General features: G+C 43.4%; 1 protein-coding gene across 1 annotated transcript; it reads right to left on the bottom strand.

Annotated features, from left to right (window-relative positions):
- Positions 1-23,641: 23,641 nt before the first annotated feature.
- On the bottom strand, positions 23,642-91,566 carry ALKAL1 (ALK and LTK ligand 1). The gene is made up of 5 exons (XM_053245950.1): positions 91,146-91,566; positions 32,873-32,926; positions 32,696-32,749; positions 31,395-31,475; positions 23,642-24,282 (listed from the first exon to the last, which is right to left on the bottom strand). Exons 1-5 carry the CDS (start codon positions 91,564-91,566, stop codon positions 24,236-24,238), a joined length of 657 nt encoding a protein of 218 aa, XP_053101925.1. The 3' UTR covers positions 23,642-24,235.
- Positions 91,567-144,179: the final 52,613 nt, after the last annotated feature.

Consider the following 144,179-nt stretch of genomic DNA (forward strand, 5'->3'; position numbering starts at 1 on the left):
CCATGAGAAGAGCTTCTGCCAGGTCTGCGGGGGAGAGCGGGCATAGCCCTCTCTCCCCACAGATGATCCTGCCCACAGCCCTAGGCAGCTGGATCTGCCACCCACATGATTGCCGGCTCCATCATGGAGCCGGTAGGGGTGGCAGGGATCAGGGGCTGGCTGGCCCCTGGAAGTTCCAGGATGCCCTGCACGAGCGCTTGCAGCCTCCTGGTCAGGTGTGTACTCGTGTGCTGCCGTGTGCCATAGCGACACATGAGCAACAAAATGAGGTTAATGGAGCACTCGCTCCATTAACCTCATGTAAGGGGAGGGTGTTTTAGGCGGGCTAGCTGCCTTGGGAGCACCGGGCTCACCCGCAAGCCTGGTGGTTCCCAGGATCAACGGAAAGCGGGTTAAGCTCCCTTAGCCCGCTGTCCATTGATCATGGGAATAGCCTCAGTCTGAGACTTTGCTCTTGATTGGTGTTTTGATAGATTCCTTTGGTTACACAGTGTGCTGATCCTTTCTGGAATCATGTCCCTTCATAATTGAGGTCAATGAAATAAATTTATAACAGTTGGTTTGCATTTGGATGGGTAACTTCACAGGTACTGTCTGCTGCAAGGTATTGCCCTTGAGGGATGGGGCTATAGCTCAGTGGTAGGGCATCTGTTTGCATGCAGAAGGTCTCAGATCCATTCCCTGGCAGCATCTCCAGGTAAGGCTGGGGAAAACTACTGCCAGAAACTTTGGAGAGCCACTGCTAATCAGTGTAGACAATACTGAGCTAGATGGACCAATGGTCTGACTTCATATAAAGCAGCTTCCTATGTCCCCATGTTCTTATAAGGCATTCCTTTCTTTTTTTTATTGAACTCCCTCCACCAAACTTAATAGTCCATATCTCCCTCCCAAAAATGTTTTTCCTCTGCCCCCACAAAATAAGTAAGAAGTTGCACCCCGAGCTTTCTCTCCGTCTTCACCCCTGTCACATAGCCCTTAGGGACATATTTTCAGGAGGAACAGAGAAGGAGCTTTGGGGGAAAGGGAGGTCATCAACATTTGTCCCCCTTGTGAGTACTGATGCTGTATTAGTTGGCAACAAATAGAATTATTGTTAACAACAACAACAACAACATCTCAGCAGTACCAGTGCATCACACATAGCAGCAGTGCTTAGTTAGTCTGGAGGTCAGCCAGTATTAAGAGGTCCACAATAATGATTCGGGGTGGGGTGGGGAGAAGTGTAATTAAGCAGTTGAGTGGAAGACATCCGTTACTGCAAGCAGCTTCCAGTTTTCATCCTTAGGACAACAGTCCTTTAGTTTGCTGCAAAAATTGAACAATAATGAATGATAGCTTATTAATTAGTGTTAAATTTTCAGTCTAAGTGGGTTACACAGTAAAAGCAGCAAGCAGCTCACTTAAAAGCAAGGAAAAATGACTGTTTCATGCCAAACTGTATTATTACTTAACTGTTTATTAAAAGGGAAGCAGGAAACAACAGGCAGATAACATTTGTCTATAAGCTGACCAATCCTCCCCCCCCCCTCATTTTCAACTGCTTAAATTGAGAAGCAGATGCATTTTAACTACATCCAACATTCACCCAACTGGCATGAAATACGGATAACTAACAGACAGGATTCTTGGTTTGATTATCTCTGGCCGGGAACAGCAGGGGTCTTCTTTTATCATCCTTTTCCCCTGGGGTGCAGTAAAAGAAAAAGCATGACTTTGCAGTTGGTCAAAGCATAGCTGGCCACATTTTTAGCCTTTGTGTGATCCTCCCAAAAGTTCGTTTTCAGTGACAATGGTATGAGATTTCATCTGCACATAATCAGTGAGCAGGGCAGCTTTTCTGGGGAGGAGACAGCTTCACTGTAGCAGTATAAGCATCCTACCTTCTGCCATTTTAAAAGCTGGGTGGGGGAACCCTGTTTATATGTGTGCTCCAGAGTAGGATAGAAGTTTATAGCCTGTAAAGAATTTCAATTGCAATCAAAATCTCAGTCATCACCGCTATCGTTGCTGGTGTTCTGTCATTGTCATCGTTGTCGTCATCATCATTGTTGTCATCATCTCCAGAGCACTGCTAAACTCCTGGCAGACAAACCATATGTTGACAGCGGCTTCATATGGTAAGCTAATACACCAAAAGCAGACATCAGTTTCAAGCACCTGTCATGTGTCTGCCATATTGTGAAAAGCAGCCCTGTTCTGAACTGCATATTGTCCCCACACTGCAGTCCCAAGGAGCATGCAGACACAATAGGCTTGGGTAAAGGGGGCCAAGTTTTATTGATGTGGTACAGTCAGCAAACTGTGAGCAACAACTCCACCCCCCTTGCAGTGTGGACCTAACCAGGCCAGTTTTGTTTGTTTGTTTGTTCAATTTCTATTCCGCCCTTCCAAAAAAACGGCTTTGGACATTGCAGTCCTCTCCTGGGCCCCCAAATGGGCAACACACCCTGACTCAGGATAGAAGCAGGACTAAGCCCACTTCATCCCCTTCCTTGTCAACCCGTCTGGGTCAGAACAACTCCTAGGGTCTCCAACGCCCCAAGCTGCACAACCTTTGAGGCGTAGGAAGCCCTGAAGCATGTTTTATGGCAAATCAAGGTCCCTGAGCTGCCAAGCCTCATGGGACCAATTGCCCAATCCACCTTTTTCCAAACTGCCCAAGGGTACTCATCGTTCTCAAACCCATGTGCACCTCCACCCAGCCCGCACTGAAGGCTGTTTCTAAATCCAGAAAGGCGCAGAATGGAGTAGGTGAAAAAGACCCCTCAGCTCGGCCAATATGCCAAGGGGCCAAAAAATTTCCTACTTGGCCCCTAAAAGGACAACCAACCAAAGCCCGTTCTGCACTTAGGGGAGGGAGGGAGGCCGGCCAGAGCCAAAGAGGAAGGGGAAGGGAGGGAGTCACACAAAGAGCACGCGGCCCCTGCCCCCTGCATAGCCCTGACCAATCGGAGCTCTCCTAGTGCCTGTGCTTGGGAGTGGGACAAGAAGCCCATCCCCAGCACAAAGCTGAGGCTGGGCCAATTATGAGAAGCATACCTAATTCACAGGGGAGTGCAGAAACAGAATGTTTTCTGAAATCCTCCTTTGAGAAGTAAGTGATATTCCATCACTATGATTATGCCCAAAGCAATGCTTGAAGGGAGTCTGATGGCTTTGTTCCTTGAATGATTTCTGAATGGGCAATTCATCTACAGGGTTGGGGTCTCAGGCCTGTGCTAGAAAGTGTGTGGGTAGCTGGATGGGTTGAGGTTCAAAACACAGCAAAGAGCTGATACCTTTCTACCTGGAATTAATCAGAAGATGGTTTTCAGTCTTTCGGGGGCTGTACTTTTAGCTCTCAGGGGCAGGGCTGGCCTTAAGGGTGGGTGAGCCAGATGGTTCGAAAGGTTGCCTACCTGGAGGCGAAACAGAGCTGAGGCTGATAACTCACTGGACCAAGTCTCACGATTCGTGAGACCCGGTTTTGGGAAGTGAGCTGGAAGAGCGGGCAAAGCCCGCTCTCCCTGCTCACGAGCGGGGAGGGAGCCCTGGGTGACCAGATCAGCAGCCCACATGATGGCCGGCTCTGAGACAGAGCCAGCGGGGGGTAGGGGGAGTGGGGGCCGCGCAGCCCCCAGAAGCCCCAGTATGCCCTGCGCGCCCCCAGTATGCCCTGCGCAAGCGCGCAGGGCATACTGGGGAGACCCCCGAGCCAGGAGGCTGCTTTTAAGCCTCTCGGCCAGGGGTCTACTCACGAGTAGCCATGGCGTGGAGCCACGCCGTGGCTACTCAAGAGCAGATAGCCCGGGTTTGCGGAGCACTCACTCAGCAAACCCGGGCTAAGGGGTGGGCTACAGGAGCGGGTTAACTGCTCCAGAATCACCGGGCTCGGTTGCGAACCCGGTGGTTCTTACAATCACAAAAATCGGGCTAGGATTTTCCTAGCCCTATTTTTGTGATCATAGGAATAGCCCCACTGTTTTCTGACAGTACTCTCTGTGTGAACGAAATATATGGGTGATGGAGGAGGAGACAAAAGCAGAACCAGGATAATGTTTCTCCGATTTCTCTCTTACAGTGAGAGACAGCTAGGTTGAGAAAAGGTTGACAGAAAGATCTAGACAAAGGGAAGCAGCAGCTGTAGACGGCTTGTGAGACTTCAGTGGGATAGAATGAATTATTTATTTATTTATTTATTTATTTATTTATTTATTTAGAAATATGTATACCCCGCCCCTCCAGTACACTACTGCTTGGGGTGGCTCACAACATCAACAAAACAGATACAAGGTGAAGTAAAAGATTAATAATGTTAAACAAGTTAAAAGGCCAGGCTAAAACCTCATTTAAAATTACAATTTAAAAAAAAAATCAAATGAAAAGTTATTAACAAAAAGCTAAAAATGGAGAAATAAAAAAATTAAAGGAATGAAGCAGAAGAGTGCTAGCAGCCAGGGACCAAATGCCTTTTCATGGACATTGCTGGGAAAGCCTGGGAACAGAAGGGCCTGTTACGCTCCTAGATTGCTCAGCCCTGCACAAGCCAGGGAACATGGCGACACTGATAAGCTAACCGTGAGGGCAGAGCTGCTGAAGGCACTCCTTATGCAGGGAACGATTATCCCAGGGCTGACTGGTCCTACTCAGGGGCTATACTGCCAGAGTCTGTTTGCCTCTACTATGCACTGCTTCTTTATTTGCAATTAAAGGGCATATAACAAAGATACTGTAAGTGCTCTCTCTCATCCCAAGCAAACTCAACCTAGCAGTGTTGACCCTGGAATTTCTCACCACTCGCAGGTGAGGAGCACATAACAAAATATGGGTGCTTTTTCCTGCCCATCACAGCTTTTCTCTGAACCATCTTGTCTGCATACCACATATCATCTTAAGAAATAAATATAATTTCATTCCCTGTTTTCACAGACTCCATGCTACTGACATTGTCCTTGACTAGTTTTCCTGACACTCTGTCTCCCATTCATTGGCTACTATATAAAGTGATTGTCAGGATTACTTTCACTGGACACTGCATGTTGGTCAAAGCATGTCAAATAAAAGATCACAAGAGTTTCTGGTGACAACCCATCAAGTGTCATAAGTTAAAGGGAAAGTTCTCAAGTCATTGACACAAATGAAAGGTCAGCCCTTGGAATGATGGAGGCTCTACTTCAATACTTCAGATGCAAAATCAATTAAGGATTACAGGAGATAATAAGCAATAATCCTCAGACTTTTCTAGCAACTGGAGATCTATTCTATTCAGTAGAGGCTGTGCCCTGGCAGAATTTCAAAAAAGGTAATCAGTCATTCACCCAGGCATATAGGAAGTCAACAATACATTGAGATAATAGTTATAGCCAATTAAGCCAGTAGGTTTTTAAAAAACTTGCAGCTGATACAGTAAGGTCATTCACATGACCTCACGCTGCCACTGGGCATGTCTGTGGGGAAGGCTGGAGCTCGCCTGCCTTTCCTGGCAGACGAGCATCATGCCTTTGCCTTTGCCGCACCATGCGCCCACATGAGCAGTGGTGCTGCGAAGGACTTCCCCCTCCAGCATCCCAGAATGCTGGGCACCACAAGCGCAGCAGCTGCTCTCATTAGAGCATCCACCATGCTTGGCGTGGCCGCTCTTTCCCTGCGGCTCACTGCCGGAAATGGCAGCAGGCCGGGTGGAAGCCTTTTCACCAAGAGTTGATCATCCACACACATGCCTAACAAGGTAAAATGAACCACGGGTTTGTTTACCTCAGTAAAACACCGGGTTAAAAAGTAAGGCTGCCCTCTTCTGGAGAAGCTGGGAGCCTTCCACTCCCAGTATTCCAGACGGCACGAGCTGCCTGGGGTAACCCAGGCAGCTGATGTTGTGAGAACAGCCGCAGTGTCTTTGAACTTCTATGAAACTAATGGCCTGATCATGTCATCTGTTACAGTCAAGCAGAAGCATGCATGGGGTAGCCACAGTGACATCCTGTAGTGCTAGATAATATAAGAGGAAATTATTTTAGGTCTTGGTTGCTACATGTATATAAGAACATTCCAGAACCATTTGGCAGACCTTTAGATGGAACATTAGGCATGAAACAATAGTACCTCTAGGTGGTGCCATTCAAGAGCTTCCTTGGTCAAATATGGCCCCAAGGATGACAGGCCTCATGGAAAGATGGAGACGACCCAAGAGTCCAACACTGGCTGGTTGGTCTCTTACTTCAGGTGCTCAGTTTCACTTAACTACTGTGCTGACTACTGGCAGAATTGCCACCTGATTACTGGCAGAATTGCTCTGAGAAGACCAAGCACACCAGCCAACTGTGGACAATAAGGCACCAGAATAATCAGAACCCAAGAAGTGCCTCTAAATCTCATTAAAAACCAAAGCTATGCACATTAAAATCAATGGTTTCATTCCAGCAAGGCAGTCTTGTGGGAAATAGATTAGGCTTCCATGCAATCAGACATAGGAAAGGAAAGAACTTCATAAATCATAAGAGTCCAATCTGTCATAAACAGTCATAAGAATCCCTTGCATATGTGATGCCTGGACTGCAGCCAATAAACCCAGATTCCTGCACAATTAGAGCACTTTTTGAACAAGAGCATTGTAAACAAATTTGCAAAGAACAACAAAAAACGGAGAATTTGATAGACTTTTCTATGCAATGTTATGTAGATGATGGCCGTAATAGCCCTGAAACCAAATCCCATAAAATAATTTGAGGACTTTCTCTCTTTTAAACAGTTAAAATCATCACTGATAACATCTAGGGCCGCAAGCAGGGAAGTTCACGGAACCAGTTTGGAGGCCCTTTATGGGCCTCCGAACCAGTTTGAACAGCGGGTGGTTCTGCCAGTTTGAAAGTGCAGGGGACGGTGCCGCTTTAAGGGTAAGGGAGGGTGCACTTATCCCTCCCGCCACACTTCCCCTGCCGGCACTTGGTTTTTTGAAAGACCATGGGGCGGCAGCATACAACCCTGCTGCCCTGTTTTACTGGAACTGAGTGGAAGTATCTGGTGTGCATCCATGCACCCACCACATGCCTGCCCCCACCGTGTGTGTGCCTGCGCGTGACTTGTACGTGCCTGTGCCAGTACATGCAGGCGCACCAGATACTTCCATTCAGTTCTGGTAAATGGGGCAAACAGGGCAGCATGGAGGTATGCTGCCACCACGTGGACTTTCGAAAAACCGAGTGCTAGAGGGGGAAGAGCAGTGGGAGGGGAAACTGCACCCTCCTGTCAAGGTCTGGCCAACTGTCAGGGAAGACACGAGACAAAGTGCAGCTGCTGAAACTGGATACGGCTTGGGAAGTTAGTCTTGACCGGACTTGGCTACACGCTGCCGACATAGAGTTTGACGAATGTTGCTTTTCAGCAGTGAGTAGAAGACAGGTGATGTGATTTATAGTGCAAGCCGAGAGCTCCCAGCTGGCAGGGATTTAAGGCTTATCAGCTCTCTGCAAGAGGCGTTTGCTTCTCCTAATAGTCTCCAGTTGTGCCCTGCGTCTCGTGACACGCCACTGTTGGGGAGTCAGCGGGGGTTGGTTGCATAGCTCCTCTTCCGATTGGTCTTTCATGATTTCTGCTGCCTCAGGTTGTTGTGCCTGCTCAGAGTCATTATCCACAGCTGTTTCATGAACACTGACAGCCGGGCTCTGCCCCTCAGACACTCCTGCATCGCCTGGAAAGTTGACAGCTTCCCCTTCCTCCTCACTGTTGGAGATCGAGGGTGTGACACCTCCCACCAAACGCCAAAGCAATTGGACACTCCTGTGATAATTAATGATTTTCTGAAGATTTTTTCAATTTTTGTATACCTCCCATAGGGAATAATGAGGATTTGAGGATGCCCCATTCCTCACCTTTGTTGGGGTCTGGCCAACTGCCAGGGAAGATCACGAGACAAAACGGAGCTGCTGAAACTGGATACAGCTTGGGAAGTTCGTCTTGACCGGACTTGGCTGCATGCTGTCGACACAGAGGTTGACAAATGTTGCTTTTCAGCAGTGAGTAGAAGGCTGGTTACGTGATTTATAGTGCAAGCCGAGAGCCCCCATCTGGCAGGAATTCAAGGCTTATCAGCCCTCTGCAAGAGGCATTTGCTTCTCCTAATAGTCTCCAATTGAGCCCTGCGTCTCGTGAACCCCGCTGTTGTGGAGTCAGTGGGGGTTGGTTGCATAGCTCCTCTTCGGATTGGTCCTTCACGATTTCTGCTGCCTCAGGTTGTTGTGCCTGCTCTGAATCATTAGCCACAGCTGTTTCATGAACACTGACAACTGGGCTCTGCCCCTCAGACACTCCTGCATCACCTGGAAAGTTGACAGTTTCCCCTTCCTCCTCGCTGTCTGAGATCGAGGGCGTGACACTACACCCCTCCCCAGGGTGCTCCCCCTCCGGGGCCGGGGGTCTGGGTTTGGCGGGATGAGACCGGTGAAACTGGCGCACGAGCTCAGGTGCATGAACATCACTGGCATTTTTCCATGAACGTTCTTCAGGCCCGTACCCTGACCAGTCGATCAGGTATTGTAGATGTCCACACTGCAGCCGTGAGTCCAGGATCTCTTTGACTTCGAATTCCTCCTCTCCGTCCACCAACACCGGAGGTGGAGGTACTTCTTGCCCATGCCAGGGATGGGTAGGGCCCGCTGGGACTAGCAAGGACCGATGGAAGACCAGGTGAACGCACAGGCCAGGGGGTAGGTGAAGACGGTAGGCGACGGGGTTGATTTGGGCGACAATTGGGTAAGGCCCCATGAAGCGGGCGTCCAGTTTTCTGCATGGTCTACATGTCTTGAAGTGTTGGGTCGACAGCCAGACCCGATCCCCCACGTTCAGGACTTGACCTGCTTGTCTTTTTGCATCCGCGGCATGTTTGTATGCATTCTTTGCGCGATCCAGTTGTTCTTTTAGGATGTCTTGTATGGCCCAAAGTTCCTCAAGGAACTTGTCCACGGCAGGGACGGAGGAGACCGAAGTGCAGGTGTTTGGGAAGTAGCAGGGATGGTACCCGTAGTTCACAAAGAAGGGTGTCTGTCGGGTGGATGCATGTGGGGTATTATTGTAGGCGAATTCTGCAAGAGGTAACAAGTCCACCCAATCTGTTTGTTGGTAAATTACATAGCACCGTAGGTACTGTTCCAGCGTGGCATTTGTCCGTTCGGTCTGACCATCAGATTGCGGATGGTATGCCGAGGAGAGATATATTCGCACATCAAGGAAACGGAACAGAACCTGCCAGAAATGGGCGACGAACTGGGGTCCACGGTCGGAGATGATCTCTTCAGGCAAACCGTGGAACCGGACGACCTGCTGGATGATCAGTTTGGCCAGCTTTTGGGCTGGGGGGGTGGGTTTCCTGAGCATGGGATAAAATGAGCCATTTTCGACAACAGGTCCACAACCACCAAAATGGTGTTGTGGCCTTGAGAGGTTGGCAAATCAACAATGAAATCTATTGAAATCGTTTTCCATGGGCCTCCAAGGGTCAGCAGGGGGTGGAGTAGTCCTGTGGGCTTCCCACGCTGATCTTTGGCTCGCCAACACGTGGGGCACGTACGTACATAATTCTCTACATCTCGGCGTACTTTGGGCCACCAAAATTCCTGGGCAACCAGGTGTAGGGTCTTGTAGAGGCCGAAATGACCTGCTGGGCGGCTGTCATGACATTGTTTCAGGACCTGGGCTCGGAGGTCTTCTGTTGGTATATACAATCAATCCCGATAGTACAATAGACCATGTTGGAGTGAAAAGTCTGATGTATCGTTCGGTCTGGCTTGGTTCAACTCTCGGATACGGTTTTGCGCGTAGAGGTCCTGTGTTTGTTGAGCTTGCAATAGGTCTTTGGTCATGGGACTCTGGATTGTTGCAGCGAAATTCTCGATTCATATTACAGTGGCTTTCTGTTCCATTACAGGTTCTATGGCATATTCCGGTTTCCGGGAGAGGGCGTCCGCTTGTTTATTGCGGGTGCTAGGAATGTACGTTACTTTGAAATCAAAGTGGGCAAAGAACTGGGACCAGAGAATTTGTCGCTGATTCAGTTTACGGGCAGTCTGTAGGTATTCTAGGTTATGGTGATCGGTTCTCACCTCCACGGGATGTTGTGTCCCCTCTAGCAAATGCCTCCAGAATTCAAATGCTGCCTTGATCGCCAGCAGTTCCTTGTCCCAGATGGTGTAGCTTTTTTCTGAGGAGTTCAGTTTTCTGGAGAAGTACGCACATGGTAGTAGAGTACCCTCGGGGAGGCGGGGTTGCAAGAGAACTGCCCCGATCGCTACGCTGGACGCGTCTGTCTCCACAACAAAGGGGGTGCATGGGTCAGGATGCTGTAAAATTGGTTCGGAAACAAAAAGGTGTTTCAACTGGCTGAAAGTTCTTTGCACCTCGGGTCCCCAATGGAATGTTGTCTTTTTCTTGAGCAGATCCGTGATAGGAGCAGTAAGATGGGCAAAACCGGGGATGAATTTCCAATAGTAATTGGCGAATCCCAGGAAGCGTTGTATGTCTTTCAAGTTTCAGCGAGGTTGCCATGACACCACAGCCTCGACCTTCACTGGATCCATCTTGATCCCCCTGTGTGAAACTCGATGTCCCAGGAAGTCCACGACAGGGAGATTGAAGGCACATTTCTCAAGTTTGGCATAGAGTCGATACTCTCGTAGCCGTTGTAACACTGCCCGGACATGGTTATAATGGGTTTGGGGGTCTGGGGAATAAACCTGGATGTCATCTAAGTAAATGATCAGGAAACAGTCGAGGTAGTCCCGGAAAATGTCGTTCATTAGATGCTGAAACATGGCTGGGGCGTTGCACAAGCCAAAAGGCATTACCTGGTACTCAAAGTGTCCATATCGAGTTCGAAAAGCCGTCTTCCATTCATCCCCCTTACGAATACGCACTAAGTTGTATGCCCCCCATAAGTCCAGTTTGGTATAGATAGTAGCTCCTTGAAGTCTCTCCAAGAATTCTGGAATGAGCAGCAGCGGGTACTAGTTTCGGATGGTGATTTTGTTCAAGGCCCGATAATCATTGCAGAGCCGCAGTTCCCCGCATTTCTTCTTTACAAATAACACAGGGGCGGCCACCGGGGAAGAAGAGGGTCATATGAAACCCCTCTGTAGATTTTTCTTCAGGAACTCCTGCATAGCGGCCAACTCTGGTTCAGAGAGGGAGTAGATTCGCCCTACCGGCAAGGGCACCCCCAGTACCAAGTCGATGGCACAGTCATAGGGCCAATGTGGGGGTAGCTGGTCTGCTTCCTTTTTGTCAAAGACGTCAGCGAAGTCCTGATACTTCTCAGGAAGTTCCGCAATACTGGCAGAAGGTTTGACCTCCACCCCTGCCCTGGCAGCAACCGGGCAGCAATGCGTCTGACAATAGTCCAAAGTAAAGACCACCTCACCTTGAGACCACGTGATATTAGGATCATGGAGGGCTAACCAACTTAGCCCCAAAACCATGGGGTAAGGCCCCACCTTGGTTCCCAAAAAGTGCAGCTTCTCAACGTGACCTTGGATACCCAGCTCGAGTGGCTCTGTCTGCTAGGTTACAGGTCCCGTAACTAGTGGCCGACCATCAATAGTTTCTACTGTCACTGGTACTTCAAGGTGTTCCCATTGTATCTGGTGTGCGTTTGCAAAGTCTAGATCGATGAAACAGTTTGTGGCTCCCGAATCGATCATGGCCATGGCTTGGACTGGCCGTCTCCCTGGACTACTGAGGGTGACTGGAACTTGGAGTGCGGAAGGAGGGGATCTCAGGAGTCCTTTTACTCATCCTTCACTGCCCAGGCGTAGGATCCCTACTAAGTCCGGGCTTGGTCATTTCCTGCAGCCACGGGACGGGACCGCTTTGCAGGGCAAGCTGCTGCGTAATGACCGGCCTGTCCACAGTAGAGGCACAAGCCAGCCCATCTGCAGTGGTTCTTTTCTTCCTTAGTCAAGTGGGGCCGGGCCCCGCCTAGTTGCATGGGTTCTTCCACCGGCGGTTCCGTCAGCATCAGGGAGTCAGAGGAAACACTACGGGGTAGCTGTCGAACCTCTCTCCATACCCCTGTAGCACGGCGGTTACGCCGACGGCTCTCCAAGTGGCCATCCAAGCGGGTACAAAGTTCAATCAGGCCTTTCAGAGTAGGGGGGCTTTCCACCCTTGCAAGTTCATCCAAGACCTCATCTGATAGCCCCTCCTGGAACTGGTCCATCAGGGCTGCCTCATTCCAGGCCAGGTCTTGACTCAGCAGCCGAAAAGCTGTAGCATAAGTTGTTACAGAATCCTTCCCCTGGGTCAGACGACGAATCTCTCGGTTAGCTGTCTCTGGCTTTAAGAGGTCTGCAAAGGCAGCCCTAAACTCAGCTACGAATGCTGCATAGTTTTGCAAGAGGGGTGCCCCCTGGCACAGGAAAGGAGTAGCCCACCTGGCAGCTGTTCCAGTCAGGAGGCTGAGCACAAACCCCACCCTGTGCCTTTCACTGGGGAAATCCTCGGCTCGAAGGAGCATAAACAGTTCACATTGTGCCAGAAAGGTCTGGAATTTTTCAGGAGACCCATCAAATTTATCAGGCATGGCTACTGGACACTTGCGTCTGCCAGTTTTTCCTTGGTTGCCCAGCTGCGCCTGCAGGGCTGTGACGGCAGCGGTTAGTAGGTCTACCTGGCTCTGAAGTTGCTCTGCCATTTCTCAATCTCCCGCTGCAAATGTGGCTGAAAAGCAAATTGTCGGGGTCTGGCCAACTGCCAGGGAAGATCACGAGACAAAACGGAGCTGCTGAAACTGGATACAGCTCAGGAAGTTCGTCTTGACCGGACTTGGCTGCATGCTGTCGACACAGAGGTTGACGAATGTTGCTTTTCAGCAGTGAGTAGAAGGCTGGTGACGTGATTTATAGTGCAAGCCGAGAGCTCCCATCTGGCAGGAATTCAAGGCTTATCAGCCCTCTGCAAGAGGCGTTTGCTTCTCCTAATAGTCTCCAATTGAGCCCTGCGTCTCGTGACACGCCGCTGTTGTGGAGTCAGTGGGGGTTGGTTGCATAGCTCCTCTTCGGATTGGTCCTTCACGATTTCTGCTGCCTCAGGTTGTTGTGCCTGCTCTGAATCATTAGCCACAGCTGTTTCATGAACACTGACAACTGGGCTCTGCCCCTCAGACACTCCTGCATCGCCTGGAAAGTTGACGGCTTCCTCTTCCTCCTCGCTGTCTGAGATCGAGGGCGTGACAACATTTGGCAGTGCCAGGGCACCCCCAGGGTGGGTCTGGGGGCATGGCACGGCTGGCCTCCACTCCCCAAGGAACCCCCAAGTCCATAGGATTTATTCTTGATTAATCAGGAATTTTTAAAGTATTAATTTTTGGCTTCATTGGAAACCACTGCCTTAACCTTTCCACTCAGAAAGAACACTGTGTTCCCTTTCACTTTAATAGCTTAATTGCTGTGACCCAAACTCAGAGTTCAGAGCAATAAGCAATTAAGGTCAGTAGGTGAAAAGGCACTCTGTTATTTCCTGTGAAGCCAATGCCTGTCTATGGGGCCAAAAATTAATTCTTTAAACATTCTTGATTAATCAACAATAAATCCTATCAACTTGGAGGTGCGGGGGGGTGAAGGCCAGCCCTGGCATGCCCCCCGACCCACTTTGGGGTGCCCTGGCACACCCCAAAGATGGGTAATGGGGCATCCTCAAATTCCCATTACTCCCTATGGGACGTATACAAAAATTGAAAAAAATCTTTAGAAAATCATTAATTATCACAGAAGTTTTCCGATTGCTTTGGCATTCAGTAGATGGAAGGCACCCCTGGGTGCCTACCACCCACCCCAGTCTTTTGCCTCTAGGTACTCCACATAGGGAATAATGGACAATAATTAAAAAATTCAAAAATCATTAAAAATCATAGGAGTGTCTGATTACTTTGGGGTTTGGATGATATTGGCACCCACGGGTGCCTACCACCCAACCCAGATTTGGAGACTCAAACCAGTTCAAACCAGTTCAAATTGGTTCGAATCGAACCAGGCTCAGTTCGTTTTCAATTCAAACTGGCAGGTCAAACCCAATGCCTGGTTTGGTTTGAATTCGAACTGTCAAGCCAAACCAGTTTGAATTCAAACCAGTTCAAGTTTGAACTGGTTTGCACATCACTAGCTGGAACCTTTTGTTCCGGCTCCCCATATCCCACAATGCACCATGCCATGTGTGCATTGCATTGGGGGATTCCCAGTGTCACCTCGGGCTGAACTCAGCCTGATGAGACACATGGTATCCAGAAGCCAGATTAAGGGCGTGCTCACACCCTGAACCTCGGCCGAATTGGTTTGGGGGGCTAGGCGGACAGAAGCGGCCCTCTGCAGGGATCCTGCCACAGGGATCCTGCCACTTCTTATGACCAGCCTAACCCAGTTTAGGCTGATCTGAACAGCCTCACTATCTTCCAGACCACCCACCATGTCATTAAAAACTAGGGGACACACACACACACACACACATCCCACCCCCCACTCCTGGCATACCATTCCACTCCACATATTCACATGGGGAGCAGAACATCAGAACTTCCACTAATCATGTGGTTTTAATGCTACTTTCTTGTGGACATTCAACCTCCCCACATGAATATGCAGAGTGGCATGGCACACTAGGTGCAGCGAGTGGGCTTGTACACCATTGTCTTTGATCACAAGGGGCAAGAATTTTCCAATCCAGCCGAAGGACATTGATGCACACTTCTGATGAGCTGAGCAGGGAGGGCTTAGATCAACATTCAAATGAAGTACAGGTTCATCTGAGGGAAGGCTAGGTCGGTTCTAGTGAAGCTTGCAAAATGTGCTGTGTACTTCCCTTTAACCTGACTCCCACAAGTTCTATTCTGTCCAGTCCCCTTCTCCTGCTGGGTGTGTGAGCACATATAGATGTTTCTGTGCACATAAGAAAAGGGGAGGGCTCTGATGGGCGGGGGGGGGAGGAAAAAAGAGTTTTCCTGTCTTTCCCTCATCCCATCACTAACCATGTAAATAGTAGAATTTCAAATGTACTCCTCCCTGAGAATCTTGTCACTGAGGGGCAGCTTATAAACTTAGTAAATACATAAATAAATGTGCATAATACATGTATATGTATACATCAAAGACTATGGGTAAAGGGGAAAACCTCTGGTCCGAACTCCTGTGTTGGTTGTAAATTTCTTGGAAAGTGTTGGTTCAATACCAATCAGATGTAGTTTCCATGGATGCCTTATATTATACAAATTGCTATATGTGCTACAGACCCATTGTGTTGACCTTGATCTTAGGGTAAACACAGCTGGTAAAAGCTGTAATATTTATTCATTTGTTTTAAAACAGAAACAGCTTGAAGCAGGTATTTCTTAGGTGAAGAGAAATCACATATGTTAAACTAATATTTGTACACTTGTAGGGGGCAAGGAGGTCAGCTCCACAACCACTTGTTCTTGTTACTCTCATTAATATGGTCGATGACTTGTCCTCTTTCACTGTAATTTTTCTTACTAATTGTCTGATTGAAATAACCAAGGATCCTTTCATCCAAGACAAATCAGAATGAGGACAACCAGTTTTAGAAGCCAGCACACATGCTGTGTCCACCACTGCCAAAAATGTCTCCCGAGTTGTCTATCCACCATGAGAAACATTTCAAACGGCTACCATGTGAATGTCCACCATTACCTGGTGAGAGTTCACTTCAGTCACAACATACAGGGTAGGGGCTATCTAGGGGTATGCAAACTGGTTTGACCAGTTTGAGCTCGAACTGGACCACCCCCACGAAAAGGGGGACTAGTTGAGCTGAATCGGGCTAGGTTTGGATCAAACTGATTCAGCCCATTTCGACCGATTCTAGAATGTGGTAAGGATTCCACTTTACCAGGGGAACCCTACTTTTAAAATTGCAAAGGGAGTCCTTACCACATTGCCCTTTATAAGCACTAGAACCGGGGTTGACCCAGTTCAAACTGGTTCGACCCCAGTTCTAGGCATAAACCCAACTGGTGGCTGGTTTGTCAGAACTGGTACACAAAACTGGGCTGTTTGGTTTGAGCTCATTTCACATGGTTCACATCCTACAGATTTTTAAGAGCCCAATTCTGCATTATGTTTCATAGCATGCAGTGATATCCTAGTTCCAGTAACAGATGCATGACACCATTTCAGCCCCATCAAAGCTTCCAGTACACTGTCTGGTGAACAGACATCATCCAGTAGTACCCTCCTCCTACATAAGGTGATCTCCACCATAAGGACTCCTCATTGGTGAATCTCACCTGAGCAATGTCTTTATTCCAACCAAACCCAATTTGCATTCCATCACTAGCAACCTGCATTGTTGTGGTGAACAATAGTTTTGAGAATTTTTTCTTTAAAGAATAGAGCTAAGATGTTGCTGTTGAAACCCAGATTCCCCTCAGCTATATATCAGGTCTGATGGACTACAAGAAAAAAAGTTTTTGAGATCTTGTTCACAGTTTTCTTGACTCTTGAGTTTGGAAAGAAATCCTTATGACAGTGAACAAATCAACTTGCCTTCAGTCTGGGTAAGATTGCCTTTTAGGATTACTGGTATCAGTAATACAATCAGGGATGTTGCTATAATCACGGGTGCCACCGGGGAGAGGGGTTAACATGGCCTCCTCTTCTCTAGCTACGCCCCTGAATACAATTATTGTCAATATTTGCTCATGTTCTTTGACAGATACACATTCTTTGAGGAAAATTCAAATACTTTACAGTATTTGAGGCTAGTAGGTAGGTCTTACTGCTAGATTTTCTGTTTGTAGGTAGGCCTTACAGATAGAACGTCCTGACTGCTGAAGTGTGTGTGTAAACAGCAGCTTCACACATACGGTGGGACCTCCTGTGCAGTTCCCTTATGTGTGTTTCTGTGCAATGGAGCCAGCAGAACTTCCCCTGGAGTGCTATCCTGTGCTCCCAAAGTCCTCTTTCACAGCAGAAACACATCGCTGGGGGCAGTTATGTGCTTCTGTTGTGACAGAGGACTTTGGGAGTGTAGAATCCAAGGGATGCAAGGACAAGGTAGTGGAGTGGAATCAGGAATATTAATAGTTTAATGAAGTAAATATGATGTACTGAGAGGCATGTGCAGACTGCTTTTCAGTGCTCTTGCTGCTGGCTGTTTGAAAGCCCCGCCTCTACTCCAGGACTGGAATGCAAATAACTAAAGCCCCATTCAAAAGCTAGCTTGAATCAAGGAGTGGATTAACCAAAAACACCACAGGGAGCCTGGGAGATCATGCCAGGAGAAGGGCCCAATGGCTTCACTGCGCAAAAATGTGTGCATAAGGGACCTGATCAGGGGTGGAGCCACCATTGGGCAAACAGGTTCAAATAACCTGGGCCACCGCCCCTCAGGGGCTGTGCCTCGCAGCCCGGACACCCCCCCATGTCTGACGACAGATGTGGGGGTGGCCAGGAGTGGCTCCTCCCTTCCGTTAAGGCAGGGAAGAAAGAGCAACTCCTGGCCACGCTGCGAACGCAGCACTGGCCCCAATCTAGCTCCCAAATGGGCCCGCGCGGCCCCGTTAGAGAGTTAGACAGCCAACGCTGCATTTGCAGTGGGGCCAGAAGCAGCACTCCCCTGCCTTTAAGGCAGGGAAGAGCTGCTCCTGGCCACATTGTGAACACAGTGCTGGCCTGGCTCTAACTCCTGAATGCGGCCCCGTTTGGGAGCCAGACCACGCCCCCCCCCCGTGCCTGATGTCTGATGCGGGGGCATGGCTAGCCACTGCATCTGACGTCAGATGTGGGACGGCGGCAGCCGGGCACAGGCCGCTCACAGTCTGGCTCTGCCACTGGACCTGATGGAGCTGCCGTGGTGGCCCTCCTGTAGCACAAAGCTGCTGTTGACATGCCTGCTACAGTAGTTAGGATGTGTCAATGTTCCAAAAGGCCTTTAAGTGGCTCCAGCTATTCTTAACGCTTACATCTGCTCCCTCTCCTTTAAAGGACCCTACCCAAACTTGGCAAATGCATGTGCCTTCAGATATCAAGCTTCCCTGTTCACTCTTGGAAAGAACACATTGCTTTTCGCGTTTTTGCCTTATTTCAATAGAAATGTGACTTGTCCAATATTGCCTTGTTATTTATCCTGTTTAATGACTTTGAGGTCATTCACACAATGAAGTGACTGTGTGGAAGTAAGGGAGGAGGAAAACCTGAGTAGTTTTTCCTCCTACCTTGCTTCCACGCAATCAGTTCTATCCAGGTTTTCCTCTTACCTTGCTTCCACACAACCAAAAATTGGAAGCACACACAGCTGCCAAACCTGAGTAGAACACAGCTTTTGATTGTGTGAATGACCTCTTTGTTTAAACCACATTCACAGAAATACCTGTAACTTCTTACAGGAAAGCCCAACACTCATCTCCTTTTAACCTTGTCACAGTGTGATTGTGTATATGAAAGATCTGACGTATGAAGCAGACACACATGCTTCTAGAGCAGGCCTGCTCAACTTAGGCCCTCCAGCTGTTTTTGGACTACAATTCCCAGAATCCCCAGCCACACTGGCCAATAGCCAGGGATTATGGGAGTTGTGGGCCAACATCTGCAGGAGGGCCGAAGTTGAGCAGGCCTGTTCTAGAGTGAGGCAGCAATAAATCTTTTTGATTTTAATCTTAGGCTAAGCAGTGACACATTTCGAAGAACCAAAATAGACTTATCTCTGCACATATTCATTCATAAAACTTGGTATCCCATGGTTAACCATCCATAATGTCATTCAGTGGAGCTCTTCTCCTGACCAGTGAAAAGAGTTCCAGGGCAGTCTGCGGGGAGAGCGGGTTACACTCACCCTCCCTGCAGATGAGCAGCTGTCACTCCTTGGGTGGGCGGATTGCCCTCCTGGATGAACACCGGCTGCTGCTGGTAGCTCTGGGGGTCAGGGTGCAGGGAAGCTCTGCCATGCGTCAGCCCACCCCCCAGAGCTCCAATAATGCGAGTATGCAGTGCATTATTGGGATCCTTCCTCCCCCCCCCAAGTGTGCTTGCCTTCACTCTCCCACCATTTGTTAATATATACTTTTAAATTGACAATTAGTATTTTAAATAAATGTGCATATCCTCCCCTCCGCAAAACAGGGACTCCAGGGTTTCATTACAGAGCCTGTTTCACATACCAACTAGCTGACCAAGCACAGAGCCTCTGTGCCCCTAGTTCTCCCTGACTTCTCCCTGACTCTTCCCCCCCCTTCAGCCCCATTTTGTTCTCCCCCACCCCTGTTCGTTCACACCCACCCCCAGTTCTTTCCCACCCCCACCATCCTAGCTTGTTTGCCCTTGGCAGCCAGGCTTCTCTTCTCTGGCCATCACAACTTCTTCTCCCCACCACTTCCAAAAATCCTCAGCCATTCGCTGCCCACCCACCCACTTTCCAGTCCCTTCCCCTTTCCCACCCACCTGCCTGCCAGCCGCCTCCAGCCAGCTTGCCACCACCTCCTCCCACCGGCCACCTCTTCAGGCTGGCGCAGTTTCACCCAGCAGCCGGCCACCTCATCACACCGGTGGGACTTCGCCTGCTGGCCAGCAGCAAGCCTCCATCGACAGTGGCAGCTCCCTTAGTCAGCCGGCCAGCCAACGACCTCCTGCCACGTGCACAGCTCCACCACCTGCCCAAACGCCTTGCTGCCTCGCTCCCAGGCGTCAAGTCCCTCAATCAGGGCAGCAGTGTCCTCAACGGCTGGTGTCCGCTGGCCAGCCAATCGCCTCCTGCCAGGTGCATGACTCCACCGCCCAGCATCGCCAATCGCATGTGTGAGAGCTCTGTCCAGAGCTCTCGTGGGATTTCTGCCACGCTTGCGAGATTTCCGTCATGCATTAGAACCGGCACGTCTTGGAGAAATAAGTATAAAGATGCTTAACTTTCAACTAGTGATGGATGAACAAATTCTATTCGTAACTGGATTTGACATACTGAGCTACAGTATCCTCTGCCTCAAATTGTAAAATAGCTTTGCTTATTCTTAACCAATCAGACCCTATCACTCTTCCAATGGTATCATCTGGACCACAATGGTATCTGATATCTCCCCTCAGCCCCTCACAAGTCACCAAATCCCTTCTCTTCCACCAAATCTCCACTCCTTCTCCCTGGCATCTGGCTCAGTGCACCAGTTCTAGGCACCAGGGGAGGAAAGCGGAGGAGGGAAAGAGACAGAAACCTCCCCATTGTATTTGCTAAAGCAGCAGTAGCCCACTAGAGAAGCAGCCAGGTCAGTGTGTGGGTCAGTGGGGAGGAGATCTTCTTTGGCTTGAGTTGAAATCCAAGACAGAAGATAACTGAGGGCTCGTTCTCTTAATATATTTAACATGAGCATGAGGAGTCACTAAGGTTCATATTCTATATCAAGAAATTATAAATTTTGACATCACAACATTTGAAATAATGATAAAAAGGAGGATGCCTTCGACCCCGCCCCCAAATAACAATAACTACAAATGCTTTAATAGAAAATGTAAAGCATTTAAAGTGCTTCATGTTTTTTATTTGTTTACATTATCTCTGTAATCCTTACAACCAACCTACACAATAGGGTTGTATTAATACAAAGTTTTGTGCTTGTTTGGTACTTGCTGCCAACCAATGATATCTTTGAAGGGAGACTTGCTCCATGTGCTGTCATTGGCTAAAGCCCATCCGGCATGCACAATGGGCAAGGCCTTCTCTGTGGTAGCCCCCAGGGACTGGAACTTCTGATTCTAAAGGGTTTGCAATCACCCTGCCCTGTCTTCCAGCCTCTAAGCAGCTTTTTAAAATGGATCTATTCTGCAGGGCCATTTTTGGATGACTGATGGGCACACTCTGTGATGTGATGTGCTGAATCAGTGAGCTGATGCTACTTTTAAAACTGGTTTTCTTGTTTGTTTTGAGCTGTAGTGTATATTTTATAGGGTACTTTTATCAAATATAAACATGTAATGTGTTTTAACTTATTTTGTTAGCCTTTGGACCACTGGCAAAAGGCAGGATATAAACTGAAACATTAAAATAAATAGAGGTATTCCTTTGCTTTTGATTGGAGGATGGACTATGGCTGAACAATAGTGCCTTGCCTAAGGCTATCTAGTAAGGACCAAACTAGGCATTACTTTAAATGTGTCTTTTGGATCCATACTTGGGCTTCCAAAAGTCTTTAAAACAACAACAACAACAAAAAAAAAAACAGATCAGGTATAGGGTCCCTAAGTCCAGATTAGAATTGGAGCATGGTGTACATCAGGAACTGGATGCTAGTTTTTTAAAACACCTTTTTCCTGCACTGTAATGCAAATCCAGATAAGGGTCTCCTCTGGCTGCACTTGGTTAAAAATGCATGAGAAATACCAAGTGTGGAATTTACACATATATTTGAAGTAACGTCAGATTTGGCCTCAAGATTTGACTGAAGTCAGATTTGCACAAGCAGCTTCCAACTCACATCTTTAGGCACTATTGTACAGCATTTGAAGGGAAGGAGAGGATGGAGAGCAGCCAAAAGCAGATCCAGTAGACTAAATTAGGACAGAAGGGAGGACGGAGCCCTTCCAAATGAGCTACTGCATGTGTACTTTGTAACAATGATCCAGTAAAACTGCTTCTTGATGTAATTTCATTTAAAATGAATGGCTTTGGGTTGAGTGTTTTACTTAAGGAAAACATTCAGTCCAAGTCCATTCAGTAATTTAATCTGTTCACAAGAGCGATTGCTTCATAACTGTCACCACCCAGTTCAGTTGTTATAAAAGGATACTTGGGTGCTCCCAAAACACACAAGCAAAGGAAAAGATTGCTTCCTTTCAGGACCAGGTCTACTCTCTGTCCAGTTGAGGTTCTGGGTTCTTTTGTTAAATCTTATCATAAAATTCCCTTTTATAAAGTGTGTAACCAAGCAATCAATCTAGGCAGTCTCTTTTGTAAAATGTAGGTGCAACATTGTTTTTAGAAAACATTTTTTTCATAAAAGAAGTTCAGAACAATCACATAAAAAGCAAAAAAAGAGAAGATTATTGGGGGTGGGTGGGTTAGATACCTTACTTTTATTAAAACAGGATTATTAAACAGAGCCTCACAGAATTGTTTGACCTTTGAAAAGCAGTAAAAGGTAAAGTGTGCCGTCAAGTCGATTTCAATTCCTGGTGCCCACAGAGCCCTGTGGTTCTCTTTGGTAGAATAAAGGAGGAGTTTACCATTGCCTCCTCCCGCACAGTATGAGATTATGCCTTTCATCATCTTTCTATATCTATTCATCATATATCTATATCGTTTTAAATGCAAAATAACTTAACTAATCTTTGATGGCACTACATACAGTGTGATCCTAAACTATCTAGTGATGCTCCTGCCTGATAGGGATGTGCACAGAACCATTCAGTGCTCCATTCTAGGAGTGCCAAACCAGTTCCAGCAACCAGTGCTCGAACCAGTTTTGAGGGGGGGGGGAGTAGCTTTAACGGGCAGGGAAGAGCTGGTTTTGTGAGGAGAGCTGGTCTTGTGGTAGCAAGCATAACTTGTCCCCTTAGCTAAGGAGGGTCCACCCTGGTTGCATATGAAAGGGAGACCAGAACTGTGAGCACTGAAAGGGCTGAGAGAGATTCCTGCCTGCAACCTTGGAGAAGTCACTGCCAGTCTGTGAAGACAATACTGAACTAGATAGACCAATGGTCTGACTCAGTATATGGCAGCTTCCTATGTCCCTATGAAGGGTGCGTGCCTTGCACACGTGTATCAGCCATTTGCATGGCAATGCTGATCCCGGCTGCAAGCAGGCATGCTGCAGCCCCGTGCACCTGCCTTTTGGTAAAGTGGAGGGGCAGGGACTGGTAGGCAGGCAGCGCCTTCCCTGCCTCTTAAAATGACCCCCCCACCCTCCCTGCAGTGCATGGAACTGATTCTGTGCACATCCCTACTGCCTGAAACTAGGGTTGTGTGGGTCTTTCCCGTTTTGTTTTTGGCCCAAATCCAAAACACCCCCATTTTGTTCTTTGTTCGAAAACAGCCAATCCGAAACACCCCAAGTTTGTTCTTTGTTCGAAATTGCAAAATCCGAATCCGAAATGTTTTGGATCTAAAAAAAAACGGCCCCAGGGCAAAACTAGTGAGAGGGAGTGGTAGTACCCAATGGGTGGAAGCTACCACCTACATTTATGAGGAATTGGGCAAAGGGCTGATTTTTGTTGAATTTTTGAAGCTTAATATTTTCCCCATAGGGAATAATGGAGGTTTCAGCTTCACGTCGGGCGGAAAGGGGTGGCCCAGAGCAGAGTAGGGTGGGTGGTAGTGCCCAGTGGGGGCAAGGAAGCTGCCAGAATTAGGAATTGGGCAGAAGGCTGATTTTTAAAGATTTAATGGAGTTTACACATCTTTAAAAGTTCTTCCCCATAGGGAATGATGGATTACCCAATACTGCAGAGAATGAGCAGTTGCACAGTCAGCAGTACTTTAGTGACTCCCATTATTGTGGTACTGTTGATTGTGCAACTGCTTATTCTCTGAAGTGCCTTACAAGTTCCCCACAGCCCTGACATGACAAACAGTGTCAACGAGACACTTTGCATCATATCAGCCAGTGATCAATAATCTCCAAACTATCTTGAAGTTTCAATAAAAAACATGAAAACAATCTTATCTTTATACACTTTATTCCACCAAAACTGCATTGCAGTCTTCCAGTCTTTTATGCTTACATTATTTTACATTATAAGTGCCAGTACAAACATAACTGCTGATAATCCAGAACTGCTTTACAAATGTTCCCCAAAGCAATGTGCATTTCTGAACATTTTCTTCTGATGTGCAATAATATATATACTGTGTAGGCATATATATATTACCAAAGCTTCATAATATAAAATATTTTTCACTGAAAGTAAAACTTCCCACTTAGAGCTTATTCAGATTTCAGTTACAGAGACCTCTGCATTTCAAGTTAGTGCAAATAATGAAAGTAGGAGCCTGAGCAAAATGGTGAACATACAATGAAACAAGAGAACAGCAAACACTAACGAATTCCCTGCACATAATTATAATATTTAATTTGCATATTATTAGTAGTCTTTATATACAACATATTTAAATAAATTGGCTTATTTGAGCTATAGGCAACAAATTTTAAAATTCAAATAAAATATGTTCCATTCACACAAATATGGAATGTCCAGCATATATGAAAATAAATGCATCTAGTAACAAATCAATGCTGTAATTAAAAAAAGGACAAGATGTCTTCTCTATTTTCTTGGTACAGATTTCAAGGCACTTTCCCGGCAAACCAGAGTTCTGTCTTAGCAGGAATGTCTGAAAGAGAAATTAAAATATTTTTGTTCACCAAGTTTCACAATGTTAAACAATGATACAATCAGTGGAATTATAAATTATTTATAGTCTGCTGTTCACTGAAAAAATGTAAAAATGTGAACACTTTTCAGACTGTATCCAGCATTCAGTGAATGCATGGAGTGGGGAGCTGCTGATTCAGTCCCAGCCTTCACCACTGCAATAGAACAGACCCTGAACTAAACTACTATATGCACACAGGACCAAGCAGCCTGAAAAAGCAGGGTTCCTGATTATATGAAGAAAGCCTTGTGCATACATTCATGTATGGATGGATGCAAGCTGTATTCTAGCCTTCAAATAAACACAGGTTTCTGCCTTTGCCACTGACATCCTTTTCCATTCATCCATGCACTCACTGAATATTGTATGCTGCCAGAATGTTGGCTGCTGTGGCCTTAATACAAAGAAAGTTAGTTGTGTGGAAGTCCCACTGGAATTAAACTGGATTTACATGAATTTCACCATGGCCAGTGTCAAGGGTTGGCACTGTTGGGCTCAGAAGGACCCACTACTGATCCCAAGACCACTTCTGTGCTCAGTAGTCTTTTTGTAGTGGTGCAAGAGCAATTTCCTTGGGGACTATCCAAAATAAGGGAGTGTAAGGCACTTTGCCAAGGGCTCCCTACAACCTGCAGACAGGCTTGATTATTAAAGGGGGGAAATGCAAGTTTTGTATGCCCTAGATGCTATCAAATATTTCCTACCACTAACAGAAATATTATAAACTAGCTTAACCCATTCAGAGCATCTGTGCGCTAGTACTTGATTGTTCCCCTCACCCCAAGCCACAGCCCCCCTCACCTCAGAGATCTCTCCACCCTCGCTTGAGCCACACTCCTGTTCCTCCATCCAGTTGTTTCCATCTCCCTCATCCCTCTTGGTCACTCCTCCATCCCTTTACACCATCCCCCTCACACCTCTTGGTGATGGCTAGGGATGTGCATGGAACCACGGAGGCGTGGTCCGGCACTGGGGGGCATGTAGCTTTAAGGGGGTGGTGGTAGTACTTACCCCCCCCTGCTGCTCTTCCCCCTCTGGCGCTGGTGCATTTTAAAATCTTCCTGGGGCGGCAGAGTTCCTTCCTCGCACCGCTAGCTGTACTCCTTTGAAGGCTTTGGATGACAACGACGGGGGCAGGGGTGGCAGGAAGGAACTCTGCTGCCCCAGGAAGATTTTAAAATGCACCAGCGCCGGAGGGGGAAGAGTGGCGGGGGGGGAAGTACTACCACCCCCCCTTAAAGCTACATGCCCCCGCCCTCCCGAACCTCTGGACCGCCGGACCTCCGAACCGGTCCAGCGGTCTTTTACATTGTGTCCGGACTGAATTGTGCACACTCTTAGTGATGGCTGCAGCGTTGCTAGTGCCTACTGGCCAAGCTGCAGCCCCCTATCCACAGAGGCATCCCCACCCGAGCCCCACTCCTGCTCCTCTCCACAGCAGCAGCAGCGGTTGACCAGGCTCTTCCTCGTTGCCACCACAGCCACTTGTTCCCCTCAGGGTGCTGACAGGACCAGGCCCATCCCTTGCCTGCCTACCTCCGCCAATGGCCTCGGTAGCCACAAACAGCAGCAGTGTTTGACTGGGCCCTTCCTTGCTGCCAATAGGTGATACCATGGCTGCTCATTCCCCTCAGGCTGCTGACAGGCTCAGGCCCATCCCTCACCCTTCCTGCTTTCTCTCTTCTCCATTTGCTCTTCCCCTAATTCTTCCCTTGCCTTCTTTTTTTCCTTTCCCTCTCTCTCTTTGTTCCCGAGTTAACAGATCATCTTCATCTTGTTTCCTCATCTAATTCACACAGTGGCAGCCTCCTTCTCCTGAAGGGACTCTTTCCTCCCTCATGACCCCTCACTTCACAGACCCCTGCCAACTATCCTTTTATATAGTATAGCACATATATATTTATATAGTATACTTGGACTTCCAAAAAGCCTTTGATAAAGTTCCCCACTAAAGGCTCTTGAGTAAACTTAGCAGTCATGGAATAAGGGGACAGGTTCATGTGTGGATCAGTAACTGGCTGAAGGACAGGAAACAGAGGAGGAATAAATGGACAGTTTTCACAATGGAGGTAGGTAGGAAGTTGGGTCCCCCAGGGGTCAGTACTGGGACCAGTGCTCTTTAATTTGTTCATAAATGATCTAGAAGTTGGAATGACCAGTGAAGTGGACAAATTTGCAGATGACCCTAAGCTATTTAGGGTACTGAAATCCACAATGGATTGTGATAAACTCCAAAAAGATCTCTCCAAACTGGGGGAGTGGGTGACAAAATGGCAAATGCGGTTCAATATAAGTGTAAAGTGATGCACATTGGGGCAAAAAACCCCAATTTCACATATATGCGGATGGAATCTGAGCTGTCGGTGACTGACCAGGAAAGAGATCTTAGGGTCGTGTTGGACAGCTCATTGAAAGTGACCTCTCATTGCGTGGCAGCTGTGAAAAAGGCTAATTCCATGCTAGGGAACATTAGGAAGGGGATTGAAAATAAAAGTGCTAATATTATAATGCCCTTATACAAATCTATGGTGTGGCCACAACTGGAGTACTGCGTATAGCTTTGGTCACCATAGCTTAAGAAGGATATAGTAGAACTGGAAAAGGTGCAGAAGAGGGCAACCAAAATGATCAGGGGCCTGGAGAACCTTCCTTATGAGCCTAGGCTACAGAATCTGGGGCTCTTTACCTTGGAAAAGAGGCAACTAAGGGGAAACATGATCGAGGTGTATAAAATTATTCATGGAGTGGAGAGGGTGGACAGAGATAAATTTTTCTTCCTCTCTCACAACACTAGAACCAAGGGTCACCCCAGGAATCTGAAGGTCGGGAAATTTAGGACCAACAAGAGGAAGTACTTTTTCACACAGTGCATAATTAATCTATGGAATTCTTTGCCATGGGATGTGGTGATGGCCACCAGCTTGGATGGCTTTAAAAGGGGCATAGACAGATTCATGGTGGACAGGTCTATCAATGGCTACTAGTCTGGTGGGTGTGGGCCATACTAGTTGCAGGGAAGCAACAGCAGGAGAGAGGGCATGCCCTCACATCTTGCCTGTGGGTTTCACAGAGGCGTCTGGTGGGCCACTGTGTGAAAAGAGATGCTGGACTAGACGTGCCTGATCCAGCAGGGCTGTTCTTATGTTATGTTCTTATATAGAGAGATAGATTCTTCTAATCTACAATCAAGAACATCTTCTGACCAGTAACAGCTGCATTCCAACTGACCTTAACCTTCACAAGCTCCTCCTCCCTATCTGCATATGGAATCCCAACTGCCCAATAGCTATGGTGCTAAAGGCTCCTCCTCCCTATCTGCATATGGAATCTCCACTGCCCAATCACAACGGCACTTCTGCTCACGGACTCTGTGGGATTAGCCACAGGTTTGCCTTAGAGAATTATATAAATAGATAGATAATTATATAAAGAGATATGTCCACATTGTTTTCTAAAACATCAGAATCATGATCTAAAATTTTGGTTGACAACCTGTAATGAAATGTTAATCACTGGGGCCATTCACACGACTGGGCCTGCAGGGGAGAGGATGGGCTGGGGGAAGGCTGTGCAAATTTTATCTTACCCCCCACCAGATGATCCATTAAACATTGCTTGGAGCACAGACCATGTTCCCAGATGATCCGCTGCTGCATCAGGAAGCGCAGAGCTCTGGAGGCCGGAACGTTCCCTGGGCTACAGGAATCCCACAATGCACTGTGTGCTGAGCACAGTGCACTGGGGGATTCCCCCAGGAGATGGGTACTCTAGGCACCCATCTCTGTGTCTCTTCTGAATGAATGCATCTTGAAGAGACACATGTTCCCTGAGCTTGGGTTAATGGTGTGCTGCCACCACTAACTCAGACTAAAAGCCACGCCAAAAAGCTGGGCTAGACAGGCTGCACTGCCAGGATCAGGCCCAATCCCAGAAGTTCTCATGCACAGCCTAACACAGGTTGGGATTTCACAGCCTGGGTTAGACTGCACGTGAGAACAGCCTCACTGTTTTGTTTGTTTTAGAAGCTGTGACTATGCCTGTTCTATTGCATTAGTAGACTTATCCATGGTCCTGAAACGAATGCAGAAGAAAACCATGAAGAAGAATTAAACAGAAAATTGAGTGTGCAAAAACACTTCAACCACCTGAAGCAACTTCTTGCCAGCTGCCAAACAGATGTGCTGTTTTTCATAGTATAGTGCTAATCTGGCAACTGTCTCGTACAGCTCCATCGTAAATCCAGAAATCAGGTCAGGAGGCTAGAGAACAACCACATGAGCACTATTGTGTTCAACTACAGTGGCTGTTCTCGCAGCTCCTTTCTGAGGGAGCTGCCTCATTAGCAGTGCTCCACAGTGGCAGAGAGCTGCCGCTCCCTGTAAGGGATAGTGAGAGAGCTTCTCCCCAGCACCTGCTATAGTGCAGCAACTGGTTCCCTTGCACCTTATCGGTGAACCCAGGATCAGTTTCTATGTTCAGCTTTCTGAGTTTTCTAAAACAGAGAGAATAAGATCAACCTCTTAACCAAAGGGGGTGGGATATCTTTCTTTAAAAGGAGGTGCAAGAAGAACATCTCCTCAAACTGCTCATTCAACATAGCCCAGATCAGTTTACTGATATGAAGCAAAGCATTAGTCCACATAGCCTAGCACTATTTACTCTCATTGGCCATAGCTGTTCAAGATCTCAGGTAGAGCTCTTTTCAATTCCTGTCCTTTTTAAGTGGAAATCCTCGGGACTGCAGCGGAGATCTTCTGCATACAAAGCAATGCATGTACTCTACAAACGACACCCTCTATTTATATTTGTCATCTCTGACATGAGGGGTTATACAAATAATTAGAACAGGAAATATTTTGGAACCCTATTATACTGGAATAAAGCAGGAGCACAGAAGATACAGAACGTTAAGTGTATTCAACAAAGAGATGCAGGAAAGAAAGAGTGCAGGAGGTGGGGGTGGGGGGAGAGAAAGACCTAACCTGTAACTTTCTGTACTATCTTGTTAATGTCTGGCTTCTAAGAAAATAAGGGGGGGGGGAAATCAAGCTAGTCCTAAGATTATGAAAAAGTAGGATAAAAATACTTACATAACAGGCCTCCTAATGCTTTGTACACTGTGTACACTGTGGGCTCATTGCTAATCTTGTCAGCAATCTTGCACACCTTTTGTAATCTATTTAAAATTACAAACACATAACATTAATTATCATGTATTCAAGGAAAAGTAAATAATTTTAATTTGTTCTCAAATGCATGATGTAGATGCTTATTTTAAACTATGGTACCTTTAAAAAAATCAAGAGATACATTTCTAAATGATAACAGCTTATTTTATCCCTGCTTTTCAGTACATATATCTCAGTGCCAGCACTGGTTCCAGTGTTAAGTGTTACCATACCAAAGTGGGGAGGGAACACCAAAACAAGCAAGAGAGAGAGCGTGGAAAGTCCTCAAATGCCTCCCAAATTGATTTCATTGATGGTCCAATGCGTTTCAGCAAAGGCCTTTCTAAAGATCTCTTATTCCAATAACTTCCAATAACTAAAAGAGGGTGAAAACAGTTGCTGACATGCTGACTTAGAAAGCACCACTACAATGGGAAAAGCATTGGTGCTTCTGAAAAGTTCAACTAACTCAGCTCCACTGCTACTTCAGCAGCGGGGGCAAAATTCAACAAATCTCACCTTGCCCAGGAAATATTCTGTGGAACCTGAAAAGATGTCCCTAGGGTACACAGTCCTCAGGGACACATTTTTTGGTGGCACAGAGGGCCAGGATGTCATTATGTAGTGAATTCAATAAAACAGCTGTTTATTCACTTTCTCTTAATTGTATTTTCTGCTAAAGAAAATTTGCCACATTGCAGGGTCATGGTCCGTCACACAGTTGGGCATGCTTATGCATTACAATTATGAAGTCTTTACAAAAGCCTAGTGCCTTTTTTTTCATTACAAATGAATATAAAAGCTACACTAAAATTGAATTCACATGTCTCAGAAGTTATCTGAAATGTAGGCTAAATTCCAGCCTGCAGTGTAACGGTCATGCTTATTGTGGACACATGTTTATTTATTGGGGACACATTCCTTATTTTTAATGTGGATAGACATTTTATGCCATCTCTGGCTTAAAAAAGATACTTGCATCTCATTTTGGAAAAGAATCAAAGAACATAGGAACATAGGAAACTGCCATATACTGAGTCAGACCATTGGTCTATCTAGCTCAGTATTGTCTTCACAGACTGGCAGTGGCTTCTCCAAGGTTGCAGGCAGGAATCTCTCTCAGCCCTATCTTGGAGAAGCCAGGGAGGGAAATTGAAACTTTCTGCTCTTCCCAGAGTAGCTTCATCCCCTGAGGGAAATATCTTGCAGTGCTCACACATCAAGTCTCCCATTCATATGCAACCATGGCAGACCCTGCTTAGCTATGGGGATAAGTCATGCTTGCTACCACAAGACCAGCTCTCCTCTCCCGTAAGAAAATTGTGTTGTATTAAGAACTTGTCCATTACTAATTGAAGGTTAGACAGAAAGTTCAGACCATAAAATACATTGACATAGAAATAAATAAATAAATAAACTTTATTTGTTAACAAATTGCTCTCTGGGCAGCTCACAGAGTATTAAAACATACAATAAAAACACACAACACATTAAATCATAACAAAGTAAAAAGAAAAAAGAAAATACAATACAAAGCAGCTAAAATCAGAACAAATCTGAAAACCCAAATTTAGAAACCCAAATTTAAAATTCCTGGGTGAACAAAAAGGTCTTTACCTGGCATCTAAAAGAACAAAGTGGTGAAACCAGGTGAACCTCACTGGAGAGGTTATTCCATAAACAGGGTGCAACCACCAAACAGGCTCTCTCCCTGGTAGCCACCCGCCTCACCTCATTTGGCAGGGGCACCTGGAGGAGGGCCTCTGAAGAAGATCTTAAGGTACAGGTAGGGACATATGGGGCAAAGTGGTCTCTCAGGTAACCCAGTCCCAAGCCATTTAGGGCTTTAAAGGCATTTTTTTAAAATGCCTTTAATAAAATGGCATTTTAGGTTTAACTTACAGGCTGGTGTTGAGCAGTCTCGTGTATTGTGATACAACCGGTAGAAAAGCGTACTACATTCAGATGAAACTGTGACTGGACCTGTTTGGCAAAATACAAAAATTAATAAAACACAACATTTTGACTGCATTTCAAATATTATTGAGTACTATGTCATGTTATTTAATTTTCTTTTTAATGGTCTATACTTGCTTCAAGTATAATATCTTTTAAAACTATATACACTGTTCACTTACAATACAATTATGCTTAATCTTCAGATACAATTGCACAATATCATTATTATGATACAAGCTACTGAAATAATCTACTTTATGCAGGGAACTGATAATACTTTTATTATTGGCAGCAAAACTTTGCATTACTAAGGAATGGAAAAGGAAGAACCTGCCAAAAATTAAATGTTGGTTTGATAAAATTTGTGAGCTACTAGCACAGGGCAAGCACTCCTCAGCTAAAAGCTTTTGTTCAGTGTTGCTTTTTAGAAAGTTGGTTACCTTTTAAAATTTTATGGATGTCAAAAAACCTGCATAAGTCCTGAAAGGCTGGAAATGATTTTTATTTTATAATTTATTTCAAATATTCTAAATGAATTAAATGAAGTAATGATTCTGAGGTGTTCTATCTATTTGACCAAAGTTTTATCTGTAGTTTTTTTGTAATTTGTTTTCTTTCTTTCATTTCTACAAAAATAAAGAATAAAAAAGCATATTATAAAAGCTACTGAAATAACTAAGAGGGAAGGCTGAACTAAAACATATACAGAATGCAATTTCTTACACTGGTTCTTCTCCTACTCTATGACGTTTTCTTTAATCTATTGGTAGGAGACTATCAGATGATACTTAGGATAGGTCCAATATATGTCAATCACAATCTGTGTGTCAGTTGAAGAGCTTAGTTTTCAGCACAGCCTTATGATTCCTTCCCCTCCTCCATGGGACACACTGCCTCCTATGCAAGGGGTGTCTCCCAAGGTGGGGGTGGAGGGAGGTCAGCCCACAAGATTCAGAGAGTGTATCATTTACTGTAGGGGTTCTCCCCAATGAGAGGAAGGCAAATACTCTAATGCAGACAGTATCTAGGCAGTATCTAGGCATTTGCACAATTTGCATGAATTGCACAAACATGAAATTTGCACCAAAATGTGCTACACAAAGGAAAGACCATTGTTTTCAATGAGCTTACTCTTATGTAACACAAGTTGTGCAAACTGTGTAACTTGCGCAAATGCAACGTTGCTAGGTGGATGTACTCTTGCACATTACATGAGCCAGAGTTTTCATTAAAATTTGTCTTACCTGTAAAGAGCTGGATGATCTTATCTCTTAAAGCAGGATCTTTTGAAAATAGTTCTGTAAAACACATATTTTTAATTCTACACATATATTAAACAAAACTGTATGTAAACAATATGCACATTTTTGAACAGACTGGAGAGAGATTAAATCACCATTTTCACAAAAAATGTTTCTCACCTGTAAAATGTTGTATGAACTTGTCTTTTATATCAGAATCTCTTGGAACAGCTTCTGTGTGGGGGGGGGGAAAACCAGATTTTCAATTATATACATAATGAAGAAAACTGTAAAAATAAGTTAGAATACAGAAACCCTCCTGCAAATGCAGCTTTCCTGAACACACAGAGCTCCCGCATACGAAAAGCTTATTCTTTACTTCAGCATAGCCATCAATTCCTTGCACCAAATTATGTGCATGAGTAAATGGTCTCTTCTATTCAGGTGAAGACCCTGTTCCTGCTGTGAGTAGCCCATATACCAGGTGGACCAAAGAGGATGCAGCAAGGGAAAGTGGAGAAGGGCATCACATGGTCAGCAAAACAAAGTTGCTCCAGTGCAAGGAGGGGTGTGTGGAGCACTGCCCACAGAGAGAAGAAAGGGGGCATCCTTTCTCCACACCACTTCAATTATTTCCTATTGCCAACACTTTTCAAGAACTCAAAAGCTTAATACTATTTTAGAATTAGGATTCCTGTACACTTCAGAACAGAGGTGAGCAAATCCTTCCAACTCCCATTGGTTTGGTTAAGAAATAAGATGAGCTAATCCCCCCGCCCGCCACAATAAAAATCAGGAAGTAGTTCAGTTTATTTGTAAACAAAGCCAAATTAACCCCCTTGAGCCCCAAAGTGTCCTCACTCACTCAGTCCCAGTGGCGGATTAATGGAGAGGCAGAGTAGGCATTTGCCTATGGCGGCAAAATTTGAGGAGCAGCAATTTTTGCCCTTCCTCAAATTTTGTTGCCCTTCTCTGTGGGCAGTGATGGCTGCAGCAAGGGTGGAGTGGATGGGGAGAAATTCCCCACCTTTTACCTTTTTTTAAAAAGGCAAACCTTTTTTGTTTAAGGTAAAAGGGCAGAAAAAGCCTTTTTGCCTCTGGGTGGCAAAAAGCTTAATCCACCCCTGCTCAATTCAATGATCTCTCAAACTCCCTTCCCTCCCAACCCACTTACTTGGCAGCAGTGGTGGTCCAGCTCTGCCTCCGGCACGGTCTACAGGAGAAGGAAGGGAGGGGGTCCCTCTTCTCTCTCCTCCCAAATGCCTGGTGGCAGCATGCCAGGACAGGATGAAATATCTCTGAGAAATACAATTTTCCAAAGGGCTATTGCAATATCAGAAGCCCTCACGTTTCCCTTACAATTACCATTACATTACATAAACTGTTCTGTAATGTACCAGGCACCAGGGGAGTGGGGGCCCCTCCCTCCTTTTGCTCATATTGCATCTTGCTTCTACAAGAGTACTGAGACCAGCTGGGAAGGAGGAAGAGGGTTTTGAAGATAAGTGGCTGAGCTGGAAGTGCACGGTGGGAGGGAAGGGGTTTGGGGGGGTAGCTTAGTGGGAGGGAAATGTTTCTCTAGCTTCAATTAAAATATGATCTGGAGAAGAATTAGAGGGTCATAATTTTTGCCTTGTAGCTGAGGAGGGTATTATGAACCCCCATGAAACTCCAAGCCCACAACTGTGTCTTTAATGACATCAAAGAAAGCTTTTTTAAAAAAGGTGGGGGCTCCAATATTAATGAGCCTGTGCTACAACTGTGTTTGATTTGACAGATTGGAGACAGTGACCATCAAAAGCAAAAATAACATCAAAAATGCCTGAAAAATCACTATATGAATGCATCATAATTAGTTCTGATAAGAATATTCGATCAGATAGGAAAAAATATAACTTGATTTACATTTATTGGCACAGTTTTAACCCAATGTTTTAAATATGAATTGCACATAAATACTACAAAGCAGAAGGTTATGTGTAAAACATTTAAGGAACAATTTTCAAGCATGGTTAACTGTTATATTTTATTATGACTAGACATAACACACAAAGGAACAACCCACTCAAACAGAATGCTTCAAGAAAGGCAAAGCATTATTTATGTAGAATACCATCCAAATAACTTAACGTCCTCAAATAAAACATACAGTATCGTTGGTGTTAACTTTATGGACCTATAGTCTTTCAATCACAGGCAGTATTGCAAGAAAATAAAAATAAAAAGGATTTCCATTATATAAGCAGGAGTTCCATTCCCAGAATCATCGCACATGTTGTTGTAAACAAACAAACAAACAAACAATCTTCTTTATCAAGGAAGTCTTTCTTGTGTCTGTCAGGATTTTTCAACTTGTACATTTAATTTAGATAATTAAGCACCACAGAACTAATCCTACCCCTTACTCCACAGGTGGCAGTAGCTCTGAAAAGCTAGGGGAATGGCCATAGAACAGATCTAATTTTCCAATGAGTGAGGTGTTGTAGCACCAGATGGGGCCTCAAGACTAGCTAGATTCAGCTGCACAATTCCTTGTCCAATGGAATTTGTTTTTCTACTTTGGTCCTGAAGCCACTCTCCTTGGAGCTGCACTTCCGGAAACGGGTTCACTCCATGATAAATAGTGTTGATGATCCTCTCCATTTTATTTCAGTTTATATTTTCAGAACAAAAGCCTCCCCTTTCTCCTATTTAGAAAGTAACCTTAGTTTACATACTGAGCGGGTGAGGAAAGCATTTCTTAGGGAATTTTTGGATCTGGCACCTTTTAAAGGTCAATTCACAAGAACAGCAAAACAGATAGTTATAAATTGATAAGTATCTCTTATCAAAAGTGGCACCTTTTAACGTGGTGATTCTCTTTATTTAGCAGGGGGAGAGTAACTGGCCCTATCCACCCTCAGCACAGCATACCTCCAGTGGCTGTTGCTGGTGTCTATCTTATGTTTCTTTTTAGACTGTGAGCCCTTTGGGGACAGGGATCCATCTTATTTATTTGTTATTTCTCTGTGTAAATTGCCCTGAGCCATTTTTGGAAGAGCGGTATAGAAATTGATTGATTGAATGAATAAAGCCTGCTTTCATGACCAGGTCATAAAATCATGTTTACTGCATGATAACTGCAACTAGAAAATGCAAACTTGCTTATGAGATCATGCTCTCTCATGCATTAGCTACCATGGATCCAGCTTTATCAATAACCCTATTCAGACATTATGTTTAACATGCATACAGGTGTCTGTACACATGTACATGTTTTTATGTGAATGATGTGCATGCATTCATTTAAAAAGTGAATCTGTGTACAGGTCCCCTCAAATGTAGGGTACAGATAGGAAGAATACTACTGTGCATGCACTGAACAGAATGTGTGAATAAATTTACATGTGTTCAGAGCTGTATGGGTGTACACACTGTTCACAGATGGCAATGAACATAACATGAACAGGATGATTGTGTCAATGTAGTGCCTGTCAGTAGAAGCAGGCTTATCAGCCCATAATAGCCCAGTAGAGAACATCGAAGTAAAAATAAATGGAGAAGGAATCAAAACGATTATAGCTGGAGTCTACTACAGATCACCATACCCAAGTAAAGGATGTGCATGATGATTTCCCAAAATGAATTACAGACACTTCAAGGAGGCAAGAATTGTAGTAACGTGGGACTTCCAACTATCCTGATATCTATTGGAAGAAACACTGCTAAGCATGGAATCCCCAGCAAATTCCTGATATACTTTGCTGACGATTTATTCCTTTAGTAGGTGGAAGCAGGAACAAGGGCATTCTATCTTTGACCTTAGTGATGTAGTGATGATGGGATGAGATTTGGGAAAGCCCCTGTTGCTGCCACCATCATCACCGACCTGCTGTTCACTGCTTGTCTGCTACTCACACACTGCCCACTTGCCCATCCTGCCTCCCTTTGGAAGACTGGGCCATGCCATGGTCTAATGCTATCAGTGCAGTGGTGTGAGCTGATGGTATCAGTGCACTGGAGACTGCATTGCATCTGGCCAGGGGAGGCAGGCTGGCAGCAGTGGCAGCAGCTGGTGGGCAACCAGATTGTTGGTGGGGGCCGCAAAGGTTGGTGGAACCCATGCCTGGCAATGCTGGCAAAAAGGAACAATGGTGTGGCAACCCTGAGCACTTGGTGTTTGGACATCCCAAGAGGCAGAACGAGGGGTGGGGGGATAGCCTCCAGTGGTCCTTGGAAGTCTCATGGGCACCGGCAGTGACGAACATTTGTTTCCCTGCCCACCCCACTCCATTATGGCTACATGCTAGGGATGTGCAAAAAATTTCGGGCACAGAACAATCTGTGCCCGAAACGAACAATTTCGGGTGATTCGGGGCCGAACCGAATCACCCCCGATGTCCCCCGATATTTTTCGGGCACGAGCCGAATCACCCGAATTTCGGACCCGAAAAATTCGGGTGATTCGGTTCATGGCTGATTTTTGGTGATTTTTTAAAGTTTTAGTGACTTTGGGGCAGTTCGGGGGCATAGCATGGGATCTGGGCAAAAGGAATGGGGTGGGGTGGTAGTGCATAATGGGTGCAGGCTACCACCCCAATTTCAGGGGGATTGGGCAAAGGGCTGATTTTTGGTAAATTTCTGAAATTTTCATGTCTTTGGGGCAGATTGGGGCATATTGGGGCAAAAAGTGGGGCCTGGGGCAGAATAGTGGGGTGGGGTGGTAGTGCCTCATGGGTGGAGGCTACCACCCCAATTTCAGGGGGTTTGGACAAAGGGGTGATTTTTTGAGAATTTTTGAAGTTTTAGTGACTTTGGGGCAGTTTGGGGGCAGAAAGTGGATCTGCCCCAAAATAGTGGGGTGGGGTGGTAGTGCCTCATGGGTGGAGGCTACCACCACAATTTCAGGGGGATTGGGCAGAGGGCTGATTTTTTGAGAATTTTTGAAGTTTGGGTGTCTTTGGGGCAGATTGGCGGCAGAAAGTGGATCTGCCCCAAAGGAGTGGGCTGGGCTGGTAGATAGTGCCTAATGGCTGGAGGCTACCACCCATGCCCAATTTAAGAGTGATTGGGCAGAGGGGGGAATTTTGGTGAATTTATTTGTATGAGGTTTGTCTTCATAAGGTGAAGTGTGCTAAATTGATTACTTCCTCATATTATTCATAGTAAAGGAAAGTGTGAAAAAGTGAAAGTGGGGTCATGAGAGTTGTTTAATTGAAAAAAATCTCATTTGCTATGATAGAATGAGAATTCACACCTCAGAAAAAACTTCTAAGCCGCAAAGTCACTAAAACTTTAAAAATTCACCAAAAATCAGGATTTTGCCCAATCCCCCTGAAATTGGCGTGGTAGACTCTACCCATTGGGCACTACCACCCCACCCCAAAATTTTGCCCCTGGGCCCCTTTTTACCCCCCCGAATCGATTCGGATTCGGATTAAATCCGAATCCGAACCGAATCAAGAGTGATTCGGGTGACCCAGATTCGGGCACAAAACAGAACAGGGGTGATTCGGCTCGGGTCCGAGCCGAATCACCCGAAAAGCCGAATTGCACACCCCTACTACATGCCTGCTTGATTTGATGCTAACCAATAGGAAAGTGTTTGTCAGTAAGGATGAAATAGTGGGAACTTTCAAAAAAACCTGATCCTATAACAATGGAATTACTGACCTTATGGAAAGTTAAAGATGATTGTATTCAAATATGTAGCTTGGATTTTTCAAGAAGCTAAACTGCCACCCTAGTAAATTAGAGTCCTGGAAAAATGGAGTGCTTCCCTGACTACATCCTGATGCAATCAGAAGAACTCCTGGCCACTGACTGAATAAGCATATCATAAGAACATAAGAACAGCCCTATTGGATTAGGCCCAAGGCCCATCTAGTCGGGCATCCTGTTTCACACAGTGGCCCACCAGATGCCACTGGAAGCTTACAGGCAGGAGTTGAGGGCATGCCCTCTCTCCTGTTGTTACTCCCCTGCAACTGGTACTCAGAGGCATCCTGCCTTTGAGGCTGGAGGTGGCCTATAGCCCTCCGACTTGTAGCCACTGATAGACCTCTCCTCCATGAAGTTATCCAAACCCCTCTTAATAAGATCACTTTCACTTTGTGTTCCTTTCAAATAGAGCTGAAACTGCCCACTTAGTCCCCTGGCACCTCCCATGACTCATAAAATGTTAGCACAACTGTTTTTATAGCCTTGGGGACCTCTTAGACATTCTTCTAGGGCCTAGAAGATTCCCTGCTCATGAAATCCTGTTGTCCCCTCATTTATTCCAACTATCCCTCATTTATTATTCCAGCTAAGCACATAGATCCAAGTATGCTTTCAGGATCAGGACTGATGGTGGACACTCTGCCCCATACTGTCCTGAATTGAACCTCCTAGCCCAGCACTTGCTTTGTGCTCATCCCCCTGCTCAGTGGACTTGGCTTGTGGCACACTCTGTGTACAGGAAGAGATTGGAAACCAGTGCCAGGCTAGCCCTCAGATACATTGGATCCTTGCATTAAGTTACTTCCCTGGCCACCTTAAATGCCTCTTTACACTAACAGTAGAAACCTTACAGCTGCGAACTCCCTAGTCTCCTACTGGAATTCTAGCACCCTTCTTTACTCTCAACTACAGCCAACTAAGAAAGGTAGAACCATTCCTTCTTTCTCTCCCCCTCCCTGCACCTTTTTGTTATCTTCTCACATTCATTTTTTCCTACAAGTGGCTCAGGTATGTCAGTCCCCACTTCTCCCTCCTTTCTTGAAGTAGACTTCAGTTACACAACCAATATTCAATACCTTGTTGTTATGTTGTGCTCTTTAAATAAAATCTGCTCCTTTCTTTTGAAAAGTTCTTGCATCTTGGCTCTGCTGGAATACTCTAAAATAATGCTCCAAATCTGATCCAAAGTTATTCATGCATGCTGGTTTGGTGCCAGTCAGTCTCGGCTCACTTTACCAGATGATAGCTGTCTGCTTCTCTGGCTAGTTGGCTGCAGAAAGAAAAGGGTTTCCCAAACATCTGAGTAATTGCCCCAAATTCAAGGTTAGATAATTCCTCTGAAAAATCTGATTTGGTGTTCCAGCCATGGACATCCAACTAAGTGCATACATACTTAAAGGACATGGGTTTGAGCGAGCACAGCAGCAACATTTCACGTTCATGATGGTATCATGTTATACAGGTGGTAAAAGTAAAGTGTGCTGTCAAGTTGATTTCGACTCCTGGTGCCCACAGAGCCCTGTGGTTTTCTTTTTGTAGAATACAGGAGGGGTTTACCATTGCCTCTTCCCACGCAGTATGAGATGATGCCTTTCAGCATCTTCCTATATCGCTGCTGCCTGATATAGTACCAGCAGGGATTTGAACCAGCAACCTTCTGCTTGTAAGTCAAGCATTTCTCCACTGCTAAAACATTGTGAGAAGCTACAGTGGGTTCTAGAGAGATGTAGAGTCAGGAAACTGCAACTGAATAAAGGAAAATAAAAATTTGCCAAGTAAAATATATAGGACATATCTTAACCAACAAAGAGGCTATTCTCACGCGTAGCCTAACTCAGGCTAGGGATGCCCAGCCTGGGTTAGGCTGCGTGTGAAGACTGCCAGGATCGGGCCTGATCCCTGCAGGCCAGCGCTGCCTAGCCCAGCTTTTTAGCCCGTCTGTTAGTGGAGATTAAGGGAGCAAACGCTCCCTTAACTCTGGCTACTTGCTCATGAGTGGGCATGGGCCACTTCCAGCCCAGCCACACACAGAGATGGGTGCCTAGAGCGTGCGTCTCCTGGGGGAATCCCCCAATGCATCGTGCATGTCACACGGTGCATTGTGGGATCTCTGGAGGCCGAGATGCAACATCCTGGCCTCTGGCACTCCATGCTACAGGCACGCAGGATGGCTAGTTTGGGAGCATGGTCCATGCTCCCAGCAGGAGTCCAGCAATCATCTTGGGGGAAGGTGAGTACAACTAGCTTCCCCAGTGCCTGCCTACCACTCCTCCCGGTCATGTGAATGACCTCAAAGAGTTACAACACAATGCCACTAAAATAGATGCCAAAGTATAAAAGCAAAAGACTGATCCACAAAGATTTCTGAGAATTGTAATTTATCTAGCAAAGCTTATTCAAAACATGGCCAACAGCAACACCACCATTCACATATGGTTTGCCCAAGATGTTATGTTCCCTGAGATGACAATCCATGAAACAGCATTTAAACAGTTATAGGAGCTATTAACATGAGCACTTCTGTTAAAATATTACAGTGTGAAAGAACCAGTAACTGTACACAACTTTTAGAGTCAAACTACACATAGCACCAGTTATGTAAATATTTTTCCTCATTTTTTATTTTTTACCCAAAGTAGATGCAGAAAGCTACACTCTGGGCCAGACGGATGTATGGTGGAAAGTGGCATGTATCTTTTCCTTTGGGCCATTTTTCTTATCAAAATTGCCCCTTCCAAATTTCATTCTCTCTGGGTTAAAAAAAACAACTCAGAGTGGGCATTTTGATTAAACCAACCAACAAACAAAACAATCAACTCTGATGCAAATTTCTGAACTAGAAGCTGCTTTGGATTTTTAAAAAAGCAAAACAAAGTTTAAAGAAAACTAAGGGAAAATATAATATGACTGAGTGTCACATGTAGTTTAACCCCTAATCGAGAAACCTCAGAAACCAAGACTGTAGCTGACATCTTGACTTAAGAACATAAGAACAGCCCTGCTGGATCAGGCCCAAGGCCCATCTAGTCCAGCATCCCATTTTGCACAGTGGCCCATTAGATGCTGCTGGAAGCCACAGGCAGGAGTGGAGGGCATGCCCTCTCTCCTGCTGTTACTCCCCCACAACTAATACCCAGAGGCACCCCGCCCCCAAGGTTGGAGGTGGCCTACAGCCCTCCGACTAGTAGCCGTCAATAGTCCTCTCCTCCATCCAAACCCCTCTTAAAGCCATCCAGGTTGTTGGCTGTCACCACATCTCATGGCAGAGAAGTCCACAAGTTGATTATGTGTTGTGTGAAAAAGTACTTCCGTTTGCTGGTCCTAGATTTCCTGGCAATCAGTTTCATGGGATGACCCCAGGTTCTAATGTTATGGGAAAGGGAGAAGAATTTCTCTCTATCCACTTTCTCCACACCATGCATGCTTTTATAGACCTCTATAATGTCTCCCCGCAGTCGTCTTTTTTCTAAACTAAATAGCCCCAGGTGTTGTAGCCTAGCCTCCTAAGAAAGGTGTTCTAGGCCCTTGATCATCTTGGTTGCCCTCTTCTGCACCTTTTCGAGTTCTACAATGTCCTTTTTGAGATGTGGTGACCAGAACTGTATGCAGTATTCCAGGTGTGGCTGCACCATAGTTTTGTAGAAGGGCATTATAATATTAGCTGTTTTATTTTCAATCCCCTTCCTAATGATCACTAGCATGGAATTTGCCTTTTTCACAGCTGCCGCACATTGAGTTGATACTTTCAACGAGCTGTCCACCACGACCTCAAGATCCCTCTCCTGGTCAGTCACCGACAGCTCGGATCCCATCAGCATATATTTGAAGTTGGGGTTCTTCGTCCCAATATGCATCACTTTACACTTGCCAACACTGAACTGCATTTGCCACTTTGTTGCCCAATCACCCAGTTTGGAGAGATCTTTCTGGAGCTCTTCACAATCAGTTATGGATTTCACTACCCGAAAAAGTTTGGTATCATCTGCAAATCTGGCCACCTCGCTGCTTACACCTACTTCTAGATAATTTATGAATAAATTAAAAAGCACCTGTCCCAGTACATATCCCTGGGGGACCCCACTTCTTACTTCCCTCCATTGCAAAAACTCTCCATTTATACCTACCCTCTGTTTCCTGTCTTTCAACCAGTTAGAAATCCACACATGTACTTGTCCCCTTATCCCATGACTGCTAAGTTTCCTCAGGAATTGTTGATGAGGAACTTTGTCAAAAGCTTTTTGGAAGTCCAGGTATACGATGTCAACTGGATCACCTTGATCCACACACTTGCTGACACTCTCAAAGAAGTCCAAAAGTTTGGTGAGGCAAGATTTACCTTTGCGGAACCCATGCTGGTTCACTCCCAGCAGGGCCTGTTCTTCTATGTGCTTTACAATTTTATTCTTGAGGATGCTTTCCATCAATTTGCCTGGAACTGATGTAAAGCTAACCGGCCTGAAATTTCTCAGATCACCCCTGGATCCCTTCTTGAAAATCAATGTTACATTTGCTACTCTCCAGTCCTCTGGTACAGAACCTGATTGCCGGGATAGGTTATCTATTTTAGCAAGGAGGTCGGCAATTTCACATTTGAGTTCTTTGAGGACTCTTGGATGGATGCATCCGGCCCTGGTGATTTGCTAGTTTTCAGTTTTTCCAGACAGTTTAGAACATCATCTCTCGTCACTTCTATCTGGCTCAGTTCTTTAGCCACCATCCCTGAAAAGCCTGGTTCAGGAACAGGTATATGCTCAGTATCCTCTGCCGTGAAAACAGATGCAAACAACTCATTTAGCTTCTCTGCAACCTCCATATCCTCCTTAATAATCCCTTTCACTCCCTCATTGTCTAATGGCCCAACTGCCTCCCTGGCAGGTTTCCTGCTTCTGATGTATTTAAAGAAGTTTTTGTTATTCCCCTTGATGCTTTTAGCTGAATGTTCCTCAAACTCTCTTTTCACTTCCCTTGTTGTTGCCTTGCATTTCTTTTATCAGTTTGTGTTCCTTTCTGTTCTCTTCATTTGGACAAGCCTTCCAATTTTGGAAGGAAGTCTTCTTCCTTTTTATGGCTTCCTTGACAGTACCCGTTAGCCACGCGGGCATCTTCTTGGACTTAGTGGTACCTTTCCTCTTTGGGAGTATACAATCTAACTGGGCTTCTAGTATTGTGGTTTTGAGTGCACTCCATGCACTCTGGAGCGAAGTGACTCTCCTGATTTTCCCTTTCAGCTTCCTTTTCACCATACTCCTCATTTTAGAGAAGTTTCCTCTTCTGACATTCAAAATGTCTGTGTTAGACTTCCTTGGTGATTCTCTCCCCATATGTATGCTGAATTTGATGGCACTATGGTCACTGTTCCCTAAAGGGTCAATGACACTGACCACGCACCAGGTCCTGGGTGCCACTCAGAATTAAGTCCAAGGTTGCCTTCTCTCTGGTCGGTTCCAAGACCAACTGTTCTAGGGCACAGTCATTTAGCGTATCTAGAAATTTGACCTCTCTGTCATGACTTGACTGTGAATTTACCCAGTCTATGTGTGGGTAATTGAAGTCACCCATGATTACAGCCCTGCCTCTCCTTGACGCCTCCCTGATTTCCTGCTGCAACTCCCAGTCACTGTCAGCGTTTTGATCAGGAGGGCGATAGCATGTCCCCAGCAGCAACATATGATGTGGGGTTGGTGGTAGTGCCCAAGGTGGGCAAGGAAGCTACCAGAATTTTTTCAAAGGATTTGGGCAGAGGGCTGATTTTTGGTGATTTGTTGAAGTTTACGTATCTTTAAGGTTTTTCTCCATAGGGAATCGTGTAGGTTTCAGCAGTCCCATAACTGCACTTGGGGGGTGCTTGGGTGGCCCAGGGTGAGTGGTGGTGTAGTGAACAGAGGGTGTCAGCCACCCCTATGGGTTTCTAACCCATGAGGTACAGGGTCCTGTTTTTTCTGGGCTGTTTTGAGTGTGGATTCTCTGATAGCAAATGAGACTACCTCTGATAGCAAATTCATGGTTTGTATTGATAGTTTGTATACCCCAATAATGGGTGCCTCCACCCATTAGGCACTACCATCCCATCTCACTCTTTTGGCCCTGGGACCCATTTTTTTGATCTGAATTTATTCGGATTTGGATTAATTTGGCTCCGAATAGAATCTGGGGTGAATCAGATGGGTCAGATTCGGACATAAAAACAAATCAGGGATGTTTCTATTCAGATCCAAATTGAAACACCAAAAATCTGAATTGCACGCCCCTAGATAGCAGGCAGACAAGAGCTTCAGTGACAACAGGAGAGGTTCATCTAGCCTTCCCTCCATCAGGAAATACTGGTCTACATATCTTTTTTCCTACTAAGAGTTATGGTCATCACACGCATTACACTCTGCATGAAATGACACTCAAAACTCTGGAGAAAGGTCAGACATGGCTCTCATAGGCTGGGAACAATGCTCAGATACAAAGTCAGGTCCAAGTATGGAAGGGTGTGGGCTTGCTTCACGAGGTATTTCAAACTTGGAGAGTTAAAATTCCAAACAATTCTATAGTATTGTGACCAACAGTTGAAAAAAATATGTTCAACGCACAGACTTGGTATATACTTTTAAAACATGTTTATAACCATAATAGTGAGCCTTATTTTTGTGTGTAAATTGAAGTACGTGAATTAAATTAATTCTAGAATACAGTTAAGGACATTTCATGCTAGTTATACAATCACTAAATATTTCCTGTACAGCTGTTTCGATTCACTCTATTGAAGTCCCTGTGAAAGTTGGTTCCAATTTTGTGGTGCCTCTTCAGCCATCTGGATTGTATTACAAAGGAACACATTTGGACAGATCTTAAGGTCATGATTCGATTGGTTTAATTCAGAAGTGCACACACTTTGCAATGGAAACTTGTCAAAAGCCAATGGGCTAAACCTACTTTTCCATTCTCTCTCTCTCTCTCTCTCTCTCTCTCTCTCTCTCTCTCTCTCTCTCTCTCTGGGAAAAGGTAAAAGAAATAACAATAGAAATCAATTGATAGACATGCCCCTTATTATACTATCTGCACTGGCTTCCAGCTTTTCACCTTGTTATACTAAACATAATAGCCTTTTAAAGAACTATGTTAGCTGTCCTTTGCAATGCTCTGTTTTTGCCTTCCTGTTGCCAGTGGCATAAATAGAGAGCTTAGGTAGTCCTCTCTGTGCAAGCTAAAGAGAGTAGGTATGGTGAGAAGAACATCAATATTATTATTCAAACAGAATTATGTACTTCCTTTCCTTCCTATGCCTGTGAAAAAAGACTTTCTTTTAGCCTTTCCTTGCAGTAATCTCCATCTGCCACTGTCTGTCACCTTCATACTTTTATCAACATGGGGCATGATCCAGTCAAAGTTAAGAGGTTTAAATTCCATTGATTTCAGCATTGGAAAGAATTAAGTAAGTACTTAAGTCTTCCATTGTAATCAGTGGGAGTTTTAAATTTGGATTGGTCTTAATCTCTGAACATGTACTCAGAAGCTATAGTCTCAATTGGCCTCTTAAGGCACTTGACTGAATGCATGAAGAAGAGTCAGATCATGCGTACTGTCTCTACTCCCATCCTCTATATGTGGAAAAAGTCTGGATAGGATTTATGCATAGGTAAAATCCTCTGTGCATACATGAAGGCTCTATGCTGATTTTCACCTGAATACTTAGAGGTTGGAAGCAGGATGGCATGTGTTGCTCCTCCCTTGATGCTACTCTATATTCTCTCATTGTACCTATTCAAAAGTATTCTTCTCACCTATAAAGACTAATATTTAACACCTGCTAACTTGACAAAGAGGCACCTTTTAACGTGGTGGTTCTCTTTATTTAGCAGGGGGAGAGTAACTGGCCCAATCCATCCCCAGCACAGTACCTCCAGTGACTGTTTATGTTTCTTTTTAGACTGTGAGCCCTTTGGGGACAGGGTTCCATCTTATGCATTTGTTGTTTCTCTGTGCAAACCACCCTGAGCCATTTTTGGAAGGGCGGTATAGAAATCAATCAAATAAACAAACAAACAAATAAATAAAATTTACATCCTTTGAAACTCACAACCTTATTGGACTGCCTCAGACACATTAACATCTCTCAGCTTCATTTGGCCACCTATAAAAGTAGAATATTTGCAACCCACCTCAAAATGAAAATCCTAAAGCACTATGAGTGCTACAGGAATTATTAATAGCAACAACTCCACTTTTTTTAATCAGTAAGGAATATTTATAGGACTGTAATCCAGGCTGAACTCCTCTCTCAGACTCCCACTCATACTGTAGCTGCTATTACTATGACTGTCAAGTCATATTTTGAACTGAATTGGGGGAGCAGGCCTTGCTCATCTCTGTTTCCAAGTCATCTAGCATCACCACGTTTTTCAAGCAACTATATGAAACACAGAGTTGGAAGAATTTGATTCCAGCCCTCCTCCATCACCACCAGTATAAATCCTTCCTTGTTGATTTTTGCAGTATAATCTTTCATAAGACTGTGAAGTTCAAGCATATTGTCTCTAGAAATAATGGTATGTTTATAATTTTCTTGATTTATTTACACTTAGCTGGAAGCAAATTTATTTTAATCCCTTACTGTGTGTTTTCATTCATGCTTTTAATGGACCAGCTTTTAAAAGAATTTTTAATGAGGCACCTTTTAAAAGGGTGGTTCTCTTATATTTAACAGGGGGAGAGGAACTGGAAGACGAAAGGTGGCAGTAAGAAAAATGATACAGCACCAACAAGTCAAGACCAAAGAAAGTTGGGGGTGGGATTTCCAGAGGTGCCGATGAATTTTCATTAAACAATTTATTCAATATTGCCTGTTGCATTTTGTGTGTGAGATGCTCTTCGTCAGAGGCAAATTCAGTAAATAATACTAATCAAAGTGGCCTCTGATGAAGAGCATCCCAAACACGTCAGGCAATACTGAATAAATTGCTTAATGAAAATTCATCAGCACCTCTGGAAATGCCAGGAATTTTTATTGTATGTCAGCCACCATAAGCATTCATTTTGGCATTGAAAACTTCCATTGTTTTCAGTCAAGAAAAATCTACAATACTATATTTAACGGATTTTAAAGACTTTTCATAATTTTTCTGAACTCGATGCATAGGACAAGATATTCTGATATATTAAATACTTGAGATGCCATGAAAAGGTGTGTGTGTGTGTGTGCACGCACGTGTGAAAAACCACCTATGTATATCTCTAGGCGGTGTACAAAATTTAAATCAATAGTAAAAAGTAAAAACAGATTAAAAATTCACAAAACACAATTAAAACAATGTCATAAAACAATTTGTTAAAACAAATCATTAAAGTTAATTCCAATTAAAAGCCTGTGGGTCTTTCTGAAAACAGAGAAGGAGATTATCTAATTTCAACTGGGAGCATATTCCAAAGCCCCAGGGTAGCCACAGAAAAAGCTCAGTAACAGGATGTCCATAATGTCTAATAACCCCAGATAAATAATCAACTCTGGCAATGGTTGGACAAAAAACAGTACAGGAGACCCTTGTTTTCCATAAGTTCTCCCATCGTGGTTTCAGCTATTTTTGGTTGGACTACAGACACCCGATTGTCTCCTGCTAACTTGGCGAAGAGGCACCTTTTAATGTGGTGATTCTCTTTATTTAGCAGGGTGTCATGGCTCAGACTTCTGACTCAGAAGAGTCAGAGCAGGAGGATTTGCCTGCTAGTGAGGGCTCAGAGGTACAGCATCAGGATTTGGCAGGGAGACCAGACTCTGGAGCTGAGGATTCGCAACAGCTGCCAGACATGATTTCTGATGGGGAGGAGCCTGGGATTTCACCGGTCTTGAGAAGGCGTCTCAAGAGGCAAGCTCAGTGGGAGTCACACATGCGCAGGAGATCACAAGAGAGGAAGCCGAAGTGCTGACTCAGGGAAGCCTGATTGGCTGCTGGTTCTCTTGAGCCATGTGTATTTATCAGTCTCTCAGTTGCTCAGATGCTGTTTGCAACTTTTGCTGGCCACAGACAGTGTGCTATTTGAATTCCAGACTTTTTCCGAGTTCTAGTTTGCCTTGTTTATACTTTCCTGCTTTGTTCCGTTAATTCCTTGTTCTGGTGTCCTTCGCTCGCTTCATTCCTTGCTTTGTGTTTTCTTTTCACTTATTACTCAGTTATTGTTAGAGGGGTTACCTAGTTCAGTTCAGGGGACTTAATTCCTCTACTATTTTCTTTGTGAGCCTTTCCTTTTCCTTCTTGCAGTTTCGCTGCTGCTTTCTGTTATCTCACGGGGGAGTGCTGAGGGGGGTTGTAAATCCTGTTGAGTTAGCCGAGCTAACAGATTTACGACACAGGGGGAGAGTAACTGGCCCTATCCACCTCCAGCACAGTACCTCCAGTGACTGTTGCTGGTGTCTATCTTGTGTTTCATTTTAGATTGTGAGCCCTTTGGGGACAGGATTCCTTCTTATATTTATTTATTATTTCTCTGTGTAAACCGTCCTGAGCCATTTTTGGAAGGGTGATATAGAAATCAAATAAGTAAGTATGTACGTACAGAGGTCATTTTGCGTTTCACACATCTGGTGCCATTTCCTATGTCATTTCCAGCTTGGAGACTGTGGAGCCATGTTGAGGTTTTTCCCCTAGTATTCAGATGATTTTTGTTTTTTGTTTTGTTTTTGCTTTTGTCAAATTCAGATGATTTGGGGGTTTGGGGGGACCATTACTGGAGGAGCTGTAGAACTGGAAAGCTAGAGGGTTCAAGGTACTGTGCTGTATTCCTTTCTGTTTCCCTCCTTTTTGGTGATTTTTAGCACTTTAAAATTGAGGAACCTAACCCCTAGATTCCCATAGGGGCAAGATTTCCAGTATAGCAGTTTTGGCATTCATGGTTGTAGGTGAGAACCTGCTAAAAATGAGGGCCTCCTGTATAGTATATAAAGCTAAAACCAATAACCCACGGCTTTCACAGTGCTATGAGGTAGGAAGCAGGGCTCTGCCTTCACAGAGTGGCAGGAGATGAGCTGTGCTGAAGCCTTGCAATTTTTGCTTCTCTCCTCTTCCTCCAAAAGCTGTTTTCACTGCTAGGAATATGTTCCTAAGGGTCACATAGCCCTCAGGGCCATATTCCTGGCAGTGAGAAGGGCTACTCGAGGGAGTGGAGATAAGTAAACATTGTTTTCTGCTATCTCTCTGCCCTATGCTGTGCTTCAGAACAAGGCTTCAATGCAGCTATTCTCCAGTTGCTCAGCAAAGCTGCTCAGCAAAGAGTGCTTCATCCACACTCATAGTGCTGTGAAAGATGTTGGCAAGTAAAAATAAAAAATAATCAAATTAGTGTAATAAAGAAGCCTGTAGAATACACAGAAGAAATGGAATGCTAAAAAACTGAATAATGTTGTCCAGCTGAAGCAGAAAGCAGAACACTTTACATATATGATATTCTGATATATAATATATGACATAATATATATTATGATATATATGATATATATATATATGACACTATATATGATATTCTAAAGAAAGGATGAAAAAAAAGTAGTACCATTTCTCAGGGGGAAAGAATCTGAAATTTATAACAAAAAGAAAAGCCTAGCATGAACATCCTAATACAACGCGCTTTCTCTATGTGTATTCTTACAAATAACAGATAATTTCTAAATGAATATTACAATTGTGTTAATTTACTGAAACAATAGGTCATAATCAAAACAAAACAAAGAACCACAAAAACCTACGGGCAAACTTTTTCAGGATTTACAGAGCCTAGGATTCACTTGATGGAAGCACCTTAACCTAACAGAACTGAAAGCATACCTTAGCCTGCTAGTCCTGGCTCTTGTGTTTCATGCCAATCATGAAGTGTTGCAGGGACTTTGGGAAGTACATTTGGGGTCCATCTGGAGCAAGTCACAAAATGGCAGTCGTCTGTACCTATTATCTGAGGGAGGGAAAGTGGATTGTACATACTTCAGGATGTGGACCTGGTTTGGAGGTCAAATTCAATGCATCATCTAGGATGAATGGCAAGAACAACAAAATAGTCTGTTACTCATGCCTCTTTGGCAACCACGCTTTTCACAACATAACCGGACTGACTGAAGAGCATGAAGCAGGAACAGAGGACCAGGAAGGGAAGCTGTGAAGGAATGTGGCCTGAACTTCCTCTTTTTGTGTTACAGATTTCTATACAGCATATGTAAATACTTAATGCCAATGTTCTATGTTAAAAGGCTGTGCAGGGGTAAAAAGTTCACAACTCCTGTTCTACAGTTTGGTTTGGGAGGAGAAAGAATTGTACTGGTTAAGCTTTGGAGGGAAAAGAGGGTTTGATTTGATTCACTAAATTTTTAAATAATGGAGGGAACTTATCCTGATTGGTTTGTTTAGAAAAATTTGGAAGAGGAAAAGAGAATAAAAGGAGGCTTCAATATCTTCATTATCCATATTGAGGCTGGTTGCTGTACATATTGTCATTAGTTTAAACTTCTTTACATTTGGTCATCGTCCCATTTTTTCACTGTGTTCCTTAACTTTCATTACTAGAGGTTGCAGATCATCCACATTCTCAGCTATCAGAGTGATGTCATCAGCATAGTGCGGGTTATTGACGTTTCTTAGCCACCTAATGGCACAGCGGGGAAATGGCTTGACTACCAAGCCAGAAGTTGCCAGTTTGAATATCCACTGGTATGTTTCCCATGGGAAACACCTATATTGGACACCAGCAATATAGGAAGATGCTGAAAGGCATCATCTCATACTGTGAGGGAGATGGCAATGGTTAAACCTCCTGTATTCTACCAAGGACAACCACGGGACTCTGTGGTCACCAGGAGTCAACACCGACTTGACAGCACGCTTTACCTTAACTTCCTCCAACTTCAAAACTATGTTTATTTTCTTCCAATCCAGCTTCTCTCAGTATATGTTCAGCATATAAGTTGAATAAATAAGGAGAAAGTACACAGCCTTGTCTTACTCCTTTGCCGATCTGGAACCAGTCTGTTTCACCATGTTCCATCTGGACTATGGCTTCCTGTCCTGTATATAGGTTTCTCATGGGCACAATGAGATGTTCTGAGATGCCCATTTTCCTAAGGATATTCCACAAGTTGACATGGCCAATGAAAGCAAAGGCCTTTCTGTAGTCAATAAAGCACATATTGGCTTCTTTTTGGTATTCTTTGGCTTTCTCAATTATCCAACATGCATCAGCAATATCGTCTCTTGTTCCTTGGCCTTTTCTGAAACCAGCTTGAACATTTTATTTATTTATTTATTACTATATTACTAATTACTAGTAATTGCTTCCTTCAAACAAGGAGACATCCTACCCTCCCTCAGCGATGAGTTAATGATATTAACTAGGCCATCTCCAATAATTTCCCAGCTAGACAGAAGCAGTCAAGTTGGACAAGGATCCAGAGAATAAGTGGTAGGCCGCACTGCTCCAAGCAGCTTCTCCACATCCTCAGGCATCACAGGCTGAAACTGTTCCAATCTAATACTGCAGGAGGGATTGCTGGACATCACCCTAATAGACTCTGCAAAAACAGTGGAGTCCAAGTTGGCCCTAATACAAGATACTTTGTCCTCAAAGAACCTATTAAAATCATTACAGCAAACATAGTCTCTGGGGACTGCTTTGAACTGGAAGGAGCCTGAATCAGACTCCTAACAACCAGGGACAACTATGCTGAACGCAAACCTGCAGAAGTAATGTGTGCAGACCAGAATTTTTTTTTCCCTGCACGCACTGCTAGGGGTGTGCACAAACCTGGCTGGCCCAGTTCAGTTCGAGTCCAAACCGGACTCAAACTGGACCAGTTCAATTTTGCACCCCCTTGAACCCCTCTGGTTCGGGATTTTAATTTTTTTAAAAAATCAACTTACCCCCTCCAGGGAACTTCTCCGAGGATGCAAGGGGTCCTCCAGAGGTTCCTACCAGCCTACACTACTGCCAAAATCACCCAGTTTGGGCAGTCTTTGGCCCTTTCCAGGCCCACTCTCTGTTGTGGTGGCCATTTTGGAGGCTGACGCATATGCCCAATTGGCCTATATGACCCAACATGAAATTTGCAGCACTATTGTCATTTATTTCATTTTCTCTCATGCTCAGTCACTTAAAATCCTAACTACAAACAATTTTGCTAGCAGGCCAGTTTGAAGAGGCCATTGAAGAGTATGGGCATGGTCCACCCCAACCCTCACATATGTTTAGTGTCAATATGCAGAACTACATAAGGGATGAGGAAACCTACAGAATATAAAACAGAGGCTTACCTTGTACAATATTAAAATAAAACAACACTTATTAGTTTCTCATGCACTCACCAGGGAATAAAAAACAAAAGTTTGGAACTTCACAGTGTACCAAATCCCACTGTACTTAAAATACCCCAAATGTAATGCCACTTCATTTGAAAGTCCCATAGCTCATGCTTGTTCCATAAACAAAATTTCAAAACTCATCTGTTCCCCATGAAAAATGTCATCGAGTATTTAACATGGAGTGACAAAGTTTCATGATCTTTTAGGACTGAAAACCACATAGTATGCTGAAGTTGTCACTGACACACAAGCATCCCTGCTGTTCTTAAATGCAAGAAATATGGAAAGGACAACATAATACTAATGAGCTACATGTGGCTCCCTAAGGCAATTGGGTTTGTCACATACTATCCCAGAACTTTCAGCTCCCATTTTCTTAAAGTAAGCTTCTAACATTTATGGTTAGAAAATATGGTTGTTGCATAGCTTAGTTTAAACAACTGAAACTCAAAAGGCATACAAAAAAAAATCAACAAGTATTAGGTTTTCAGATCTATTACCTCCATCCCATCTTTATGATTTCAAAAATTTGAAAAGTTTTTGAATAAATGTGAATCTGGTGGATTTCCACAGATGACAACTATACTCAACTGGAAAGGGATAACTCAACAGAATTCCTAACATCCCATGAATTGTTAGCTGAAAATCAAATAGCATGCACAACATAGTGAGGCTATTCTCATGGCCTCCCAAAAGCGGACTAAGGGAGCCCAGCCTGCTTTGGTGTCTGAGATGTGGTACATAGGCTGCTCCAATAGTTTTAAAGTTTAAATTTCCAACTCCATGTGCCAGCTTTTCAGCTGCTGCATGGGGTTGGAAATTAAAACAAATGTTCTTGGAACAGCCTGCATGCCACTTCTCAGCGATCAGGGTAACTAAGGTATCAGGGTAGTTTTGGTTGGGTTTCTCAAGCAGAAAACTACATGACAGACCAAAACTACCCCCATAATAACTAAATAACTAAAGTTCTGCAGGCCATTTCCTTGTTACAAGGGCAAAAACACAGAAGATAAACCTGGAAAATTCAAGGGTCACCAGTAATTAGTTTAAGGGTCCAGAATTTCATAAACTAACAATACTAAATTGTGGATCTCAAAGGCAGCAGTTGAAAGTGAAATGTATTTATATTAAGACTTTCTTCTCTCTTCTGCAAACCTTATACAGGCTTGCTAGAACACATGCCTCATCCAAGGTATTCTCTGAGATCCCTATTTTGAGTAGGGAGTTGTGATGAGATGAGGTTTAATGTATGTTTAAAGAGTATTTAGTGCTATATGGTTGTTTGGATTTGAAATGGTATCTGAGCTTCTGATCGTCTGTGGGGAAGGTAAGTAAAACCCTCCTTCCCTGCAGATAGCCCACTAGCTTCACATGGATCATGTGAAGAGTTTCAGAGTGTAACATATATTTAAAGAGGATCAGCTATAAACGTCTCTGAGGGAAGGCAGGATGCCTCCTTGTCTTAAGGAGGCAATTATTAGACCGCTACTGAAGAAGCCTATCTTGGATCCCTCAGAGTTGAGCAACTACAGGCCTGTTTCCAACCTTACGTTGCTGAGCAAGGTAATTGAGAGGGTGGTGGCCTCCCAGCTCCAGACAGTCTTGGAGGAAGCTGATTATCTAGACCCATTTCAAACTGGCTTTTGGGTGGGATATGGGGTGGAGACTGCCTTGGTCGGACTGATGGATGATCTCCAATTGGGAATTGACATCATAAGTGTGACTCTGGTGGACCTCTTGGCAGCTTTTGATATCAACCATAGTATCCTCCTGGAGCGTCTGAGAGCGTTGTGAGTGGGAGATACTGCTTTGCGGTGGTTCCACTCCTATCTCTCAGGCAGGTTCCAGATGGTGTCCCTTGGAGACTGTTGTTTTTCTAAATCTGAACTTTCCTATGGTGTCCCTCAGGGCTCTGTATTGTCTCTGGTGTTGTTTAACGTCTACATGAAACTGCTGGGAGAGATCATTAGGGGATTTGGTGCGGGGTGCTATCAGTATGCTGATGACACCCAAATATACTTCTCCATGTCAACATCATCGGGAGGGGGCATAACCTCCCTAAATGCCTATCGGTGGTAATGGGCTGGATGAGGGATAACAAACTGAGACTGAATCCAGATAAGAAGGAGTTACTCGTTGTGCAGGGTCGAAGCTCTAGAGATGAGTTTGATCTGCCTGTTCTGTATGGGGTCATGCTCTCCCGGAAGGAACAGTCTGAGGGTGCTTTGCAAACTGAGGGTGCTTCTGGATCCGAGCCTCTCCCTGATCTTGTGTGTGGTCCAGAAACTACAGCTGGTTCAGAATGGTTGGGGGGAGGAGCTGTGGAGAGATACAGTCTTGCCTCACTAACTTTTTGGAGTTCTTTGAGAATGTTGACAGGAATGTAGATAAAGGTGATCCAGCTGACATAGTACTTTGTCATAGTATGATCTGGTTGACACTTCCAAAAAGCTTTTGACAAAGTTCCCCACCAAAGGTTATTGAGTAAACTTAGCAGTCATGGGATAAAGGGACAGGTTCGCGTGTGGATTGGTAACTGGTTGAAGGATAGTAAACAGGGTTGGAATAAATGAACAGTTTTCACACTGGAGGAAAGTAGGAAGTGAAGTCCCCCAGGGATCGGTACTGGGACCAGTGCAGCGAAGTGGCCAAATTTGCAGATGACACTAAACTATTTAGGGTAGTGAAATCCAAAACAGATTGTGAAGAGCTGCAAAAAGATCCCTCCAAACTGGGGGTGTGGGCAACAAATGGCAAATGCAGTTCAATGTAAGCAAGTGTAAAGTGATGCATATTGGGGCAAAAAAACCAACAACCCCAACTTCACATATATGCTGATGGTATCTGAGCTGTTGGTGACTGACCAGGAGAGAGATCTTGGGGTCATGGTGGACAGCTCATTTAAAGTGTGGACTCAGTGTGTGGCAGCTGTAAAAAAGGCTAATTCCATGCTAGGAGTCATTAGGAAGGAGACTGAAAATAAAAATGCTAATATTATAATGCCCTTATAGAAATCTATGGTGTGGCCACATCTAGAGTACTGCATACAGTTCTGGTTACAGTATCTTAAGAAGGATATTGTAGAACTAGAAAAAGTGCTGAAAAAAGGGCAACCAAGATGATCAGGGGCCTGGAGACCTTCCTTATGGGGCTAGGCTACAGCTTCTGGGGCTCTTTAACAACAACATTATTTATATACCGCTTTTCAACAAACATTTCCAAAGTGCTTTACAGAGAGAAATAACAAACAAACAAATAGATAACCCTGGAAACCTTTACCTTGGAAAAGAGACAACTAAGGGGAGACATGATCCAAGTGTATAAAATTATGCATGGAGTGGAGACCGTGGACAGAGAGAAATTTTTCTCTCTCACACACAACACTAGAACCAGGGGTCATCCCATGAAACTGAAGGTTGGGAACTGACAAGAGGAAGTACTTTTTCACACAGCACATAATCAGTTTATGGAATTCTTTGCCATGGAATGTGGTGATGGCCACCAGTTTGGATGGCTTTAACCCTAACCCTGAGCCATTTCTGGAAGGGCGGTATACAAATCAAATCAATCAATCAATCAATCAATCAATCATAAAAGGGGCTTAGACAAATTCATGGAAGACGGGTCTATCAATGGATACCAGTCTGGTGGCTGTGGGCCACCTCCAGCCTCAGAGGCACAATGCCTCAATACCAGTTGCAGGAGAGCAACAGCAGGAGAGAGGGCATGCACATGCCTCTTGCCTGAGGGCTCCCCAGAGACATCTGGTGGCCCACTGTGTGAAAGAGGATCCTGGATTAGATAGGCCTTGGATCTTATCCAGCAGGGCTGCTCTTATGTTCTAAAACAATGCATCCCCCAGTTCAAATATTACATTTTGCATGAGGTGAGTCAAGAAAGAGCATAGGGAAGCACATGAGCCTAAGACCCTATTCCTATTGTACCATGCTTGAAGTTCCATGAGTGGATATTGTCTAACCAAGTCTTATGCACATGGCCTTAACATGCAGCAGAAATGGGGTGGGGTGGGGCTGACATCTTGTCTAATGTTTGTGTGTGCTTCTAACAACAGCATGCATGCAGTCATAATCCCCACACTCCTGAACCGTGGAAACTCTTTCACAAGAACACAATTATTTTCGGAGCTTTCCCTGTGTGACTGTGGTCCAAAAGCACTCTATTATAGTGAAAACATATCCCTGAGAGCCAGGGACATATTAGATGTATGCATGAAGCATTACTTAGGATGTAAGCCATCATCTGTACTTACTCAGGATGTACAGCCATCAGCTATTACTTACAATATAGTATTTGTACATGTGCACAATTGGATAAATGAAATATTCTGTCTCAGAAATGTAACAATACTGATTGGCATCTAGACAAATGCTGAACGAGTACAAACATGTTGCACTGGCTAATTCTGCTGAGTTGGGAGCTTGCATTACAGGCTAGTGTTCACTGGCACCGCATGCTGTACTTGTACAACCTGTGGCACACCTCCTGCTGTGAAATCTCTTCCCCAGTCCATATATGTTGCAGAGATGCACATCTATGCACTATTCTTGATGTGCATGTGCAAAACCTCAGAACACATAGTGCATATTTTTAATACTAAAAATCATGTCACATTACCATTCTCAGTAAACATAAGGCTCTCTGTAAGCCAATGGGAACTTTTCTCCTGGGGCAGATAGCAGCTGTGAGGAGAGGATCTGGATCAGGGCAGAAGCAATGGGTTAACGGCCCCTCCCCCAGTGCTATTGTCCCGATCCAGATTGGGACCCTCTGGCCACTACTCCTCAAACTTGATAGCCCTAACAACTGAACATGTAGTTTTGCTCTTAGAAATCCTGAAAACATTTCCAACAGCTAACGCAGAGTGTTCTGCCCTCAAGTACCTCAATTAAAGCTAACCACCATTTTGATGACAGTACGATTTCCAGTAACAATATCTTGAATCTGGGGATCTGAATGCCTGCCTGGAGGCATTAATGGGCTGGATGAGGAAGAACAAACTAAGGCTGAATCCAAGCAAGACGAAGGTACTCATTGTTGGAGATCAAGACTAGTGATTTAGATCTGCCAGTTCTGGATGGGGTTGCATTCTCCAGGAAAGAGCAGGTACATCATCTGGGAGTATTTGGGTCCCAAACCTCTCCCTGATTTCTCAGGTTGAGGCAGTGGCCAGGAGTGCTTTAGCTGATTTGCCAGCTACGTCCATTTCTGGTGATAAACAACCTTAAAACAGTGGTGCATATGCAGGTAACATCCAGACTTGATTGCTGCAGTGCACTCTACATTGGGCTGCCTTTGTATGTAGTTCAGAAACCGCAGTTAGTACAGAATGCAGCAGCTAGGTTGGTCTCTTGGTTGCCCAAAGAGATCATATTACACCTATTTTAAAAGAATTACACTGGCTGCCAATAAGTTTCCGGGTGAAATACAAAGTGCTGGTCATTACCTGTAAAGCCCTAAACGGCTTGGGTCTGAGGTACTTAAGAGAGCACCTTCTCTTCAATAACCCCACCACCTGTTAAGATCATCTGGTGAGGTTTGGTTGTGGTTGCCACTGGCTTGGTTGGTGGTGACTTGAGACAGGGCCTTTTCTAGAGTTGCCCCGGGACTCTGGAATGTGCTTCCTAACAAAATTAGAGTCTACCCTTCTCTGAATGATATTTGTTTGTTTGTTTGATTGATTTCATTTCTATACCGCCCGTCCAAAAATGGATCAGGGCAGTTTACACCAAATAAAAACAATTAAAATCAATTAACAGTTAAAACCAAAACTAAATCAATTAAACAATTAAAATAATTTAAACTTTTTAAACATTAACATTAAACTAATTTAAAACCAGCATTAAAAATTTTAATCCATGAATCTAATTAAGAGCCTGGGTGAATAAATGTGTCTTCAGTGCCTTTTTAAAAGTTGCCAGAGATGGGGAGGCTCTTCTTTCAACAGAGAAGGAGCACATTCCAAAGTCCAGGGGCAACAACGAAGACCCATTCTCAAGTAGCCACCAAATGGGCTGGCAGCAACTGTAAGCAAACCTCTCCAGATGATCTCAACAGGCGGTGGGGCTCATGGTGAAGAAGACGTTCTCTTAAGTACCCAGGGCCTAAGCTGTTTAGGGCTTTATAGTTTAGAACCAGCACCTTGTATTTTACCAGGAAACGTATCAGCAGCTAGTGTAATTCTTTCAACACAGGAGTGATATGGTCTCTCCTAGATGACCCAGAGATCAACCTTGCTGCTGCATTCTGGACCAACTGCAGTTTCCGGACTATGTACAAAGGCAGCGCCATATAGAGTGCATTGCAGTATTCCAGCCTAGAGGTCACCAGCATACGTAATACCATTTTGAGGTTGTTCATCTCAAGAAATGGATGCAGCTGGTATATCAGCCAAAGCTGATAGAAGGCACCTCTGGCCACCGCCTCAATCTGGGACACCAGGGAGAGGTATGGATTCAGAAGCACCCCCAGACTGCGAACCTGTTCCTTCTGGGGGAGCGTGACCCCATGCAGAACTGGCAGATCAATATTGTCTCCCATGTTCTGACCCCTCAAATAAGTACCCCCATCTTATCTGGATTCAGTCTCAATTTGTTATCCCTCATCCAGACCATTGCTACTTCCTGGCAGGCATTTAGAGAGGTTATGCCTTCTCCCGATGAGGTTGGCATGGAGAAGTAGATTTGGGTGTCATCAGCATACTGATAACACCCTGCACCAAATCTCCTGATGAACTCTCCCAGTGGTTTCATGTAGATGTTGAACAACACTGGAGACAATATGGAGCCTTGAGGGACACCATAGGATAATTCAGATTTTGAAGAACAACAGTCTCTAAGGGACACCATCTGGAACCTCCCAGTGAGGTAGGAGCAGAACCACTGCAAAACAGTGCCTCCCACCCCCAATCCCCTCAGACGTTCCAGAAGGATACTATAGTCAATAGTATCGAAGGCTGCTGAGAGATCCAAAAGGACCAACAGAGTCACACTCCCGCTGTCAATTCCCTATTTGAGATCATCCATCAGGCCGACCATGGCTGTCTCCACTCCATAGCCCACCCAAAAGCCAGTTTGAAATGGGTCTAGATAATCGGTTTCCTCCAAGACTGCCTGGGAGGCCCCCACCTTCTCAATCACCTTGCCCAGCCATGGAAGCTTGGAAACAGGCCTGTAGTTGCTTAACTCCAATGGATCCAAGGCAGGCTTCTTCAGAAGCAGTCTAATGATTGCCTCCTTTGGACAAGGGGGCCTCCTGCCCTCCCTCATTGAAGCATTTATAATCTCTACCAGGCCCTCTATAACAGCTCCCTGCCAGATAGTATAAGCCATGTCAGGCAAGGATCAAGAAGACAGTTGGTAGGCTGCACCATTCCAAGCAACTTGTCCACATCCTCCAGAGTCACAAAGTGAAACTCATCCAGGGTCATCACATAAGAGGAGTTGATGGACACCTTGGCATCAGGCTCTGTAACAATTGTGGAGTTTGAGCAGGACCTAAAAACATACCTGTTTAGTCAGGTTTTTAGTTTATAGTTTTAAAGCTTTGGTTTTAGAGTTTTTATTGTATTTTAAATTGTTTTAATTGTGTTAATGTTTTAATTGGTTTTATATTGTGAACTGGCCAGGGACCTTTTTGTAAATAAATAAATAATAAATTTATCTGACTGCATATAGTTTTAATGCTACTCACATTTTTTTAAAAACCCAAAAAGAATACTTTAATAATATTTACATAATTTTCAACCCACCTACCCCAGAGTGAGTTACACAAGAGATGAGTACCATATTGACGGGATCATGATTTTAAATCATTTCCTAAAATTTATCTCAATTTCACTTAATGGCAAGGGATGTGAAATTTAATATTTTATTGCTGATGAGTTATTTTTCTTTTTACAGGTCTTCATCCACATTATCATAGGAGCATAGAAAACTGCCTTATACCAAGGGAGACCATTGGTCCATCTAGCTCAGTATTGTCTACACCAGGGATTCTCAATCCTATGTCCCCAGATGTTATTGGACTTCAACTCCCATAATCCCCAGCAGTGTTCCTTCTAACAGGGATTATGGGACTACAACTCCCATAATCCCCAAACAAGCAAGGGGCTACTGCAGCTGGAGATTCTGGGAGCTGCAGTCAACAATATTTGGGAATCCCTGTTAGATAGAACACTGATCCCCAGCCCCAGTGGCCTTTGGTTGGGGATTATGGGAGTTGGTCCAATGACATCTGGGGACGCAAGAAACCCTGGTCTACACTGACTGGCAGTGGCTCTCCAAGGTTTCAGACAGGAGTCTTTTCCAGCCCTACCAGAAAATGCCAGGGATTGAGCCTGGGATTTTTGCATGGAAAGCAGATGGTCTAACACTGAGCTATTTCTATTCAGAAAGTTCAGTACTTCTAATGAGAAATATGGTAATTAATACAGGCAGCAGCAGCTCCACTCCTTCACTAGTACAAGCTGTTCTGATATTAAATGGCACTAACTTGTATGTGATGTGGTCAAGCCCACAAGATGAACTACACACAAACTACCAATAGTCTGAGAGCATTATTTATTTTATTAATCATAACAAGAAAATCCCATAAAGAAGAATCCCATAAAGACATGAACAGAAAGGAAAAGGGAGAAAGTAATAAAATGGATGCAAAAGTAACTGTCTGTTCACTTTAAATGAAAAGTTTTAAATGAACAGGAGACATTGATACAGAGCTATATAGATCAGGGATTCTCAACGTTGTGCCCTCGGATGTTATTGGACTCAACTCCCATAATCCCCACCCAGCTCCAGTGGCCTTTGGTTGGGGATTATGGAAGTTGAAGTCCAATAACATCTGGGGAACCAACGCTGAGAATCCCTGATATAGATCACAAATACTGAATTGATATTACAATCTATTGTAGCTGCTTTTTCTTGATCATGACCACACAAAACCACTTTTATACATTCATAGGCAGCAGCAGCCCACCCAAATGAGCTGCAAGTGCTCTGGTACCAGCAGTTTGCTCTCTCGTTGACTTCTAGCTTTGCCCTGGCTGTATTGGTGCAGCTGTAATGGTGCAGGCTGCTCATTTGTCCAGTAGAGCGAAATCCCCAACCCTGGTCATTCACCCAGTTTGGACATCCAGCTCAATTACAGCTGGGGCGAGGCCAGAATTTGAAGACAGCAAAGGAGTGGGCTATTGGTACCAAACCAGCTGCAGCTTATTATCAGCCCCTCCGGCTCGTTAGGACAGGCCACTGCTGTTCACAGGTTGTTTGAAATCTTCAAACATTTTATAGAATGACTTGATAATAGGCAGAATTCACTTCATTAGACAAGCTTTAATGGCATAAAAGTGATCTGTGCAGGAATAATACCTGTCATATTATTTTGTGAACTATTTTCAGAGACCAGATAATTTGATTGTGGGTGGACTTAAGAATAGCTAGTGCCAAGTATTTACAGAATAAAATCCAAGGTAAATGCTTGGCAGTATCAGTCTAGGGCAGTGGTTCTCAATGTGTGGGTCCCCAGATGTTGCTGAACTACAACTCCCAGCATCCCTAACCAAAGGCCAATGGGGCTAGGGATGCTGGGAGTTGTAGTTCAGCAACATCTGGGGACCCACACGTTGAGAACCACTGGTCTAGGGTCAAACCACGTCCAAAAAGAAGGTAAAGATAAGAGGTAAAGACAGTAAAACACTAGGGCAAAAAGTAGATGGATAAAGGTCACTGGGAATAAGGATTCAGGGAAGAGAGCAAATTGAGAGGGTCTGTACAACCCTCATCCAGAAGCTGCTTGACCTTTACATGTCAGCTTCACCACTTGGAGGATGTAACATACACTAAGATTAAACAACGCCAATGATCCATGTGGTCAGCTGCTCTACATTATTATGGAGAACATGATATAGCAGCCTCATAGCACAACCACTATACGGAGAAAGGCTGTTTCAAAAGATGTGGGCACCATACAATGATAACATTATTTATATATACCATACAGTGTAGTCTAGGGTTGTGCAAAACTTCAGGGCCCCATTCAGTTTCAGTTCACTCTGACTTGAAGCAAAGGACCACATGTGGGGGCAGGGGCGTAGCAACGCAGGAGTGGGCCTAGGAACAAAAAGTGAAGATGGGCCCCCTTGCTCCCCATCTTCTTTGTTTTCCACCTCCCCTGTATTTTATTTTTGCAGAAAAACTATAAGGATATGATGAAAACAAGATTCTTAGCATGCTCTTTCTTTCCCTTCTATGCCTATAATATTACACCCTCTTTATATGCATATACTTTCACACACATTCTTGTGGGCCCCCTTAAGGAGCAGCTGAAGGAGATCAAGGTGACTAGTGGAAACTCTGGAAACTCTGAAATAGTCCCCAAAGTGAAGCAGGACTGCTTCACACAGGTCTAGTGTAGACCAGCTTTCAGGGGAAAATGACAGTGTAAAGTACAGCAGGATAACATAAAAACACTGTGGAACATAGGAAGCTGCCATATACTGAGTCAGGCCATTGGTCTATCTAGCTCAGCGCTGTCTACTCAGACTGGCAGTGGCATCTCCAAGGTTGCAGGCAGGAATCTCTCTCAGCCCTATCTTGGAGAAACCATAGAGGGAACTTGGATCCTTCTGCTCTTCTCAGAGCAGCTCCTTCCCCTGAGGGGAATATCCTACAGTGCTCACATGTGGTCTCCTATTCAAATGCTCCCTCCCTCAGTGTTGGTTTTTTTTAAATTGAAAACATACCTTTTTAAGGAGGCTTTTTAATGCTGCATCTTTGGTTATATCTGGTAGGCTTTTTAGTTTTTATAATTTTATGATTTTAGTGTTATAATTTTATAACCACTGATTGTGGTTTTTAACCTGACTTTTAAATTTGTTTACTTGATTTCATTAATTTTATTATTTTTATTGTATCTATTTTATTGTTGTGAGCCACCCCAAGCAGTAGTGTACTAGAGGGGTGAGTTATAAATATTTTAAATAAATAAATAATAAAATAAATAAATGAAACCATGGTGGACCCTGCTTAGCTAGGGGGACAAGTCATGCTTGCTATCACAAGACCGCTCTCCTCTCATTCTTATTGCTACCATCAGGTCTCCTCTCATCTGTGAAGAATCAGGATTCTTTTAAAAGGATTCACTGAAGTTACTTGGATACTATGAATATTTATATAGCACTTCTCAATCAAAGTTCCCAAAGTGGTTTACATAGATATAAATAAATAAAGTGGTTCCCTGTCCCCAAAGGATTCATAATCTAAAAAGAAACATAAGGTAGACACTAGAAACAGCCACTGGAGGGATGCTATGCTGGGGATGGATAGGGCCAGTTGCTCTCCCCCTGCACAATAAAGAGAATCGCCACTAAAAAGGCGCTTCTTTACTCTGTTTGCAGGGATTATGCTTATGCTTCAACATAAACTTAGGATACTGTTGTTTTGTGTATGTTTTAGCTGTCCAAAGAGGCTAAGGCCTTCTAATGGTGACAAAAGTAACTCTGTTGCTAAGCAGCATCAACTGATACAGTTGCTAGGCAGAAGATGTGGCTAGGAGGTGCTGGTAGGAATCGCTGATGGAGTCTAAGTGGGGTCTAGAGAGAAAAGGGCAGTTAAAGCAGATTAACATACAATTAAGTTCAGTTAGAGAGGCTTACTCAGAGAAGGTGGTCAAGGAAAATTGAGGCTGAGAGGAAGACTACAAGGAGGGAGCGTAAGGTGAGGCAAGGAAGAAGAAGGAAGAAGTGAGAATTGCAGCAACTTTCCATTGTTTGTGCCTGAGGCTGAAGAAGGTTCAAACAAAACAAGTTGTTCTAGTAAGAACAAATCAGCCTACTTTCCTTTCACTGTCTCTACTTCTGGACTAAATTTGGTGCAAAACGAGGTCCACAAGTTAGATCTATTGTGCCTCAAATGTTCATGTGTCTGCCATCTTGGATTGACATGATTACAAACTGCACCATTGAGGGGTCCCTGTGTGTCACTCAATACAGCTGTTCCAAATTTGGTTCAAATCAGTTAGACAGTCCTCAAGTTAATGCACTTGCACTTCAAAAGTTTATGCACCTGCCATTTTGAATTGGGATGGGTGACATCACCACAAACTACACCATTGGGGCATCCCTATGTGTCAATTCAGCTGTAGCAAATTTGGTTCAAATCGGTTAGGCTGTCCACAAGTTAGTGCACTTGTGCCTCAAAAGTTTTTGGGCCTGACATCTTGAATTGGGGTGAATGACATCATCACAATCTTCACTGTTGAGGTGTCCCTATGTGTCCCTACAGCTGTAGCAAATTTGGTTCAAATCGGTTAAGTGGTCCACAAGTTAGCTCTCTTGCACCTCAAAAGAATCATAGTGGATGACATCATCACAAACTACACCACTGAGGTGTCCCTGTGTGCCATTCACTACAACTGTGCATAATTTGGTTCAAATCAGTTACAGTCTACAAGTTAGCCCACTTGTGCCTCAAATGTTCACGCGTCTGCCATCTTGGATTGGGGTAGACAACATCATCACAAACTATGCCATTGCGGTGTCCCTATGTGTCCATTCAGCTGTAGCAAATTTGGTTCAAATCAGTTAAGTTCACAAGTTAGCCCACTTATAGCTCAAATGTTTACGGTTCTGTCATCTTGAATCAGTGCGGGTAACATCATCAAATACTATGCCATTGAGGTGTCCCTGTGTGTCACTCACTGCAACTGTACCTAATTTGGTTCAAATTGGTTAGACAGTCCACAAATTAGCCCGCTTGTGCCTCAGATGTTCACGTGGCCACCATCTTGAATTGGAATGGATGACATCACAACACAACACACCATTTGGGCATCCCTATTTGTCCCAAGAGCTGTAGCAAATTTGGTTCAAATTGGTTAGACAGTCCATAAATTAGCCCGCTTGTGCTTCACATGTTCATGTGGCCACCATCTTGAACTGGAATGGATGACATCACAACACAACACACCATTTGGGCATCCCTATTTGTCCCTAGAGCTGTAGCAAATTTGGTTCAAATTAGTTAGGCTGTTCACAAGTTAGCCCACTTGTGCCTCAAAAGTGTATATGTCCGCCATCTTGGATAGGGGGTGGATGACATAATCACAAACTATGCCGTTGAGGTGTCCCTATGTGTCCCTACAACTGAACCCAATTTGGTTCATATTGGTCCAGGCGTTGTGAAGTTGATGTGGGGGGCACACAGACATACACATAGAATGCTGGGTGATCTCCTAAGCCTACTTGAAAGTAGGCTAAAAATAAACAGCAGCAGAGATAACTTGCAGCCAGGTAGACCAAGGAGAGGAATGTTTTGCTGAGCACTTGGGCTGGCAAGGGGACAGAGGACTTGGTTAAAACCTTTGGCCTGATCACAGGTTGCAACAAGGAACCCACAAGCATGCAAGTGAGCAAGCACTGGGAATTGGATTTGGGGACCTTTTCAAATATCAGATATGGTTATTGGATATGTGATCGGAAATCTAATAAAAATCAGGGAAAATCTCCATAAACAACTATTGGGAAAGGGGGGGTGGAAATTGGGAACGGCTGGATGGAACATTCTGAAATTTGGCACATATGTAGTTCAGGATGACAGGACTCTGTGTATTGCATTTTAAGTAAATCAGTCCACCCTTGATTTTTTTTTTAAGGTTTGATAGGGCGTTCTTGCACATGTGTCTCTTAAAACACACTTATTCACTCAAGTTTTTTAATAGAAATGTGGTTTTAAACTGTTTTAATATTTTAATTTGTTTTATATTTGTTGTAATCTACCCAAAGATGTGTGTTTGGAGCAGTGTACGTATATTAAATGAATGAGTAAATAATTCAGGATAACAGGACCATGTACTGAATTTTAAGTGAATTGGTCCATTTGATAAAAATTAATAAATGGACCAATTCACTTAAAATTCAGTACACGGTCCTGTTATCCTGAATTATGTGTGCGCTAAATTTTATAGTTCTTTGCCAGGCATTCCCAATTTCCGATATTTTTCTCTTTTCCCATAGAAGTCTATGGATATTTTTTCTGATTTTCTAATGATAATGGTTTTGCAAGGTGTTCTTGTGCAAGAGCACCATTTTGTCAAATCAAAAAGGTGTTTTTGCACAAAAAGGTATTCTTGTTCCTAAAAAGAAAAAAGGTTGGGGGTATGATAAATCCCAACTGTTAAGTTGAGAGGAGAGGCTGCTCTGAAACACAGATAAATGCACGGACAGGCAGATGGCAGGAGATTGCAGCCATTTTTCAAATGACCATTAGAAAAAAAATTGTTCTAACTGCTGGAACATGTTGATGCCATTTTGTGTTTCTGACACAATCTTTTCTTCTGATACCCCCTCCCACCGCCTTGATATTTAGGGTAGCAATTCTGGTAATTTCGATCCAATACAGTCTTAAATATCCAGAATTATTTCCAATATATCCAATATCGTTCCTGTATCCATAATAGATATATCCAAATGCACAGGCCTAATATTTATACCAAACTTAATACCTTTTAGTTTAAAATATATCACCTCAAGCAAGTTTTGATAAGTCAGCCACTGGAACACACAGTCAGGAAAGGGATGTCCTGAGACACAGGCTGTGTCTGTGCCCACTGGGACAGCCTCTACAGACATCCCAATGTCCTCCCAGTACATTTCTTTATCATAGGAGGGCAGTTCATCCAAATGGCCCCTATACATATGCTCCATATACTTCTTCAAACAACCAGCCGACAACTCTTTGAACTGATTCTTTCCCATACCTAATTCCTACCCCCATTCTAGGAGAATTTAAAAGTCTTTGAAGTTTAAAAGTAGACAGTGGCAGTAGGATTAAGGAAACTGATTTATTTTATAAAGGAGCATCCACAAATAGTTGAAGAGACAATACTCCTAAATTAGGGAGATGCTGTGAGCCCATACAAAGCAACTAGGATCACTTTGTCAACAGTTTTTTCCTGCTTGCTTCTCAGGCTTTCAGCCAATCTCCTCCCATTTTCCTTGGAACTAATACTGATGGAGTACTTTTAAATGCAGAGCTTGGAATTCTGCCTTGGAAGGTCATTTGTCCCCCTCCCTGCTGTTGTTTCATGCCAGACTGAGTACTATTTTTTTAAAAAACTCCAGCAGGCTTTTGACCTGCCAGATATTTGATTATCTCTCTTTCTGGCTTAGTAGTGCTGCTAAGTAGTCCCTGTTCTTGCCATGTTACTTTATTCCTTTGTTTAATGTTGATTTTATTTTATTTTATGTATTTTATTTACTTGGGATTATATTTATGATCTATTATGAGTTACCCGGAGTGTCTCAGGTTGAGTAGTGAGTCTCATAGGCAGTAAATCCATTATTTTAATATATAAATAAAATATATTATTCTCATTAATTTCAGTGGAACTCAATAGGCAGCAATTCCTAGTCAGTGAGTTTTACTGTTTTCTACACAACAGGTGTATATCATCTTCATTAAGATGTTAGATTATATGTTTGATTCAGGCAAACAGAGGTATCAGAGAAAAATATGTTTAGCAGTTACAGTGTGATGCTTGGTATTCTGGATAACCATAATTGGAAACAAATACAACTAACTGAGAAATGAAATACCTTATTGTTTTGTGTTTAGGAATATGGAGATGCCACTTAAGATGAGAACAAGATTGTGTAGGATTGTACAATGCTTTATATAGGTTCTCTGCAACTTAGTAGGATCAGCGTAGTAAGGTATAATGGATTTGTAATGATTTAATTTGCTTGATTGTAGGACAAGCAGCTGGAGGCTCAAGTAGATAATTACAGCCTTAAGCCATGAAGTAATCCATATGTGGGGGGTTGTAGAACAGTCACAAATGATAGGAAGCTTAAGTTAGAAATCAAGCTAAGCCGATGTCCATGACAGTTTTCAGTAGCACAAAGTTCAAGGAATGATTAGCATTTAGGCGTTCAGGGAGTTTATGCTGTCAGAAAGACATAATACTATTATTTTTTGAAAGGCCTTCAACAGACTACTTGAAGCTGGAGGGGTGCCTCACAAGTTAAATTGCTTTGAGAGGTAGAAAGAATGGTTGTAGGGTAAAGTTTCACTTTTCACAGTAAACAATTAGTAAGATAATTTATGCCCGAGTAATTAGCAAAAATTAAATGATCTATCTATGGAAATTTTAAAAATACTGAACATATATAAATCAATTAAAAAATAAAGCACATACAGAAAGAATAGTTAAAATAGTTATGAAATTACTCGACTAACAAAACCTTTTTCCTGCATAATAGACAAAATGTGTGGTATACGTCTCAACAGACAGAAATGTCTATTTCATTGTAAGCTTCTCTAAGTCTTTTCAGTTATTTTATTCTTGGATTTAACATGTATAAGTAATCTGTTGCATATGGCAGCATTGTTGCATTTGTAGAATATGGTGGCATGTATTACTAAGTATACACTTAGTGATTCTATACCCCTTGGAGACATAGCTGTACCTACAACATATTATTCTAAAGATGAAATATATTCTTGAGAAATTAATTTGGTTTTGAGACGTATGATAGAGATGTCTATATCAGGTTGTATAGAAATATGATAAATACCTTAATTTTGGGTAGAAAGGCCATGGCGAGAATGTTATTAAAAGTTGTTTATTGCTTCCTGCAGCATTTACACTAAGGCAGCATTTACACTAGAATTCAGGATCAAGCTGTAGTAAAAATTTAAGCATCCAAAACAACCAAAAAAATAATGCATAATATCCCCCTCTAACTGTGGCATTTACGCGGATATGCTGTTTCAGCTGGGATTCTGCGATTTTTCAGCCTTTTTTTCTTAAAGTGTGCCGTCAAGACTCCTGGCGCCCACAGAGCCCTGTGGTTTTCTTTGGTAGAATACCGTGTTTCCCCGAAAATAAGACAGTGTCTTATATTAATTTTAGCCCCCCAAAATGCACTAGGGCAATTAGCGGTACATCAGAAATTACTGCTAGGTCTTACTTTCGGGGTAGGTCTTACTTTCGGGGAAACAGGGTACAGGAGATGAAACATAGGAAACATAGGTGTCTGGGAAACATAGTCTGGGAAACATACCAGCAGAGATTATAACCAGCAACCTTCTGCTTGTTAGTCAAGTATTTCCCCGCTGCGCCACCCATTTTTTCCTTACTGCAGCTTTTATGTCGATGTGGCATTTCAGCCCAAAATTATGGTAAATAATAAATAAATATGATAGAACAATTTTATTAAATGTTACTCTGATTGTGAAGTGTATCATACCTATGCAAACCTAGGCTGTATCAAATATTCACCATGAATATGTTTCTGATGAAAGGTATGCTTTCAGGGAGGTTGAAATATTCCTCCGAAGACCCTGACTTTTCCTGTTCTATGATGTTGTTCACAGCTGTTATCTGCCACGGTCTTCCCTTGCTGCTACTAAGTGCATTTTTATGTATTTCTTTGGACTGATTCCCAACAATCAGGGATCCTGTTGAAAGTGTAATGACATCAAAATGCCATGCTACTAATAAGATAAGATATGTGAAGATGTCACAAAGAGCAAATTATGTCCATTGCCCTCATTTTGAATACTCACTTTTGCTGCTGTACCCGTTAGGGCAAATGAGCCAGCACTTTCCCACTTGCCATGCTGTGGCACCACCTTCACAACACATTCGTTTTTAAAAACACCCTAAAATCACTGGAAAACCATCTTCTACTGCTAATAATGTTCATGAAAAGCACCCACACGCAAATTTGGCTCATCTCTACTGCACATATTTAGAATACTGCACTTAACTTTGCTTAAGCCTACTGACTGACTAACTTCAGTGTTGGATTGTGGCCATGTACTGTTCGTGAAAAGGCTTGACAGGTAGCAATGGAAACTGTAACCCTCAACATTATAAAATGAACACAACACAGCAGAGATACTTCTGCTCTGGCAAGTCACTTGCAATGAATATTTCTCAGAACAAATGACCCACCTTGGTGTACATTCAGTCCTTTGCCTCCAATGGAACTGGCTAAGTATCAGGGAGCATTTCTTTCTGCCAGACACTATGCAGCCCAGTTAACTAAATTCCTATTCTGTCTCTTCAGTCACTCCTCCTTGTCCAATAGGTGGCACCTGTTATTTTTCTGCTCATATTCCATACTGCCAGTTCTGTCCTTACTTCTTCCCAATTTCCTTCCATAGCAAGCCAGAGTGAACATGTCCTCACACATTTCTTCAGGGGCCATAGCTCAATGGTAGAGCACAGAGCAGACGTTACTGAGAAAGAAAGACCAGTGGTTTGCCTGAGTGCAATTCCGGTCTGTATGTTAGCTTTATGTTAATATTCTCATATTTTTACTCCAGTATACTGTTCAGCTCTGCTTCTTTAATATTTACACAATCTACTCTTTCAAATGTTTAAAGGGTTATTAGTTGAATTAGTTTTTAGGGATTATAATTGAGATTAATACTTCTCTTTTATTTTCTATTCCCCTTCTCACTTAACCTGCTCCAGGCAAACTTATCTGTTGTTATTACTTCCCTGCCTTTCTTGCTTCCACTTTCCACTAGGCTATTTATTTTTATTTTATTTTTTTACATGTATATGTAAAAATCTCTTCCTCCAAGGAGCCCAGAGCGGTGTACTACATAATTGGGTTTCTCCTCACAACAACCCTTTGAAGTAGGTTAGGCTGAGAGAGAAGTGACTGGCCCAGAGTCACCCAGCTAGTATCATGGCTGAATGGGGATTCGAACTCAGGTCTCCCCAGTCCTAGTCCAGCACTCTAACCACTGCACCATGCTGGCTCACGCTGGCTATTCTGGAACAGCCACCTTCCCTTTTTCTGTCCCCATCCTTGTAACTTTTTTAACTATTCCTGACCACTACCATTTTACTTTTCTTTTTGTTCAGATCCTTAATAACTTGCCGTTCTTTCTATTCCATTATCGAAACCCATTCTTTCATTTTTGCCTTTCTCATTCAGACTGTGAGTTGGTTCAAATGATATAATTAGTACAAATAGCTGCTGATGCAGTGGTCTATTCATGAAAGCAATGCAATATCCCAGGAGAATTTCTTTTATAAGATTACTATTATTGTGCCATAAATGATCACGGAACTTTTCAGAATGCATTAAATGTGTGTGCAGCTCCACTTCTGTGATCAGAAAAATCTGAGAGGTTTCTGTAGACCACCTGCATGAGAAGGTGTTTGGACATGATATGAATTGGGTCAAACTAAGGACAGCAGATGGAGGATTGAACATTTGAACTCCCTGTATATACAAAAGTAGCACTCAGAGAGAAGGCTAGGCTAGAAATTTCTACTTGACATGATAGTTTGGGATGTGCCAGAAATTAAGTTTGTGGAGGAGTATTTAAACATTTGATTTTTACCTATGGTTTGAAGTCAAACAGGTCAGCAAAATACAGAGAGAGAGAGAGAGAGAGAGAGAGAGAGAGAGAGAGAGAGAGAGAGAGAGAGAGCTTTAGCCTGTTGATTGTGTGCCTCATCTCTAAAGTTCACTGTACAGAAACATGATGTGAAGCAGCCAGAGACTGCTACAGATTAATGTCTGTAATTCAGCATACTGAGGCATTAATGTGAGACGTAGGCCTTACAAAGCTCCCAAGACAATCTCCACTATTAACATACAACATATTCTACTGTCCAATCGCTATAACTTAACAAAATATGCATTTTGGCACATTTTCAAAACATAAGCAAATAATGTCAAAAGCATTATTGTAGCTTTCTTGATGTGATCCCGTTCTTAATATTTATAGTTTTCACAAGAGCTGCTCCTCTTCAAATCCACTTGGCTACTAGAACTTTGTCACTGCTTGTTGACTTTCACAAAGAACCAGGGCTCCTATTCACTAGAAATACCATTTTGAAAATTTGTTTTATATTTAGTGTAAAATTATTCTTCCAATGTGAACCCAAAGCTATCACTTCCCTGAACATAAAACTGATATCCAAACAACAGTCATTGCTTTTCCAGGGAAGTCTTTATTAAGAGCATCCAGATGAGCTAGCCATCCAGAATGACTTTATAAGAATACTAATCAAATTTATTTCACTTTAGCTCTGAATAATTATACCTGATGAGGACTTTTCAGTTTAAAAATTTACAGGATATCATTAACAGTGCAACCCTATGCATGTTTACTTCAGAAGGCCCACTGTGTTTAATGTGACTTGATTTCAGGGATGTTTGTACAGTTAAGCAATGGCATTTGGTCTAAAAAAGCATGAAGGCTGTCCACACGACAGGACTGGTGAGGGTTGGCAGGGAGGCAAGCTCCTACCTGCCTCCCCACAAACGATCTCCATTCCCCTCAAAGCTCTGCTGCTTGCGCAGCACATGAGTGGCGCAGTGGTGAGCAGCAGAGCCAGGAGCTAGAGGAAGTCGTCCTCTGGAATTTCACAATGCACCATGAACATAAGAACATAAGAACAGCCCTGCTGGATCAGGCCCAAGGCCCATCTAGTCCAGCATCATGTTTCGCACAGTGGCCCATCAGAGGCCACTGGAAGCCACAGGCAGGAGTTGAGGGCATGCCCTCTCTCCTGCTGTTACTCCCCTGCAACTGGTACTCAGAGGCATCCTGAATCATGCCAGAAGCATTATTCATTGGGGAATTTCCCCACTGCCAAGCATTCTTGCTGCCTGGCTCTGTGGATGCTTGGGTTGCAGGCACAAAATTTGGGCTGCAGTACAAAACCCACTGAGGAATGCAAGGATCGGGACCAATCCTGGCGCTCCACACAGCAGTGCTAAAGAGTAAGGGCTGTGCAAGGAAGTATGGCTGCTCATGGGAATCACTTTACTGTCTCTTTCATTCTGTGGAATCAACATGGAACCTACACTCCCCCCAAATTATATGCGTTTTTGTATTTAGCATAATCTGTGCTTTGTGCTATTTTTCCTATAGCGTGTATAAGGCACTAGGCATGGCAGCACCCAAAGACAATTCGTCTATCACAATGTCACACTGCAAAACAATGGACTCCTTTAAGCCCTTCCACCATAATATTCTCTTTCTGAAAGCTTATACCCACTGGGAAGGACAGAGGATGACCTTGGTACTGGTACAACTCTTATTCTAACTGATCATTATCTATTTTCGTTTGCTTATTGCCATCCTTTGATTAACTAGATGAATAAGCCTCAAGGCAGAGGCTTGTCACACTTACTTGTTTGTTGCAATATCTCTAAAGCTCTGAGTAAAATGATACAAACTTATTGATTTTTCTCATTCAACAGTTTGCTCACAGGCATACTCCCAAGATAGGCTCATTCAAACTGGTGACCTAGAAGCAAATATTCAACTGCCGGTGTCTCTTTGTTCAACCACAAATCTGTTCTGAAATTATTGATCATTATTTGTTTCCCCTACATACTGATCTACTTTGTGACATTAAACATTTCATATGATGTATGAGGGATTCCTGAAGGCACAAATTACAGGCACAGTCCAGTTTGCTTGCTATACTCTTACTCCTCAAAGCTGGATGGCCTAATCTGCATTTTTTTTTATTATGTATGTATGTATGTATTTATTTATTTAAAATATTTATACCCCGCCCCTCCAGTACACTACTGCTCGGGGCAGCTCACAACAATAAAATAGATACAATGTAAAATAAAAGCAATAAAATAAACCAAATTAAGTAAACAAGTTAAAAGTCAGGCTAAAAAACACAATCAGTATTAAGTTTCAAATTAAAAGTTATTTTAAAAGCTAAAAATTGAGAGTTATAAAACTAAAAACTAAAGAACCTACCAGATATAACCAAAGATGGAGCATTAAAAGGCCTCTTTAAACAATTTGGGAAGTGTTTATGAATAAGCATTACTCTTGGTTAAATTTTCTTCAGTTTCAGTCCTTTATTTTACACCCTGATATAGTAAAGCAGACTAATAGGAATTTGACTATGTTTGAGGAATTAATATTAAAGGCCTCAGAAGATTCTAAGGGATTTATTTCTAGATTATATGAAATTCTAATATTTCAAACATCTGATCCATTAATTGGCCTTAAGTTGGCCTGGGAAAATGACCTACAACAAACTATTAGCGACTCACAATGGAATGGAATACTGAAATGGAAGCCAGTGTTTTCTACCTCTTCCCGAATTAGAGAGAATTTAACAGGTGGTATTTGACCCCTTCCAGATTATCCCACATTAATAAGAGTTTGTCCCCACTATGCTGGAACGGCTGTGGAAATTCCATTTATGGTGGTCTTGTCCCAGTATTTTCTGCTTTTGGACAGAGGTATTTTTAGAAATGGGTAAAATTACACAGGTTAGATATGAGACCAGAGTTGGCTCTGTTAAATGTATTTTCGGGAGCTAATCTGGCATTATTGTCTAAGGATCTTAGAGTTTTCATGTTAACTGTGGCTAGATTATCTATTGCACAATATTGGAAGCACAAAACCATGTATTTGACATCTTGGTATCAGTCTATGTGGCATATTGCCATATCTGAAAAATTGACCCATATTATTCGTCTTCAAGCGGGTCAAGCTAATTCTAACTATTTTTTCATGATATGGTCAGATTTTATTCTGTTCACAAATCAAGATAATTTTAGTCATTCTCCTCCATCTAATTATTTACATATCTGGAAGGATGGTAAATGGATGTCATTATGTATCCGTTTTACTATTTATGTTTATGTATTGTCTTATTAAATTATTTTTTTAAAATTAAAGGCCTCTTTAAAAAGATGTGGTTTTAGTTGTTGTTGTTTTTTCAAAACAACGAGGGAGGGAGCATGGCGTAGCTCTTCCGAGAGGGCGTTCCAAAGCTGAGGGTCCAAAAAGGTCCTGTCTCTAGTCCCAGCCAACCGGATCTCTGTTAGTGGCAGGGCCATGAGCAGGGTCTGAGATGAAGAGCAGAGGGCCCTGGCAAATTCATATGGGCGAATACGGTTCAACAGGTACCTCTGCCCTAAGGCGTGTAGAGCTTTTTATGCAAACTCTAATTGTGCAAACATTCTTATTTTATGGTTTTTTAAAGTTTTTAAACATTTAAACGTGTAATGCATCTTCATGTAAGGCAGTGGAACACAAGCCTGTTAAATACAACTGACCACTGGATTGGGCCTGGAAGGAGCCATTTATCTAGACTGACCTTAATCTAAGGGGGATTTTTGGCTGGAAATCCAAACTGTCTCAGATCCACAAACCTTTAATATTAACAGAGGTCTAGAGTGCAGTGCTGGTTTGTTTTGGTTTTTTAAACCCTCTCCTACTAACAGAGCAAGGAGGCACCTTTTTAAATGGTGACTTTCTTATATATAGCAGTGGGGAAAGTAACTCTCCCTATCCAACTCCAGCACAGCTCCCCCCACTCCCCGGTAGCTGTTGATATCTATCTTGTGTGTATATATGTGTTTTAAGATGGTGAGCCCTTTTGGAACAGGGAATAATCTTATTTCTTTTTCTATGTAAACTTCATTGTAATTTTTTGTTGTTATTGAAAACCAGTATATAAATGTTCATACTATTAACAGTAGATTCGTACTACTCTCTCAGCTACAGCCCCTGCACCAACAGGTATACAGAGACAATGGAGTGTTAATTGGTACTGCCAGGTAATTTTAAAATGTTTAACAATGAGGGGGTGGAATCAAAATTTTTATATGAAATAGTCTATGAAAAAGAGCACAAACTCCTGTATTTGCTGCTGCTTTTTGTTTGATGAGGGGATGCTCTTGCCTCTACTCCAAAATTTCACGATTTTTAGCCATTTTTAATAAAGCTCTCAAAAATTCACCAAAAATCAGGGGATTAACCAATTCTCTTCACAACATGTGTTGCATGTTTCAAGGCTCTAAGGCCAACCAATGATTTTTGGTGATTTCTTTTCAATTTCCCATTGATCACTATGGGGTGGGGGGGAATCTGAATTGGTCACAATTTGGATTTGGATTTTGAATCTGATCCATTATCTGATATTGCCATACGCCTTGAGATCTGAATCCAATATTGTCAAATTTGGATCCAGTCAGATCAGAATTTTTTTTGAACACGCACAGGCCTACTAGAAATGCCTTGCTTACCCTAGTGGATGACCTATGCCATCAAGTCTGGCCTTATCAATTCTTCTAGACCTCTCAGCAGCTTTTTATACCATCAACCATGGTATCCCTCTGAAACATTTTTCTGTTTTAGAAGTGGAGGGCTCCTTGTGGTGGTTTTGCTCTTTCCTTGAAGGCAGTTCCAACACGTAGTTAAATTAACACGTAGTTAATGCTGGGGGACTACTATACTTCACTGCTGGAGTCATCCTGCAAGCTTTCTCATGGTCAGTTTTGTTCCCCGTGCTTTTTAATTATCTGCATGAAGCCACTGGGGAGGATTCTCCAGGAGTGTGAGGTTCAGTATCATCAGTATGCTAATGACACCTAGATCTATTTCATCAAGCCCAGGTAAAATGGGACTAAACCAGACATTACCTTATTGTATGCTTTTTTATGGAACATAGCAGCCAGATTGGGACGATGATGCAGGGTAGCTATTCCCCCTGTGTATTTGGATTGCAGATATCCCAGCTGCTATTTTTCAAGAAGAAACTCTTCTAGTAACAGCAATAGGAACATTTTTCCTTGGAAGATAGCAACTGGTGGTGGTGGTGGGGACAATCTAGCTTAAAGCCCCCCTGCCCCTTACCATGGTCCTGATCCAGCTGGCATTTAACATTAAAAAAACAAGCATGTGTTTGCAAGACATGTGCTTGAAGTATCATGTAGTTTGACCCATGGAAGTATTCCTGAATGTGTATAAGATCAGTGATAAACTGGATTAGGGTGAATCAATATAAGATCATCCAGACAAAACAGAGCTGATGATGGTGGTTGTGGTCTACGTGGGCTACCTAGCTGGGATACTTTTTGTTCTGGATGGGATTACACTCTCAGGCTCACTCTCAGAATCAGATTCACAGTTTGGAAGTACTCTTAGACTCAGCATTGTTCCTGGAATATCAACTAGTGGCCACTGAATGTTTTTTAATCAGCTTTGGCTGGTACAGCTGGTTCATCTGCTACAGGAAAGTAGAGACTTGACCACTCACATTCTTATTTTGGTGATTGCCATATCAGACTACTATAATGTACTCCACATGAGACTTCCCAAGGACAGTTCCATAAACTTAAGGTAGCGCAGAATGCTGTTGCTGTATCAGTACTGGGTCTGAGTCAGCATACCCATATTTCTCCGGTTTGAAGCATTCACATTAGGTACCAGTTCATTTCTGGGCCCAGTATGAAACATGGGACAATATGATGTTCAGCATTACAGCTCCATAATGCTGCCCCCCTGGGCTGCTGTGGACTTTTAAGGCAGCTCTGATGCTATTCAGAAGCAGTGGTGGTAGAAGTAGTGTTTCTGCAGGTTCCCCCATTCGCAGCAATGGGGAAACCTGTAGAAGTGCTGCCTTCACAACAGCTGCTCCCGCACAGCATCAGGGCTACCTTAGAAGTCCACAGCAGCCCTGGGGTGCATTGCTATGGAGCTGTGACACTGCACATCATGTTAGTCACAGTTTGTTTACCTATCAGATCATAAATGGACTGCAATTATCTCAGGGAGTGCCTCCTCACATATGACGCCTCTCCTCCCCAACAACACTTAAGTTTAACAAACAAAATCCTGCTTAAATTTATATCTTACATAGAGGCTAGAATGCTCCACAAAGTGAAGTCCATTCTCCATTGTAATCCTGCAACTCTGGAATTCTCTCCCATAGAAAGCTCATATGGCTCCCTCTCATCCTTTCAAAGAAAAGTCGATGCCCCTTTTGCAGCACTGGACTTTCTGTAACCAAAAGGCAGCATCCAGACTAGTGCTGTGCTAGTCTGTAATGAAAACATGTGATTGTGGTAGTCTACACTGTTGCACAACTGCTAGTGGAAGTTCTTCTCCAGGACATATAAAAGATTGTATGAGAGGTAGTAAGTGGCAGTACAAGTACGACAGAAGGAGATTGAAGAGTAAAATGTGTAGAGTTATCTGGAATGAAGGGGTTAAATCTCATACCAGACCAGCCCTGCAGCTGAGTTTGGGAAACCCTCTTGTGGAGAAAGCATTTAGAGCAGTAGGAATCTTTGGAGAGTGATAGCTGGAACTAGCGGTTGACAGGAGAAGGCGTCTGTCACACCACCTGGAAGGAAGTAAATGGAAGTAAAGAGAACCAGATCAGGCTGAGTTTTAAACAAAAAGTTAAAAATTAATCAGTTGTATGAGCTTAGAAAGGAAACTGTCGTAAAGCCAAGACTCATTAAGGCATTGATTTTGCCTGAAGTGGATGTAATGATACTGTTAACAACAATCCTGTAACTAAGCAAGCAAGCGGCCATACTTTCCAATCAAATGACCTTCAGAACGTGTTGATAATAAACTTTGTTTTATTCAACTTTAAAGAAATTGAGAGTGACTTTGTCCATACTTGCCCCCCCACACACCTACAATACTACACCTACAATACTCCCCACACACACCTACAATACAATGTGTGTGCGTGCGTGTGTATTATAGTTTGTTTTCTTTTCTTTTTTTAATGTATTGTGATAGAGTTCTTATTACCTTTTTTGTCATAGCTTTGGAAACATCTTGGGAAAGGGTATAAAAATATGTTAAATATTTTTGAAGTTGTTTAGCATCATATTAAATTGTTTAATGCCACACACTGATATATAAACTGAACAAGAGTCTTGTTTCTGACTGAACATGGATATTCAAGCTGCTTCTCATACATACTGGGATAGGTCATATGAATATCAACTAGTGTAAGATACCCTTACCTATAATGCATACATTCAAAAATGTACCACATAGGGCTGTCCCATCACAGCAGCCCCTTTGAGAACATGATGCATAAGCCAGGCCAAAATTCAAAATTCATATGAGCAGGGCTTTACAGGGAACAGGCAATGGTATGAATGCCCCAATCCATGCTTACAACCCCCATGCACCTGCAGCAGAGAGGACACTTTGTGTAAGAAATTTAAACACAGATGTGGGTTTTCTGAGGGTGGGAATTGAACTGGAAAATCTTCTGGGAGAAATTCCCATGCAAATTTCCCCCTCATTTGCATCCATTTTTTTTTCTTTAAAAGTCACTTCCAAATTTTCCTGATGCCCCAAATAAATCAGATTTGCCATATTTGACCTATTCATACTGTTTTAAAAACACACTTCCACTATATTAATTTTTCCTTACTGTATCTCAAGCTTTTCAGATAGAAATTTTAGAAATTGATTTTTTCCCAAGGAAAAATAAAGTATGGAAATATATTCCACGCCACATCTCTGTATTTAAATATATGAACCTACATATGGACAAATATCCAGATTTGGAAACAAAGCTAATATAATCAGAATGTTTTTATTTTTTTTTTCTTTGTTTACCTTGGAGAAGCTCAAAGAATGAGCTTCCTTGGATTAGGGTAGATTACTACAACAAAAGTATAAGAACCTTTATACTAAGTATAAGGGAAGAGAGCTGGTCTTGTGGCAAAGCTAAAGTATGCTATCAAGTCAATTTCAACTCCTGGTGCCAACAGAGCCCTGTGGTTTTCTTTTGGTAGAATACAGGAGGGGATTACCATTGCCTCCTCCTGTGTAGTATGAGATGATGCCTTTCAGCATCTTCCTATATCGCTGCTGCCTGATATAGTACCAGCAGGGATTCGAACCAGCAACTTTCTGCTTATTAGTCAAGCATTTCCCTGCTGTGCCATTAGGTGACCTGTGGTAGCAAGCATAAATTGTCCCCTTTGCTAAGCAGGGTCTGCCCTGGTTTGTATTTGAATGGGAGACTACATGTATGAGCACTGTAAGATATTCCCCATAGAAATGGGGCTGCTCTGGGAAGAGCATTTGCATGCTTGAATGCAGAAAGTTCCAAGTTCCCTCCTGGCATCTCCAAGATAGGGCTGAGAGACTCCTGCTTGCAAACTCGGATAAGCCACTGCCAGTCTGTGTAGACAATACTGAGCTAGATGGACCAATGGTCTGACTTAATATAAGGTAGTTTCCTATATCCCTTCATGCCATGACTGAGGTCCTAAATGAACTATATTATGGTGTTCATATAAAGAAAAGAAGGAAAATAGTTTACAATAGTGGTACACAGGAAGGAAATATTTAAGGTCTGGATGCCTTATTTGTGTTGAGGTGTTAGATAAATGTACAAGTGGTAGAAATTTGTACACAAACATGGCTTAGATATTGGGCAGTCCTTCCACAAGGTGCAAAGTTTGCTTTGATAACCTCAGATCTTGGACAATTGATTCCTGCTTGCCTAAGTTCTGAACTGTTTGCCAACTTTCATTCACCCTTTGTTTCCAGGTCTGTTAGCCTTTTTCATTATATGCCTTTTTCCAGTGACTTGTACTACTTTTAGTTGTATACATAGCTCTGAGAGAAGGGTGGGTACTGGAATCACTAAACTGATGTCAGAAAGTGCTTGTTGTTCTCTAAGGCAGGGGAAATAGTGATATTGCCCTACATACACCCTAACATGGAAGGGTATTTGGGAAGTCTCACTCTCAGATGAAATTTGCAGATTCCTAAACACATTTTATCACTTTCCCCTTCTTTTCCAACATAATCTCTTATTTATTTATTTTTCTGCTTCAAAAAGCAATTGCACAAGCTGATTCACATTACAATGGCAAGCATGTGATCTGACATTTTACATGCACAATATTTCTGGTATTCCATTCCATTGTGCTGCTTTGATTTGATGCACACGTACATGCGAAATGTACCTGCGTGTAATTATTCCATAATACGTGTAATAACATGTACTTGTATGTTACATATACCATTATATTTGCTGCAGCAAAAATAAAATAATGTCACTGGAGATTGTACTGTATAGCAAACATTACTTAATTATGTGTAACTCTTTTTACAACTCACCTCAAAAGAGCAGTCACCCTACATTTCAGTTCTCAGATGGTGTTCCCCAGAACTTGCATACCTCCATGCACTCATTCACATAATACTTTAGTTTTTCCTATCTTTACTGCTCTTCTTTTCTAGCAAATATTATTCTCTGCATCTAACTGGCTTTCCCCTCACTCTGGCTCTTCATGTAATCATAGGCATCTTAATGTCCAAATCCTTCTCCTAAGTCTGATTGGCAATTTGTTCTGCAATGGCTTCCTTTGGTCGGTCTTCGGAGCCTGGCTCTCAGTATCTGATCCGCATTCTAAAGTATTCATCCAAGGGCTTCCTTTGTTCACCGGCTGACTATATGTCTGCTTTTTAGAAGCTGTTTTTCTGCTGTCCCCAGCCATTTAATCTTTGTTGAGATGTATTCCTTACAGAGAAATCAAACTCTTTCAAACAACCACCACCACCACCCTAATATAGGCTATCTACCACATCATAAGAAGATTAAGTTAAGTGCCTGGGGAAAAAAATCACTGGAGCACTATATTAAAACTGTTTCAAGCAAGCACTGGAAGCATTATCACTCCTTTGGAAAATATTACTTATCACTCCCCGTCCTCCCCGGCCAATTCTACACACCTGATAAAGGTCCTATCACAGAATATTCATGTGAAGAAAGACTGTACTTATATAAATGCTCATACGCTATGAGAGTTGCAGTTATGTTATTTCTGTTGTTGTTATTGTTGCTGTTGTTATTTATTCAATTTCTATACCGCCCTTCCAAAAATGGCTCAGGGCGGTTTACACAGAGAAATAATAAATAAATAAGATGGATCCCTGTCCCCAAAGGGCTCACAATCTAAAAGAAACGTAAGATAGACACCAGCAACAGTCACTGGAGGTACTGTGCTGGGGGTGGATAGGGCCAGTTACTCTCCCCCTGCTAAATAAAGAGAATCACCATGTTAAAAGGTGCCTCTTTGCCAGGTTAGCAGGTGTTGTGCTTTTGTTATATACCATATGTCTATTTGCAAACACTTTCTAACTTTATAACAATTTTTTAAACACATAAATACATATTTTACATATAAAATGTTGAAATTGGGTTCACATTAATGAAGGTGTTCTCAGACTTTGGTCCCTAGATGTTGTTAAACTACAACTCCCATCATCCCTGTAGGGGATGTAGTCCAACAACATCTGTGAATCCACATTTGAGTTTTATGATTACTGTCTTTGTGTAAAGATGGTCTACAGTCTGCCTGGGGGCGGGGTGGGGCAGGGCTACAAGGGTACAGATGTGGAAAAGAGGGAGAGGCAAAAATAAGGACAAACAAGGATAAGGGATGAATCAGAGAGTAAGGGTAATAAAAGATGCCTTCATTTCATTTAAGTGCAAACCACCGTCCAGTGTATCAGAAGAGGAAATACGTTATCTTTCCTCTTAATTTAGAACTTTCTACCAGTAAGAGAAACTTGTACATATTCAGTCCTTTGCATATTTAGCAACTGAATGACTAGGGATTTCAGTGTAAAATCATTAGTCCTATTGGTAACAGTTGTGTTTGCCCGTAGTATCTTTGCAGGAGTGGGATGTTTGCCAGTGAAATGAGGGATAGAATGTCAGCCCTGCAGGTCAAAAACTGACACCATTTATTCTAAAACTAGCGCAAATAAATTAGGCCTTTGTCAGAGCAACAGGAAATCAAAGCTAGAACTGAAGACCTCTAACACTATTCAATAAGACTCCAAACGATGTGAATTCAAGAAAAATAATTACAGCTGTGGTCCGAACATCAAAGGCTATTAATGCTGTCCTTCTCCTTCAAAACATGTGATACTGTCTTTAGAACTCAAATTTCATCTCAAGTAGTTAAATATTTTAAATTAACAGCATGAAGCACTGCAGACGTAATCAGGGAAAATAAGAAATAACTAGATAATCTGAAATGTATAACTGTATATAGCTGCAATCTGCCTTATAGTACTAATATATAATTATAAAAGGCTAAGGACATACATGACAAGCCCTGCCCTTACCATAGCCATGACCAATGAAAACACAGGGGCAGTAGACCCTGCCACACCACATAAGCAAAGAAAGTGGTGGTGGGGATGCGGCCGACGGAGTGCAGCGCTGGCTGTGTGCGCAACAGTGCTCTTGTGCAACTGCACAAATGTTATATTGCAATGCACACACAACATTGCTTAGTATGTCAGCCATTATTTCCTTTCATTTACAGCTTGAACTAATCCTAACCTACAATGAAATGGAGACATTTACAGCATCTAGCTGCAACTAAATGGCTATAAAGCAACACACAACACTTTGCAAGTGTATTGTCTTTGTTCTACACTAACCCTTTCAAAAGCAGTGTGTGAAACTGTTGCATCTCTGATGCACCAAGCGTGGAACACACAAAGCTTCCTTACATCAAGTCAGGGAACTGGCCTGTCTAGTGCTGTCTGTGCTCTCTACTGACTGTCTAGGATGGCTGTATGGTCTCCAGTATATATTCTGTATAATGCTGAATATACTAATTATTCATGCCTATGCTGCCTAGCAGCAGGTCTCCAAGGGTGTCTACTGTGAAATTTCTAAATAGAAATCCTGTCAACTGAACCTGGGATCTTTCACATGCAAAGCAGCGTGACAGAGCCAGCGTGGTGTAGTGGTTAGAGTGCTGGACTAGGACTGGAGAGACCCGAGTTCAAATCCCCACTCAACCATGATACTAGCTGGGTGACTCTGGGCCAGTCACTTCTTTCTCAACTTAACCTACTTCACAGGGTTGTTGTGAGGAGAAACTCAAGTATGTAGTACACCGCTCTGCGCTCCTTGGAGGAAGAGCAGGATATAAATGTAATAATAATAATAATAATAATAATAATTCATTTCAAGAGGTCTCTCTCCTCAAAGCATTGTACAATTACATTTTCAATCTGTCATTTTGTACTTGCTACCAGAAACATATAGGAAACATAGGAAACTGCCATATACTGAGTCAGACCATTGGTCTATCTAGCTCAGTATTGTCTTCACAGACTGGCAGTGGCTTCTCCAAGGTTGCAGGCAGGAATCTCTCTCATCCCTATCTTGGAGAAGCCAAGGAGGGAACTTGAAACCTTCTGCTCTTCCCAGAGCAGCTTCATCCCCTGAGGGGAATATCTTGCAGTGCTCACACATCAAGTCTCCCATTCAGATGCAACCAGGGCAGACCCTGCTTAGCTATGGGGACAAGTCATGCTTGCTACCACAAGACCAGCTCTCCTCTGTAGTATATAGAACAACTGGTCCCAAGATGTCAGGAGCTCCAGGGCTAGGATTGGAAACCTAGCTGCCTCATGTGATAAACCATACAATACTTAATACTATTCATGGCTATCTGGTTATTTTATTTAACACATCTTTATGCCACCCCATATGCAAGTCCCTGGGCTGAAGGAGTATTTCACTATCTGAAGTAGTATATTTTGAAGTGACACAAGCAGCACTATTGGAATTCAATGATTTAGTAACTGAGATCAGAATTATGACTAGGTGGTAAAGCAGACTCTTGAAGTTAAAGCTTCAGTGAACCAACACAACTTTTCAGTGTTCTGATTTGAACATTGGTGTCTCCACTCTATATCAAAGAGCAGATGTACAAAGCATACATTACATGCATAGACTGAGAACCTACTGTGACAAATAAAACCAAGATTATGAATTAATTACTGTGGCAGATAGGAGTGAAAAGTGTAGAAATATGCGACTAAGAGCTTTGAATAAGGCATTTAAATTTCATCACCTTCACAAAGGATTTTTCTTGCAAGTGGCTAACAGCATACCTCATACAACTGATGACAGAAGAAGTGAGTGATTCATGCAGAGAAAATATACTGCACAGGTAGGAGCTGGCCAATGTGAGGTACTGACAGACTACCTAGCTTAGTATTTTAGATTTTATTTTCTGTAAAAGCATTGTTTTTTAGTTGTATGCATTTGTTTTTGACCTACTTTCCTTAAGGAAAGCTTATAAGATCACCTAGCTTCCTCTGTGTGTGTCCCCATCAACTTCACAATGCTTAGACTGATTTCAACCACATTTGGTATAGTTGTATGCATTATTTATTTATTTGTTATATTTATAAACCGCCTAATGACTTGACTATCAAGCCAGAGGTTGCTGGTTCAAATCCCCACTGGTATATTTCCCAGACTAGTATGGGAAGCACCTATGTCAGGCAGCAGCAAAATAGGAAGATACTGAAAGGCATCATCTCATACTGCATGGGAGATGGCAATGGTAAACCCCTCCTGTATTCTACCAAAGACAACCACAGGGCTCTGTGGTCGCCAGGATTTGACACCGACTCAACAGCACACTTTACTTTACTTTACTAATACCTACATCTCATAGGAACATGTAGGGACACCTCAACAGCATCATTTGTGGTGATGTCATCCACCCCAGTTCAAGAAGGCAGATGCATGAACATTTGTGGAGCAAGTGGGCTAACTTGTGAATCATCTAATCGATTTGAACCAAATTTGGTACAATTATAGGGACACCTCAACAGCATAGCTTGCAATAATTCCTTCCATCTCAGTTCAAGATGGCAGATGCACGAACATTTGAGGAGCAAGTGGGCTAACTTGTGAAGATGTTAATTCATGTTCTAGTGAAAGGAAAGTTGGTAGATTAGTTCTTACAAGAACTTATTGTTATAAACTATTGTTGCTGCTGTTATGAAGAGGTCTTTCTTCTCTAAAGGAGGACATGACAAAACTTTCATGCATTATGGCTATTTTAAATGTCATTACACAATAGCTCCCAGGTCCTGGTGACCCATGCCAGCTCTAGGCTAACTGGCATCCCATGCAAAACTGAAATTGGCCCATCTCCGCCCATCCCCATCATGAAAATACATCACGGGTTAGGAGGAAAAGATACTTCTCTTCACTTCAGAACATTCATTTCACTGTGCAGAATTTTTTTAAATTTTTATAAAAGATGTGCTCCAGAATCTCAGCAAATATCCAGTCAGTTGGAGGATCAGAAGAGACAGCAGCCTGGTCACTGGCGCGGGAGGGGGGGCTGTTAAAGAAGCCACAGCGTTCCACTGCCATAAACTTTGAAAAAATTGGTGTGGGGGGAAAAGCTACTCCCAAGCAAAGAGGAAAGCAACTGCTGTCTCCCATGGAGAACTAAAGTACGCTGGAAAGGCTAGAAGCTAATTGGTACCATCCACCCATGGCCAGCTTTAGGACTGTACAGCTGTGCAAGCAAACAGCATACTCTTACAGGGGTACTAATTAAGGTGCTGCACATCCCAGCCTAGACTATGGAGTGCCCCAGTGGCATCCCTGTGCAGGATTCCACCCTGCCCCCCACAAAGCATGGTACCCTGTTCAGTTCCACAGGCCACACACCCCTGTATGCCGGTCATTATGCACAGAAGAAAACTGCATGTCCGAGCAATCTAGTCTAAATGCATGTTCATGGTGATCTGCAAAGCAGTCCATTTTTTGTTGACTGTGACTAATGCACATTGCGGAATTACTAGTAACGAATGCATTGTGGACTATAAAGCATTGCCGCACAGTGGGGTTTTCACTGACACTCATAGCTCTTCATTTAAGGCTCTTCTAGTATATACTGACTCTTATGTTTATGGATGTAGTTTATTGTTAAATAATCCATGCAATTAATACAATTCTAGTATAATCCTAAAGTTAAATTGAGTAGAATGGAAGTTCAATGTGATGCATCAAGCTCAGTAAGGTAACTTATACCTTATGGAATTGGAAATCCTCAAGAACAATACATTGTGCCCATCCATCAGCTGTATCAGGGCTGCACAACTTTGGCCCACCTGCAGCTGTTGGACTACAAGTCCCATTACACCTGACTATTGGCCACTGTGGCTGGGAATGATGGGAGCTTTACTACAAAAGCAGTTGGAGGGCCAAAGTTGTGCTGCCCTGATCCATATAATAGGACGGATAGTTTACAGTGGAATTTGCTCTGTCTGGAAAGGAGGCATAAGTGTGCTAACTGTCTATGTGATTCAAAATACTTCCATGCTACTTGGTCAGAGGATTCTCTCTTTTGTTTTACAGATCCTTGTGCTGTTGGACATAGACTGCACTGACAGCATTCCTTGCATCTTGGAGGTCTCTGACGTGGGTATAAAGGAAAAGTAAAACAATACAATATGAAAACACTACTTGGCTTGGCATTGCTCCAAACAGAAATACATTCCAAAGTGTTGTTCTAAACTCCACTGACAGCAGAGTCGAGCAGAAAACATGAATGAGCGTTTTTTTACAACAAATACACTATTTTAAAGTCTTTGTTCACAAAAGGACACAGATTGCCACCATCTACTCAATTTTGCACATAGACAAAAAGACTCTGAAAAGCCCAATGGTCTAATGAATTACTCAACATCACACCAAATGACTGAGCCAGCGTGATGTAGTGGTTAGAGTGCTGGACTAGGACCGGGGAGACCCAAGTTCAAATCCCCATTCAGCTTCATGACTAGCTGGGTGACTCTGGGCCAGTCACTTCTCTCTCAGCCTAACCTACTTCACAGGGTTGTTGTGAAGAGAAACTTAAGTAGGTAGTACACCGCTCTGGGCTCCTTGGAGGAAGAGCAGGATATAACATGTAAATAAATAAATAAATACGTCATAACTCAGCATGTGAGCCAGAAAGCTCTAGACACAATTGCAATAAAACAATAAAATTATTTCTGATCTCAATTGTAACAATTCATACACAGTTGTCTAAAATCCATGGTTTTCTCATGCCTTGCTAGTACAGCTGAGGTGGCAAGCCTATTCACACTTTTGTGAGAGCAAGTCCCACTGAATTTAATAAGAGTTAGTAGACATAGGAGTATAGAAGGGTGTGGAACATAAGTGAACATTTGCCCTTAATGTCTTAGATGCTATGTTGAAAAAAATAACAGAAAATAAAAAGACATGCAGAGTTAATAACACTTAATTGAAATTTTGACCATACAGTAAAAGTTAGACAAATAAATGTAACTATATTGTACATCCTTCTGCCTTGATTTAAAATCAGTGGCTACATCCCTAACATCTGGGGCCATAGGTGTGGCAAGAAGCAGGAGGAATAGTCTTAGAGATGTACATAGCAGGCAGCAAAGAAATGTGATTGATTGATTGATTGATAAATAAGTAAGTAAATAAATAAATAAACATAGTCAAGATACACAACAAAATACTTTTGAAATAAGAGCAGGTGTGACTAGGATACCCCAGTATCAACACCAATCTATAGACCATACAGGTGCCACCAAAGCCAATAGTGTTCATCCTTGTATGTAGTGCAGATCATGTAGTCTAGTTTACTACATATTGACATGCATCTGAAGAAAACAGAATCACCGACACAGAACAAATTGACTATATGCTTTGCTAATGACTGCACAATGTGCATTTAAACTGACACACAAGTTTGAGTGCATGTAGATACAATTCTTAGGAAAGAAAACTAAGTATAGCCTTGGTTGTAATCCAAAGAATGTTAGACACATTTAAGTGCCCTGAAATAATTATGAATTAGCACATCATACATCATTCCCTATCGGATGAATCCCAAGAATTATGAACAGTTTCACTTATGGAATGGAGTTTTCCTCACTTTCTCCATCCCACCAAAGCCCTCCCACTAGAGAAGTTGGTTAGGGATCCTCAGGAACAGCACTGAATGTGGCATGGGGGATGTGTGTGCAGCAAAAATCAGGATTTCACACACACACACACACACACACACACACACCCCTTTCTACACATGCAAGCAATCCTTTGAATCCAACTCATTTTGCCCATTTTATTTGAGAATGACTGCCATCTCCCTCCCAACAATTAGGAAATTAATCCCTGTAGAGTAGAAGTGAACTTTTTTTTAACCTTAAACATTGCACTCTATTAAGGCACTGTGTGTATACAAAAGATAGTGAAGTAAAGTCATCCCTGAAAAACGACTACCTCATAAATACACACAGTCTAAAAAGCCAGCATGGTGTTGGGTTATTGTGAGTTCATTTATATCCTTAACAGTGGTTTCTGTAATTGCTTGGAAAGGATGTTTTCCTTTCCAAACAACTGGATCTAGTCCTGCTGCTGGGAACCAGCAGCTGTGTCCTCCTCAGCCTGTCCAGTCCAGCCATCACTTCCAAGAGTAAGGGGAATGCGTGGGGATGAGACAATTCCTTCTAAACAAACAACTGGTGTTTTCTTCTTGATTGATTGCTGCCAGAAGTTATGCAATGGGAAAAGGAGTGACATAACAAAATGTTGCCAAACCTCCAACACTGCATGAGGGGCAGAACTACGAAGCTTGTTAACTATTAGATCTGTGCCCTTACACTTTAAACAATAACTGGAATCACCCACCCACACAAACTCATGTGGAAAATATAGAAAGCAGAAAATGTCAAGACCCAGGGCTTCGATCTCTGTTGGCAAGAAAGTTGCTTTAATGCCTCATTTCATCTGAGGACACTCCGGGAACCCTCCGACTCTTTTGCTTTACATATACATTTAAATCAAAGCCTGTGACTTGAGGCTCTTAGCTTCGCGAGACTGTAGCAATTAGAGGCGAAATAAAGCTGAACATGAATGGAGTATAGAGACCTGAAGGCAAGAAAAGTAAAGGGAGATCCGATCTGCTGAGGGAGATCTGCGGAGAGTCAAACACCGCGCTCGATTCCAGACAAAACAATCCCACAGCTATCCAGACCTGCCAAGAACGAAGCTAGACAATTTCCTCGCCGCGCGCATCGTGTGGGTTGTGCAACTACGGAACGGGTTCAGCAAGCGAATACTCGAAGCGAAGCAACAGGTTGAAAACTTGTTGCATATAATGGGAGAACCCCACGTAGATGCAGGATTCCTGCCGCAGGAAGATATTAGACAACGCCAGCAGGCAATTAGCATCACATCCTAAGAATTTGGAAGCAAGTTAGCAAGTATAATTCAATGCAACGGAACCCGCTCCCTAGGTCAAGCGATCTAGAAGCGCAGCCGTTGCGATCGCCTTCGAAGTCATGCGGAGCATCCAACTTCTCTCCAGAGTTCAGACCCAAAGGACGACCACCGCGATCATAAGTGGTGGGAGGCAGAAGAGCCTGTATTGAACAGCTTTCCCTTCTACTAGGCAGTCAGGGCAAAGATCACATTTGTTCCTCGTGAGACAGAAAGAGCCTCACTTTCAGGAGACAAGAGGGCATCTCCAGGGCAAGGGGCCCGAGCCCACTTCACAGCCACGCCTTAGCACCTGGTAGCCCTGCCACTTCGTCTCAGACAGGTGGCTCAAAGAGGACACGGGGGGGGGGCGCGCTTTGCACATGGGCAGAAACACGCCTGCTCTGTCTTTGCCCGGAAAACTGAGCGGCAGTGTAGGGAGGAGCAACCACGCCTCGCCACTGAGGAGATGTGGTTCAAATTAAGCTAGGCTAAGGCAGGGGGGCAAAGGGTGAGGGAGCCCGCGAGCTTCTTACCGCTATGTCTGGAAGAGGCGAAGTGTCTGGGGGCTGCTTGCACAGCAGCAACTCGCTCCCTGGAGGAGGACGCTCCCCTGGTCCCTTGAGCCCCGGCAGACGTCGAGCGGGACAGGGCGCCGGTGGTGTAGCGCCTCGCGAAGACCCTCTCTGCGCCCACAACGGGGTGTAGAGGCGCGGAGTGGCGGTGCAGGCTGTTGCTGCTGCTGCTGCTGCTGTCCCGCAGGACTCTGAGCAAAAGTTCGAGCAGCGCCGTCCTCCGGTCCCCAGCCGGCGGGTCGAGGTGCTCCCTGCTCCGGCTCCTGCCCCGGGAGGCGGCGGCGGCGCTGTTGCCCTCGACCCGCGGATCCGAAGTGAAGAGCAGCACGAGGAAGAGGGCAGGCAGCGGGTGGCGGCGGCATGATTTCTTGGCCCCGGGCATCACTCGGCGGCGCCAGCAGCCTCCTCCTGTGGGGAGAGAGAGAGAGAGAGAGAGAGAGAGAGACGGCGGCGCCTGGAGGTTAGCTCCTGCTGCCCCTGCCCCTGGCCGCTCCCAGCTCTCTCCTCATGGCTGAGGCCGCAGGTGGCCCAGCCGCCGCGGGGTGAGCTAAGCCGCGAGCCCAACACTGGGACCCGGAGCTCCGGCCGGCTGCTGCTGCGGGCGCCCCGCCGCACGGGATTGGCTGCTCCCGCCGCGGGCGGCGGCAAAGGCACGTGCCGCTGCTGTCGCGCGCGGGGTAGCGGGCGGGCTGGAGGGGCTGCTGCTGTTGCTGTTGTTGCCGGCGGTCGGCAGCTTCGCTCTCCTCTGCCTCTCCGCCGGTCGCTTCCACAGGCGGGCTCCTGCCAGGGGCCCACGGGGGACCACGCACGCTGTAGAGCAGACAGTTGCCAGGCCAGCCGCTTCCCGCCTCTCTCTACTGTGTGCGAGGCTCGAGTGTGTGTGTGTGTGTGTCGGGGTGGGTGCACGCCAGCTGGGGGGAGGCGCTCCTTTGGCTGGTCCGGCTGCAGCTACCCCGCCCACCGGGGCGCGGCGGCCGCTTCCCGCTTAGACCCCAGATCCCTTTTGGGCACATTTATAGACACGGATTATGAAAAGGGTATTAAGCAGGCAGCGCATATTACAATCCAGGAGCTTTATGGGGGATTTGCCGGGCTTTCTTTCCCAAGCGCTCTTGAAGCTTTAAGGCTTTCGACGGACACGTTTTAACCAATTACTGGGACTGAAGATCTCTCTCTCTCCTCTCTCCCTCACTCACTTTTCTCCTTAGAGAGAATGACCAGGATCTTTAGATCTGTTATTCAAAGGCTCCTGACACAGATCTCTTTGTATTACTTGGGTTTGTATTACTTTGTATTACTTGGGTACGACTGCTTATTGCCACGGAGATCGCGCCACAGAAGTTATTCTAGGGTCTTTAGGTATTTACATGTCACCATAAGTCTGTGATACCACAGTTTGTCTGTGCTCTTTTTCTTCTTCTAAAGGTTTTGAATAGGACCTGTGAAAAGGACTTAACTTGTCTAGGGAGTAGGACAGGACGTTGCTGGTTCGAATCCCTGCTGGTATGGGAAACGCCTATATCGGGCAGCAGCAATATAGGAAATTGCTGAAAGGCATCATCTCACACTGCGCGGGAGGAGGCACTGGTAAACCCCCATCGTATTCTACCAAAGACAACCACAGGACTCTGTGGTCGCCAGGAGTCGACACCGACTTGACGGCACAACTTTACCTATATAGGATATAGAGTGGAAATGGCGAATTTTAAAAGCAGCTTCTTCCCAGAATTATTTTCAGAGGCGAGAGAGAGAGAGAGACCTCCGATAAACCGCTTAATGACTGACTAAATAAATACATATATCTTTTGCATCTAGAAATGCCTCCCCCCCCTCCCCGTGGGCCTATTGAGGAAATTCCCCATTCTTTCTTTCCAAGGACAAGTACTTTGGTTCGGGACGTCACCTCGCCTAAAAGCGCCTTGAAGACCAATCAGGTGGTCGGTCGAAGAAAGCGCCCAGCCCGGTCCTTAATACCCCTAAGTAAGCGATTCCAAATATAGCGAGCAATTAGGATTAAGAGGGGGAAGAAAATTAATTCAGTTATTCACAAATGCACTTCGCTGGGTCTCTTCTTTCAAAGCTCTTTCCTCCCAAGATTTACAGTTGTTCTTGCAGGAAAGGCTCTCCCCACCCGCCTTTCACAACCTCCAAACATTTCAAGTTTCACTTCCTTCCCCCTGCCTTCTCCGGCAGGTGCACAAACGGGAAACAGGTTTGGAACAGCTTTAGTTGTCCATTTCCCACCCAAGACGATCCTTAGGAATCACGAGCAGTAATATAAATGATACGGAGGGTGAGGAGAAATTAATACCCAAACGCCCCTAACCGTAACATTTCGAGATCTAGCCCACAATATTCCCGAGAGAGCCGTCTGGCAAAATGTCCCTTATCCTGCCAAAAATGCTACCGGGGAGAAGTTGTCGTCTTACCTTGCCAGAGTTGTCTTCCCCGCTGCGTCTTCCCCGCTGCAGATTTCTCAGTGATCGCTCCAAATTAGGTTCTGGACCTCGAGCTGCAACCCATGGAATTATTAGCAACACACCTGATTTATATAGTTCCTCTCCGCACGTCCATTGGAGTGCTATCGACTTTAGGTGGGTGGTAGGGAACGATGCCTTCTCTTAATCATTCTCCTTCGGCGCGATGAGGGCCTTTTTCCTCCTCCGTACTTGTCCCCCGAGGACGCCAGTCCGGAGCCATCAATTGAGATGACTCTCCGCTACTTGTGGAGTCAGATCTCCACCCAGATTAGGGAACGTAGGTTCCAAACTCATTTATCTAAGAGTTGGTCCCCACCCCCGGCCAAGCCTCCCCCACTTTTTCTTATGTTGGAGAGATCCCCTAGTATTGAGTGGAGGGTGGGTGGGATCAGAGCAACAAAATTAATTTCTCAGTTGAGTGGAAGCAAAAAGCTCTCTCCCACCTCAAAGGACCGGTTGTGGACACATTTCTCAGCATTTAGTTAATCTTGAAAGAAGGCGGCAGCAGGGGCATTTAGGTATCTGAAACTGAGACATTAAGGAGTTGGCTGTGCTGATGAACTTATGGTAATATATTCTATACCCACAAGCAATTAATTCATTTATGGGAAAGATCATGCCATTTTGCCTGGTACACCCTAAAGAGAAGGGAGGGGAAGACATAATGGTCACAATATGATCATGAGCTGGGCATTTTAGGCCAAACTGAAATCATTTGTAGTTGTTTTCATTTAGTGTTCACATTTTTTTTTTAAAGTCAGATATTTGTAAATAGAAAATTAAATGATAGGAATGACCAGAGTTCCATTTAGGTAATTTTGGAGCCTGGACCTAGAGGCCTTTGGATCCTGCCTCCCCCGCCCCCTGCCCCCCGCCACTGCAAGTTAAGCATCATCCCCCTACACACACACACACATACACACACAACGTGACACACACAGTATTTTTAGCATATGGGTTCTTGAGGGCACAAAGCAACTGAACTCACAAAAATGTAAGTATATAAAACAGCTATATGTATGCAAATTTGCATTAGCAGAAATATTTCAACACACAACTTGGCATATCTCTATCCTACATATTTCCCCCCCACTCACCCCTCTGTCTCTAAAGCAAAGGTAACACTTGTTCACCCAGCACAGGTAACAGTCATGCTCAGCCGTGCATTGCGGCAACCACACACTAGGGAACTGATTTTTTAAATTCAGTTTGTGCCCAAAACAAATCACCTCTGATTTGTTTTGAATCCAAATCTAACTCCTCCAAATCACTCCAGATTCAATTTGAATTTGCTTTGATTGGATTGGATTTGCACCAATTCGGACCACTTAACAAGGTCCTAGGGGCACCAAATTTGGATGGTGGGTAGGTCCCTGTGGGTGTCACCTACCACCCCCATTTCAAGGCAGTAGGACACTTGGTTGACGTTTAATGGTTTTTAAAAAGTTTTTACTGATTTCAAACATTTCTGCCATAGGAAACAATGGGGATTCAAAGTTGCCATATCTTAACCCTAAAACGGAACCCCAGCTTTCATTAAAAAAAAAAAAAAAAAGCTAAGCTCTAGCCTGTAGAAGTGGAGGTATGGAGCAAAATGTGCAATCATTATTTTTCAAGTGTTTGGATTCTTTAGTGTATAATAACTTTTCCTCATAATGAATCCCTATGAGGATTCATTGCATACTTTCATTTCTTCTGTTCATTTTGACTGTCATTGGACAGTGCCAACTGTCAACTGCCATGTGCCAACCATAGCCCTCCCCCCCCCGACCTGTAAGGCTGTGGTGTACTCATTTTAATTTTTAGGAATATTGAAATGTTTAGATTCTTTGGTGTCTAATAACTTTTCCTCATAATGAATCCCTATGAGGATTCATTATATGCCTTTGTTTCTTCTGTTCATTTTTACTAACATTGGACAGTACCAACTGTCAACTGCCAAGTGTCAACTACAGCCCCCACACGTATGCACACACTGGGGTACAAGTGATGTGCATGGAACTGCGGAGGCATAGTTTGATGCTGGTGGGGGTCTCCCTTTAAGGGCGGGGGTTGCACTTACCCCTCCCGCCACTCCCCCCCCACCAGTGCTCCATTTTTTAAAAAAAGTTGGGGGGGCAGCAGCATTCCTCCCTGCCGCCCCTGCTCCCATTGTTGCCTGAAGTATGGGCTGTGCATGTGTCTGCCACTGTGTGTGCATGTTGCATGTGTGATGTGTGTGCTGGGCGGGTGTGGCACATGCACAGCCTGTAACTCCTGTATTTCTGTGCAACAACAGGGGCAGGGGCAGCAGGGGGGGAATGCTGCCGCACTGAAAACTTCTTTAAAAACAGAGTGCCAGCAGGGGGAAAGCGGCTGGAGGGGTAAGTGCAACCTCGCTGCCCTTAAAGGAAGACACACACCCCCTTGCATGGCCTTCAGATGGTTCATGCACTCAGTTGTGGGTTTTTTTTAGGTATTTTTGAAGTGTTTAGATTGCTTGGTGTCATCATTACACACCTTCATTTCTTTTGTTCATTTTGACCCCACTGCTTTGCAGATGAGGGTGGGGAATTAGTGGCATCCCATGTTCCAACTACCCCCACAACCCATAAGCCACTGGGTACTCAGTTTATATTTTAGGAATTTTTGAGGTGTTTATATTCTTTGGTGTGTAATGAATCCTCATAGGGATTCATTATGAGGAAAGGTTATTAGACACCAAAGATCCTAAACACTTGAAAAAAAAATCTGAGGACTTAAACTGAGTAGTACCCCACTGGCTTGTGGGAGGTGGTGGGGTGTAGTTGGCACATAGCATTTGACAGTTGGCACTGTAGAAAAGACAGTCAAAATGAATAGAAGAAATGAAGGTGTGTAATGAATCCACATAGGGATTCATTGAGGGGGAGTTATTATACACCAAAGAGTCTAAACACTTGAAAAATAGTGACCACATATTTTGCTCCATAACTCCACTTCTACAAGGGCTAGAGCTTAGCTTTTTTTTTTTTTTTTTTTTTTAAAGAAAGCTGGGAATCTGGGGGAATTAATAGGAGGGATCCGAATCTCATATTGATTTGAATCAGATCAAGTGCTATTCAATTTTTACACAAATCTAGCCAATGGACCACAGGGTTGATCTGTTTTGTTTCCAAATCACCTGAATCAGCTAGATTCAGGTACAAATTGATTTGTACCCGAATCAATTTGCATATCCTACCCCTGGGACAGACTAAGGAGGATTTGGGGGCCCTCCACCCAGAAGTCCCAGGGGGTAAGAGCGCCTCTAGGAATGACATTGAAAATGAATGAACAAAAGGAATAACTTATCATTATGTGATCCCCAGTGAGGAATAGCTGCATCTAAAAGGATTCTTAAGATAGGGGCATTCCCCCCCCTTCCCTCAACCAAATTCCTTAAGCTGCATTAGAAGCAGTTCCTGAAATTCACCCAAGTTTTGGAGGTGACTTATAGATGGTGTGAGAAGATCCTTTCGGAAGCAGAATCCCAAATGGCCTGCTGTCAATGTGGAAATGTAGCAGCTGTGTATGTAAAGATTTCAGTTGTCAACTGGGGAAATTAACACTTGTATGCCCAGTTCAGCCATACAAGTTAACTATGACCAAGGGTTCAATTCTTAACTCCAAATCATGGTGCAGACGTTCACCAAACTGTGGCCAGCCAAATTCCAGTTGAAGGAACCCCTCCCTGCTGCCCAGCCACTCAGGCACATTCCTGCCACCTCTGTGATAGGAGTTTGGAATAGGCACAAACCTGTGGTTATACCTGAGTCAGCATTCAGGTATAACACTTTGGTGGCAAAACCTCAGTTGTTAGCGGTGAAACATAGAGATAACCAAAGGTTCCAGCTGGAGTTTTGGCAAGGCAAACCAGAGTTAGCTTTTGGCTCATAACCACAGTTTTGTGCATTTGGGAATACTGCAGTTACAACCTCGGCCAGCTATAACTGTGGTTATCCTGTACATCTGAACACAACTTAAGGGTACTTCTTTAACTGGTAGAAAGTTGAAATTTGATACACAGTTCCAACACAGTTCCTCCTCAGATCTTCCCTCCAGGACTTTTAGGTGAATTAAGTGGGAAGTCCTATCCTGCATTTTGGAGGTGGGCCATTACTTATATTACTTGCTTATATAATAATAAATATTTATGTATTTATTTTGATTTATATTCCGCCCTTCCAAAAATGGCTCAGCATGCTGGACCCTCAGCATTTATGTGCCGATGCCATGCGAGGATTGCTGAGGAAGCAACCCATCGCCGCAGCACAACATTTTAATGGGGAAGGCAGCACAAGCTGCCGCTTGCACGAAGGTATTTCCAGTTGAACAGCACCGCGGTGGTGTGGCGCAGGGTGGCGGGAGCTTGGAGAATGGGCAGTAGGACCTCCCCGCCTCCTCTTAAGGGAACCCCTCACAAAGAGTTTTGATGCCAGGGAGCCGAAGCATTTTGGTGCCTCTCCGAAGAGGTGCCGAAACGCTTCAGGCTCATCCCTAGTCGTCAAACTCTTCCCTAGACTCTGGCACACAGGGAAGGTTCGTCTGAGGGTGCCTCCAGTTTGGTGGCAAATCAAAGGCGAGCCTTCTCTGTAGTTGCCCCAGGGCTGTGGTATGTACTTCCTGCTGGGATTAAAGCTGTTCCATCCCTATTGGCTTTTAGGAAACAACTGAAGACACATCTCTTCAGCCAAGCTTTTTAATTGAAGCTTTTAGTTGATGTTTTAGTAGTTTTATTGATTGTTTTAACTGTTAATTTTGTTTTACATGTTAATTTTTTTATTGATTGTTTTAGCTGTTAATGTTATACTTGTGGGTTTTTTTGTTTGTTATTGTAAGCTACTTAGAGACTTTGAAAGTGGGTGGTATTAACATAGAATGAATGAATGAATGGATGGATGGATATGGTGGAGAGGTTTCTATCACATTCCATTATTGAGAGAAAAACCACCCCAGGATTGGATTACAGAAGTGTTACAGAAATAACAAAAGGTGGTCTACAAACAGTCTATCATGGTGAGAGGCCAGACCAAGAGAAGTTTAGCAGGAGGAGGCAGTGAGTAAAGCAACTCCCTCCCCTCCAATGAGAGAGAGAGAGAGAGAGGAGTAATCATTAACTCTTGAGAGAATAATCAAATTACTGCCTGAAGTCCTGGAGAGCCACTGCCAGTCAGAGTAGACAATGCTGCTCTAGATGGACCAATGGTCTGACTCAGTAGGCAGCAGTTTACTATGTCTCGATGGAAGCACTGTAACCTAACAGAACTGAAAGCATGTTTTAGCCTGCTAGTCCTGGCTAGTATGTTTCATGTTTCATGTTTCGTGCAGGATGTGGCTGAAGGGATGGCATACCATCTACTCCATTACAATCATGGAATACAGAATTTATCAGCTGAGCATCCTGAAAAAAGTCAGTATCATCAGGTTGATAGGCTGTTGAACTCAGATCTGGGTGACCTAGATCTAGACGCAGCACTGTGATTTGCTGAGTGGCCTTGGGCAAGCCACCACCTCTCAACCTCAATTTCTTGTGCATAAAAAGAAAATAGCAGTATTTGTCTCACATGGGTTATATGAGGGCCAACTATGAAGCATTTTGTGCATGAATAGCATGAGGAAATTAAATTGGGAAGATTGTGAATGCACTTTGGTATGATCTTGAAGAGTTTCATTTTATTCCCCCCCCCCAGTTCCTTTTATCAAATGAGTAGATTCCTGAACATTTGCCTTGTTTACCTGTTATCAGGAGGTGCATAGAAGGCAGACAAATTCCACAGAATGTGAAACACCTATATCAGGCAGCAACGATATAGGAAGATGCTGAAAGGCATCGTCTCATATTGCATGGGAGGCGGCAATGGTAAACCTCTCCTGAATTCTACCAAAGAAGACCACAGGGCTCTGTGGGCGCCATGAGTCGGAAATCGGAATCGACTTGACGGCACACTTTACTTTACCTTTTTCAACAAAAGTGGAGAGAGACAAGGAGGAGGTTGGCAGAGAAAGGCACAAAGAGGATGCAGGAATGGGAAAGCCTTGAAGCGGCAAGGAGCCTTGAAAAGGAGTGGCAGCAACAAGCAGGCAGACACGAATGCACATTCAGAAAAGGGAGAAGGAGGTTAGAAGAGGATGACACAGGGACAAGGAAGAGCTAGGAGCCTTGAAGAAAAGCAGAAGCGGCAAACGCACACACGAGCACATGCGGCATGCTTCAGGCTGCTATGCCTCCGAGTCAGCCAGACAACACCCCCCCCCCCGCTGCCACCCACTGCCAAACAACTGATAGTAAGCTGGCTGGGGGCACTGCTGACAGAGCTTGCAATTGGCTGAGTTCTGTCAGGAAGACTCAGGACGGAGCAGATGTGGAGATGAAGGAAGATTCTGGAGGAGACACAGGGCCAGTGGGCAGGAGAAGGGAGCTCAGTCCAGCATATAGATGAGCCCCTGTTGAGTACCCTGTTGAGTATCACCTGGGACTCTTCATAGGGCCACCAGTCGTATGTGTACCACTGGTTGGGAACCCCAGCACTATAGGATGGTTAATCAAATCTATAGATTTTTTAATTGCACTCATTATTATTAGATTACTTTTAAAACTTTGATGGACAGTCATCCCTTGCCAACCACAGTTTTACCAACCGTGGTTTTGAGTATATGTGAATGGGAAATTGTGACAGGTCTTGCTAACCGCGACCCAAGTATGTGTGTGTGTGTGTGTGGGGGGGGTTTCCAGTGATTTTGGGGGGTTCACAGGTTCAATATGCACATTCCTCTTGGCGACCCTTGCTGACATTGCTGTCCTTATCCATTTGAAATGCCTTTGAGTGATTTGGGGGGAGGGGCTCCAAAAAAATCCAGAGGTTTGACTGCTCATTCTTCTTGATAGCTATTGGTGAGATTACAGGATTGTTTGTGATTTTTTAAATTATTATTATTTGCCCCTTTATTTTTAGGTCTTTTTGTGGTTGTGTACGTGGCTCCCCTAACCCCCTGTTTCCTAGTGGTTGGTGAGGGATAACTGAAATGATGAGATATAATTTAAATAGATGAATTGTATGTGGGACTTCTGAAAGGTGACAAAGATTACCCATAATATAGATGGAAAACTTGGGTTCTTGCCTTATAGTTCTTGCTGTGATATGAAGATATGTTAAAACAATTAGATGCAAACAGCTCAAACCTAATTGAAACATCAAAAGTAATATCTGTAGCTGAGCAGATAAATAGGAATAAAGCTGCCAGAGAGGATTTAATAACTGGAATACTAAAAGCACAAAATGATGCTTCCATTGCTGGAAGAAATAAAAAGTAAATTCAGTGAACTCATCTGCAATGAATTATGAAAAAGGCAAACATACTGGGGTGGGACAATATGTCACCATTACAAATATATGAAAGAAAGAGACCTAAAAGAAACATAATTGGATTTGAGTTTCTCTGCTCTCTGTTCAGTGTGAGTTCCAGTATGCTCTCTGTTCACATGTTCCAGTATGGTTTGCAATCACAAGGAATACAAGGAATATGTCTGAATCATGTCAAAGCCGTATGCAACTCTGTCATATAAATGCTTATTTGGAAGTAAACTTTACTGGCTAACACTGCATGTAAAAAGCACATCTGAGCACACTGCCTCCTTAGCTCTGTCGCTTCCCACATGTGTGCATTTTTGTTCAATGGAGCCAGTGGGCACTTCTTCTGGAGTGTTCTCCTGTGTTCCGAAAGCCTTCTATCACAGCAGAAACATGTTGTTGTGGGCCTAGTTACTTTCAGAATAGGGGCTACAAATTAAGCAGCCTTTCCATATATATACATTTCAGCACAAGCCCACAAGTATGGACTAGAGTGCACTTGCACAAAAAACAAAACAAAACAAAAACCCCAAAGACGCAAGACCCAATCCTCCACAGCTCAAATACAAAACCAACTCAGACATATAGTGCATTTGTAAGGGTGTGGGGAATCAAAACTATTACACATACCCCTTGATTCACAGTTCTCACGCAAACCTTCTGGATCACAAACCAATTTCAGCATAATGCATTTGTTTGAAGAAAAAAAAGTGTGTTTATTCAGATAGTTCCACTTTCACTAGATGTGAAGTACTCAATGGATAGAGATCTCTTTCTGGCAGCTTTACTGTAGTAGGAAAAAATTCATTAAAAATCAAAAAGATTGACCAATTTGCTTGAAATAGAAATACATAGAGTTCTGCCATCTTGGGCTACATGTGTGCCCAATTTCAGAACTCAAAGCCTAGCCATTCTGGAAATGTAAAGGGTTGGGCAAAGGGGGGGCATGTTGCACATTTTATGAAGACAATGGAATGATGGTCTGGGAGGGAGGGAGCTTTAGTTCCAGATGTGTTTGTAATTTTCTGCCATGAAACAAGCCACTTATAGGACTTTGACTTTTTTGAAGTTTTTTTTTTCAATTAAGAAATAATTAAAAATCAATGGATTTACCAATGCACTTCAAAATCAATAAACAGAGTCCTGCTAACCTGTCCTACATCTGAGCTCAATTCCAGAACTCAAGGACATGCCATTCCAGAAAAGGGATGAAAAGTGGGGTGATGTTTACATTTTTAATGAAGGCAGCAGGCAGATTCTGCCATATGGGGGTGTAATGATGGTCCTAGAAGGGGCTTCAGTTCCAGAAGTTTTTGTAAGTTTCTGCCATTAAACAAGCCATGACCCAGGTCACAAAGAGGCTAATTGGGCATGCATGGCAGCCTCCAAAATGGCCACCGCCATGGAGGTGAGGCCCAGAATGGGCTGAAATCCACCCGAACCAGGCTATTTGTGATGAAATGAAGGCCGATGAGGGGAAACCTCTGTAGCCCCACCCCCCAATGGCTGCAGAGAAGTCCTAGGAGTGGTAGGTGACAAGTTTTATTACAACCCCCCTCCGAACCCAAACTGAGCTGGGGGATGTTCAGGGGTGCACAAAACAAAACATGCCGGGTCTGGTTTGAGTCCAGTCCGGACTCAAACCGGGCAACCTGGTTTTGTACACACCTCTATTGGAAGGAGGAGAAGGATGGGCAGCATGGGCTTGCTCTGATGCTGGCTGGTCTTGTGGTAGCAAGCATGACTTGTCCCCTTAGCTAAGCAGGGTTTGCCCTCGTTGCTTAGAAATGGGAGACTTGATGTGTGAGCACTGTTAAGATATTCCCCTTAGGGGATGGAGCCGCTCTGGGAAGAGCATCTAGGTTCCAAGTTCTCTCCCTGGCATCTCCAAGATAGGGCTGAGAGAGATTCCTGCCTGCAACCTTGGAGAAGCCGCTGCCAGTCAGTGTAGACAATACTGAGCTAGAGGAACCAATGGTCTGACTCAATATATGGCAGCATCCTATGTTCCCTTGCATTTATGTGCTGATGCCAGCGCAAAGGGCATAAGAGGCATGACCGACACAGAAACCTGGAAGTGCCACTCATTGCCCTCTCGAACAGGTGACTGGGAGGGTAAAGGTGGTGGCGGGACAGGGGTTACTGCCAACCTTTCTATACCCCTGCACCAAATAACAATCTAGCAGAGAGATTGGAACCAGTCAAAGTTTTGGAACCATCTTCAAAGGCAGCCCCATCTGGAACCAACTCTAGGAACACAATCTCTATATGACTCAGCATAAATTATCATGGCCAGTTATGAAGCACAGGTGCTCATGCACAGACGTGACATTATATACAAAATTCAAGAGAGAGCTATAACAATACTGTGCAGACTTTCCCTGTTTCTGATTATTTAAAATATTTCTTCCTCTTGTGTGAAACTGAGGGCCAAGTGTTAATCACATTGATTGAAATTTGGTAGGGATGTCATGCTTCAGATAAAATTGTTTTGAGGATCAATTCCTGGTACCCTGCTCCAGGTGCACCCACTAATACTGGGTGCTAGGGGATCTGGAATTATGAGTACATGCTAACATATCAGGACACTACACTTGATCTTAGCCAAAAGGCTAGGAAGTGACTTTTACATTAACACCATGGTTGGCCAGCTCAACAACCTAGATTTCCACCCTACTAAACTTGCAGGAGTCCATATTTCCACCCTACTATATTTATTTATTTTATTTTATTTTATTTCTATACCGCCCTTCCAAAAATGGCTCGAGGTGGTTTACACAGAGAAATAAAAAATAAGTAAGAGGGATCTCTGTCCCCAAAGGGCTCACAATCTAAAAAGAAACATCAGATAAGAAAACCTCCACGCTTCTTATATAACTTTTTAATGCATTTTTTGCTTTTTGCTTTTATGCCTTTATATTTTTATAAAGATTTGTACCCTTTTTTACCATTATTAATTGCTGTTAACTGCAATCTCTCTCGGCCATTAAGGGGCATTTAGTTTGCGGTCTTGCTTTTGTCTTTATAGTTTTATTTTAAATTTTACTTCTATTTCTGATTTTTATAGTCTTTTATCATATTCTTTCATTGTGTTACTCATCCCTAGGCTTTTAATATCTACTTTTATCCGTAGTATGTAATCACCCCTTATACTTTATGCTGATCTATGACCATAAAAAAAGATTGATCATTTCAGGAGGTTCAGATGTGGTTCCTCAGTTGCCAGCTACCCTGGCAGGCAATAAATCCATTGAACCTGGGTCCATGGGGGGAGTTCAGTGTGTAGATCCTCAGACTGGGCAGCTCCATTACTATTTGCAGGCTGCTGATGGTGGAGCTGATGCTTTCTTTTATTGGCATAATTGGTTGTCCCAATATAAACCGTACATGGAAGTCTCTGCCCCCTTGTGATGTCATTTGCAACAGCCAAAAAGGAGAAGATTTGGTGGGGGAATATGTAGATTTATTTCTGCTGTTTTTTCATGACCTGGAGCCAAAGCTTTTGGTGAAGAATGGCATTCTTACCACCATCCCTAGAAGTGGAACAATTTGCATGTCTGAAGGCCAAGCAGATTTGGGATGTTTGGCTCTTGGGAGATACAATTTTCATGGCTGTGATTGTACAAGCCCAGCCCTGGAGGGCCCCTTCACTAAACAAATATTTGAACATCATCCACAGGGCCTAAAACTATACAGGGTCCTCCTGGATGGCCTATGATGAACAATTCTGCAAGTGCAGTGTGGTGGATTGGGCCCTCTCTTGGGACAGAAAGGATGAGGTGCTTTGGTGGGACATTATATCTCCAAACCAGGCCTCCTATAGAAAATGTGCTAACAGCAGCCATATTTTATCTGTGGGCACAGCCTGTGGCCCCTTTTGGAAGGAAGAAGGAAGAAAAGAGCCTCAGGCTCGAGAGGTTGGGAAGCTAGTCTGCTGTGAGTTTAATATGTCTGGCAAATTTCTTTCATACCCTTTATACAAGCATGAATGGTTACACTGTGGAAAGAGCCATCCTGGGGCCAACTGCTTTCAAATCGAGGTGGCTCACAAGCCCATGGGACCTGGTAATAGCGCCAGTAAAGACTCTTTGGTAAGGGCTCCAACACCAGTGTGGCTGGGAGTTCTAGCTAGTTATCATGTACCCCAGTCGAGTCAGCACGCAGTACCTTTTGGAAAGTTTTTGGGATGGCTTGCTATACTCCGTTTGCTGACCCCAGGGTGTTTAGCTTATCTAGGAATTTAAAGTCAGTTGATGGAATGGAAGACAAGGTGTGGGCTAAGTTAATTAAGGAAATTGAGGCTGGTAGAGTGTCAGGGCCTCATGAGCACCCCCCCTGCCCGATTTTAGGATTTCTCCATTGGGGGAGGTCCCGAAAAAGAACCCTGGGGGATTTTGTTTGATCCATCATTTGTCACACCCTAGAGGCAATTCAGTCAACCATTTCATTGACCCTGATCTGTGGAGTACATATCTTTTAAGGCAGCAGTGGATGGAAAAACTCCCAAGAGGATGAAAAAGCTCCAAAAAATAAAAATAGCAACTCCAGAAAAAAAAGGATACAAAAGGAGAAAACGAATTCAATTAAAATTAAAAACTTGAAATAAATATGGAGCTCATTAAAGGAGAATAAAACAGTAAACAACTTAGGGCAAAGTGGGCAGCGCCCTCTCAGAATTTCAATGCCACCACCATTTTTGATAACTCACTGCCTCCCTGTGTGTGGCTGCCCTCTACACTTCCCTGCCTGCAGCTTGCCTGCCCAGCAATGTTTACCTAGAGTAGGCGCTGGCAGCAGGCTCCTATTGAAAAGACTGAACAGTGTTCCTCCCTTCATTTAAATATTAATGAGGCAGCAGCCAATGAAAAGGCCTGCCTTTGTTTTCATATAGTGGGCAGAAATTGAAACGACCTTGAAATGACCTGATAGGAGGCATCATGTGGATTGACTACCCTATCAGCTAATCAGAGTGGCCAGAGGGGAGTGCTGTCTACTTTGACAGATGACGCACAGCGGGGAAGTAACTTGCCTAGGGAGCAAGAAGTTGCTAGTTTGAATCCCCGCTGGTATATCGGGCAGCAGCAATACAGGAAGATGCTGAAAAGTATCATCTCATACTGTGCATGAGAAGGCAATGGTAATCTCCTCCTGTATTCTATCAAAGAAAACCACAGGGCTCTGTGGCTGCCAGGAGTCGACACCATCTCAATGGCACAACTTTACCTTTACTTTCTATATGCAAACAGGAGTTAGTAGTTCTTTCTTTTTGCTCCACCCCTGCGCTGCCCACTTTGGCTCTGCCCACCACCTGCCCAGCCTGGTGCCCACCCAGTCCCAGGAGTCACCAGCCACCACTGAACTACAGAGCTCCAAAAGTAGAGTCCTGTCTAAACACCATCTTGGCTCCTCCCCAAAGGCAGCAGTGGCAATGGTGGGCTGAGGCGGGCATCGTGCCCTCATGGCAAAGTGCCACATTAAGTCAGTGCACCTCAATGATTTTGATTTGTTGGGTTTTCACTCTGAAGGGTGATACTTCTTGGACAAGACCCTACTTATGAATTGCTCTATCTCCTACTTGGCATTTGGCATTTTCTTACAATGGTCACCTGTGGGTTCCAGTTGGTGCTGCATTTTTGAGATAATTTTCTTTTTGTGGAGCTGGTCGATTCAGAAGCATGTAGTGCTGTCCTTTGTATTTCTTTGTCTTTATGGCCAAGCTGGGGGCCCCACTCACCCTGAAAAGACTGAAGGTCTTTTACCAATTACAGCTCTTGGGAACTGAGCTTGACTCTTGTGAGGGGGTGGTTGCCAGCCAAGAAGCTGTAAACTTTGAAGGCCTTGATATGTTTGATGCAGGCTAAGAAAATAGTTACCATTAAATAAATACAAGCACTGGCTGACCATCTCAACTTTTCTTGCCAGATGGTAGCACCAGGCAGAGCATTTTGTTATCACATTTACACAGTAACAGCCCAAGCCAAGTTTCCTCACCATTGTATTTGCTTGTCCAGCAGCTTTCAAGATGACCTGGAAATGTGACAGTGCTTTTTGGAAGATTTCAATGAGATTTCCCTATGAAGGGATTCCATGTGCTGGGAGAAAGCATTTCAAATTCACTTGGATGCAACTGGTTCAATTGGCTTTGGAATTCACTGGTGGGGGCAGTGGTGCTCTGCCTGCTGGCTTTCCGAATGATTCTCTTCGGGTATTGCTAAGGACCTCTCATTTCTGGAGTTCTTTCCTTTTCTGGTTTCATTTGTTCTATAGGGCCCAGTTTTTGCAAACAAGGCAGTGATGCTTTGGCATGACAGCTTAGTGGTTGTACACATGGTAAACAGCCAATCATCCAAATCACCCAGCATTACGTCTCTGGTGCATAAATTTGTGTGACTATGCTTGAAATTGAACGTTTTATTCAAGGCTTGCCATGTCCTTGGGCTGAATATCAGAACAGTGGATGCCCTTTTGCATTTTCAGTTTTTCAGATTCAGCAAGCTAGCACCTGGAGTCTTTGCCACTGCCAGCCAACATCTGGACTTGTGGAGGTGAGAGATAGACAGGACCATAATGGATTCTCTTTCTCCCACCACTGGTGCAGCCTACATACTTGGTTTTTCTCAGTTTATTCAGTTTGGGGGCATAGCCTCAAATTCCACGCAGGGCTTCTGCCTCGAATCTCCTTCAGAAGAGAGTGTGTGCGTTCACACACTAGCCAAACTTACTCAAAGTTCCTTTGAGATTTTTGGACCCACTCCACACATAAATGGGGCTTTGTGATGCTAATTCTAGCTTATCTCGATCTATGTCCAGGTTTTTTAAATGCTGGTTTTAAGCAAATGGGAGAGGCACTTACACAGAATCATTAGCATGATAAGAGGCATACTCTCTTCAGAAATGCAGATCTATCTCTGCAGAAGCTCTCCCACAGCCCCAATTGGCTAGAAGGAAGCATGGAGCATGTCATATAGACTTGTTTCAAAAGAAAACCTAGAGCAGAGGGGAGGGGCTGCTTCCTTCAATGCCACGAGTGTACTTCAAGGTGGCTTCACTCAATGTTTACCCCGAAGCCTGAAGCCAAGTGCAAATAACTCCCTGGGCAAGTTTTGCAATTTTTAGTTCACTTCCACAGGAAGGGCCAGTTTGGGGTGCTTTCCAGTTAGGCAAGCTGCTTCCTAGGTGTAGATTTGATGTTTCTGACAGGTCACTCAAGAGGGTGATGTTTCACTGGCTGGGAATGTGTTGCGTTAAGGCTTTGGCTCTCCAAGATGGAGCAGTTGGGCAAGGGGACAACAATCACACTGAAGAGCAGTAGCACATCTCAGTTATGGCCTGTGATAGCTTTAGGCAGTTACTTATGGGCCTGCCTCCATGTGTGTGGACCTCTGTTCTTTCACAAGCAAGGGGGACACTTTACATAGTTTCAGTTTGGGGCCATTATTTGTCAGACATTACAGGCAAATGTCACTGGTCTCCCTTTGGAGCACTTCACCTCCTATTCAGTCAGGATAGGAGTGGCTACTGTTGTGGCACCTGAGGATGCTGACACGGCTGTCCTTAAGCAGATTGGCTGGCAGGGGCGTAACTACCATTAGGCAAGGGGAGGCGGCTGCCTGGGGGCCCCCACGCTTCGAGGGGCCCCCCAGAGGCAAGTCACATGTGAAGTGAGTGTGTGTGTATCAGCGAGGGGCCCATTTTAAAATTTTGTTTCTGGGCCCACTCCAGCCTTGTTACGCCCCTGTTGGCTGGTGGTCCTCCAGTGCTTACAAACTGTGTGTTCACCATGGTTTAGTGGAGTAGGCAAATGCTTCAGCTGGATTTTGCTGTTAATACTTGTGTGCCTCCTCTCTGTACATCATCCCAGATCCTGGCAACAGCAAGCTCATTATAGGTGTTGGGACACAGCATCCCCTACAGGGCTTTTCAGTGGTGCAGAAACACACATTTGGGTTTTTACCCAACAGTGGAACTTCACTGGGAATGCAAGCAAGGGATGCATTGGAAAGATCTTGTCCCTTGCATCGAGCAACTGGAGGCAGTGAAACTTCAACCTGACATTGTGGTAATCCATTTGGGGGGGAAGGGCATAGCAAATATCACCAATCGGGAACTCATTTTTGTGATTGTGAGGGATTTGAACAAGTTAATGGTCTTGTTTCTAAAGGTCATGCTTTGTTTTGTCAAAACGTTGCCTCATATTAATTGGCCTGTGGTTAGAGACACTGGGGCTGTTAACAGGGCAAGGAAGAAGGTAAATGGTTAGATTGCCAAGATCATGTCCTGGAGGGGTTGGGTGTTTATTAAGCAACCAAATTTCAAGGTTACTTGTCAGGAATTTTTGTCCTACTTTCCCCAGCCTGGTGGGAAAGCTTATGTGCCAGGCCTCAGGGCCATTCTTTTGGCTAGGCATCCTCATGGTAGGACAGGCATGTCCTTTTAAGAACACTTAATTGTGGTGGTGGGAGCTGGAAGGCAGATCATTCATTTTCTCTTTAAATGTACCCAAACCTGCCTTATTGCGGGGGTGTGGGGGGGTTAAGAGTAGATACCCCTTCCTCTCTTGCGGTGGTATTAGGCATTAGTCAAAAGGGGCTAGATTTTCCTCAGTCTTTGGTCAGGGGGCTGGAGCTCGGGCAAATGCAAATGTGGTGTCTTTGCCCCAGTCCTAGCCTCAGCTAATGGGTCCCCTTCTCGGCAGTGCACTTAGCCACACTGCCGGGGAAGGCAGAAGGTTTGTTTTACTGATCTTAAATTTTGGTTTTTATTCATCTGCCTTCCAGTTGCCCATTTCTTTCTCTGATACCTATAGGAACATAGGAAGTAGCCATATACTGAGTCAGACCATTGGTCTATCAAGATCAGTATTGTCTTCACTGACTGGCAGCAGCTTCTCCAAGGTTCCAGGCAGGAATCTCTCTCAGCCCTATCTTGGAGAAGCCAGGGAGGGAAATGGAAACCTTCTATTCTTCCCAGAGTGGCTCCATCTCCTGAGGTGAATATCTTACAGTGCTCACAATTCTAGTCTCCCATTCATAGGCAAACATGGAGGACCCTGCTTAGCTAAGGGGACAAGTCATGCTTGCTACCACAACACCAGATCTTCTCCCTGCTCTGCATGTTTTTTGTTTCTGCTGTGTAGTAATGATTGCCTGTGCCCATTCACCCCTATATGCTTGTCCGGCCTCTTCATGTTAGTGCAAATGTTCTACATATAGGAGCAGAACATGAATTTGGGATTCACAAATTTCCCCCTCAATGATGACATGAATATATTTATGTGACTAATTATCTATAGTGTGGTACAAGTATTTCATTACTTTGTTTTCCTTTTACATACTTTCCTCACCTCATTCTTTCATATTTCATTGGGCCTCTTATATCCCCCAAACCATTAGATTTTTCAGATTGTGAGTACTTTGGGGATGGAAATTGTAACACTTAGAAAAAGTGCTCTGTATACCCTATATATATCCTACTCTGTTCAATGAAACCTACAAAGCTTATAACAGTGTTTCTGCTACACACACACACACACACACACACACACACACACACACACACTTTTACAAATAATCACATTTTTCTTACAATTCAGACAGGAATTACACCCATAATCTTTTTCCTATTGGCTACAGATTTACTCTTGTAAAGCCAGTGGTATGAGGACAGAGCACTAAGAATACAAAATCTCTTTTTGTTCAAACCAGGAACACTTGGTAACGTGGCAGCAGTTTCAGCCCATCCTAAAATGATAAGAACTGGCTAAGAACAGCATAAAGTCTAAGCCTCCACTTTAAATACCTTTTCCTATTTTTTTCCTTCAAAAAATGTGCCTAAGATCCTAAGAGGTTTTAAAGATTTATTTTCTGTTATTGTGAAAAGCCTTATCTCTGCTTAGAGCATTTGGGCATGTGTCTTCTGCATGTATTTCAAGAAATGACACACAGACAACACCTGGGAGGAGGAGGCTGCCTTCCTAATCCCAGACAGTTTTGATGAGTCAAAATCCTGTTCTCAGGCCAGGCTGCAGGTCCTATCTGGCAGTAGCCACAAAGGACTCCCCCATAAATCTGCTCCAAAGGAATCCCAGGGTGGACTTCACAGCAAAAGCCTCGGAAAGAGCAGCAAAGAGACAGACTCTTAATCTCACCAATTGACAATGCATTTTAGTTCGGAAATAAGTAAGGAACATAAACATAGTAGTCATCAATCACTTGCTACATTTGCCATCCATCACACACTGGCAGAGAACTTTTTAAAAAACACCCATTGGTTTAGTTATAACATTTCTCTCTTTTCAATGTGTGCATTAAAATTAAAGGGGCAGTTCATACCAAGCCGCTCCATGTTGTTATCTCTGGTTTGCTTCAGTATTGATTACAGGGGATCCTAGGAAGTGCTGAGATCCTGTCAGGCTTGGACTGGCCCACAGGGCAACCGGGCATACTTCTGGGGTGCCCCACCCATGGGATGCTCCTGCACCCCTACTGCACTCAGCAGCAATGAATACTCCCACCCATTCTGCTCAAAACCCAGTGCCCTTCCCTATATACATTCCACCGCCCTCTCAGTGCTCCCAGCCTGGCCCTGGATCGTGTATGTGAGTGTACTTATGGTTCACAATGGGGCTTCTCAATCCAGCTGCAGGCTTGCACAAACCCAAGAGGATCATCATGCTGAAATAATATGGTGGCACCTCCCCATGTGTGAACCGGCCCATAGAATCCAGCTAGTGTGGTCCTTTGCTGCAAGACAGGGTTCTTCTTCTTCAAGGGGGCTCCTCACAGAGCAAACTGCACAGTCGCATGCCAGTATGCCACATCTTCAAGCAGAGGGTGCTTGCCGAATAAATATCTTCAGAAGCTGCATGCCGTAGAAGAAGCCAAAGATGTCTTGACCCAATTCAAACCAACTAAGAAACGCTGGGGGAAGGAGAAGCCAGCTTGCCCTCCAGAAGCATTTTACTACTATAGAAAGGAGTCCAGCAGTGGACCAGGCTGTCAGATGGCCACAAGGGCAAGGACCTCCTTTCTTTTTCTTGGTTCTTCTCTGGTGAGAGGAGGGATTTAGGAATGCAGGTCTGAGTGGCATGTCTTTGTCTTTGTGGGGTTATATAGGGTACATAGGAAGCTGTTTTATACCACATTAAACTATTGATTCATCTAGCTCAGTATTGTCTACACTGAGCCTGTTCCTACAACTGAAAATTGGGTAGGAGAAGTGTCCTGCCCAGGTTTGGAAGCTGCACATGCGCCCAATCAGGGGCATAACAAGGCTGGAGTGGGCCCAGAGACAAAATTTTAAAATGGGCCCCTCGCTGATACACACACACACACTTCACATGTGACTTGCCTCTGGGGGGGGCCTAGAGGTGTGGGGGCCCCCAGGCAGCCGCCTCCCCTTGCCTAATAGTAGTTACGCCCCTGGTCCAAAATTTTGGTTGTGTAGGAGCAAACAACTAGGTAGGAAGAGGACAAAGTGATTGTGTGGGATACAGGAGCTGGGTACCCAGCTTCTACCCAGCTCCTACCCTGCTTCCATACCAAGCATTTGACTAGGTCAGGAGGAAAAACTGTCTTACCCAGCTTCTGCCTCCCACACAATCATTTCTCCCCTCTCCTACCTAGTAGTTTGCTCCTCTACAACTGGAAATTGGAAGCACACACAACTCCCTGGCTAGGAGATTTGTCCTACCCAGTTTTCAGTTGTGTGAAAAGCTTCAGTGGCTCTCAGTTGGGTATTTCCTAGTCCTACCTGGAGAGGACAGTGATGGAACCTGGAACTTCATGCATGCAAAACAGATGTGGAGAGGTCTGTCTCCAGTTGCCACGAGCTCGGCTGGTGGCCATTCGCGGACAGGCCTTCTTGGTTGCTGCCCTGAGAGTGTGGAATACACTCCCCACTCCCTACTGAAATACGATGCTCCCCTTCTCTGACAATTTTTTTTTTTAAAAAGCACTTGAAAATCCACCTCTTCACTCAAGCTTTTTCAGCTTTTAAAAAATTTTATCTGTTTTTTTAAACTTTTAGATTACCTAAAGTACACCTTAAGTGGCGCAGCAGGGAAATGCTTGATTAACAAGCAGAAGGTTGCCGGTTCAAATCCCTGCTGGTACTATATTGGGCAACAGCAATATAGGAAGATTCTGAAAGGCATAATCTCACACTGCCCAGGAGTAGGCAATGGAAAACCCCTCCTGTATTCTACCAAAGAGAACCAGGAGTCGAAATCGACTTAGTGGCACATTTTACTAAAATTGTTTTAAGATTGTTGTATATGTTTTAATTTGTTTTATGTTGTTGTTGTTGTTGTTAACCGCCCAGAGAGGAAAGTTTGGGGCAGTGTACAAATTCTATAGATGAATGAATGAATGAATGAATGAATGTTCCACCACTGAGCTATAGTCCTCCCCACTTAATTCTTCTCCTTGCTAATTAGCCTTTGATTAATCAAACGTGGATTGGAGAATCCACCTTGGATTAGAGAAATGGAGAGTGGGTGTTCTCTTTTTGGTAGGCTTGGGAGATGCCCCCAGGCAAAGACAAGGGCTAGTGAGAGCTGCTCTATTTTGAATGGAGCAAACCTGTGACTTGTAAGCCACACTCTTCCTCCAGGCCTTTGAGCTGTGAGAGGGTTTTTGAGATAACTGTTTAGTTGTTGCTGTAGATGTGCTTTTATTTGCTCCTGCATCTGTTTTAGCTGTAATTTAATTTTTTAACTGTTTTACTTTTTTTGCTTTGGTGTTTTGTTTTGTTTTTAATTCTTTGTATGCTGCCTTGGGATTAAACAATGAAAGGCAGCTTCAAAATACAAAATAAAATAAAATAAATAAGGATAACTAACTGACTCTTTGCCCTAAGGATCACGTTCCTGTTTCCACAGAGATCAGTTAGATCCTGATGGTTAATCTATTTATGTATGTATGTATGTATTTGCTACATTTTTATACTGCCTTTCTGCCTTGACAAAGGCACCCCAAAGTGGTTTACAATATTGAAAGAAATTACAGAATTACAGAATATTAATAAAACGTTGTCTCAGGATGTTGGTCTTTTCAGGAGCTGAGGACAAGAGTTCCCTGGCCTGGGTGCCTCCTTTCATGCTTTCCTCTCAGGGCGCACTGGTTTTTCAGTACTCCTGGGAAGGTGGAAATGAAAGCCTATTTGGATTCGCTAGGACGAAGCTAAATATTGCCAACTTGTTTTTATGTAGGTAGGTATACTCTGACAAACATATGCTGGATCTGCGGTGGGGGAACCATATTGCAATTACACAGTGATTATGAATGTTTCTTTCATATTGATGATATAGATAGATACTATAAAACTGTACCACACTTACAGATTCTTTAATACTGACTTTTAGGGATAAGTTAGGTGCTTCTCAGAAAGATCTAGTATACTTACTTTCTCCCATAAAAGTGAATGGTTTTAACTGAGGTGTTGCCATTGGTAACACTGTTTGAGTCAGGGGAAGGGAAATCTTCCCGACATACCTGATGTGGGGGGTCATCAGTGTCTGGGGTAGGGACAAATTTTCCTCCCACTTAAATAATGCTTTTAACTTTGGTGGGAGGGAAATAATCAAAGTTTACAAACAATCCCACTTTAGTGGGAGAAAATAAAGGAGTTGCAGCCAGGGACACCAGTGACTCACAATTAAGGGGACAAATTGGCCCAATACCACCAGCTGCTTTTGGGACCCTATTCAGATGAGAGCAAAAACTATTCTTTCCCCCTGGGATTTAGAGTCAGTGACCCTGGGGGTACTTCAAAGTACCATAGAGGGTACATGGAGCCCTTTCTCCTCCCTGCCATGTCATTGACTCCCAGTCAGAGGACTCATCTTACAAGTATGGATTGTAAGATCTTCCCCAGGAGGCAAAAGGGGAGGAGTGTTGGGCAGCATCCCTTCCTCCGCCTGTCCGACTGGCTATTTTCTCACCCTACCAGGAACCAGGTAGTTTTCCCCATCCCTGTGATCTGAGATCCTTTAACTGAAAAGCTGAGGGACTTAAATTGGCACATTCTACCTACAAACCCTGGAATGGCCTCTTTCCAAGATACCTCCATTCCTGTCCCAATCAGAGAGCCCACAGACTGCGACATCTTCATGACATTGTGGTGTAAGCACAGAAAACTCAGCACACACCTGGAAACCAAGTAGTTTTCATTAAGATGGATCAGCTCAACCAGATAGGATTGGTTTTTCCAGGCACAAAGGAGCAGCCACTAATAGGGATTTAGACAGGCACAGCTTAGCCAGGCACAGCTAGACTATACATATTGTGAAGCAGCAGTTGTTGATGCAGCATTGTGTCGCTTGTCTCCTGGCCATGGTCTCTTGAGCTTTCATCTGTACAGATCATCCCAGTTTAATATCCTGGACTGACCACACCTTCGTTAGGACCTTCGTTTCTCTGTTCCATTATTCCAGATCAGAACAGTTTGTTTCCATTCAAAACTTACTTAATCATGGCAGTTGTATGAGTGCAGTTCATGGGCCACTGTCCTCCCTCCCACCCCAATGTAATCCTCTTGGGAATGCCCTAGTATTTTTATTCGAGCAAAATACCTTCTTCTCTCTTAAATGATCATTTATCTGTATTTGGTGATGATCAATTGCAGTAGCAAGAAAGAGGGAGAGAGAGAAGAATAGAGACCTCCAAATTAGAATTTGATGAGTTGCTTTGAATTTGGATTTTAAGAAGAATTTAACCCTAAGGCTTATCCCATGACAATATACTTCAGGCCATGATAATTATGGCTTCAGAGCAGGAAAGAAAGGATGGATTGAAATTAGGAACCTAGCAAATTACCCTGGGCAAGTTAATTACAGAGTGAATGAGACTTGCTAAAACCTTTGCTTTCACTAAATAAAAATGCTTCAGTAAACAAGACATTCAAACATAAATTTTTGAATGTTAAGCTTGGAAAAGGTTTCATAGTAGCAAGTCTGTTCTAAAATTAGATGATAGTTTCAGTGATTGCATATACAGTAGTTCTGAAAGGTAGTTACATAGTTAGACAAAATGTGAAGTTCTTAGTGATAAATAGCTGTAAAGGGGACAACACATTTAGAAATTCTATTCAGATATTTTTTAAAAACAGATTTATTTAAGTGTATATCCCTCACTGTCCTTGGGGATCAGGTTTGGTGCAGTGTTGTTTTTTCTTCTTCACAGTAGTATTACAAGCTAAATCATTGTGATCCTCATTTTAGGGAGGCCTGCTTTAAAGCCTTCAGCTGAGCATAAACTGGAATATGAATCCTGATCTGAATCCGTATCCAAATACTATGTAATGATTGGAAATAGAAAAAAGAAGAAGCTTAATTTGCCAATAGGTTCCAAACAGAGCTAAAACCAATCTAACAAAAAATAATGCTGTCTAATTCCAAACCAAAATAACAAGTTTAAAAAATTGCAAAGAAAAAGCACCACAAACTTTAGGTTGATTCTATGTTCTGGAAACTGAAACCCATATCCTGAAGCTTGGACTTCCCAGCTTTGATCCCCATTTGTATGAATTCACATATGAAATAACTATTTTTGAATGTTCAAACATTCAATTAGTAAACTATGTAATATTAGGTACAAAATAATGAGTCTTTTCTCATGATCCTGTGAGAGGGCTTGAGGGCGGGTGGCAGGGAAAGTTGCAGGACCTTACCTTCCCCACACACGTTCCACTGCTGCTTCTGATAGCATGGAGTCGGGACACATCATCCTGGCCCCCGGAAATCCCACAATGCACCACGTGAGTGTGTGGTGTATTGTGGGGATCCCCTCGGAAACAGCCCACAGCTCTGTAGTGTCTCAGCACCAGCTGCAAGTAGCAGGGTTTAAATGCAATCATGGACATGAGCATGCTCTTAACCTCAGCTAACTGGTGGGCTTCTTTGGTGGGTTTGCTGCTGAGGCGATCCCAACAGTTCCTACATGCAGTCTAACCTGGGCTGAGCATCCCTAGCCCAAATTAGGCTGCACATGAGAACAGCCTCAGTTAGTAGCATCTTAAACTTCACAACACAATCAAGGAATGGTTAGGCTAAATAATATTACATATCTGGATTGGTAACTGGTCAATGGACAGGAAACAGAGGGTATGAATAAACAGATGACTTTCACAATGGAGGGAAGTAAGAAGTGGGGTCCTGCAGGGATCTGAGTTGGGGACAGTGCTTTTTAATTTATTCATAAAGTATACTGTTTTTCAATTTTAAAAGATAAGTTCTCAAAGCAGTTCACTTTGAAAGAGAATTATGAATTATTGAGGACAGGGGTTCCCTGTCCCCAAAGGGCACACCGTCTAAAAAGAAATACAATAGCAGAGGTCCCTGGAGAGATGTTGTGCTACAGCTGAATAGGGACAATTGTTCTCCCGCTGCTAAATATAAGAGGACCACCATGTCAAAGGGTGCCTCTTTCGCTGATTTAGGGAAAGTTAATCTGTTCTTATTAAATAATAATATAGTAACTGTACATCTAGGAAAGGAACAGGAAATGCTAATTTCCATATATTTGTGGTAAATAAATCTTGGTTAATGTTGCAGCCTGTTAGTAATTTCAAAATGGCCCTGCAACTGTAATATTAAATTGAAAGAAATAATAATAATAATGATAATGCTGCTAGTTCAACATTTTTGAAAGGGAAGTATAGGCCTATGCACAGTTTCCCCCTCAATAAATCACAAAGGTTAGCAACATACATAAGATAAAAGCCCTGCTGGCACTGCATATATTTTCTCAGCTGTGCTGGAATGGGAGTCACACTGAGCTTTCTTCCTTGCATGCTCCACACCTGCTCATCTGCTTCAGCAACTATTTGCCTTGGCACATACCACATATGAAGAAGCATGCATTAAATCAGGGCAGTGCACAGACCTCATCCAATTCACACTTGAAAGGTTACCATAGAATGTAAAGATTTCTATCTGTTCATTGACTGATGGTGGCCCTCCATGGCAAGATGTCCACTTAGTTGGCTGATCAAGTGTGCTATTGCAGTTTCAGTGCCTCCAATCCAGCATTTGGGTCCATGTTGTTTATCTACTCTTTTGGGTCCATGTTGTTTATCTACTCTTCCCCACAGCATCAATATGAGCAGTCCTCTTTTAGCATAGGGGTGTCCCACCTAAAAGGGTGCCTTGTCTTGTATTTTCCAGGGAGATTTTCTATTCTGCTGATTTTGCACTACTGTGTCAGACTGGGAGCAAGAGAAGCAATATACAGTTTAATAATCTGGATTGGACATTACCCTGTTGATTGATATACAGTAAATTTACACATCACAGTGAAGCACTGCTGATTCCTGGGTACATGTGGGAGCCCATAGTCTGGTGTCATAAGAACATAAGAACAGCCGTGCTGGATCAGGCCCAAGGCTTATAGTCCAGCATCCTATTTCATGCAGTGGCCCACCAAATGCCTCTGAGAAGCCCACAGGCAAGAGGTAAGGGCATGCCCTCACTCTTGTTGTTGCTCCCCTGCAACTGGTATTGAGAGGCATCATAGCAATAGCAATAGCAATAGCACTTACATTTATATACCGCTCTATAGCCGGAGCTCTCTAAGCGGTTTATGATGATTTAGCATATTGCCCCCAACATTCTGGGTACTCATGCCACTGAGACTGGAGGTGAACTATAGCCACAGATTAGTAGTCATTGATAGATCTGTCCTCCACAAATTTGTCTAAGCCCCATTTAAAGCTATCCAAACAAGTGACCATCACCACATCCCATGGCAAAGAATTCCATAGATTAATTATGCTAATCAGGACATTATTTTCAATGTCAGGGCATGGTGACACTGGGCATGTCATGTGAACCTGCCAATGTCAGCGTGTTCTACCCTACTTGCAGTTCTGAACACAACTTCTGTATCCTAGATTTGTGAACCACAGTAGGGTGAAATATGCCAACATTTTGAATTGGCATGATACACCCAGTGTTGGCATGCTCATCCCACCATAAGTTGGCTTCCCATATGCACTTTGGGAATGAGGTCAGCATAGTGGGAAGTGGCTCTCACAATCATGTGTTTTTTTTCTCCCCAAAGGGACTCCTGCTTAAAAATTAGTGAAGTTTAGTAGCAGCTATATGGAGGCACTGCCCTAAGGAAGATATTACAGACACGGGCTGATTAAGCAACATATTTACAGGTACAAAGATATACATTTCTTAGCCTTTTTAAAAGTTGTGTTTATAATTAAGTCAGAAGCATTTATTTATCTGTTTCTTTGTTTTTGTGTACTTTAAAACATGTGGATCACTTTTTGGCAGAGCCTGCTGAGCAGCATACAAGCATATCTAAAATACCCACACAAAAAGGAGATAAACAGGGATGTATTTTGGCCCCACTCCTTTTCAATCTTTATATAAATTCTCTTATTGGATAACCTGGATTTCCACCCTCCTAAACTAGCCAGTAAATCTGTTGCAGTTTTGCTTTATGCTGATGATACGGTTATTCTATCTAGAACATCTGTTGGCATGAGAAAAGCTTTACATAGGCTAGCTCAATACTGCGAAGAAGAGCATTTATCCATAAATGCCCCAAAGCCTAAGATCATGATTTTTGCTAAAAACACCAACACCCTTAGAAGCATGTATGGTAGATTAACAGGGAGGTAATTGATCAAGATTAGATTACTTTATTTATGGTCAGTGACCAAAAGAGAGATATACAGTAGTAAATGATATAAAATAGCATAAAATCCTTAAAATAAACATATACATATACCTAAAAATGGCAATTTTAAAATACACTCATAAGTTTGGGACTCTTTTTTTAAAAACCACATAACAATACTTAGCAACTATTCTGGAAATTACTGAATCTTCATCGACTAATAAATACTTTACAAGGAAATCCCCAGCTTCTCCCTTCAAATTATTTAGCAGGGGATTAATTAAGTGCTATCTTACATCCTGGTAAAGTGCGCACTTTAATAGAATATGGGCCATTGACTCGATCTCCTGGCCACAAGGACATATGCACTTTTCGTAGGACACTCTTTACTGTTAATTGATCAAGTAAAGGTAAAGGGTACCACCACGTCAATTTCGACTCCTGGCTCCCACAGAGCCCTGTGGTTTTCTCTGGTAGAATACGAGGGGGGCGTTTACCATTGTCTCCTCCTGTGCAGTATGAGATGATGCCTTTCAGCATCTTCCTATATCACTGCTGCCCGATATAGTACCAGGAGGGATTTGAACCGGCAACCTTCTGCTTGTTAGTCAAGCATTTCTCCCTGCGACCTATAAATTCCTGGGAGCAGTTTTTAGTGAAAATGGTTTTTGGAGGGCCCACTGTGAGCATGTTACAACTAATGCCCAGAAGAGTGCTTCTTCTATTTTAAAGTTTTTCTTCCACAGGGGTGGCCACTGTATACCAGCTGCAGTTAAGGTCTATGAGGCTAAAGTGCTCTCACAATTGTATGTTGCTGCCATTTGTGCTCCGTACACTTTTAAACAAATGGAGATGGTCAAAATTCTTGCGTGTTCTATTCTCGGCCCCAATGTTATTCTACATCTGGGGCCAGCCTAACAAGAGTGGAGGCTAAGGTTTGGATGCATGTATTTAACTTTTGGATCAAAATCACTTTTAGCCCCCCTCATTTTGGAAAATCTAGCTGGCATAAACTACTCTATGCTATGTTGGGCAAACACATCTTGATGCTGCTAAAGGGCTTATAAAACAACATATAGCAGACACTGAAAAGCAGAGCAATGTGGCACAAATCTCTGTAAGAAACTTTCTTGGTAGTTTTACAAATTATGCTAAACTAGCCTACTATTTAATGAGTTTAACTACTCTGTCCTAGAGAAAAGCCTTCCCCATTGCATGATTTAATGCACTTCCATCTTCTGTACTGGAGGGCAGGTACCATAAAATTCATCAGCTGGACCTGTCCCTGTGGCCAGGGTGTTGAGACTGTGACTCGCGTTATTTTATACTGTTTATTTTATAAAGATATTCGTATTTTTCTTATCTCCCCCCTCTTCTCAAACATCCCTTTTTTGAATGGATGATGGATCTCCTTTTTACTAGCTGATCACTGTGCATCTATAACACTGTGTGTGGTCAAATTTCCTGCGGCCACATGCAAGATTAAGTCTGAGCTGGTTTGAGTTATTGGTATTATGAAGACCACAACATTATGTCTTTTTTGCACTATTTGCATTATCTTTGTATTATCTGTATTGTTTTTGTGTTGTTGGGTCAATTACAGTAATAAAGCATACTACTACTAGTAGTAGTAATAAAGCATACTACTACTAAATATCTAAAATACAAAACTAAACCAAAACCAAAAACCAAACTCAATAGAAACCTTATGAAGAATCATAATCAACCATACTAGTCACAGAGCCCAAAAACATGATTTCAGGGGTTGTAAAATCAATCCAAGTTAAAGGCCCATCTAAACAAGGTGGTCTTCATCATTTAGGGAAAAGTTGAATGAGACAGAGCTAAGTGGACTTCCTGAGGGATGGAGTTCTACAGTCTGGGTGCTACAACTGAGAAGGCCCTATCCTACATACCTACCCAATAAACCTCAGATGGTTGTGAGATATGAAGCAGAACCTCCTCAATAGATCTCAAATGGTGGACAGGATCATGTGGAAGCAAGTGGTTCTTTAAGTACCCTGAAGCCTACCCACTCAGGGGTTTAAATGTGATGCACTAGAACTTAAAATTGGGCTTGGAGATACAGTAGGAACCAATTCTCCAACAGTAACAGCCCTTGAAAAGACTATGATATCCGGAAGACACTGTGCTTTCTCCCAGGACTACATGCAGGAAGAAAGAACTAAAAAAAGAATCCTTAAGGATAAGGAAATATGTTTAGCAAACTTTCCAGGAAGCTTACGAGATCACCTGGCATGCAGAGTGTGTTTCCATCTGTGTATGTGCCAGCCCCCATCAACTTTGCAATGCCTGGACTAATATGAACCAAATCCGATACAGTTGTAGGGACACATAGGGACATTTCAACGGTGTAGATTGTGATGATGTCATCCACACCAATTCAAGATGGTGGAACCATAAATCTCTGATGCACAAGTGAGCTAACATGTGAATCGCTTAACCAATTTGAACCAAATTTGCTACAGCTGAATGGACACATAGGGATGCCCCAATGGTATGGTTTGTGATTATGTCACTCACCCTGATCCAAGATGGCAGATGCATAAATTTTTGAGGAGCAAGTGCACTAACTTGAGAATTTTCTAACTGATTTGAATCAAATTTGGAACAGCTGTAGTGAGTGATAAACAGGGACACCTCAATGGTGCAGTTTGTAGTGATGACATCCACCCCGATCCAAGCTGGTGAACACATGAACGTTTGAGGTACAAGAGATCTAACTTGTGGACCTCGATTTGCACCAAATTTAGTCAGATGTAGAGACAGTGAAAGGAAATTAGGCTGATTAGTTCTTATTAGAACAACTTGTTTGTTTTTGCCTCAGTGGAAAATGAAGGTTTCAAAAACCCCTTCTTAACACACAATTATTCCTGTTTCATAGCTCTCTTGTTCTTTTGTATCCATTGCCAACTCAAACAAGATTGTGAGGAATTTTGCAAATTTTTAATATTTAATTCTTTTGGATCTACTACAACTGTCATTTCAAGTTAACTAAAACACATTCAAGTTCTGCAAAGACATTTTGAAGAAATGTAGAGGGATGTTTTGGAAGTGTCTTGCCATATTAGGATGATAAATCTGTGTTTTTAGGCTTTACCACTTTCTTCATTTCCCCCAAGCATTCTTTGTATTCTATGTAGTAATCTTTTGCAATTAGTTTGTTTGGGCGTTTGTCCCAGGGGGATCCTGTACAGCATGTCAGGGAGGAGTCAGAAAGCAAAAGGGAGGGAAAGGAGAAGGAGAAAATGGAGGTATTGCTGAATAAACCTTTAGTTAAATCTACATTTCCTTGTGCGTATGAGGGAAGCAGCTATAAACACACACTTTGTGATTTTTCACTAGTTTCAGCTTGACGGTGGGGAGGGCCTGCTGCTGAGGAATCATGAATTTCCTTTTGCCTATTCCTTCCTTTGCTGCACTTGTAGATTTGTGCATCTGTGACCAACAGAGGCGTATCTAGGGAAAATAGCGCCTAGAGCAAGCACTGAAATTGCACCCCCTGTCCAAACATCCAACACCCATCTTTCAGATAACTTTACCATAATATCAGCTGAAAAATACAAGTCAAGCTCGTTAATCTTTGAATATTTCAAAACTATTTAGCAGTGGATGTAGTCAGACCAAAAAATGGAGAATTTGGCTTTTCCCAGATACTCTGAAAATAATTAAAAGATATGCAGAGTAAACTGTGTCACTGATTGGAATATATTCTACTATTTCAGAAAGACAGTTAAAATGAGAGAAAGAGAGCAAGAAACTCTCAGTGGGCCTTAATACTAAAGATTTCACACTAATTCAAAAACAAACTCACCGTTAATAGCCATATTATTAAGACATCACATTTAACTCACTTATCACAAGAAGCAAAGTAAGAGCAAATGAATACAATCCAAGCTCATAAGGTTCAGCTCAGTATTCACAAGCCCTGATTCTCTGTACATAGTGCCAAACTGAATATGAGTACAGTGACATAGTATATTAATTATTTTTAAAAATTTTTTACCTGTAGCCATTTCAGGGGCTTCCTAAAGGCTGTGAGGGCGGTGGGGGGGGGGGTCTGCAAAGGTTTCCCCTCCCCTGCTGGCCTCTAGGGCCTTGCAGGAACCATTTGAGCATGTGCAGTGGCCATTTTTAATTTTTTAAAAAATGGCTATTGAAAACAAAATGGCCACTGTGCATGCTCAAATGGTCTCTGCAAGGTCTGGCATGGCCTAGGGCCTCACAGAGGCCATTTGGACATGCGCAGTGGCCATTTTGTTTTCAGTGGCCATTTTTTTTTAAAAAAAAATAATTTTAAAAATTGCACCCCCCTTCAAGTGGTACCCGGGGCACATGCCCTGCCTGCCCCACCCTAGATATGCCCCTGGTGACCAACATAAATTCAGCACAGCAGCATCGTTGGTATGAACTTAAAGTAAAGTTGTGCCATCGAGTCAGTGTTGACTCCTCGTGACCACAGAGCCATGTGGTTTTCTTTGGTAGAATACAGGAGGGGTTTACCATTGCCATCTCCTGCGCAGTATGAGATGCTGCTGCGCAGTATGAGATGCTTTCAGCATCTTCCTATATCACTGCTGGCCAATATAGGTGTTTCCAATAGTCTGGGAAACATAGCAGCACGGATTCGAACCAGCAACCTCTTGTTCTGTAGGGAAATTACTTCCCCGCTGTTCCATTAGGTGGCTGGTATGAACTTACATGACCTATAATCCACCATTAAATAAATGTATTGTATATCATGTGTGATAAATGATCCTAATTGCATATCCTTTTATGGGCAAGACATTGGTGCCCAGATTCAATAAGTGATTCCTTATGGGTGCTTCTTGTTTCCATGCAGTAGAGGAATTTCTAGGATTTTTAGGTATTTAGTCCCCAACTTCATCCCTATAATATACATGAACAGCCCAAAGGTATACTGATAAACAGTAGTTGCTTCTATAATCACTTTTCTTCTTGGAATCAGGAGAAACAAAAGTTAATTTATTTACCACTCAAGTAAGTGAGATGCAACTCACAAGGGCTGCTCTTGAAAATAACCCCCACATATAAAGGGGTTAAGCAAGGATGTATCTTGGTGCCTTCTTTATTTAATTTTTACATCAACTCAATGGCCACAAGTTAGATAATCCAACTTTCCACCCCACTAAAATTGTGGGCACTAAAATTGTGGGCACTAAAATTGTGGGCACCGATTGCAAAAATGCATTGTTGAAGGAAACAGAACTGAGCAGATGCCAAACTTCAAGTATCTTGGAGTAGTTTTCCACTACAAGGGGAACTGGAAGTCTCATATTGAGTATATTATGTGAATGTCACCAAGGTCCTCCATGGCTATTAAGAAGTTCTTTTACACAAAAGGAGAAGAAATTTCCAGCAGCCTTTAAGCTTTTTGAGGCCAAGACCCTGGCCTATATAGGGCTCAAGTAGGTATTTATATCTACCAAGACTCCATAGAGAGAGTGTAAACAAAATTCTTGTGGCCCATTCTTGCTGCCCCCAGATGTGTGTCTAAGGCAGTACTCAGACTAGAGACCGGGATTCCCAAAACTGAGGTGAGGGCTTGGACGCACATAATTAGTTATTGGTTTAAGGTGCATTTTCCCCACATCCGGATTAATTCTGTTAATCCTTCTGGATTATTGCTTGTCCAAATGGAAATTGGAAATCACAAAGAAATTACCCTCATATGGTCTTTCAACAGAATTCCTAATCTCTCAAGGATATGAACAAGCCAAACAAGTATCCTTTCAGCGGGTGGGTGATTAAAAAACCACCAAAATGAAGTTAATGGAATGTCTCAAAATGTGTGGGATTGGGTGGTAAATGCTGCATAGGAACCTGCAAACTATCTAACAACACTTACTTTTTCTAAGCTGCGAAAGGAGTTTTTCAGTGTCAGACACTTCTGCACTCCTGCAGGGTAGATACTCCAAAATGTCACTAGCTGAGTGAACCTGCCCATGTGGGTCAGAGGACGTAGAAATGATACAGTATATTCTGTTTTATTGCCCCTTTTATAAGGACTCCCGTAACTGTTGTTGAGGCATCTGGATAGACTGGAGGGGCTTTATACAAATTTATTGCTTTCAGATATAAACCACTAAGTAACCTTTATGGTAGCTAAATTTTGTGTAGCAGCAGTGAAAATACATCAACAAATGACTCAGCCATGATCCAGTTGATTATCTATCTATCTATATAATTCTTTAAGGTGTACCTGTGGCTAATCCCGTGCATGGCGCCTCTTGCCAGATTTCCTGGCAGGGCAGAACAGAGTAGAGCACAGCAGGGGGAGCCGCTCTCTGCTGAGAACGGAGGGAGGTCAAGGAGGACAAGCAATGCCACTGTGAGTTGGCAGGAGAGTACACATTGGCTACAAACACCTGCCTCCCCGCCAGGAGGATGACCGAGCTGGCAGCAGCATGGGTGGTGAAACTGAGGCTGAAGGGATGAGGTTGAGAACGAACTGGCCAAAGGGGTGTGGGGAGGGGGAGAGCGAACTGGCCGAAGGGATGGAGACAAAATGAAGACGGGGCAGGAAGCCAGATTGGTTGTGGTGCGGGGGAGAGACAGGGAGAGAGTGTTCAAGGAGAGAGTAGCAGTGGTGTTGCTAGGTGCTTAAAAGATCCAAGGCCTGGGCCCACAGCATTCCTCTGATAATTAGATCAATCATCCCCCACCCTAAGAATTATTATGTCTGAATCCTCCCCAATGGGAAACTGGAGGAGACAAGTTCTGTACTGGGGGTGGGGCTAAAGTGCCTGTTTTGCCCCCAGCACAGTGCCCTTGGGGGAGGAGAGAGAGGCAAGAAGTGCTTGTTGCTTTTGGAGCAGCAGCAGCAGCAGCAGAAGTGACTGCCTGACCCCAACAGAGAAGGAGGTGACTGATGAGATTTGGGACTCTGAACCATTCATTGGCCCCGTGGGCCACTCCCTAGTGAGACCCCTGGTGAGTAGTATTTTTCTAACATCTTTGCATGGTGTTATTGTTTTTACCGGAAATTGTTTTGGCGAGATGCTTGCCATTTTAAATTTTACACTCTTTCTTGAACAATATGTTTGGGGAAAATGAAACATTGCTGACAATCTATACAATGTCAGATTGGTGTAGTATTTGTCATTAAACTGCCCAGAGGCAGAAGTTTGGGGTGGTCTAAAAATTTGATTGATTGATGAATAAATAAATAAAAATAACCGTATTGATATGAATTATCTTATGAATTATCCAATAAATTCTGCAGTTCCTTTGCACAGATGAGAATGTAATCCAATATTGTGTTTATCATCTGCCAATAGATGGCAGTGATCCCCCAGTTTGCTGAAAGCTTAACAGAACTCAAGTATGTTCAAGTGGTCCACTGTAAATGTGACAACCTTCTACACAAATTTGGGATTTTTTTACCTGTAACTTCATGGATTTGTGTAATTGTCCATGCATATTACCAGATTCATCCTTTTTAGATGTGGGAGACCAACCTAATGCCATGTCATAGATACTATAGGTTGCTATCACCAGTTTAAACTGTAGGAGCTTGGAATTGTTGATGCTTTACCACTGTATTCTGTGCATTTCCCAGTGTGTTGGCTGATTAACAGTATTATTTCCCTTGAGTGTATTTGATAAACAAGATGATCCAATCAGAAAAACTTCTGCTTCATTTTACTATATCTTACTCTCATATCTTCTAGTGCACTTGCCAACAAACAGGAGGAGAGGGAGATTTTGAGGGGCTGGTATCTCTTTGGGGGCGAGGTCCGTGTGTGTGTGTGTGTGTGTGTGTGTGTGTGTGTGTGTGTGTGTCTGGCACTCACCCCAGTGTTAGGCCGAACAGCCTCCTCTTCTGCCCTGATATGAGGTGTCCCATTCAAGTGGATCAGAGGACTTCCTCCTTGCCGAGCCCGATGGCCTGAGACTCGGGCAAGTGCTGCTCCCAACAGCAGCACATGCCAGGAAGCTGGCAAGTGGGAGGCCAGCAGCTGGGTGGGGCTTGCCTGATGTATGGCTTTTTGGCTGCATCAGGCAGAGGGGGATATTTTGAGGGACTGGTATCTCTTTAGAGGAGAAGTTCCAGTGTCTGTGTCTGTGTTTGTTTTTTGCCAGGGCTTGTTTTGGTGGCTGTGTGGCTTTCAGTTTTAGTTTCTCTTTTGCCTGGAGAGAGACAGTGGGAGGAGCCAGCTAGGGTTGAGGTGAGTCACACCTGATGGACAGGACCACATTCCTGTTGAGCCTGGTTGCCTCAGTCTGAAGCCTAGTCTCTGCATAAGAGGAGGTGGCCAGGGAGATTAGTTACCAGAATTTAGCAAACAGGAATTAGCAAACAGGTATTATACGAGTTTATTGTGGAGTTTAGTGGAGAAGTGTGTGGGAGAGCTTGAGGGAGCCCTTCTTGATCACATGGAGCCCAGTGGGAGAAAAGATAACAGAAAGAAACACAAACTCTGGCCAAATAAATGCAAGAAGACAATAAGAGAGGCGAAAAGAGAATCTGACAATTTTGCTACCTTAAATAGTTTAGTATCATCTGCAAATTTGGCCACTTCGCTGCTTACCCCAACTTCTAGATCATTTATGAACAAGTTAAAGAGCACTGGTCCCAGTACCAATCCCTGAGGGACCCCACTTGCCTCCATTGTGAAAACTGTCCATTTATTCCTACCCTTTGCTCTCCATCAAACAGTTACCAATCCACACATGAACCTGCCCCCTTAACCCCTGACTACAGTTTACTCAAGAGCCTTTGGTGGGAAACTTTGTCAAAAGCTTCTTGGAAGTCCAAGTATACTGTGTGAACTGGATCACCTTTATTCACATGCCTGTTTACACTCTCAAATAATTCTAAAATGTTCTTGAGGCAAGACTTTCCCTTGCAGACGCCATGCTGGTTCTCCTTCAAGACCTGTTTTTCTATATGTTTAACAATTTTGTCCTTAAATATGCTTTCCATCAATTTACTCGGCACAGATGTTAAGCTAACCAGCCTGTAGTTTGTTGGATCCCCCCTGAATTCCTTTTTGAAAATCAGAGTTACATTAGCTGCTTTCCAGTCCTCTGGTACAGAGCCTGATTGTAGGGATGAGTTAGATATTTTTTCAAGGAGGTCGGCAATTTTACATCTGAGTTCTTTAAGGACTCTCGGGTGGATGCCATTGGGCCCTGGCAATTTGTTAATTTTTATTGTTTTCAGACAGTCAAGAACATTTTCTTTTCTCACCTCTAGCTGACTCGATCCTTTAGTATCTGTTCCTGAAAAGCTCAGTTCAGGCACAGTATCCCCTGCCATAAAGACAGATGCAAAGAACTTGTTTAGTTTCTCTGCAGTCTCCATATCCTCCTTAATAATCCAATTCACTCCCTCATCTTTCAGACCAACCACCTCTCTGGCAGATTTCCTGCTTCTGATTTATTTAAATAAGTTTTTGTTATTCCCCTTCATGCTTTTAGCCAAATGTTTTTCAGATTCTCTTTTCGCCTCTCTTATTGTCTTCTTGCATTTATTTGGCCAGAGTTTGTGTTTCTTATTTAAGGACAAAATTGTTAAACATATAGAAAAACAGGTCTTGATGAAGGAGAACCAGCATGGCGTCTGCAAGGGAAAGTCTTGCCTCAAGAACATTTTAGAATTATTTGAGAGTGTAAACAGGCATGTGAATAAAGGTGATCCAGTTCACACAGTATACTTGGACTTCCAAGAAGCTTTTGACAAAGTTTCCCACCAAAGGCTCTTGAGTAAACTGTAGTCAGGGGTTAAGGGGGCAGGTTCATGTGTGGATTGGTAACTGTTTGATGGAGAGCAAAGGGTAGGAATAAATGGACAGTTTTCACAATGGAGGCAAGTGGGGTCCCTCAGGGATTGGTACTGGGACCAGTGCTCTTTAACTTGTTCATAAATGATCTAGAAGTTGGGGTAAGCAGCGAAGTGGCCAAATTTGCAGATGATACTAAACTATTTAAGGTAGCAAAATCCACAACTGATTGTGAGGAGCTGCAAGAAGATCTCTCCAAAATGGGAGAGTGGGTGACAAAATGGCAAAAGTGGTTCAATGTAAGCAAGTATAAAATGATGCATATTGGGGCAAAAATCCCCAATTTCACATATACGTTGATGGGGTCAGAGCTGTCGGTGACTCACCAGGAGAGAGATCTTGCAGCTGTGAAAAAGGCAAATTCCATGTTAGAGATCATTAGGAAGGGGATTGAAAATAAAAATGCTAATATTATAATGCCCTTATACAAATCTATGGTGCGGCCACATCTGGAGTACTGTGTTCAGTTATGTTCACCATATCTTAAGAAGGATGTTGTGAAATTGGAAAAAGTGCAGAAGAGAGCAAGCATGATGATCAGGGGCTTGGAGCACCTTCCTTATGAGGCAAGGCTACAGCACCGGTGGAGGGGGCGGGGTTAGTTTGGAAAAGAGACGACTTTGGGCAGAAATGATAGAAATGTATAAAATTATGCATGGAGTGGAGAGAGTGGACAGAGATAATTTTTTCTCCCTCTCTCACAACACTAGAACCAGGGCTCATCCCATGAAACAGAAGGCCAGGAAATTTAGGACCAAAGAAAGGAAGTACTTTTTCATACATAGAATTCTCTGCCATGGGATGTGATGATGGCCACCAGCTTGGATGGCTTTAAAAGCAGCTTAGACAAATTAATGAAGGACAGGTTTATCTATAGCTACTAGTCTGGTGGCTATTGGCCACCTCCAGCCTCAGACACAAGATGCCTTAAAATACCAGTTGCAGGGAAGCAACAGTAAAAGAAAGGATATGCCCTCACCACTTGCCTGTGGGCTTCCCAGGAGCATCTGGTGGGCCACTGTGTGAAACAATATACTGGACTAGATAGGCCTTGGGCCTGATCCTGCAGGGCTGTTCTTATGTTCTTCTGCTCTTATAACCCCAGGATCAAGAGTTATTTCATTATTTTGGGTTATTATATTACAGTATGAGGGTATTCTCATGACACAAGCTGCCAGGCAGTTTGTGTCGTCTCGAGCACTGAGAGCCCTCTGCTCCCGGCTGTTCCAGTTGCGGGTAGCCCGCCCTGTCTATCCAGTGTTTTGTTTGTTCTACCTACCTTGCAGGGCATCTTTGAATCACTGCCGGGTAGATGGCTTCCTCACAGCCCACCACCATTTGGGGCAGCAAACTGGGAGAAAGGAGTGGTTGTGGTCCTGCTGTAGGGCACACTGGGATGTGGGAGGACTTCCTCCCACTGATCCCAGCTTTGGCCTCCACTGCACCACTGCTTGTGTGGGCACACAGAGGCCAAGACAGCCACCACTCATCTGCAGGGGAAGCCAGGCAAGTTCCTGGCTTCCACCCAGCCCTACTAAACATGCGGCCGAAGTTGTTGAGTACTACCTCTATATGTAACAGCCAAACTGTCACACAACTCCGTGAGATTTTTGCACTCATGCACAACTGTGCAAACATTACATTCCACCACATGCGTAATGTTGCCGAGTGAGTCATCAAGGGAGAAAAGCCGGTGGGGGCACATAGGGGCTCAAATGAACATTCTGCCCCATAGCCTCTCAGAATCTTATAAAGTTCCAGAGTCCAAGGTCTTTATGTAAGAAGAAACCTTCAAGCTTGAGTCAATTCAGGGTTAGGCCCTGTTCTTGTGAAGTATTTCTGGTGGCAACTTCAAAAAGACAATGTCTGATATCCCCACTAATGGTGGAGAGGTTCAGTGTGCGGAGCATCTCCCACTGCAAGCAATGTGTGTGTGTGTGGGGGGGGGATTTAACCAATCCGCCTCCACCCAGAACCACCTTGATTTTGCAAACTCACTGCTAGAGGCTCTCCACACGAGCAGGGGGTTTGTGGGGAGAGCAGGCTTGACACACTCTCCCCGCACATGAGCAGGCAGCTTGCCCTGGGTGGCCGGATTGGCCGCCCACACAATTACTGGCTCTGTCATGGAGCTGTTTGGGGTGGTGGGGATCGGGGAGCTCCTGGCCCCCGTACGTCCCAGAATGCATGTCCCTGTAAGTCCTGTTAGCCCAGTTTCTGTTGCTCGTGAGAATAGCCTCTTATTTAATAAGGCAGTTTGCTTATTCTAAGTTTAATAGGGGTGGGGGGGACTGGTTGTTTAGTTTATAACAACCTGCGTAAAATGCTGTTTTCAGTGTGACCTAACAAATGTCCATATTTCTTCTGCCAACAGTTTCCTTTATCATGTCTTTAAATGTCATCAAATGATAACCTTTGAGCAGTCTTCCTGCCAGTGCTGTATAACTTCAGTTATTTCCAAAGGCTATAGTTTTCCCCCTTTGACTAAATTTCATGACTTAGCAGCTTCTTTCAGAGATTGTGATGTAACTGGACTATTTGCATAAAAGGTCTTGCAGGGTGTCAAGACTTTCCTATCGCTAGTATGAGCAATGAACGTGTTGAAACATTCCGGTAAATTACTTGGAGATCTTGAAAACAAATCTGTAATTCCCGACAATCTGATGTTTCAGCATCTTTTGGGAACAGTGGGTTAGAGTATGCAAATGCTGGTTTGTGCTAACGGGATGTTTTCCCTGATTGGTGACTGTAGAAAATTCATTATCTTGGAGTGCCCAGTAAAAGGATGCAATAACGTAGGTCACCTTACGTTTACAGAGAATAATTTGGAATTCCTGAGCTAGTGTAATGTGTCAATTAAAGGATTTGTCTTATCTAACAGTCAGCGGAAAGATAAATCAAGATAATTATGAGGTAGCTCTTCAGCTGCTTCAGCTAAAAAGAAAATCTGGAATGAAGTTCTTCATACCGAGAACAATCCTCTGGAATAGGTCATCGTCTCTCTGCAATCCTATTTCTTGCATGAACTGGAACATAACATCCAAAGTTTAAAATTGACTTAGATCTTCTGATATTTTCACTCAATGACATACAGAACCCATTCTCATGATTTAGTCAGAGGGCTACCAGCCCGCTTTTCCTCCTACCTTGATACCACACGATCACTTCTCCCTCCTCCTACATAGTTGTTTGCTCCCACACAACCAAAAATTGGGAGCACACACCGCTCCCAAACCTAGGTAGGACACTTGTCCTACCCAGTTTTCTGTTGTGTGAATGACCTAATTATCTATTTTGGCCATGGAATGTCAGGTATCAGGTTTGGATTCAGTCTAATGTTTTTGTTAATGTAGGTCGATAAAACAAAATCAGTATATTTACAATTTAAAGTTAGAATCGTCAGTAAGTTTAGAAATTCCAAGGAGGACCAGCACGCCTCTTGTCCCCCCACCCCTGGATACCCATGCTTATGGGTTCAAATTATCACTTTCCCCATGTTGTTGTTAGCAGAATGATACTCCCAAAGCCCTCCAGGAAAATAGATATGTCAAATGTGACCCTTTTGATGCAATGAGCTCATTTTATTGCAAAATATTTTTCCACTGGTATATATTATATTCAGTTATAGAGGACTACTCATCCAACAACACTGGAAATTATAATGCAAACTACAGCTAAGTTGTAATGAAACACTCAGAAATGACAGGCAGGAGGGACTAACTCGGTTATTTCAAATTCAATTGCATTGCCCCAGGATGAAACTTGATTGCAGGTGACTCATTTTTAATTATTCCAGCACATGCAAAATCATTTGCTGTTGTCAGTAACATGTGTTTACCATGTCAAGAGTTATAAATAGCTTCAAATAACATAAACTGATTAACACAGACAATGCAAAAAACCAATTATCATTGATGTCAATATCACAAACATATAATCTTATTTTTATGGGTTTGAAAAAAGTATAAATCTGTGGCATTACAAGCTGGACTCTCAGTTGTGTCAGGTGGTATATCAAGAAAACACAAGATTACACTTCTTCTCTGCAGTCTACTTATTAATTTCTTAATTTAAGGGGCTATTTTTTTAAAAAAAGGGAAATGGCAGTTAGTCAAGACAAGAAGTCTCCTCAACAGGAATAGTTAGCAAAAACTTTTGCCATTCCATAAAAAAGGTCTAATCCTTCTCCGTCTCTGTTGACCTTTCAACATCTGATTAAGACCATTGTATTCCTATAGGCCTGTAGCATTCAGAACAACTAAGATTATTGCCTCTATTACTGAGTTTGTTTGGTTGCATTCTTTTTTGCTTTACTGCTAATTCATTCTTAATTAATTTCTTTGTTGTTGTTGTTTGTCACTGCATTTCTTTAGGTTTTGCAGTTAATCTTCCTTGGGGGGTCCCACATTGTGTAACCATGAAGCAGATTATAAATAATTTTAATTACTTAATAAATGTGCACATCAAAATTTGAAATTTTCCATTCCATTAGGGTCCAAAGCAAACTATTAGGAACACTATGAAGCTATTCTCACAAGTGAGCAAAACCAGGCTGGGCTCCCATAGCCCAGTTTTGCTCATTCGTGAGAACCACCGGGCGAGCCTCGTGGCTCCACAGCAGCAAGCCCACCTAAATACCCCCTTAGGTGAGGCTAATGGAGAGAGCGCTCTGTTAACCCCATTTTAACAATCGTGTGTTGAGCAGCCATTACAGGCACACTTAGGAAGGGGGGAAGGGGAGGAGGGAACCCAAGAATGCACCATGCACTCATGCAGTGCATTACAGGGGCTCTGGAGGGTGGCGACTGCTCATCTGGGCAGGTGATCATCTGTGGGGAGAGTGGGTCAAGCCTGCTCTCCCTGCTGAATCCCTTTCGGTTTGGCACACTGATTGTGTGTAGAGCCTTTATTATTCATTCCGTACTTGATCATGGTTTGGTCAGGCAAAAATGTTCTTGAGCAGATCTAGATCATAAGAACAGCCCTGCTGGAAAGGGCCCAAGGACAGGTGTGTAACTACTATTAGGCAGGGGGAGGCGGCTGCCTGGGGGCCCCCACGCCTCGAAGCCCCCCCCCAGAGGCAAGTCACATGTGAAGTGTGTGTGTGTATCAGCGAGGGGCCCATTTTTAAATTTTGTCTCTGGGCCCACTCCAGCCTTGTTATGCCCCTGCCCAAGGACCATCTAGTCCAGCATCCTGTGCATCCTGTTTCACACAGTGGCCCACCAGATGTCTCTGAGGAACCCACAGGCAAGAGATATGTGCATGCCCTCTCTCCTGCTATTGTTCCCCTGCAACTGGTATCGAGAGGCATCATGCCTCTGAGGCTGGAGGTGACATATAGCCACAAAGAAGTAGCCAGGAAAGACTTGTCCTCCATGAATTTGTCTGAGCCCCTTTTAAAGCTGTCCAAGCTGGTGGCCATCACCACATCCCATGGCAAAGAATTCTATAGATCAATTATGCGCTGTGTGAAGAAGTAATTCCTCTTGCTGGTCCTAAATTTCCCAATCTTCAGTTTCATAGGATGACCCCTGCTTCTAGTGTTGTGAGAGAGGGAGAAAAACTTCTCTCTGACCATTTTCTCCACTCCATGCATAATTTTATACACCTCGATCTTGTCTCCCCTTAGTCACCTCTTTTCCAAACTAAATAGCCCCAGATGCTGCAGCCTTGCCTCATAAGGAAGGTGCTCCAGGCCCCTGATAATTTTGGTTGCCCTTTTATGCATTTTTTCCAATTCTACAACATCCTTCTTAAGATACAGTGACCAGAAATGTATGCAGTACTCCAGATGTGGCCACACCATAGATTTCTATAAGGGCATTATAATATTAGCATTTTTATTTTCAATCCCCTTAAATGATCCCTAGCATGGAATTGGCCTTTTCACAGCTGCCACACACTGATTCAACACTTTCAATGAGCTGTCCACCATGACCCCAAGATCTGTTTCTTGGTCAGTCACCAACAAATCAGAACCCATCAGCATATATGTGAAGTTGAGGGTTTTTGACCAAATATGCATCATTTTATACTTACTTACATTGAACTGCATTTGCCATTTTGTTGCCCACTCCCTCATTTTGGAGAGATCCTTTTGCAGCTCCTCACAATCTGTTGTGGATTTTGCTACCCTAAATAGTTTAATTTCATCTGCACATTTGTTCACTACACTGCTTACTCCAACTTCTAAGTCATTTATGAACAGGTTCGCTATGAACTACACTGCCCATTGAGATCCACTGAAGAAAGTCGTCTGCAGTTGCCACCAACTTGTCTGGTGGCTACTCAGGGATGGGCCTTCTCCATTGCTGCCCCAAGGCTTTGGAACACACTTCTTGCTGAAATAAGAGCCTCCCTATCTCTTAAAACTTTTAAAAAGGCAGTCAAGACACATTTGTTCACCTAGGCATTCAATTAGATATTGTTTTAACTGTATTTTAATAGTTTTAATGTTTAAGTTTAATTGTTCTAATGTTCTAATCTTTGTATCTGTTTTTATCACTTTGTTGTAAACCTCACAAAGAATAGCATTTTGGGCAGTATACAAATATGTTTGAATGAATGAATGAATGAATGAATGAATGAATGAATGAATGAATGAATGAATTTAAAGAGCACTGGTCCCATTACTGATCCCTGGGGGACCTCACTTCCTACTTCTCTCCATCATGAAAACTGTCCATTTATTCCTACTCTCTGTTTCCTTTCTTTCAACCAGTTGCCGATCCACATGTGAACCCATCCCCTTATCCCACAACTGCCGGCTCTGTCACGGACCCGGTGGAGGCTGCGGGGATCGGGAGCTGCCTGGCCCCCGGACGTTCAAGGATGCCCCATGCAAACACGGGGGGCATTCTGGAGAGACCCTTGAGGCCCGGAGTCTACTCGTGTGTCACCATGCACCGTGGTGGTGCACGAGCAAAAAAATGAGGTTAATGGAGTGCTCGCTCCATTAACCTCATGTAAGGGGAGGGAGAATTAGGTGGGCGAGCTGCCTTGGAACTACCGGGCTTTCCAGTGGCGATCAGTATACAGCAGGCTAGGTTCCCTTAGCCCACTTTCTACTGATAATGGGAATAGTTTCACTGTTTCCTGTCCTTGAACCAGTTAACAATCCACATGTGAACATGTCCCCTTATCCCATGACTTCTAAGTTTCCTCAAAAGTCTTTGATGAGGAACTTTGCCAAAATATTTTTGATAGGGTTTGATCATACCGGCCTGGTTCAGCTTGTCTGAGTTCAAAATGGACTGAACCTGGTTCTAAAAGAACCAATCCAAATTCTTGTAAAGGGAATCCAGTGAGAAGGAACCTAAGGACAGCAGGGTGGATGGGGGGAGAAGGAAAGGTAGATACCTATTATCTGCAGGCGACGGAGAAGGCAGTGGTGGTGGCAGAGGTGTCAGGGGCTCTTCCAAACCCCCTGCCGGCCTCCAAAAGATCAGGCTATGCCACCACCAGCATGGATCAGGCCTCTGTGTATTCATGGTGGACATTTTCATGACCTCTGCATGTGTGGAGGCACCAAAATTACCCAGCACTGAAGTTAAACTGACCGGACTATAATTTCCAGATCACCTCTGGAACCCTTTTTGAAAACTGGAGTTACATTGGCTACTTTCCAGTCCTCTGGTACAGAGCCTGATTGTAGAGACAAGTTATAGATTTTTGCTAGGAGATTGCTAGGAGATCAGCAATTTCATATTTGAGTTCCTTCAGAACTCTTGAGTGGATTATATCTGGCCCTGGCAATTTGTTATTTTTTAGTTTTTCAAGACAGTTTATAACATTGTCACCCAAACTGGCCAGTTTTTCAGTTTCTAAACCTGAGAAGCTCAATTCCGGAGAGGATATATGGTCAGTATCCTCCTCTGCTGTGAAGACAGGTGGAAATAACTAATTCAGTTTCTCTGCAATCTCCATATCCTCCTTAATAAACCCTTTCACATCTTCATGATCTAAGGAGCCAACTGCCTTCCTGGAAGGTTTTCTACTTCTGATACATTTAGAGAAGTTTTTGTTATTCCTCTTGACACATCTAGCTATATGCTCCATATACTGGCCAGTTTGCGTGACAATGTTATAAACTGTGCTGCTTCTTACCTTGAAAGCCCTAAACAACTTGGGACCTTGATATACTTCTCCCTTATGTATCCCTCATAATAACTTCATTTAGCATTGAGGCTTTGCTCTATGTTCCAGCATTGAAGGCGGTCTGGCAAGTTTCCACTAGCAGAAGTGCCTTTTCTGTGGCATAACTTCTCTAAGGAAACCAGTTTAACCTCTTCATTTCAGAGTTTCAGATACCTGGTCAAGGCCCAGCTTTTTAAATATGTGTTCAGGTTAGACTGACATGATCTGAGGTTGATGGTGTATCTTGCTACTACAGGTTTTGTAATGTTTTGTTTCTGCTGCTGGATTGTTTTGTTGTTTCTTAACCATGTGGGTTTCTTCCTTCCTTCCCCACCCTTATAAACTGCTTTGGATTCTTGTGGTAAGAGGCCAGGGCAAAAAAATTAGAATAAAGAAATACATTTAACCCAAATGGAGAACAGCTGTGTCTTCATAACTTGCAAGCAATTGACGAGTGCTTCACTCTCTCTCTCTCTATCCGTTAAGTTATGTCCGACTCTCGGTCACTCTATGGATCAATGCACTCCATGCTGTCCTATCTTGTACAGCTTCACATGTCCGGCTAAATAACATTTGATAGCTTTCCTGACTTCATTGAGCATGCTGGGCATCCAACAATGGCTAAACTTTTTTACAAGATGTGCAACTTCAGGTATTTTTTATACCACCCTGAGCCTTTTGGAAAGGCAGTATAAAAGTTTTAATAATAAATATTTTCTTGCTTCCTTGCTTCCTACAGCTCTTTAAAATAGTGATAGAAAGAGGCAAGATGCCTCTAAATACTAGTTGCAGGGGGGCAACTGCAGAAGAGAGGGCATGCCCTCACTGTTTGCCTGTGGGCTTCTCAGAGGCATCTGGTGTGGGCCACTGTGTGAAGCAGGATGCTGGACTGGATGGGCCTTGGGACTGTTCTTATGTTCTTAAAACCACAATGCTGCAAGAGTTCCTAGAGTTATGGTCTATGCCTGCAACTTCTAAAACAATTTGCTTTGTTTAGGTTTTTGGAAAACAGACAGACAAAAATCTCTGTGCTAGGCTATGCAGGGCGTACGTATTCTGCTTGAATTAGCAGAGGGGCTGCTTCTTTTATCAAGCCCCCACAAATGTTAATATAGGACTCCATGAAAGTGTCCGGGGTGGTGGTGGTTCTAAACACCTGTGGAAATGAGCAGCTAATGCAGGCATGAGAATGGGACTGTGCAGTGCCTTGGGTATCAACTGACAGGCAATGGTGATAGTTGGCTGCTAATAGCAGCTGAACCATGCCAGAGTTAGCAGGGGTGGGTGTGGAAATAGAGTGGATGTTATGCTAGCGGACAAAGCAGACGAATAGTCAAAAGAAACATACTGACATATTGAACAGTCAAAAGAAACATATTAAGAAATACATTGAGCTTTGTAATGCTCTACACACACACACACACACACACACACACACACACACACACACACACACACCAGTGTTGCCCCTATGCTGCTTGATTGGTATTAAGATTAAAGCATTGCTAATTATCCTGATTGAACACTATCTTCTCTCTCCTAATCCCATCTCTTTAATCTAGTTCTCTTCTTTCACTGAGCCTTGAATCAGAGCACAATTTAAAATGGTAGCTCAGCTAAAGGTTGTCCCCCAGAAAGAAAGAAAGAAAGAAAGAAAGAAAGAAAGAAAGAAAAGGGGCCTCAGGATTGACCAACTACACCTTCCAGTCTCGGGTCAAGATGATTTACTGTAATAACTGCCAAACCTAGCAAAGGGAAGAGAGCATTAATCACTGGTTTATTCCTGGGGAATTAATCTCAAGGGTTCACTTGGTTCTGGCAAGTGAATTCTAGATGCAAAATATATGTGTGTCCTCTGGCGGGTGTCCAAGAGTTGGGCCTGAATGTGCGTAGACAGTGTAGTGACCACATAGACGGACATTTGCTCTGTGCAGCCTTGGTTTGGCATTTCCAGGAACTGGTATCAATCTCCAGGTGACTACTGAAAGCAATCCTGGAGATTTTAATGGCTTGATTTTGAGAACAATCTGGGGGGGGGGAATATTGGGGTGGGGGACGTCTCCAGCTATAGCTGGAGTTTGCAACCCTATCTGCTCAACCAGCAAACCCCTCAAAGGAAATCTCTATGATCTCTGCTCAGGGGCGTAGCTTGGGGAGAGGGGAGCTGTATTCACCCCTCTCCCAGCAGCCCCTCAGAGTGAAGGAGATAATGAAGAAAATAGGGAGGGGTGGAGCTGTGGGGCAATCAGGAGTTGGGGGCCCCAGGTTCTTTGAACTCATCCACTCAGTTATAGCTACACCCCTGGCCCTGCTTTTGTTCACCTCGCAGGGGCATTCTGTTCCCTCAGGACAAAGTTCTGGCCATCCTGAAGGTAGTAAATGGGAGCCTGCAGACTAAAGGCCAAAGTAGATCATATGCTGATTCTGTGATTGAGGCCTGTGTAGTGTGTGTGTGTGTTTGTTTCAAATTAAAGAGCAGCCACTGAGGCCCCATTCATAAGGACATAAGAACCCTGCTGGACCAGGCCCAAGGCCTATCTCGTCCAGCATCCTGTTTCTTACAGTGGCCCACCAGATGCTTCTGGGAAGCCCACAAGCAGGAGATGAAAGCATGCTCCCTCTGCTGCTGTTCCCCTACAACTAGTATTCAGAGGCCTCTCGCCTCTCAACCTGGATATAGCAGCCTATAGCAATTCAGACTAGAAGTCTAGCCACTGATCGATCTGGCCTCCATTAATGAGTTAAGTTTTCTTTTAAAGCCATCCAATTAGAATTAGACTAAGTCCCTTTTCAAGACACCCAAGCTGGTGGCCATCACCACATCCCATGGCAGAGAACTCCAAAGATTAATTATGTGCTGTGTGAAAAAGTACTTTCTTGTGTGTAAATCTGGGTTGGGACTATGGAGAAGGATTTAGACCCTTTGCCTCCACCTCATTCTCAATCTGGATTGGACCCTTCTGCAACAGCTCTTCTTGACACCAATGAAAACTTTCCAACCAGTTCAAATAGTAGTCATGGGCAGAGTTGCATCTAGGTAATTTTGGAGCCTGGACCTAAAGGCCTTTGGATCCCCCCCACCCCCAACTTCAAATTAAACATCATCATGCTCGGCTGGGTGACCACACCACCCGGGACAGACTAAAGAGGATTTGGGGGCCCCCCAGAGGCTGTGGAGGCCCTGGACTTCAGCCCGGAGGTCCAGGGGTAAGAGCACCTCTGGTCATGGGCAGGAGGATCCAGACTGTGACCATGGTGGAGCAAGATGGTTAAAGCTCCTCCACCCAACTCTGACCTGATCTAAACTAGGATCCTGCACAGCTGCTATTTATAATTTTTTTTAAAGTGCACAGAGAGAAGCCCTAATCCCACAATCATCGTATTATCTATTTTACCTCTAACACTTCCCCCTTTCCTACAAACTCCTAAGTGTTCCAGGTAAATTCAGAAGCACTAATCCATTCAGCCTGCCACCACTGCCTCAGATGCCCCCTAAACATCATCAAATGAAAGGGGAAAAATTCAAAAATATAATTTAGCAAGAACATTTTATTTAACACACTTTTTAATATACTTTTAAACATTTTTACAATTTTTACAATTTTTTTACACTTTAAGATTTTACAAATTTAACATGTTTTAACATTTTTACAATTTCAACACATTTTTATTCTGAACAAATTACTTGTATATGTTAATGTAATACAGAAAACAAAAGGAACTGATTATTAAATTAAATGTTCTTTCTTCTAACCAGTGTAGCCCTCTGTGCCCACAACTATAGGAAATGCATAGCACCCTTACTAGTGTTACTTGTCTGCAGTTATTTCTTTGCTGTAGAGGTAGGTCTACAGTGGCTAAAATTTTAAGGCAGTGGGCTTCACACTGTGGTCCATGGAACCATGAGATTCCTCAGAAGCTTAATATGAGTTCAAGAAGAGGAAGACCAGTAATGGCAGACAAGCTTCCTGAATAATAGTTTGTCCATCAGTTCCGGTCTGGTCCTGCAATGTGCATTGCAAAGCGTATGTTTAGGGTGCAATAAAACCAAATATGTTAGGCAAATGTGTCAAGGAAACTGGACAGTGTGCAGGGTTCATCAGATGCACTGGAATTCCTCAGCAAACAGGTCAATGTGAAAACAGTTCTCTGAAGGTATTCTGAGCCAGCATAGTATAATGGTTAGAGTGTTGGACTAGGACCGTGAAGACCCGAGTTTGAATCCCCATTCAACCATGAAATGCACTGGGTGACTCTGGGCCAGTCATGTATTTCTTAGCCTAACCTACCTCATAGGGTTGTTGTGAGGATAAAAATAACCATGTACACCGCTCAGAGGAGATAAATGTAATAAATAAATAAATAAATAAATTTGATAGCATTGTGAAAGTTGTAAGTTTGTCTCACCTGGTCTGATTTTAAATGACTGCCAGAGGCCAAACAACTTAATTGTTGTCCAAGTGGATTGTGGAAATCCAAGACTGGTCATGTATTAAATTCTGTTTTGTTCTGTCATGTACTGCAGGCCACCGAACCTGCTGTGATAAAATCGTAATTCCAAGTGCCAGCCTTTGCCATCTTCATTTGGGTCAACATAGCAGCAATCAAATACAGTAGCCTAATTCAAAAGTTGAATTAAACTTTTTCTCTATCTTATTTTAACGAGCCTACTGTAAGCCTATTCACCACACAACTATTAGTTAAATGCAATAAATATATAGCACTTGATGTCAAGACTGATACTGACTAGAAATAACGTACTTTTATGGTTAGTTAAGGCTTCCCAGGCCTTCTATCATGTGGTTTCCAAGCAAATTGATCATAGAATACACACACACACACACACACACACACACACACACAGAAATCAGACCATTATTAGTTATTTGCATCAGACATGGGATTGTACTAACTGCTTGTAGCACAAGTGGAAAAAGTTAAGAGAAGAGGTGATTTTAGCTGATCTTCCCTTTCCTCTGGGCTCCCTCCCAAATTTGCTCCATAAGGATGGCAGGTCTTCCTGGAGAGGGATGGTATGTAGCCCAAGGGGCTGCATCAGGAAGGGAGACTCTGGCAAAAGAGAGGGAAATGGCCCTTCTACCTTGCACAAACAGGAGAACAACTTCTTGCACTACAAGTGTTTAGGCTGCATACCTGATCAGCTTATGTGAGGTTTTTAGATTCCTCCCAGACCTGACTACAGTCAAAGTCAAAGCCCAGATGTGAGTGATTCACAGGTATAATCCATATTATTAATTTAAATGTTGGGTTGATTTTGAATGTCCAACAAATCTGTTTTCACCACTTAGCAGAAATCCAGGATGCCATAGCTGGATATTTACATTTGACCTTTCCTTTTGAATCATCCACCCAAAATGTCATATATATTTTCTCCCAGTCAAGTTCTAGTCATCCAGTATAAACAGAAATGTCTAAATCTGCCTGAAATGAATCTGATCTGTTTGCTTCAGTGGTAGATCACAGAAACATAATCAGGCACAAGCTGGATAGTTGTATTACAGATAGAGAACTCCCTATCTGTAATACAAGATTTTTCTCCACCAAATCTCTACCATGGGGCCTGCTGACTATGTGTGAATAGCAACAGGAGGCAGCAAAGAATGAGCTGGAGCATAGAAAATTGTCCTGCCGGAACCAATAGCCACTATACCGTCTTCCTTGGCACTCATCCCAATAGCCACTGGAATGGCCACCACTTCAGCCTTGCATCTGATAAAGGGCCTCATCTATGAAACCTCATGCCACAATACATTTCTCAATCTTAAACTGTGCATGGCTAATTTTTGCTGTAAGAACCTAACCTGGCTACCCATTTGGAATTCATTATTGCCATGTGACACAAACGTGCTGAGCACTACAACTTATGCCCTTCTCTGTATTCTTTCTATTAGTAAACTGTGAGAAATCTGTTGTTAATATTTCTCTCCCTCCCTCCCTCCCCTGTGGCTAGATTTCAATAAACACACAGGCATCTTGTTTCTATCCAGAATCTTCACATATTAAATTTTTGGCTTCAGACAAACCTTGCCCACTATAAATTCATTCACTGAGATATCCGTGGGAATGACTACTATCAAGTTAAAACAAGTTGTTCTAGTAATAACTAATCTGCCTACTTTCACTATCCGTACAACTGGACAAAATTTGATCCAAATCAGTGAGGCAGTTAACAAGTTAGCCCACGTGCATCTGAAATGTTCATGTGCCGCCATTTTGTATTGGAGTGGATAACATCATCCCAAACTATGCATTTGAGGTGTCCCTGTGTGTCCCTAAAACTGTTCTAAGTTCGGTCCAAATCGGTTCCCACTCACACCTCAAAAGTCCACATGTCCACCATCTTGAATCAGGGTGGATGACATCATTACAAACGATGCTGTTGAGGTGTCCCTGTGTGTCACTCACTACAACTGTACCAAATTTGGTTCACATTGTTTGAACAGTCCACTTGCACCTCAAATGTTCATATGTCCACCGTCTTCAATATGGGTGGATGACATAATCACAAACTATGCCATTAAGGCATCCCTATGTGTCCCTACAG

The sequence above is a fragment of the Hemicordylus capensis genome, chromosome 4 (genome assembly GCF_027244095.1).
Source record: "Hemicordylus capensis ecotype Gifberg chromosome 4, rHemCap1.1.pri, whole genome shotgun sequence".
In the NCBI taxonomy this organism is placed as follows: domain Eukaryota; kingdom Metazoa; phylum Chordata; class Lepidosauria; order Squamata; family Cordylidae; genus Hemicordylus; species Hemicordylus capensis.

What these genes read in the sequence shown, in the direction of transcription:
- ALKAL1 (XM_053245950.1), bottom strand. Translation starts at nt 91,566, where the DNA reads ATGCCCGGGGCCAAGAAATCATGCCGCCGCCACCCGCTGCCTGCCCTC. An exon ending in GTTCATACAACATTTTACAG is followed by an intron (nt 32,750 to 32,872) that starts GTGAGAAACATT and finishes TGTGTTTTACAG; the next exon opens with AACTATTTTCAAAAGATCCT. An exon ending in AGACTGCTCAACACCAGCCT is followed by an intron (nt 24,283 to 31,394) that starts GTAAGTTAAACC and finishes TTTCTCTTTCAG; the next exon opens with ACATTCCTGCTAAGACAGAA.